The sequence below is a fragment of the Carcharodon carcharias genome, chromosome 6 (assembly GCF_017639515.1).
Source record: "Carcharodon carcharias isolate sCarCar2 chromosome 6, sCarCar2.pri, whole genome shotgun sequence".
Classification (NCBI taxonomy): Eukaryota; Metazoa; Chordata; class Chondrichthyes; order Lamniformes; family Lamnidae; genus Carcharodon; species Carcharodon carcharias.
Genome location: NC_054472.1, coordinates 140,200,033 through 140,344,211, shown reverse-complemented (window position 1 = coordinate 140,344,211; position 144,179 = coordinate 140,200,033). Strand labels below are relative to the sequence as shown.

Genomic DNA, 144,179 nt, shown 5'->3' with positions numbered 1-144,179 from the left:
TCAGGGCAGCAGATGGATTTTGAAGAGTTAGTCCAACCCAGCAGAGGGTGATGGAAGAGCTTTGAAGATAAGGGAATGGTTGGTTGTAAATGTGAGTGGACAGGTGGCTATGGGAAACAAGCAGGTAGTGGGGAAGCAGAAATCATTCAGTTGCATAGTATTATAACGCAGGGCAGGACCTGAACCAGCAGGAATCGAACACAGCTAAATCAATGTCAAATAAAAAGTCCCAGCAGAGAAGCAAAAACTGAGTCATTGAAGGAGGTGTAGTGGAACAGAGACTGTCCAGCAAACAGTAATGGTCAGTAGAAAGTGGCAGCAAAAATTGAAGACACAGTGAGGCCCAAAAGCCAGCAGAGAAATGGAATCTTCTCCAGGAGAAAGCAAATTTTTGTCCACAGCCCAACAAAGTGGGAGAGTAAAACTGAAAAATCGGCAGTACACAGAAGTAAAAATTGTAAATTTTGTATTATCCAGCACTCTACCAACTGGAATTCTCTACTCACTGGAATTTCTGATATTCCCCTAATACGAATCATCAATTTACCAGCCGGAAACAAATACATAGTTATCCGGAACCCCGTACCTGTGTACTGTATTATTTTATACTTTAATTTATATTTAAATTTACTGTTAAAGATTGGAAGTAAAAGGAATACTGTTCTTTACTTCCTGAGTACTTGCACATTAGTTCATGCTACAAGTTCTGTGCTGGATTCCATTGGTAAATGGGACTCTCCACTAACCGGCACTTTTGATTAACTGGCAGCGCCCATTCCCCACACATGCCAGATAATAAAAGTTTTACTTTACTGAAGTTCAGCAGGTAACAGCAGGAAGAGATAGGCACTGACTGGAAAAAGTTATCAGAAACTTGAAGAGACTGAGCAACAGAGCAATGTCACAGCAGTGACAATCCAGTACAGCAGTGCATTCTCAAAGGTAGAAGTGGGAGGTGAAATTAGACATGCATGAATAACAGACAGAATCACATTTGCCAATCATTATATGACACATCAATATTCAGTTCAATTAAATTCAATGCAATTAGGTATCAGGCGAGCATATGACAGGCAACTGATATGACACCACCTGATGTGTATCTCTGCTCTTATCCAATTTCATTCACCCTACTCCCACCACCCCAGGACTGCAAGAAATCAAAAATGGACAAAGGATAGCACAGGACAGCCATGGGCCAATTTTTAATTCTGACGGCATTCTGTTAGCCTTGATTACATTATTTGGGGGTGGTGGTGGCGGCATTGTGGTAATGTCACCAGACTAGTATTCCAGGGGCCCAGGCTAATGCTTTTGGGACAAGGGTTCAAATCCTGCCATTGTGGAATTTAAATTCAATTGATAAAAAAAATCTAGAATTGAAAGCTAGTCCCATTAATAGTGTTCGTGAAACTATCATTTGGTTCACTAATGCCTTCTAGGGAAGGAAATCTACCATTCTTAACTGGTCTGGCTTACATGTGACTCCAGATACACAGTAATGTGGTTGACTCTTAACTGACCTCTGAAATAGCCTAGCAAACCAGTCAGTTTAAGGGCAATTAGGGATGGGCAACAAATGCTGGCCTTGCTGGTGATGCCCACATGAAAGAATTAAAATAATGAACTCAATTCCTTGCGTTGGGCTCAAATCCACTACCTTCTGACTCAGGCAGGAGTTCTACAAAGTGGGATTTTAAGAATAAAATAGTCATTTAAAATGATTTAAACAAAATAGAGAAAAAGAAAAGTTCTAATTTTCTGAAGATTATACACTCCAATCAGAATTTTATCAATTGCCATTCTGTTTGAATCCTTCTGTAGGCAGCTACCATTAATTCATCATAAAAAAATACTTTTAGAATAGTAATTCATTTTGAAAACCTGTCCAAAATGAGGTTTACATTTTTGGGTAAATGTACATGTTCCTATAAAGGACAGGAAATTACTTCTCAGTTAACAGTTTTGTTATCTGCAAACGTCTGTTGCTGAAAAAAGAGGAAACGAGAATTTAACTCTGGTTTTGTTTCTCACAGTTTCTGTAACAGAAACCAGACCAGTAGTGATGCATGTCATTATGTATTGCCAACCAGATTCAGCTCACTAAGGCCAGATGGTTCACTTCAATTCGAGTTTCCTCTCAGCTAACAGGACCTTTGGTCCAGGCTGCCATTTTATTTTAAACAGGATAAAATTGTATAGGTGTAAATTAAAGAGGAACTGAGACTGAGAAGCAAGCAATAGATACAGGGGAGGAAGGAGGACAGCAACTAACAGCATTGTTAGCATAGCTGAACCACATAAAGCACATTCAGATCCTGTACGCATCTGCTGAAACTTCTCACAATTTCAGGAATGCAGAATAAATCTGGCTTACTTTCTCTTCTACAACCATCTTCAAAACACTCTTCCCCACCTCCTCCATCCTTACCTTATAAGTGTGAGGAACTTCATTCACTGGAAGCGGGCATCACTGGCTAGGCCAGTGTTTATTGCCCATCCCTAATTGCCCTTGAGAAGGTGGTGGTGAGCTGCCTTCTTGAACCGCTACAGTCCTTGTGGTGTAGGCACACCTACAGTGCTGTTAGGAAGGGAGATCCAGAGTTTTGGCCCAGCGATATTAAAGGAATGGTGATATAGCGGCAAGTCAAGACAGTGTGTGCCTTGGAGGGCAACCTATAGGTGACAGTGTTCCCATGCATCTGCTGACCTTGTCCTTCTAGTTGGTAGAGATTTGGGTTTGGAAGGTACTGTCGAAGGAGCCTTGATGAGTTGCTGCAGTGCTTCTTGTAGATGGTATAGACTGCTGCTACTGTGCATCAGTGGTGGAGGGAGTGAATCTTTAAGATGGTGAATGGGGTGCCAGTCAAGTCTTTGTCCTTTGCCACCAACATCAAGACCGTCTGATCAGCTTCAGATGCTTTCCTCCCCTCCACTAGCTGTTGGATCCTGGTCCTTAGTTTAGTTGGACTAATGGATCCAGGTTACACACTTGTTTCGGGATGACCAAGTTGGTACAATAGGCAGAGTAGATCAGCAGACAGTTCTTATGTAGAACACATTCTATTTATTTACAAAGGAACTCAGCAGTTGTGCTTACAACACAAACCCTGTCGCTACATTATAGACTCCAACTCTAAACTACTCCTACCGACTACTAAGCACGCTACTCTGCTATTGGATACTAAGATCATGTGATCTTCCATTATACATTCTTCTTAAAGGTATATTACACATCAGATTACCACACTAGCCCACCAGGCCAAACTTCCTCTGAAGATCCTTCCACCCCCCACCCCGCTGTCCTACCCCTGAACTCACATCTTTCTCTAGGTTCTCTCCTTTCCGCCCTCATGCCCTATAACCTTGGCCATAAGACATATTTCTGCCCCTGATCATATTCCCACTAAAACAATTGACCAGACAACTTCCCTCCTGGTCCCCATGGTAGCTGATATTATAAACAGTTCTCTCTTCAAGTGCAGTTCCTCTCTCCTTTACATATGCTATCATCACTCCTCTCCTCAAAAAACTAACCGCCAACCCCACCATCCTTCCAAACTATCACCTCATCTCTAAACGCCCTTTTTTCTCCAAAGTCCTTGAATATGTTATCATCTCCCAGATACAACAGACTTCTACCCCTGCCACAGTACCAAAATGGCTCTTATCAAAGTCACCAATGACATCCTATGTAACAGTGACAAAGGGAAACTATTGCTCCTCATCCTTCTCGACCTGTCTGCAACTTTAACATTGTTGATCTCACCATCCACCTCCAATACCTCTCTGCTGTCATCTAGCTGGACGGAACAGCACTTGCTTGGTTCAGTTCTTAACTGCTAGAGTCTCACTTATATTGATTTCTCTTCCCACGCCCGGTCTGGTGTTCCCCATAAGGTCGATCCTTGGTCCCCCCATTTACTCATCCAGAAGCTGTCTCTTGATAAAATCATCCAAAAATACATAATTTGTTTTCAAATGCACAATGATGAGGCCCAGCTCTACCTCAGCATCACCTTTCTCAACTCCTCCACTGTTGATAAATTATCAGTCTGCTTGTCTGGCATCCAGCACTGGATGAGCAGAAACTTTCTGCAACCAAAATAAAAGCAAAATACTGCGGATGCTGGAAATCTGAAACAAAAACACAAAATACTTTTCCTGCTAGTATCACATTCTCATTATCATTAATGCTACCAGAAGCACCTCCTTTAGCCAGTACCATTACCACTAACACCCCTTTGTCCTTTTGTTCATGACACTTTTGTCAATCTCTCCTTTGCCGCCACCTATTGCTGGCCTTCTATCCAGCTTCACCTGCTCCAACCCCCTTAAACAGTATAAATTTCATTACATTTTTACTTCTCTTTAGCTCTGAAGAAGAGTCATACGGACTCAAAACATTAACTCTGTTTCTCTCTGCACAGATGCTGTTAGACCTGCTGAGTTTGTCCAGCATTTTCTGTTTTTGTTTCCTCCAACTAAGTATTGGGAAGACTGGAGCCATTGCCTCAGTCCCCACTACAAACTCAATTCCCTAGTTACCGACTCCTTCTCTTTCCCTGGCAAGTGTCCGAGGCTGAACCAGAATGATCGCAGCCTTAGTGTCATATTTGACCCCAAGTTGAACTTTCAACCACATATTTATGCCATCACTAAGACTGCCAATTTCCACCTCCATAACATCACCCAACTCACCCCCACCTCAGTTCATCTGCTGCTGAAAGCCTCATTCCTGCCTTTGTTTACCACTACACATGACTATTCCAATGCACTCCTGGTTGGCATTCCACATTCCATCCTCCCATCAAAAACTCTGCTGCTTATGTCCTTATTCATGCCAAGTCCCATTCACCCATCACCCCTGTGCTTATTGACATACATTGGCCAAAACACACCTTGATTTTAAAATTCTCATCCTTGTTTTCCTATTAGGGATCTTTATGAACTGTGAAAGGGATTAATAGGTAGATAAAGAGAAGATATTTCCATTCATCGGGGAGTCCAATAGGGGCCATGTATATAAAATGGTCACGAATAAATCTAATATAGAATTTAGGAGAAACTTCTTTATCCAAAGGGTGATTAGAATTTGGAAATTGCTATCATTTCATGGAGCAGTTGAGGCAAATAGCACAGATGTACTTAAAAGGAAGCTACATAAGTATATGAAGGAGGAAGGAATAATAGGATATGTTGACCGGGTTGGATGAAGTAAGGTGGGAGAAAGTTAGTGGCGAGTATAAAACACTGGCATAAACTTGTTGGGCTGAATGGCATACGTATGTTTTGTAAATTCTATGTAATTCCATATGAATGCTGATATTCCCAGTATCAGAAGAGGGCGAAGAATGCTCGGCTATACACACCTATCATAACCTATAGGTTACACATTGTGTTAGCTAATTTTTCATCTGTTAGCTCAAGAAATTGGATGGTGCCTGGAAGCATGTATTCAGCAGTATTAATGCATGTATGTTATACTATGCATTGGATTAAGGGCATTCTTTCAGCCATGAATATAATAATGCATTCAAAACAATGCTAGTCTCCTATTTGGCAACCTGTTGCCTACATCTCAGTATTGGTGCTGTAGCTGGAGTTGGGCTTTCAATTGAATGGGGGCAAAATTAGGTAGTCCTCTAAAATGGGTGCATTTGTTTTAATGCAAGCAGCAGGCAAATGACTTCAGCATGCAGCTGAGTGGCTGCATACCTGAGCAGGGGTTGCAAGATTATGAGGGGCTAGCATGAGTTCCAGATAGCCTGCAAATCTTAAAGGGAAGATGCATTTTGACTGGGGAAGATGCTAGAAGTCATTCTAAGGTTGATTTTGATCTGGCAAAGATGCAAGAATGGCACAACATGGCAAAGAGCATGCTCCAAAGTTTTCTAACATAGCACTGAAGGCCTTGGCTCAGGAGGTAGACAGGATGGGACAGGTCCCTATACATAGCAGACCAGGAGCCCTCCAGACAAACACTCTGAAGTGGGAGCAGGTAGCCATCACAGTCAACGCCAGTAGTGCAGCCCTGAGGATCTGGATGCAGGGCCACAAGAACTTCAATGTATTCACACTAGTGGTCAAGGTGGTTAAATGTATCTTCCGATGCCATATGAACCACTAGCCTCACACGCTTCTCAATTCACTAATGTCTCTTTGCTCATCTACCAACAAAACCCATACCTCACATTCAAAGATGCACTTCACCATCACATATTTAACACTACTGCAAGCCTCACACCCATGTACATGCCACAGTTTGCACACACTGTCAGTTATTCAATCATTCTAACCACATTACTCAAAAGCATTGCACCACACTCACTTCCCATTTTCTGCAGGACAAGGCGGCCACAGACAGCAGCACCAAACCAACAGGGGGTGAGCTGACCCTGATGAAGGAGACATTTCTCGCCATCAAGGGAGTGACCACGACTGAGGCCGTGGCCAGTAGCAGGCTGAAACCATATGGTATGCTAACACCTAATTCTCATTCTCACATCCTTCTAAGCCCGCATCCCACAATCTCTTTTCATTTACAAGCTGCCGATAGAGTAAGCATGCACCTCTTGCATTCCCCCCTCCCAACATTACCCCATGCTTTCTTCCTTTCAGATAGCCAAGACAGATAGTGGTCCAGGAGCTGGAAGTGGAGGAAGAAGAAGAGACTGATAATGAATGAACACCAATACTCGATCTCACACTCTCAGCCGCCAGCTCACAGATACTGGCACTATGCATAATTTAAAAGGTAGCTTGGAGATGGATCTGCATGTGGTGGGACATTGGGCATGAGTGACAGGCATTAAGGGCGGGGAAGAAAGGTGCTTCCTCAACTGAGGGAGAAGTCACACTCAACTTCTTCTGCAGAGAACTTATATGAGAACTTTAAAGGGGTGACATACAGAAGAAGGCTGATGAGTGTGCACAATGAAATGCTTGGTCCATCGGGTGTCCAGCTAACAGGTTTGTGGTCACCCTAAAGGAGCATGGAGGTGTCCAGTACCAATATTGCATATGTCATTGCGCATAGCTTGGAGCCCATCCTTTCCAGCCTGGAAGTGGTAGCCAACTCCATGAGAATATTTGGGGACTTGATCGTGGTGTCCAAGGAAGACTTTACATCGCAGCTTCAATCTCAGCACAAGCTACAATATTTGGCATCTACTGACAGTGTGAAGATTGCCCACGTTTGTCCTATCCAAATTACAACCTCGATCCAAACTTAGACAAAAGAGCTCAATTCCAGAGGTGAGGTGAGAGTGACTGCCCTTGACATCAAGGCAACAGTTGACAGGTGTGGTATTAAGGTGCCCTAGCAAAACTGAAGTTAATTGAATCAAGGGGAAAACTCTCTATTGTTTAGAGTTATACCTAGTACAAAGTAAGATGGTTGTGATTGTCGAAGGCCAACTTTTTCATTCCAGAGTGTCACTGTAGGAGTTTTTTTTTTAATTTATTCTTCCATGGGAGTTGGGCCTTACTCACAAGGCCAACACTTCTTGCCCATCCCTAATTGCCTTGAACTGAGTGGCTTGCTAGGCCATTTCAGAGTGCAGTTAAGAGTTAATATTCACTAGTATGGCCTGGACATACAGGGATATTTTGAGGGTTCAGCCCTCTGGTCCATGCTCCACAGACATTTAGGTTTGCTCTATTCAGTGCAGTCATAATACAATGACCTGAACAAAGACTGCAGATAAAGGACATCCCTGTCTAGTCCCTTGAAGAAGAAACAACATGAAATAACCTGTTTCTGTTTATTTATCATATTTTAATTTTAGTTTAAACTTGTTTTTTTCAATCATGAAATGCTTTGTATTAAATGGGAATCGTTCATTCATTCAATACCTATCTGCTACAGTAACTAGGAAACCAAAATTCTCCCAGTCTCTCCTGGTTAGTATCTTAACCCCAAATGAACATTTTTTTACAAATGCTTCTTAATCATAACAGCATTGCTTCCACAGCGTAAAAACACTTTTCTTTTGCTGTATGAATCACCAGTGTAGATGGCTAAGAGACCCAAGAATCTGTTTGGAGACTTGTTTTCCTTTGTCTGCTATTTTGTGAAAGGTGGTGTGGAACAAGTTCACAAAACACAGTCTCGATCACTAAGCTTGAAAGACTAAAAGCATTCTGCAACAAATACAAGCATTTTTATAATTAAACCTCAAAAATGAAAACATTTCTTGACAATTATATCCTGGCTCTTTAAGACACATAGCACTGAAGCAACAGCTCAGAAATAATTAGCTCCCAAGTTTTTAATGGAAGCTTTCACCCCAGTTTGCAACTGGCACTGTTATAGAAGATATTTGTGCAAAGCCTTCCATGTCAGTTTGTATGTAATTTACATCTCTAGTCATACACACAGATGTATGCACCAGAATCACCACTGAGGAAGTTCAAATACAACAAATGATCCTCTGGAGCAAAAGGGAGATTGCACTCATTTGTTGGTTTTGAAAACAGGAGCAGAAGAAAACTGGCCCTAGTATTTTTGTACATAATAGCCATCTTAAATTGAGATATAATGCATCACCGCACTATTTCAATTGCTGGACAAATACAAGGTCTGACTTAGAAATGTCAAACTGTCACTCCATCTACCATGCCACTGCTCATCCACCCACTTGGGCCAAGATTTTATGCCCCACCGGCAAGACATTTAAATCTCCATTCAGTTTGGCAGGACCATAACATCCCTCTGGGTAGGAGGGGCCATAAAATCCTGGCCAAGACCCCATCCCAGAACCTTACATTTAACTATTCAGCAGGCACCTGTGCCACTTTTGTTACAAGTGGGGCACCTGCCTCAGGTAGAAAATTGGAAATTAATATGGTGCTTTCCTGCAGCCATGCAATAATCTTCCTTTTTTTCAAGAAGTTTCCCATTTTAGTCTTTCAATAAATTGTTTTCCATGCTACCAAGTGTTGCTGTTGTGAAGATCATGAAAATATGTCATAGTACCACCCTCATTTGCATGGTGTCTAAAGACACTTTCTCATTTGTGTTGCATTAGATAATTAATTAAATTCACAGGTAATTTTAAATGGGTGGGAAAACTGGTGGGGACTTGGTGTGTCCAGGCCCTGATCAGTTCCTTTTGCCCAGATGTCTTTACACCATCAAAACAGAGGAAATTCATGCATTATATGTTACCTTTGTTGTTACTCTGTCCATCACAATTTCACCTTGTCTTATATAAATTGTTATTTTTACATTATTGTTGTAATACCTTTGTTCATGCTGTGAAAAAAATCATAATAAATTGTTTCTAAAAATGTAAGAGAAATAGAATGAAGCCACATATTTCCAATGCATGGTTACTGTATGGTTGAGTCAGAGCCCAAAGTCCGGAGCTAGAATATTGCTCTCGTCGGGTGGCAGTGTGCCTGCCGACGATTAACAGGCCTATTAAGGCCATTAAAGATCTAATTGAATTAAATTTTTTGCTGCCCATCCAAGCTTACAGTTGGCGGGCAGGCGAACAGGCCAAGCGGCCTTTGGAATTTTTGCAAAACCTCATCCATGGGCGGGATGAGGTTTCGATCTGTCATTAAAAAAAAACATTTTCAAACTAATTTTTAATGTGTCCCTACTCATGTGACAGAGCCATGGGACATGTTTTTTTTTACATTTTAAAATTCTTTATTTTTAATTTTCAAAAATCTTCATTTCCCCGGGGCAGCTCTGTGCCTCAGGGAGCTTTTCCCGCGTGCACCCACGCGCATGCACGAAGTTCCCCATTCACCCTCCTCCCACCCCCACCCCCACCAACCACCCCCACACCACCACCCCCACCACCTACCCCCCACTCCCCCACACAGGCAGGCCAATTAAAAATCACGGTCGCAGCCTGATCGTGGGCGGCGGGTGGCTTCCTGACCGCTCCTGCTGGCCACCATCAAGCGCACCCAACAAGCACAATATGCTGGCCCGGATCTCACTGGTCAGACCATGTATTTAAACCTTGTCAACATTGGTAGATGGTACACTCGTGTTTATGTAAGCATTTACAGGAAACAGTGAGACACAAAAAGCATTATTTAAATTAGACCTACTGTGTAAGTGTTCACTCATTTTCTGTATATCAAGGAAACGTGAACAGAGGAACCATGAGCAGATAAAAATTCCACAAGGTATAGTGGCAAGCGGCTACCACTAACAATGGAAAAGATGAGAGCCATGGAGAAAGCATTGCTTGTAATAAACCTCAACTTACATTTCTTTAGCTCTCCTCAAGTTAAAATAAAACATCTCGCAGAACTCCAAAAGGCAAAGGAGAAAAGATAATGCCAAATGGGAGAGGAAAGGGAAATGGATGTTGGGTTGGCAGCAAAAGCAAGGTTGAAGTGAGAGGGAAGCCAATTTTTACTTTGGACACATGCAGAAAATCAGCAGTTGTGGATTGGCAGCCCTCATGGTTTTCCTTTCCATTGGCTTCAATCTTCAAAATCATCAGTTTTCCATCCATGTCCAAAGTGCAAATTACCCCCATGATCTTCACACCAGCAGTGTTTTCAAAGAGCTGGTGATGGAGTTACTTTGGCACACTGGCCATTAATCAAATTACACATAGCATGAAAACGATCCCTGAGGTAGTTGAAGTTGAATTGAGACCACCTATGGACGCCTAATTGATGGCATATATGGTATGTAAATACCATTGCAAGGATGTTAGATTTCTATAGGTTTGGGGATGGCACAAATGATATTTAATGATCCATATAAAAAGAACCACTTTCTGAAGTAGTTTTATTGCAGGATGGTTTCCATGGTAGTTGAGCTGACTTTGAAACAGTGTGTGGGAAGTTTTTTTCCAAACAATCTCCACCTTTATTTACTTGGAGTTTTCAGCTTCCAGAACCTCCCTCCCTGGTTGGAGAATATCCATACAAAGCAATCTGTTTCACTGCTTGTATGAAAGTAGGTGGAACTGCTTCACCCTGGAGACAGTGGTGATGCTTGCTGCCATTGAAGGCACGGCTGAAAACCATTCATTTCCACAGTGTATGCATTACTCTGTGTTGCAAGTTTGCTGTCAACTTTAAAATTAGTGTTGATTGTTGTTCATTTAAGTAAGCCATAAAGTAGCTGCAAGCCAATAATTTCAGTACAACTGAATGCCTCCATTCATAAAGAGACAGTGTGGAACCAAATTACTAGATGATATTAATCCAGGAGATTAAGAGAAGTCAGAGCGTTATTCATAACTGTATAAACTGTCCATATAAAATAAACTAATAGTCACATTGAAATGGCTGATAATATGCATGAGCTGTATATCTAGTTTGGTTTATTCCTCAAATTCACATTTGTTTCTTGAACTGCACTAAATACGTGTACATTTTTATTAAGGCTATAATTCCAAGCAGTGTGTTAATTGAGAGCAATCAATGCTCCAACACACTAGGGGAGAAAATGTTCACTATGTGTGGCAAAATTATACATTCATTTATTAATAACACATTTAACATTTCTCTACACATAGGGCAGGATTTTCCGCTCGGCATGCGGGTGCGCACTCGACATGTCCGAGCATAAAATAGCACGCAATGACATTGTGCGAGCGTCCTGACGTCATTGTGCACTCTCACGATATTTCAGTCAGTAGGCGCATTTGAGAGTTGGCAGCGCACCCGCCGACAATTAAGAGGCCTATTAAGGCCATTAATGTATTAATTAACCCTGGATTTCTCACTGCCCGTCCAACGTGATGTTGGCAGGTGGGCAAATCAGTCAGGCGGCCTTTGGGTTTTTGAGGAAACTTCATCCAAGGGCGGGATGACTTCAGTGCTCGCCCTCCTCCCGCCCCCAGACCAGCAACACTGAGCTTTTCACATTGGCTGTCGTTAGTTGACCAGCTGGCGTGAAATCACAGTCGGGGGCTGGTCATATGCAGCAGGCCGTTTCCAGGCCACTCCTGGGCCTGCACACCATGCCTATCCAACAATATAAAATTTCTGCCCGTATCGTACAGAGGAAATCTTTCCTCCATATGTTAAAATAAAACACAAATTTGTCCTGTGATCTTTATGCTTTTATCACCACCTGACTTACTAGGTCATGAGGACTCGAAACATCATCTCTTTTCTTCTCCGTCGATGCTGTCAGACCTGCTGAGTTTTTCCAGGTAATTCTGTTTTTGTTACCTATTCCAATGTCTACAAAGCCTAACTACTTTCTGACCATCCACTCTCCATACCCGGTCTCAGTCTTCCATCACCCAATCCATAGCGACCCACATTGACACTCCAACACCTAAAACTTCACTTTCTAGCAGCAGCATTACATCATATAATCACATGCAGTGGCAGCTGAAATGTTTTCCAAAGGAAGTTTCAAAATCTCTTTCTCTCCATTGCGTTTCCAAAGAGTGACTTGAGGAGCAGCTGCTCATTGGCTGAGAGGCACAAGGACTGATTTGCTCCTGCGTCACACGATGCGACTCATTCAGCCTGCAACAGCATCAGGTCAGGGGTATCCTCTCCATGGAGAAGTAGAGTTAGACAGCATCAGGCGAAAAACAGCAGGGCCAGAATTTTGCATTTGCTGGGAGGGCGCATAATTGACACGTTCAAAAGCGAAATGGGGTGCGATGATGTCAGGATGACACCTCAAAGTCATTGCACCACCTCATGATATTTCAGTCGGCAGGTGCGCATGGAAGTCGGATCCAACTAAGGGCCAATTAAGCCCATTTAAAGAACAATTGTCTCCGATTTTGAGTGTCCAGGTGGCCTTCATGTTTTTCATGATTTTTTTTTATCCAAGTCAGGATAAAAGGCGCACAGGATCTTGACAAGGTGAGGAGTTAGGAGTTTAGATGCGAATTGGTTTACAGATAGTTTCTGACACTTTTTTGGTGTTCTAGAGAACTCTGATTTTCCAGCATTTGCAGAGGCTTTCTGCAGTGAAGGGACTCTTCAGTTCAGAAACCTGTGCAACCATTTATACAAAAATGGGTATTGAGTACTCTGCTGGAGGGCCTCCCTCAGAAGAGGAGGAGAGGGCCTGAATGGAGAGGCCGCCACTTGCCCACAGTCAGCAGCCCAGAGTCAGACCTATGGTCAGAAGCACAACTGGAAGAGGTGCATGGCCAGCAGGACGTGCAAGGCAGAAGGTTCCGGAGAAGTTGCCATTACCCTGCAGGCAGAGTTTACAGGCAGCGCTTATGTTACCTCAACATGCCTGAGGTTCAGTGCCGAAGCAGACTCCCTGTCTCCTGGGACACTGTTAACTCAAAATGTGAAATGATCAGTCCCGAAATTGCCTTCCTATGCCAGTGGCCCTTAAGGTGACAGTTGCCCTGAACTTTTATGCCTCTAGTTCTTTCCAGGGAACAGTGGGAGATTTATGTGGTGCTTACCAAATAGCTGCCCACGGCTGCATCAAGCTGGTCACTGACACACTGCTCCGAAGGGCCAGTCCATTCATTAACTTCAGGGCTGATGAGGCCAGCCAGGCAGAGCCAGTCAGAGGCTTCACTGCAGCTGCAGGATTTCTCTGCATTCAGGGAGCCATTGGCTGCACATGTGTCCATAAAGATGCCAGCAGGTAAGCTAGGTGCCTTTGTAAATAGAAAGAGCTTCCACTCTCCCAACGTCCAGATTGTGTGTGACCACAAAAGTCAGATATTGCAGGTTTGCACAAGGTATCCAGGAAGCTGCCATGATGCCTGCATCCTCTGATAATCCCAGGTACCAAATTCATTGCTCCAGCATGCTTAGATGGCTGGCTCCTTGGGGATAAAGGCTACCCACTCAAAAGATTTATGATGACGCCACTGAATCACCATAGGACTGCAGCCAAGGAAAGCTACAACCGGAATCAGGGCTCCACAAGGGCAATTATTAAGAGGGCAACAGGTCTACCCAAGGTGCGGTTTCGCACCCTGGACAGGGATCCCTTCAGTATCTTCCTGAGCACGTGGATCTTGCTCTGTCAAGGGGGGACCCAGCAATCCTGCTCCATAGGCCGCGGAGGACGAGTCGAGTGCTGAGTCTAAGGGGGAAACTGAGGAGCTCCAAGGTGAGGAGCGGGATCCCAATGTGAGGATGCTTACGGGAGGCAGGGAGACCAGGTAGACCTTGAATCAGAGGACCTTCAGTTAGGAATCCAAAGCAAGGAGTCAAGGTGATGGCAATGGAATAATCACCTCACAGATGATTACTGATGAGGCACTCCTGTCACCCTTAGGTAAAGTACAGACCTGTGAAATAAATTTGCAGCACTTCATATGTATGACACATGACTCCCAGGCCTCTTCCCTATCAATTGCATGAAGCACAATAAAACATTGAAAATAATGTTCCATTTTAATATTCAAGGCAAAGATCTATATGCATCCAGTACATATGTGCTAAGAAAACATTAATTACCCGTAACACCCTCTAATGTGATCACTGTGACTTAAATTTCCACTTGCGAGTGCTATGTTTTGGTTCTCCCCGCCATGCTGGCAGCTGGATTGGAGGCAACCTGCTGACTCTGATGCCCCGTCGGCCTTGATGACCTTGGCAGCTGTCCTCTGATCCTCAAAGCCTGTGTAGGTCCCATCTGGGTGGGAGAGTCCAGAATTATTGGCTGGGTGCTCCTCAATCATCACAGTCTCCTCAGATGTGATGGTCATTGGCAGAGGGACGGAGGAACTGCTGCCATGATTGCCAGCACCCTGAGAGGAGCCCTCAGATGTGAGCTGCAACTCATCCGCCAACATGAAGTTGGTTTGAACCTCTCTGCTCAACATAGATGGATGGGCAGCCAGCAGAGTTAGTAGGTGCCTCATCCATCTCTCACATTGACAGTGACCTGCTGAGGTCAATGACAGTGTGAGGGTTTGCAGGTGTGAGCGCAACCTCAGAAACCCCTGGTTGAGTTCCTGGAGCTGCCACGCCATGAGAGTCGCCACCCTCTCTATGGAGGAAGCTGTACTTTCAGATCTGTAGGCCAATGCAGTGCTCACGCTCCACATGGACTCCTCCAACACTGAGATCATGGCATGCAGACCCTCAGGGATCTCTTCCCGATCTTCCCACGCATCCAGCTGGACATGCAGCATCTGCTGCCTGATGGATAACTCCAGAGGTTCATCATCATCCTGGCCTCCAGCAATCCTCCGATTCCCAACACCCTGGGGACTTTCTGTCTCCACCAGTTCCTCAGCCGAGTGTGATGTGCCTTCACCACTGTGCACTACCATATGCTCCAGCACTCATATGCCCACCAACATGCCTATACCTATGCTGATACATAGTGCAGAGGGAGGATGGGACGCAGGTGCACCTGGAAGCTCGTCATCCTCGGAGGTCAAGGGAGGGTCCCCAGGGATTTTTTGGGGTCATGAACATGTGCCATTTGAGGGAGGAAACAAAAATGTCAGTATCGATCATAACTAAGTTAGGGTTCATGCAGTCTGGTTGCTACTCAGAATGGACATCTGGTTGAGCAAAGACTTCTGAATGGATGGGCAACAAGGATAACTGGATTTCACATGTCAGTCTTACAAATGATGCCTTACATCCCTCATAGCCTCCACCAATCTGTTCCCTGTCCACTGGACTCTCACCCTCATCCGACACCCCTGCCTCTCCACGGCCAGCGGACCTGGCTCCACATTTGCAGGACATTTCCAGAGCTTACTCCTCCACCTGACTTAGGATAAAAAGGTTGGGTATCCCACCACCCGTCTGTCCTCACTCTTGTGCATTGTAACTCCTCTTCTCCTGTAAGGACAAAAATGCTTTCATTAGTCCCCCTCAACATGTTGGGATATTCCAGCATCTCCCAACCCCGCAAAACCATTGGTTCATTGGCACTTGCCCATCATATTGTCACACATCAGTCTGACATACATGCCACCATGGTCTATCAAGGCACATGAGTATGTGCCATATAGGGCTCTGCATTTCATACACATGAGGACCAACAAGTCCTGCCACTCACAAAGACATGTGTCCACTGCTCGGACTGGAATCAGTACCAACCCTGGCAGAGCGCAGAAGGTCATTGAACTTTTTCCTGCACTGGATCCAGATCCTGGGAATGACATCATGGCTGCTGACCAGGCCTGCCACCTCCATCCAGGCCTTTGTCGTCACAGGAGGTGGCCTCCTCTTGCCATCTTGTGGCAGCAGAATTTCGCAATGGTCATTTACTGTTTTCAGCAACACTCGTTCCGGGCATTTCCATCACACCTGGCACAGGCCCTGGCAAAAATGACATTCCGGAGACAGTGGCAGCACTCTCAACCAAGCAAAGTGTCAAAAAATGTGAGTTCCACAGCAGCTTCCTGAGTCTCTGAGCACAGACTTCCAGCTTTCAGAGAACTCCTTTTAAAATCCCCGCCTGCACCCTTTCTGGTCCTGGTGCCTGACGCCGCTGGCAGTGCTGAGCCTATCTCAGCATGCGTTTCATGTTGGCCGGCAGTTAACTGGCCAGCCAGCGTAAAATTGCTGTCGAAAGCCGTTCAAGGCCGGGAGCGGATTTCACATCTGCCTCCGGTCCCGCCGATCGCGCTTACCCAGGGGTGCTAAAAATTCATGCCCATGAGTGAGAAGGAACAAGTGCAGGTGGTAGCTAAAGAACAGGAAAATGGCAACTGGAAGGCAAGCCCTCAGACACTGAGATCTGGAATCGGCATCAAACAGCACCATTTATAAAACAGGCTTGCTTCCTGAGTACCATCAATTCATTGTATCCTTTGAGAGCATAATAAGAATGCAAGCATAGTATGAGGATTGGTATTGAGAAGTCCATTAACTGCATCTGTGCAGTAACATTTGACTGCTCCACAGAATTGTTATCCCCTAGGGCATCTGTGGGGCAGCCCCTATATGTGACATCTTAAGAACAGCTGTGTACTCTGTCAGAACTGACATAAGCTAATGTTACAAAGACCTTGGGTATTAAGCTTCGTGACTCAGCCCTTACAGAATTCTTTATTCTAGGAGATTGTCCTGACAGGACTTTGGTGCGGGTCTTCCAGAACCTCATGTCAGCTCAACAATCTGCCCCATGCATATGGTCAAGTTGGTTAAGAGAATGTCCAGCAGCAGGGGAATGGTAATTAGAGGACAGAATGAGGATAATGTCTCTCAGGACGTCATCACCCCAAACCACTCAGCCACCCATTCAAAGGACTTATGCAAAACAGGAAATGAGCTGATGAAGCAGCCACTACAGCAGAATAAGTGCAGAAGAAGGTTAATGAATCATTCTATCCAAGGAAGCCCTTGGAAAAGACAGCAGATAGCCACTGCACTTTTTCCTCCCAATGGAATAGGAGGATTAGTAAATGATTCTTCTCATACATGCCAATGAAGTGAAACATCAGGAAAAGAAACAGTAATTGCAAATGAGAAGCATCCATTTTTTATAAATAGGAAGAATGGAAATATCACACAGAATCCAATACAGGTACGACACAAGTACAAGAAACAGGGTTCCCAATATAAAGAGGAAATAAAAGCCATAAGTCAAAAGTAACACAACAGCTTACAGGACTTCCTAATCTGTATTTTTTTTAATCACAAACATTTATTTCAGTCAGAAGAGTTTGTTTTGCTCAGTGGATAGCACACCCTCACCCCGAGCCAAAAGGTCATGGGTTCAAACCCTATTCCAGATAAGAGCATGAGAGGTCTACAAACAATAACGAAGTAGATAATCTGTATTTGGGATATTGGTTGATCAATAAATATTGACCAGCACACTGTAGAACTCTCATGTTCTTCTTTGAAAAGTGCTGTGGAATCCTTTCCATCCAGCTGAGAACACAAACAAGCCTCGTCCTAAGGTCGACACTGTCAGCAGTTCAGTACTTGTTATTGCACTGAAATGTCAGTCTAGTTTATGTACTATTTGGAATAGGGTTTGTTGTATCCATGACCTTTTGGCTCGGGGGTGAGGGAGTGCTATGCACTCAGCAAAACAAGCTTTTCTGACTGAAATAAATGGTATTTTAAAAAATACAGATTAGGAAGGTCTGCAAGCTGTTGTGTTACTCTTGATTTATGGCTTTCATTTCCTCTTTATATTGGGGGTCTTGCTTCTTGTACTTGTGTTGTACCTGTACAGAGTTATCCAACCGGTACGAGGTACTTGCTCCGTGTGTGGATGAGGAAGAGGGCTGTAGGGAGGATGAGCCAGCTGACCACAGCACCGTGGCACAGGAGGCCATTCAAGAGGGGGGAGCAAAAAGACAATTGGTAGTTGTAGGAGATTCTATAATTAGGGGAACTGATAGCATCCTTTGTAGGCAGGATCGAGAGTCCTTCATGGTATGTTGCCTGCCCAGTGGCAGGGTGAGGGACATCTCTGACTAGCTTGAAAGGATATTGAAGAGGGAGAGGGAGGATCCAGTTGTTGTAGTCTACGTCGGAACAAATAACATAGGTAAGACTAGGAAAGAGAGGACCTGTTTGGGGATTATCAGGAACTAGGAACTAAATTAAAGAACAGGTCCTCAAGGGTTATAATCTCCAGATTACTACCCGAGCCATGTGCAAATTGGAATAGGGACGCGAGAATAAGGGAAGTAAACACATGGCTAAAGGAGTGGTGCAGGAAAGATTTTGTGGGGCACTGGCATCAGTATTGGAACAGGAGGGATCTGTTCGTTGGGACGGTCTCCACCTGCACCGATCTGGGACCAATGTTCTAGCAAAAAGGGTAAATAGATGGTCAACAGGACTTCAAACTAGGAAGTCGGGGTGGGGGAAGGGTAAAACTTCAAGAAGTATGACTAATGGGAAACAAAGCAGCAGGTTAGCGTGTAGGAAGGTGGATTCAACTTCATGGAAAATTATGCAAAAACTGAAAAGAAGGGAGAGCCCAGGTGAGGCTATTGAAGTCCCCAGTACACAAAATAGGACAGAGTGTTTGGAAAGGGCTCGGAATCTAACTTCAAGCACATCAGATAAAGGGACAACAATGAGAAAGGGGATGGGAAATACAGGGCTGAAGGTGTTGTATCTGAATGCATGCAGTATACGAAATAAGGTAAATGAGCTTGTGGCGCAGATTGAAATTGGCAGGTATGATGTGGTGGGCATCACGGAGACATGGTTGCAAGGGGATCAGGACTGGGAGCTAAATATCCAAGGATATACATCCTATTGAAAAGATAGGCAGGTTGGCAGAGGGGGTGGGGTTGCTTTGTTAGTAAGAGATGAAATTAAATCAATAGTAAGAAACAATGTAGGGTTAGATGATGTAGAATCTGTGTGGGTAGAGTTGAGGAACCGCAAAGGTAAAAAACCATAATGGGAGTTATGTACAGGCCTCCAAACTGTAGTCAGGATGTGGGGCACAAGATACACCAGGAGATAGAAAAGACGTGTAAGAAAGGCAAGGTTACAATGATCATGAGGGATTTCAATATGCAGGTAGACTGGGAAAATCAGGTTGGTAGTGGATCCCAAGAAAAGGAATTTGTGGAATGTCTACGAGATGGCTTTTTGGAGCAGCTTGTGATGGAGCCCAAAAGGGAACAGGCAATTCTAGATTTAGTGATGTGTAATGAGGCAGATTTGATAAGGGAGCTTAAGGTGAAGGAACCCTTAGGAGGCAGTGACCATAATATGATACAATTTACCCTGCAATTTGAGAGGAAAAAGCTGGAATCAGATGTAATGGTATTACAGTTGAATAAAGGCAACTACAGAGGCATGAGGGAGGAGTGGCCAGAATTGACTGGGAGATGAGCCTAGCAGGAAAGACAGTGGAACAGCAATGGCAGGAGTTTCTGGGAGTAATTTGGGAGACACAGCAAAAATTCATCCCTAGGAAGAAGAAGCATACTAAAGGGAGGACGAGGCAACCATGGCTGACAAGGGAAGTCAGGGACAGCATAAAAGCTAAAGAGAAAGCATACAATGTGGCGAAGAGCAGTGGGAAACCAGGCAATTGGGAGGTCTATAAAGACCAACAGATGACAACTAAAAAAGAAATAAGGAGGGAGAAGATTAAATATGAGGGTAAACTAGCCAGTTATAAAAAAGATTACGAGAGTTTTTTTTAGATATATAAAGGGTAAGAGAGAGGCAAAAGTGGACATTGGGCTGCTGGAAAATGATGCTGGAGAAGTAGTAGTGGGGAACAAAGAAATGGCAGAGGAACTGAATAGGTACTTTGCGTCAGTCTTCACGGTGGAAGACACAAGTAACTTCCCCAAAGTTCAAGAGAGTCGAGGGGCAGAGGTCAGTATGGTGGCCATTACCAAGGAGAAGGTGCTCGGAAACCTGAAAGATCTGAAGGTGGATAAATCACCTGGACCAGATGGATTACACCCCAGAGTTCTGAAGGAGATAGCTGAAGAGATAGTGGAGGCATAAGTGGTGATCTTTCAGGAATCACTCGAGTCAGGGAGGGACCCAGAGGACTGGAAAATCGCTAATGTAACCCCCCTGTTTAAGAAGAGAGTGAGGCAAAAGATGGGAAATTACAGGCCGATTAGCCTGACCTCGGTCGTTGGTAAGATTTTAGAGTCCATTATTAAGGATGAGATTTCAGAATACTTGGAAGTGCATGGCAAAATAGGGCAAAGTCAGCATGGTTTCATAAGGGTAGGTCATGCCTGACAAATCTGTTAGAACTCTTTGAGGAGGTAATGAGTAGGTTAGACAAAGGAGAGCCAATGGATGTTATCTACTTGGACTTCCAGAGGGCCTCTGACAAGGTGCCACACAGGAGGCTGCTCAGTAAGATAAGAGCCCATGGTGTTAAAGGCAAGGTACTAGCATGGATAGAAGATTGGCTGTCTGGCAGGAGGCAGAGAGTGGGGATAAGGGGGTCCTTCTCAGGATGGCAGCCGGTGACTACTGGAGTTCCACAGGGGTCAGTGTTGGGACCACAACTTTTCACTTTATACATTAATGATCTAGATGAAGGAACTGAGGGCATCCTGGCTAAGTTTGCAGATGATACAAAGATAGGTGGAGGGACAGGTAGTGTTGAGGAGGCGGGGAGGCTGCAGGAGGATTTGGACAGGTTAGGAGAATGAGCAAAGAAGTGGCAGATGGAACACAATGTGGGGAAGTGTGAGGTCATGCACTTTGGTAGGAAGAATAGAGGCATAGACTATTTTCTAAATGGGGAGAGAACTCAGAAATCTGGAGTGCAAAGGGACTTGGGAGTCCTAGTCCAGGATTCTCTTAAGGTTAACTTGCAGGTTGAACTGGTAGTTAGGAAGTCAAATGCAGTGTTGGCATTTATTTCGAGAGGACTAGAATATAAAAGCAGGGATGTGCTGCTGAGGCTTTATAAGGCTCTGGTCAGACCACATTTAGAATATTGTGAGCAATTTTGGGCCCCGTATCTCAGGAAGGATGTGCTGGCCCTGGAGAGGGTCCAGAGGAGGTTCACGAGAATGATCTCAGGAATGAAAGGCTTAACATATGAGGAACGTTTGAGGACCCTGGGTCTATGCTTGATGGAGTTTAGATGGATGAGGGGGGATCTGATTGAAACTTACGGAATACTGAAAGGCCTGGATAGAGTGGACGTGGGGAAGATGTTTCCATTAATAGGAGGGTTTAGGACCCAAGGGCACAGCTTCAGAGTAAAGGGAAGACCTTTTAGAACAGAGATGAGGAGAAACTTCTTTAGCCAGAGAGTGGTGAATCTATGGAATTCATTGCCACAGAAGGCTGTGGAGGCCAGGTCATTGAATGTATTTAAGACTGAGATAGATAGGTTCTTGATTGGTAAGGGGATCAAAGGTTACGGGGAGAAGGCAGGAGAATGGGGTTGAGAAACTTATCAGCCATGATTGAATGGCAGAGTAGACTCGATGGGCCAAGTGGCCTAATTTCTGCTCCTATCTCTTATGGTCTTATTCTGCATAACTTTTCTATTCATCCAACACATCTTGGAATGCAGAATATGTACATCACTATAAATAGAAAGAAAAGAAACAAAATTTGCATTTGTATAGCACCTTCATGACCAATGTATGTTTCAAATGCCAATGAAGTGTTGAAATGTAAGAAATGAGGTAATTAGTTTGCACACAGTATTGTGACAATGGTGTTATTACATCATTTTTTGTGATGTTGTCTAATTGCATGTTCTTTAGAGGCACATTCATAGTATATTTTGTTACAGCTGCAGCTCTGAGATTCTGCCTGCTGCACCAGAAAGATATCCGTCATCAGCCAGAAACCATCCATTTAGAGCAGAACAGCTTTCAAATTAGAGAGGCTGTGTGGACTGCTGTACAATAAATCTACAAGTGACAGTTTCCAGGGTACAGGTTACATACTTGAATGATACAGTTCCAGTGGTCACATATAATCTGCATTGTTCCTTACATTTACATAGATTTTACATAGAACATATAGCATTGAAATAGGCCATTTGTCAAAACTGGTCCTTGCTGTTGGTTATCCTCCACAAGAGCCCTTCCTACCCTTCTTGATATAACCTGATCAGCCTAATCTTTCTCCATCATTTAAAGCAGCCCTCTAAATATATCAGTGCTATTTGCCACAACTACTCCTTGTGATAGTGAGTTCCACATTCTAACCATTCTCTGGGTAAAGAAATTGTTCATTTCTTCCATGGGAACTTACTGTGAACAAATCGTCTGCCATGCTTCTCTACACTACAAAAGTGACAATGCTTCAAAAGTATTTAATTGACCATGAATTGCTCTGGGACATCCTGAGGACATGAAAGGCGCTGAATAAGGGCAAGTTCTTTACTTTATCTTTAATTCGACGCAAGTTAACAGGAAGAAGTAAGTTCCAAAGTTGCTGTCAACTGGTAAAGCCTCAATTTTACTCTTGGAATCCCAGGAGAAGTATCTAACTACCTCCTGAAAGCTGCTGCGACCGTGCCCCATTTTCCTGGATCAAGATCATTAGTGATGCTAGAAAATGTCCTGATGGGATCCCCACCAGCAAATGAGAGTCCTCCTCTGTTCCCAAGTAAAATTTTAATGGTGTTGCAGCCAAACTGCTGCAACAGTACCTGGGGATGCAAAGCAAATTAGAAGGAGGCAGAAGAGGGTAATTCGGTTATGTGATGCACATGGACTTCCAAAAGACATTTGATAAATTATCACATAACAGGCTTCTCAGCAAGGTTAGAGCCTATGGAATAAAAGATATAGTAACAACATAGATAACAAAATTGGCTGAGCGACAGGAAAGAGAGCAGCAGTGAAAGGTTGCATTTCAGACTGGAGGAAGTTAGAGCCCTTGCTTTTCTTAATATATATTAATGAGCTACACTTGATGTACAGGGTAGAATTTCAACATTTGTGGGTAACACAAAACTGGGAAGTAAAGTGAACTGTAAGTTGGATAATGATAAACCTCAAGAGGGCATAGACTGGTGGAATGGATGGATAAATGGCAGATGAAATTTAATGGAGAGAAATGTAAAGTGATTCATTTTGGTAGGATGAATGAAAAAAGGAAATGAAGGGTACAACTCTAAAGTAGGTGCAGGAGCAAAGGGATTTGGATATGCATACATAACCATTGAAGGTGGCAGGACAGGTTGAGAAAGCGGTTAATAAAGCATATGGGATTCTGGGCTTTATTAATATGAGCATAGAGCACCAGAGCATGGAAGTTATGATAAGCCTGCAAAAAACATTTGTCCACCCATAACTGGAGTATTGTGTGCAGTTCTGGGCATCATACCTCAGGAAGAATGTGGAGGCAGAGGAGATTCAAAGGAATGATTCTAGAGATGAGGAACGTCAGTTATGTGGATACATTGGAGAAGCTGGAGCTGTTCTCCTTGGAAAAGAGAAGATTAATACAAGATTTGATAATGGTGTTCAAAATCAAGAAGGGTCTGGGCAGAATAGATAGGGAGAAACTGTTCCTTTTGGCAGAAGAGTCAAGAACCAGAGGACACCAATTTAAAGTGATTGGCAAAAGTAATAGGTGACATGAGGAAAACCTTTTTTATTCAGCGAGCGGTTAGGATCTGGAATGCACGGTAGAGTGTGGTGGAGGCAGATTCAATCATGCCTCTCAAAAGGGAATTGGATAGAGACCTAAAGAGAAAAGGTTTGCAGAAGTAAAGGCAGGGGAGTGGTACAAGGTGAGTTGCTTTTAGAGAGAGCCAGCATGGAATTGGTGGGTCAAATCGCCTCCTTCTGTGTAACCATTCAATGATTCTAAGAGCCCTGACAAAGAGCCAAACCTAAAAAGATAAGAGAATGCAACGTAATGGGGTAGGTAACTGCCCATTATGGGCCCTCTTCTCCATAACGGACATCATGGGGTCCTTTCTTACTGCCATAAAGGTTACCAGGACCTGTGGGCAATGGTGGCACGGGTAGAAGGGAGGGAAGTGGATCAACTTTTTAGGTATTTGTCCACTGTAGCACACAGCAGGTGGAGAAATAGGCAATGTAACAGAAGATAATAAAGGCTGGTCAGTCCAAAATTATCTCCGTAAAGCAGCTGCATAAGCAAATTTGAAACTTGATTTTGTTTTGGCAACTGAAGTGACTAGAATTCACTATGATGGGAATCAAATGCAACAGGAGTATCCTATGTATTAAAAATGAGTTGATTGGAGCTGAAGAATATACATTTCAATATGGAAGAGGAAACAAATTCACTTCCTGACCTTAACTGAACCCATCTTGTTAAGTTGCTATTGAAGTTGAAATGAAAGTATATTTTTACTAGTTAACTTCAGTACTTGGTGTTCTTGAGGCTTGCAGCATGCAGTCTTGAGTCTGGGAAATGGGTTTCCACTGGCATTGCTAGAACTATAGAAATGTATAACATGGTCACCCAACTTTTATGTAGTCCACTCTAGAATTGGTTTCATCACGAAGGTTAGACAAAGGAAAAAAGAACGTAAGTAAATATAAAATAAAAGGTACAAAACTGGGCAATATAGCCCTTTAATCCTTCCCACTGAATGCAGTCTAAAACTGTAAATTAATTTTCCAAACAAATTAAAAGGCATTTGTCAGCTGCAGAAACAAGATGTAACCACAGGCAATTTTCTTAAAAATATCAGATCAGATTTCTAAAGGCTCAAATATTGGACAAAACTAGCCAGATCAACCACACGATCACAAAAAAAAAGCAACATCATGAATAACATAAAATAAATAAAAATAAACTTTAGGACTAGCTTTAATTACTGGGTAATGAAGAGTAGAGTGTAGACATGACTGGACTGATTTGGCTTACCAGCAGTGGCAGGAAATGGGTACACCCTTTTCCTGTACAATTGCGATCGCCATGATTAACAAAGCAGATAATAAATGTACATTTAACTTTAATACAAAAAAGGCAAAATACAAACAAGTCTCCATGAATAATAAAGCATAAAATAAGTGCACAATCAACTTCCAGAGTCATGGCAACATACAAAGCAACTTTATAAATAACTACAAGCAAATAAGTGCATTTTGAGGATAACAAGGTAAATAGCCAGACACAGACAAGTATTCCTGCTCCTATTTCTTACTAGCTGGCATCTCAATGTTGCCAACCCATGCCTTTTTATCATCCATTCTAATGCTGTGTCTAACAGTGCACTGAGAGCCAGGGCGATTGGAAGTGATGGGCCCCTGACGCTGGACTGAAAGGTTATGGGGACTGAGGTGGCTCTCGATGCACCACAGCTGGCTCCTAGCATGGTGTTGTTCCTGCTTGTATCTCAGGAGGGGGCTTCTGGATAGCCTGGCTTTGCCTGTAATATTCGACTGACAAGGTATTGAGAGGAAAGGTCCTCACAAGTCCTAACTTGTGTGGTTATTTGTGAGATGCCATTATCAGGCATTTGGACTACAACCTTCTACATGGATTTGAGGTAATGCTACAGGCTGGTGGCTGGTGTAATGGTGGTCAGCAGGTTTTGGACACCCTAAGCCACAGAATTAATGAAGGGCTAGAAAGTACATTTAAAGGTGCCGTCAAGTAATTCCCTTCGTGATACCAGGTTCAGTTTGTGCTCCAATGCAGTTTGAGGTCCCTGTGGGTTCCTGGCAGCCTCTTACCTGAGGATCTACTGCAGACCTCAATGCAACTGCCACTTGCTGTATTGGTTCCTACCATACAGATAACACCTCCATGATGTCACCATTAATCTGATTAATGAGCCTGCAAATTAATTTGCTGCAAATCACAGGAGATGCCCAGGGCATTGACATACCTCTCATCTTGCTTGTACATGTATCTTTTGATGCAGGTACAATGAAGTCTGAAGTCCTTGACCTTCTACTCAGGATCTGAGAGGAAATGGCCACTTCCTTCCCCACTTGCCACACACCTGGGCCAATCAGGATTTATACATCAGCTGCTAATAGACTTTTACAAGTGCCTTTGTTACTATTATGAGACATAATTAAAACGCCCACGTGCACCCAAAGACAGAGGCCTGAGGATCACTTGAAATTGGTCCTTGTGCCTCACTTACATATTCAATGTGAGCTCACCAGCATCTGTCAAACACCCACAAGCGAGACTTCAGTTTTGGGCCAACAGCCATGTCAGCAGCAAGCCTCAGTTATGTCCCATGAGTCTGGGACGGGAGCTGATCGCAGCCATCATGAGCAGTTTTTACAGCTTTTTTAGTGGTGGCTGCCATATTGAGGCTGTATCCATGTCGAGAAAGCCCAAGCTGGGGCCCCAATTTCTGGAAAGGATAGGGCCCATTATCATATTGAAGGGCTCAGCGCTTGCTCTAGGCAGCCTTCATTTTTGGTGGGACATTTTTCAGGCATCGTTGGGAAGTTGTGCTGAAAATTAGTGAGGCATAAAGCAATTGCAGCAAGGGTCAATTGATATCCCTCTTAGCCTGTAGCATTACCTCACGAACAAGAATTAGTCAAACACATGAACAGAATGCATACACGCAGTGGAGCAACAGCCTGCAATGACATACCACAAGGTAGTGCAATATCTTTATCCCACCTAACTTCCTGGTTTGTGTGACCACATTCTTCTTCAATTTCAACATCAATTGATTTTATTACAGCAACTGGTAAAGCTGAGGGCAGTTGGCTAACAACACTATATGAAATTTGACAAATAATGCAAATGGCCCAAGGTTTTTAACATGGGCCTGGAAGAAGAAAAGTAACCTAAATTCCTTCAGCAGCAAAGTGTCCGTGTCCCTGCTATCACCCAAAATCCCATCCAGAAAACCAATGGTCGATTGATAGCTCCAAAACAAGCTTTCCATAGAATACACAACTGGAAACTACAGCAAAGTGCCAATCAAAGATTATATTGTGCTGTAAAGTGGGGTATATCCATGTTAATATGCTGTCACCATTTGTGCACAGAGTCAGAATTCTAACTTTAAAGAGAGTGCACCAGATGGATTGTAAGTTAGGCTGAGAGCTGGGTGTGCCAGAATATCACTCACTAAAACTTAGCTATTGGGAGTACAGCCTCTGTCAGCCATAAGGCCATTAATGTATCCACGGTCTTGGCACTTCTCCAACTCTGGCCTCTTGTGCATCTCCAATGTCTTATATCCCACTATTGGTAGCCATGTCTTCCGCTGCCTAGGCCCTAAGCTCTGGAACTCCCTCCCTAAATCTCTCCATCCCTCTAACTTTCCTTCCTACATAACAACTTAATTGGACACACTTTGACTGTGAACTAGGTTAGGGTCGGTGAAAGGTAAGTTTAAGGAGCACTTTATGTGGTGCCAGAAATTCAAGCTGTCGTTAAAATTATTACATTTAAGTCAATTTGAGCAAATCTGTGGGGATTTTGTTTGCTACTACATAAATTTACAGACCAGAGGCAAAGTATGAAAACAAAACTGATGAGAATCAATTGGAGAGCCTAAAATGCATCACTTTAAAAATCTAATCCATTCATATTAATCACTTTTACATAAAATAATACTGGGAGGGTCAGCAGGACACACTCCTAGAATAAAACAGGTCCCTATGAAATGGCGTCTCGCAGGATGAGAAAGGAACTTAGCAATGCCATAACAGCAAATGTAAGCTCGCAACACTATACCCGGTCACATGATTCCACTGGAGGTCTGCTTACCACCATTCATTTAAAATGAAACATAGATATTGAGAATAAACTTTGTTAAATGGCTGAAAGAATTCTCTTTATAGAATTAGTGAAGTGGATAGATATCAGTGAGATACTGCATCCAAACAAATTAGTAATCCAACATTACACGGCTTTTTTAGTCTATTGTACTTTATGGTGTTATTTGAAACCATCAATTCAATTTATAAATATTTTATTATATTAGTCAATTTTTGAATGGGCTATATTTAATTCAGTGATCACAGTGGGATCTTTGGGGAACCATTCATAGATGACCTCTTGTGCTGTAATATGAACCATAAATGCAAACATAAGCAAAGAATCAAAATAGACAACAGGAGTGAAAATAAAAAATATCATAGGAAAATTAAACTAAGAAATCCATAAAACTAAAAAGAAGAATAATGCTTTTTAATGCAGCAACCAAGGTGAAGGGCCAAGACGCCCAAGTGTAGGATGCACCAAGGTGCAACAGAGTAAATGAGAAGCCAGGAAAGTTTGAAGGTCGCCACTGGATATTTTCTAAAGCCGAGAGATTGAAGGAGGGAGGGAAGACTGAGATTGGCAAGGAATTTCACAATTTTGAGTTCTTAGAAAAGGCTTTCCAATCATTGGGCAAGCTTAGTCATACTTTTGGCAGCCTGTGATTTTCGGCAGTGATTAGATGGCCTGTTAATCTTTGCAATAGCTCTTAAAAGGCAGCTGCACTTTGAGTCAGAACCATTTTGTGGTGGCTGACTGCTGCTTCTGAAGAGGGATGGAGGAAGTCCAAGAACTGTCATTCACACTCATAGAACTTGAACATCCAGCTGGAGGAGATGATCTTTATTTTGAGGCTGAAGTGAGGTTTCTCAATACATTAAACATGCATCCAGCATGGTAAAATTTGGTGAACAAAGCAAAATCCACAGGTCATAGGAGCATAAGTTTTCAGACTCAGGAAGAGATCAAGATTGAGTTCCATAAATACTACCCAGAGAGTGAAAGGGATGCCTGGATTTTCATCAAGTGCGAAGACCACAGCATGGTGCCAACATCAAGACTGCAGTCTGTAAAGCACCATCACCAACCCTTTGTGAAGCTGCAGTTCCACATTGGTGGCAAAAGGCTTTCCCTTACAAAACTGTTGAATGTTTTCTCACTAATTACCTAACTAGACTTGCATAATTTAGCAGTGGATACTGCACCACAATGAAATCTTTGAGGAACAACATCACAGATATCATCAGGTGTTGTAATATAAATTGAAATATAAACGTAAACATGGGCAAGGTATCAAAAAACGACAAAAGTAGGGGAAAATGGAATGTTATAGAAAACAAATAATGCTGGGAAAATTGCAAAATTTTTCAGCCATTGTTATTTAAGTGAAGCAATGAAGGAGAAGAGGCCACAGAGTTACTCAAACTACTTACATGCTTTGCCCTCATGTTTTCACAACAGCTGAAGCGTAGACAGGATATAAGCTTGCTGTTTGTTTTTTTTATCCAATGCTGTAAGATCTGTTTGACCAGTTTTTTTCTAGAAGAAACCTGCCTTCAACCTTCAGGAGAGAACCTGAACTGCTGGCAAACAACCAACACATCAACTAAAATGAACCTGTTTAGAGTTGTTTTCACTCTGAAATGGCATCTGTGACAGGCACAAACGCATCCAGTACAAGCTGCACCAAATGCCATTTTTGCAAGGGCATCAGCACACGTGCAGGAAATGCCATTGGAAGCATACAGAATAAGCAGATTGTGACACTGATTTGACACCAGTGTGTCACTTTGGAACTCAATGCTCCAGCCATCTCTTAGACACACACGCATTCAGCAACAAGGATGGGTCTCCTTCAACCAGCGCTATTTAAAGGAATAATCAGCTACTTAAAGATTAATTACTGACTGATTTCTCTGGCTGTTGCTGCAACTGTAGAAGTGGTTTATAGAGTTGTTTAATGTTGCTAAAGTCTACAGGGAGTGGCACATGCTCAAGGACTTTGTCCTGATTTCAAGAATTCTGCACAAACTATTTGCTCCCAGACACTGGTGCAGTAATATGCATCTCCCTTGAACTGCAGCATGATGGGAGGAATGAGATGTGACAGAGAACAGGAGAAACTGGAGGAGAGGGAGGAGAGGGAGAAGGGATCTCAACAGGAGGCCATATCTACCCAAGATGTTAGGGGAGCAATTGTCATATCTGAAAACCAGTGAGGAACAGTGTGTCCGATGTCTAGGCTTCAGTAAGGGTGAAAATCGGCCACCTGCTGCAGCCAGTTCTTCAGTCTCAGAGCAGGATTAAGATGGCATTTCCAGTGGCTATGAAGGTGACTCAGCCTTGAGCTTTTATGCATCAGGCCCCTTCCAGGCAGGCGCATTTGTTATTTGAAACAGCTCCCATATTGTCAACCACTGTCGCATAAAGGAGGTGACTGAAGCTCTGTATTCCAAGAGGATTGAAAACATTTCATTCTCTCTTGCCAAAAAGAAACAAGCAGAGTGAGCACATGGAAAGATTGTAGGCTTCCAGCCTGGCTTATTCCACGACCTTAGGCCTCTGGTTCCCATAGTAGCCGCCACCTTCTCTGGTAGCACTTTTGAGCAAAAGAGCTGCCAGCCAATTATTAGGCAGGATTTCTGGCTCGGGGTCCTTGATCCCAGGAAAGACCTGCCATTGGCTACTTAAGTGCTTGAGTGGCACTTAATGCTGCAGGCCTTCCTGGAGGAGGCAATGCGGGTCTCTTGCCAGCTCCCCAGCTGGCAAGCAAGACAGTTGACACCTCCATAAAATCCAGCCTCTTGCTTGTCAAGCTGCTGAACAGTGATTCACTAAAATAAGTCCTATTCTATTCTATGTGGCCCACAACGTTTGTTGGAACCCATATTTCCGACTCTGGTCATACAGAACAATACATACTTGTTTTCCTTCGATTTTTCAGGCAGTCGTCTGATGGAGGATCCTGCAGAACAGAGTCAATGTTCCTCAGAGGAAGCAATGGAGAGAATCTGCGCAGAAACCACACCTGCTTTTTATGGCACTAGCTGCCATATTCTGTAAGTAAAGAGTTCAAATGTCCCAAAGCTTCTTTGAAAAGCTACAGAGAGAAGCTAATTGGATAAGTGGGGGTGGGGGTGGGGGGGGGGGGGGGGTGGTGGTGGAAGGGGGGGGTGGTGGTAGGAAGCAAGCTGGCAGGGGGTACAGGGGGAGGTGGTCAGGTTAGGAGGGGTTTCCAGATCAGAGGCTAGTCAGGTTGGGTCTGGGGATAGTCGGTGAGGGTGTTGTCTGAGTTAGGGTTAGGGGGTGGAGTCGATTGGTGGTGGCTATTCAGGTCGGAGGGAGAGTCAAGGGATTAGGGGGATGGTAGGGGCATCAGTGTGAATGACTAGGGTGGTCAGTTGTGTCAATTCCCAGGAGTTACATTAGGCCTTTTTCTGACTGAAATTTCCTGGGTAAACTATTCATAGAATCACAGAATCTTTACAGTGCAGAAGGAGGCCATTTTAGGACAGAGATGAGGAGAATTTTTTTCTCTCAGAGGGTTGTGCAACTTTGGAATTATCTGCCTCAGAAGGTGGTGGAGGCGGAGTCATTGAATATTTTTAAGGCAGAGGTAGATATATTCTTATTAGGCAAAGAAATCAAAGATTATCAGGGTTAGATGGGAATCTGGAAATCGAAACACAAGAAAACACAAGCCATGATCTTATTGAATGGCTGAGCAGGCTCAAGGGGTCAATTGGTCTACTCCTTCCCTATTTCTTAAGTTCTTATTCGGCCCATCAAGTCTGCACACTGGCTCACAGAAAGAGCATTCTACCTAATTCCATTCCCCTGCCTTATCCCTGTAACCTTGCACATTCTCTCTTTTCGGATAGCAATCCAATTCCCTTTTGAATACCTCGATCAAACCTACCTCCACCAGCCTCTCAGGGAGTTCGTTCCAGACTCCAGCCACCCGCTGGGTAAAAAAAAAAATCCTCACATCACTTCTACTCCTTTTGCCCATTATTTTGAATCTGTGCCCATTAGTTCTTGATGCTTTCTTGAGTGGGAACAGTTTCTTACTATTTACCCTGTCCATATCCCTCAGGATCTTGAATACCTCTTCAAGTTTCCTCTCAGGCTTCTTTTCTCCAAGGAAAACAGACCCAATCTCTCCAGTCTATCCTCATAGCTACAGTTGTTTATCCCTGGAATAATTCTTGTGAATCTCTTCTGTATTCTCTCCAATGTCTTCATATCCTTCCCCAAGTATGGCACCTAGAACTGGACACAGTACTCTAGATGAGGCCTAACTAGTGTCTTATACATGTTCAACTTGACCTCCTTACTCTTGTACTCAATGCCCCTACTAATAAAACCTAGGATACCATATGCTTTATTAACTGCTCTCAACATGCCCTGCCACTTATGTAAATATATACTGAGATCCTTGTGCTCCTGCACCTGCTTTAGAGCTTCTCCCTTTATTTTATACTGTCTCTCCATATCCCTCCTGACAAAATGAATCACCTCACACTTCTCTGCACTGAACTTCATCTGCCATTTGTCTGCCTAATCCACTAATATATCTATGTCCTTTTGAAGTTCAAGACTATCCCCATCACAGTTGACAATGCTTCCAATCATCGTATCATCCACAAATTTTGAAATCATGCCCTGCATTCACAGTTTAGGTCATTAATATATATCAAGAGCAAGGGTCCCAACACTGACTCCTGGGGAACTCCACTACAGACCTTCCTCCAATCTGAAAAACAACCATTTATCACTACTTTCTGTTTCTTGTCACTCAGTCAATTTCTTATCCAAGTGTCTGCTTTCCCTTTTATTCCATGAGCTAGAATTTTGCTCACAAGTCTGTTGTGTGGCACTCTATCAAATGCCTTTTGAAAATCCATATACACCATATCAGCAGCATTGCCCTTATCAACCTTTTCTGTTACCTCCTCAAACGACTCCAGCAAGTTAGTTAAACATGATCTTTCCTTAATGAATCCGTGTTGGCTTTCCTTAATTATCCTACACTTGTCTAAGTGACTATTGTTCTGAACTATAGGGCAGAATTCTTACCTTGATGGGCGGGCGGACAGCCGACTCCCGCCCCAGAAACGGGGCCCGCCGCCATTTTGAGTGGGCAGGCCAATTAAGGCCCACCCAGCGGCCTGCCCGACAGGAAGCACTATGCACTTCCTCTGCCGGGGGTGGAGGGAATCCCCATCTGTCAAAGTGCACTCTTTCACGCATGCGCGTGAAAGAGCACACTGCTCCCTGAGGCAAATTCCTGTCTCGGGGAGATTCATGAGAGGTAAGTAAATTCTAAAAATAGATAAATATTAAAATTATTAACATGTCCCGCTCATGTGACAATGTCGCATGAGATGGGACATGTTAATAATAAACACATAAAATTTATTAAATTTTTAAAAACGGACATGAAACTTCATCCCGCCAGTAGATGAAGTTTCATGAATAATCTGCAGCCCACTGGGGCTCCTGGCCTGCCCGCCAGCCTTAAGCTTGGACAGGCAGGGTCTTTAACAAGGTTAATTAGCCTGTCAATGGCTTTAATTGGCCATTGACAGGTCAGTGGGCGGACAGCTGATTTCACTGTCCGCCTGCCTTCGTGAATATTTAAGGGGACTGGGATGACGTCAGGGGTTCCTCCCAACATCATCCCACATCATTTTCCCCTCGGCGAGCGAGCCCCTCCCCCAGATCGCCAAGGGGAAAATCCTGGCCATAGTTTCCAGAAGCTTCCCTACCACTGAAGTCAAACTGATTGTAGTTGCCGGCTTTATTCTTGCACGCCTTCTTGAACAAGGGTGTAACATTCACAATTCTCCAGTCCTCCGGCACCACCCCTGTATCTGAGGAAGACTGGAAGATTATCACCAGTGCCTCTGAAATTTCCACTCTTACCTTCCTCAGTACCCTTTGATGCATCTCATCCGGTCCTGGTATCTTATAAATTTTAAGTAAAGATAGCCTTTCTAATACCTCCTCCTTCTCAATTGTAAATTCCTCGAGTGCATCAGTTACCTGCTCTCACCTCAGCCTGGGTAGCATCCTCTTCCTTTGTAAAGACAGATGCAAAGTACTCTTTTAATGCTTCTGCTGCTTCTCCTGCCTCTACATGCAAATCTCCTCTTTTATCCCTAATTGGCCCTACCTGTTTTTTTACTACCCTATTATTATTTACATGCTGATCGAAGATCTTGGGATTCCATTTTATGTTAGCTGCTAGTCTCTTTTCATGATCTCTTCTTGCTTTTCTTATTAGTTTTTTTTCATTTCCCTTCTGGTCCTTCTATATTCATTCTGATTCTCCATTATATTTTCTACCTCACATCTGTCATACACGTGCTTCTTCGTTTTCATCATCACCTCTATCTCTCTCGTCATCCAGGGTGTTCTAGATTTATTTGTCCTACCTTTCCACTGCAAGGTAATAGACCTTGACATTCCTTGAAAACTATCCCTTTGAAGGTGGCCCATTGCTCAGCCACTGTCTTTTCTGCCAACATTTGATTCCAACTCACTCGACTCAGGTGCATTCTCATCCCATCGAAATTGGTTTTCCCCAATTAATTATCTCTGCTATGGATTGCTCCTTGTCCTTCTCCATGGCCAACCTAAACCTTATGATACAGTGGTCACTCTCCCCAAATGCTTTCCCACTGTTATTTGATCCGCTTGGGCCAACTCATTCCCCAGAACCAGGTCCGACAGTGCCTGCCCTCTCATTGGACTGGAAGAGTACCGCTGCAGAAGATTATCTTGAACACTCTCCACGTTCTCTCACCCCTCTTGTCCCTTTGCACTATTCCTATCCATTTCTATATTTGGACAGATGAAATCCCCCATTATAATTGTTCTATAACTCTTGCACCTCTCTGTAATTTCTTTGCAAATTTGTTTCTCTACATCCCTCCCACTAGTTGGTGGTCTATATACTACACTGATCAACGTAATTGCATCTTTCCCATTCCTTACCTCTAGCCAGAGAGATTCCGTCCTTGACCCCTCTGGAACATCCTCTCTCCAGTAATGTAATTCCATCCTTAATTAATACTGCCACTCTCTCCCCACCACCCCACCTCCCCCCACCCCACCCATCCCCTCCATCTTTTCTTCCTTTCCTGTCTCTCCTAAATTTTCCTGAGTACAAGGTATTTAACACCCCGTCCTGCCCTTCTTTGAGCCAGGTCTCTGTTATAGCAATAATATCATAGTTCTATTTGTCTATTTGTGCCAGTCTTATTAACTACTGTCTGTGCATTCATATACATGTACATTAATCCTGATTTAGTCTTTAAACTTTCTCTCTTGCTCTGACCCCATCTAATGACTTACTATAGCCTAGTCTAGTCCTATCAATCTCTCCAAGTATTCTATTTACCTTGATACTACTCTTTGGCATATCCTCCTTATCGGTTAATACTTCTTTACTTCCCACTGCCAGTTTTTCTCCTCTGTACTCTGAATTTCCCCTCAGGTTCCCATCCCCCTGCCAATCTAGTTTTAATCCTCCCCAACAGGACTAGCAAACCTCTATGTGAGGACATTAATCCCAGTCCTGTTTAGGTGTAATCCGTCATTCTTGTACAGGTCCCACCTGCTCCAGAACCAAACCCAATGCCTCAGAAATCTAAAGCCCTCCCTTTCACTCCATTTCTCCAGCCAAGTATTGCACTGCTCAATCTTCCTATTCTTATGCTCATTAGTACGTGGCACTGGGAGTAATCCTGAGATTACTGCTCTAGGGGTCCTGCTTTTCAATTTCCTTCCTAACTCCCTAAAATCTGCTTTCAGGGCCTCATCCCTTTTCCTGCCTATGTCATTAATCCCAATATGAGCCACAATCTCTGGCTGCTCATTCTTCCCCAAAAGAATGTCCTGCAGCCACCCTGTGACATCCTTGACTCTGACACCAGTGAAGCAACATACCATCCTAGAGTCATGTCTATGGCTGCTGAAACGCCTGTCTGCTCCCCTAACTATGGAATCCCTTACCACAATAGCACTTCCACTCTTCCACCTCCCCTCCTGTGCAGTTAAGCCTCCTGTGGTGCCACAAACTTGCTACAGTCCTCTGAGGAACGATCTCGCTCACCAGTATCCAATATGGAAAAGCAGTAAGAGAGTGAGATAATGTCAGGGGATTCCTGCACTACCTGCCTGTTTCTCTTAGGTACTCTGGCAGTCACTCATTCCCTCTCTGCCTGTGTACTTATTAGCTGCAGCGTGACCAACTCTCTAAACATGCTATCAACGTAATCCTCAACCTTGCGGATGTACCACAGTGACTTCAGCTGCTGCTCAAGTCCCACAACCTGGAGCTCAAGTTTCTGCAGCTGGTGACACTTGCTACAGATGTAAGTCATCGAGAACACTTTGTGCCTGCATGACTTCCCACATTCTGCAGGATGCACATTCCTTGTGGTTGAGCATCACTGACATACCTTAAACTTTATATAAGGTGTTTACTCACCTGTTACTCACAAATTGCCTCCTCTTCTCCCTCTCATGCCTCTTTATGATGTCTCCCCACTCTCCACACTCTTTTAAAAATGAATTCTGGTAAATAAATTGGAACTGTCCAAAGTCTCCAACTCTAACTCAGAGCTGGACACTTTTTCCAGAGAGACCCAGGAAGCAGGGGAATTGCCCATCAAAAGTTTAAACTTCCTGGGCAATTTACATGGAGTCCTTGCATTGGGACTTGTGAGGGCTCCTGTAGCACATTTTTGGGGTTCTTCTGTCTCTGGCTATCTTAAGATCAGAAGATCTGGGCCTTTTACATTATTTTACATTCTGAGCACAGCTTTTTCATATGGTTATCTATTTATGTACTCATCAGCTATGGCCTCTGTTGGGGTTATCATTATCTAAGAATAATCATTCCACTAGCTTTCTTTCTAAGGAAATGAAACCTTAAACAATTTCCAGTAAAATTAAACTATATATACACACTAACGATTTCTAATTTCTAGCAGCATCCACTTGGCCACAATGTAAAAATAAAATAAATAGTCCAAAGCAAATTTATAAATCAAACTATGTGATTTGGCATACAAATGTCAATCCTTATGCATTCCTTTAGTTCTTGTCTTCTGTGTGCCTTTGCTTGTCTTTGTGCTGCAACACAATGCTACCCCAGTGGCTGCCAGAGGTGGAAGGCCTCTGGCTTTCAGTGGGGAGACTTCAGATGGCCTTGCAGGACAACATCAAGCTGCTGTAGGCTGAGAACTGACTAGGGCAGCTTTGGAAGGCACCATATAGGTATGGATGGCAGCAGCCGGGGTTGTCTGGCTTAGTTATGCAGGTTTTTGATTGACAAGGGAGTCAAGGGTTATGGGGGACAGGCAGGTAAGTGGAGTTAAGGCCACATCAGATCAGCCATGATCTTACTGACAGATGGAGCAGGTTTGAGGGGCTGAATGGCCTACTCCTGCTCCTATTTCTTGTGGTCTTGAGACAGGCAACATCAAGGGCACAGGAATAATGATAGTGGTGAGGAGGATAAATGCTGCCTGAGAGAGGAAGGCAGCTTCACTTTCCATGGAATCACTGCCACTCTACTGATCTAACCACTCTGCAATCCGAATAATCTGTTGGGGGGCAGTTCGCTAAACTGCTGTGACACCCTTTGAACACTGGCAGCAGTCTGAAGTTACAATGCAGAAAGCCAACCATATATCACAGAACCCTGAGCTTCCTCTGCAGCACTCAGAGTTTGGGTGCCTTTTTGTTTGTGCTGCAATTGAAATTGAAACATCGGCCATCAGACGCTGCATCATGGTTGGATCCAAAAGTGTGCTAATGCAGCTCGCCACCACTTGCACATTGGAAAGATTGGGCCCCAAGCATTTACAAAGCCCTGTGCTGAATTGGTTACGGACTCCTACTTGCTCCTTGGCATTGACCTCAGGCTTTCTGGCAGTCTTGCAGCTGGTATTTCATTGTGCATATCCATCAGCCTTCTTATGTAGTCTGCCCTATCAAAATCCTTTGCAACAGAACCCTTCTTCCCTGCCCTAGCTGCAGGGATCCACTCATGCCCGGTGTCTCACCACATGCCTCTCAGCCATCCTCTAAAATATGCCCAGTGCCAGTGTCTGAGTTGGTGCTTGTGAGTCTGAGAGCAGGTGGCAGTGTTTTTTATTATCATGTTTTCTTTCTCGTCCAGCTCTTGCTCTTTCACCATTGCTTGGCCAGTTTGCAAATCTTGGATAGCTGAAAGGAGGAAGGCACAAGGGTATGGCTGTGGTGAGGAGAGAGTGGGAAAGCAAATGCACATCAGCTGCAGCTTGAAAACCAAAAGAGGTTGTGGGATGAAGGGGAAGCAGGTGTGAAAAAGAGAATTAGATATGAACATACAATCATCTTCAATAGTTTCAGCCCCACTGCTGTCCATGGCTTTATCCATGCCAACTCAAATGATGATGACCATCATCTTCTCTATCAGGGTAAGACATGAAGCCTGCCTCTCGATGGTTAAGTGCTGCTGCCTACAGTTATCCACCAACATGTATTGCAGGAGAGAGGGAAGTATGTCAGTGATTATAGGTACAATCAGTTTGGGTGATAAGGTTGTCATGATTGGGTAGCCGGCAATGTGTCCAAATTGTGAATTGTGAGTGTGATGCTTGCAGCAGTTCTATGTGAGGCTGAGGTAAAGCTATGAGCATGGGGTATGAATTGTAATTGCTAGAGATTGTTGATAGATGATTGAAAGGGTGGGTTGTGAATTGAGCATTGTGTGAGGTTAGAGGTGCAGTTGGTGGGATATAACATTTGAAGATACATTCAATGATCTTAGCTACTCGTGTGAGGTCATTGATTTTTTTTTTGCAGCACATCATCCAAGCCCTCGAGGCTTTAACTCCTGGTATTTTTGCCATGGCTGTTTCCTGTGCCATTGCAAATTTTGTCCTAGCCCGCTTCCAGATAAATCACGTCTCTCCTCCTCTCCATCAAGATGTCAAATGCAGTCAGAGAACCCCAGGGCATCCTCTCTCCCCTGTAGCACTATAATTCACTCTTATTCCAGCTTAGACTCTCTTCCACAAACAGTTCCTGCACCTGCTTCAGCCACAATACAACTTCCATTTAAAAAGTGAAGGCTGACTTTAAGCTAGTTCTTTAAGTGGTGCTAACCTCACAAACTTGGGCCTCCTTCTGAGGCATGCATGCGGCCACTGAACAGTGTAGTTAGCATTGGCTGTACACAATGATCATGAAAATTAGCAGACTGCATTGAGTTGGCTGCTGCCTACATGGTAAACATTGGGCATGAATAATTCACACATCGTGGTCCCTGTGCCCATTTTCAAAAGCAATTGAATTTTTCCCCCCAGGGACATTTACAGCACAAGAAAATTCTAATTGTCATTTAACAGTGCAGAACTTGAGTATTGCTGAAAAAAGAGACATGTTTAAGCTTTTAGTCTTGATCTCATTAGGACACTCACAAGAATACCAATATAAGGCAGCCTAGTTTAAATTTCAAACAATGCTTGGCAATTAACTGTCAGTGGTGCACTCTCCATGGCAATGCCACTTGCCAACCAATCAGCACTCTCTTCACATACAGTATAAACTGTGTCTTCTCCATATATTGGTATCCTTGCAAGTGTCCTGATGAGTGCAAGACACAAAGTTTAGACATGTCTTTTTTCAGCAATACTCAAAATTCTAATGAATACGTTGACACTCATGCTCACAGGGATGTGGAGAAGGAGTGGGAGCACATATTTTCAAGGAGAACACCCAAAATACCAGAAACGTGGAAATCCTGACAATTTGTAACAGCAGGATGCCATTATTTTTTTTAAACTCGGTGTCTCACCCAGCAACCAACCAGATTTACAATTGGCTGCCGAAAGGGAGAAACAGCAGAAGAAGTTGGCAGCTGTGAACCATTGGGGATGGTCCCTGGCAACCAGAAAACATCTGGCATTGTGGGAGCTGGAGAGAAACCTATGAAACCCAGTTGATCAACTTTAAATAAATGGCTGCCCATTATCAGGAATAGAACCTAATTTACATATTTTAATGACAGATTGTCCTGTCTCAAGTGGCTTGCGTGGACACCTCCAAACTCCATTTGCTTCAGTTTGGGATCAGGTTACATGTATTTGCCAATTTAATAGCCCACCACCCAATCTCTTTCCATTCCATCATGGGGTGTTGGGTGCGGGGTGGGGGGGGCTAAAAATTTGCCTATTTGTCTGCACTGGCATTTTTGGTAGAGCAATACAAAACTGATCCCATTGGTCAGGTCTTTCTCATAGCCCTGTGTCTTCCTCCGCTTCCAATATTTACATACATTTCCCTTAAAAAGGTTCAATGTTCTCTCCCCAAGTATGCTTTATGATAAACCATGCTAGGCTCTAACATTCTAGGTAAAAATAAATTTATTTTGGTCTTTCGAGATTATTCTATTGAATCTACATTGTATACTTTCTATAGTGGGCTGCTCAAAACTGTGCTCAGCCCTCTTCACTGTGGATGAACCATTACCTTGTGCAAAATTACCATTGCAGTACCCAGTAATCTTGTATTCTATACTATTACTATCTACAAATTGTAGAACTCTGGTGTGATATTATTGGTCTCCACTCTCCCATGCAGGGAATTATATATTTCATCCCCTATATCATTCTGTTCATCCACACCTTTCAGTGTCTTTCCTTGGAGTTTTTACTCCTAACTGTTTTTACTGGTAAAATGCATTATTTCACATTTCTTTATCCTGAATTACATCTTTCGCATGACTGCCCATTCTTCTAACTTGTCTACATACTTCTAGCTGTTTGCCAAGCCCCCTCCTTTTGTACCAAAGTCTGTGCCATATTGCACAACTTTGCCTTGTGTTAATGGAGAGCTTCCAAATGAGGCAGCAGCAGGGGCATCTGCAAAGGAAGCAGCTGTACTCTCGAGGGGATGCAAAGGACCATTTGCTGCAAACTGCAAGAGATATTTGTACTACTCTCGTAACTTCAACATCTGAATAAACTGTACTATCGACATTTTCTACCTTCCCTTCAAAAATAAATCATCTCCAGGCTCTTTCATGAAGGGCCTCGCTATTCTCTGCATACTACACCAGGCCCAATTGCAAGCCTGTCTTAATGCCATCCCTACATGTTTATCCCCAATATCAACATTTATGATTTTTTCTGACAATAAGTCATTTGTTTCTAAGAAGGTGCAGTCAGTTGGTTTATTTATACTCTAGGTGTGTGCCCCTGCTTTACCCTTTGTTTGTCCTTGGCGTGTGTTGTCTTTAATCCTCCTCCAGTATGCAACCCAAAGTGGAAGGGTAAATGTGGTGGTGTGCTGCTGCTGCTGCTCTCCATGGGACCTTCTGATTCCCTGAAAATTCCTTCATTTCTGGTTGGTCATGAGATGCTACTGTTCCCCGCGGTCCCTCTGGTGGTTTGGACAGTGAGCACTGATGAACTATGAGGACACTGAGGCTGCTATCACAGCTGAGGCCAGATTTACCATTAGCGTGAGTTTCCATTCGGTTTTCTCTGGACAGTGATTATAGGAACTGAAGTTTTTTTACATCTATGTAGTCTAGAGTCACTTGCCCTAACAATTCATGGGCCTGCATTTCTGGGGTAAATGGGGTTTTGGTCACATTGCCTGTGAAGTTGCAGTGAGAGCAGTTCTGAGGAAATTCCAGGTCCATCTCTACAGGGTAGAGTCTCAGTGTTTACTTAAGTTCAATTTGAGCAACCTCACACTTGAAAAACACCGTGCAGTTTATGTTGATATAAAATCAAAATCAGTTGGCATGGATGCAAACTGTGCAGCATAGCTGGCTTATTAGCTTGTTTCAGAACTACTTTCTTCTGTAAGCAATACTCGATTTAAAGTAAGAGATTGAGAAAGTTGACAATCCCCATTGTGTTTCGCTATTTCATGCTCAGTTACAATGAAAAAATTGCTTCCGGCAGATTCATAGGCCCGAAATTGGATTTAAATGACCCATGAATAACAGCTGGAGTCTCTGGCAAAAAAATGAGATAGCTGGCTTGGAAACAGGAAACAGAAGATGCTAATCAACTGCAAAGCTCCGGTTGGAGTGCCGCCATTAGTGGAATCTCTGGTGGTCTGTCTAAGCCCCTGCTGTTCACATTATTCCCAACAATATGGAGAAGCTTACTGTATATAAAATATGCTGATGAAATGAAGTATTGCAGCCTAATGACTAGTATAAGGAAAATCAATAACATCCTGAATGATCTAAATGGGGTTTGATGCTGGTTTTTCATCTCTGGGATGTGGCTTACATCCATACCAGACTAATAGGAGGAACATTGGCTAGCTTTAAAGAATTCATGTAAAATCCTGCTGCTGATAGGCATGGATTTTGGATTGTAAACATTGGCACAGAAAGAAGTAATGACGAATGAATACAAAATGTTGTGCAGTTTTGAGCCTATTATAGAAAGGACAACAACCATTGTGATCATTGATTTGCGAGGATGATGTGAGGAATGGAAAACTATGGTTAGCAGAAAAAGACTTGACTAGACTATTTTCACTGAAACAGAGAAGTCTAAGAGGAGTTAATAGATGGTTTCAAAATGATGAATTGGGAAAATCTGGGTTCATTTTAACCCAAACTACCTGGCAAGAAATTGGTGTGATCAAATTGCTCGCCTGGGTAAAAGGCCACACAAAGTTACTTCCAACTGAAATTAATAAAAAGTAAAATCGGGAAATGTGTAAATTTGGTGACTGATCTGGCAGTGTCAGTTTCCCACCAGGCAAGTTACTTTAAAAATTTCACCACTGTTTCTCCAGTTGGAAATCAGTGACGGGGAGGTCATTAATTTAAAATTATGAGGATAGAAGTGACAGGACTTTATTTACACAGAAGCCTTATCATAGAGGGTGGTTGAGGCAGAGATCGTGCATCTTTTAAGTGAAAATTGGATAAATATTTGATGCAGAAAAAGATAAAGGGCAATGAAAAGAGCACAGGTCAATAGGATTAATTTTGGATTGCTCTGGCAAAGACACAGCACAGGCATGATGGGGAAATCATGCTTTTTACTGCATCATCCACTTAATTTGCTTATAAATTTGCTTCAATAAAACATTAAAAGCCTTTGCAGATAAGTGCTACTGATCTTATTAAAGAGGACATGCGTAGCATTACTGCAGGTATGATATATAGGATGTGATGGACCAAATGGCCTCCTTCTGTGCTTTAACCATCCTATGATTCTATGTTAATGGTTGGGCACCCAAAATGATGCATCCCAGTCATGAGTCAAAAAGTTAATTCATTCCAGTGTATTGCTTTTCATTTCCGGTGGTTGTAACTACTTGTCCATATTTAGTGCATCGGAGGGGGGGAATGTTCTTGTTACAAAGAGCACCTGCTAGAATGTCTGCATGTGTGATTAGTGAGGGATTTCAAAACTGGTCTCCCAGGCTAAGTATCCTGCCAAAAGTCTTTGCCTAAGCTCATTCATAAAGAATGGCCACTTGGGTGAGTTACCAGATTGCCTTTGGGAAAGGAGAAGTGAGAGTGGAAAATTGCAAGAAAACAATGTTGATAAAAAGTAAGCTGGTTTTACCATAAGCCAATGCAGGATGTATATTATAACTTAGCCAATTATTCAGCAGGTCTAAATAAAAAGCTCACCTGTTGAGCTTTCATATTTCACTTTTGGTAGCAATGTACTTGGAAACTGACCCAGATTGTTGCGGGAAAGTTATAAATCTAAATTACAGATTACATGCTGTCAAAGTATCATTGTGACAAAATAGCCAGAATGCAACAGATAAAAGGGAAGCAGTGGCATTGCTCCAACAGCAGCTTTACAGGCAAAGTTCCAGCATAAAACCCAGAGACACGAATCAGTGCACAGGAGGGAGGATATTATTCATGAGAAAATTACTTGCAATTTATAACATAGGGTTGGGTCCCTTTTAAGTTAGACAAAAAGAGCAGAATTTTCTGTTTGACGTGCGGCGGGCGGGCACCATCACGATATTTCGCTGGGCGGGAGAGCGATGAAGTCCGATGCCTGCCATTAATTAACGGGCCACTTAAGGCCCTTTAGTCTTCAATCGATGCTGATTTCTCGGCATAGGTGCAATCTAAGGTCACTGCAAAGGGCACAACGGGCAGGCGGGTAGGAGACATTTGTATTAACCTCATCCACGGGTGGGATAAGAGGGCTCAGTGAGGCTGTGAATCTGCTCTGTGAAGTATTTATTGTTGAAAGTTTTTCAAACTTGCATGTGTGATCTGCAGTACTTCAGAACGCATCCCAGCTGTTTTTTCTGGACTCTTAACCTTCAGGTCAGCACTCTGCAGTAAGGAATCTTTTCCGGGCCTGCAGGTTTCAGGAAGCCTTCCCTTAGCCTGGGTATGGGATCTGATCTGTCCCCTGGAGGCAACTCCTCTGAGGAGGAAGGGAGGGCTAGAAGGGGAAGAAGGCCAGGACAGCACATTCAGCCTCCAGTGGGAGGCTTTGGGAGGACAGACGCAGGCACAAGAGGTACAGTGGGTGGTGAGGTAGTCCAAGGCGGAAGGGGCCACAGAAAACACCACTATCTTGCTGCCAGGGTTGACAGGCAGTGAAGTAGTTACTTCAATATGTCTGAGGTGCAGTGCCAAGGGAGGCTCCTTCTCTCATGGGAGACAGTGAACTATATCTGTCAAATGATTGGGCCTGAGATCTCTGCAAACTGTGTGGGTTGACACCCCATGCCAGTGGCTCTGAAGGTCACAGTTGCCCTCTACTTCTATGCCCTTGTCTCCTTCCAGGGGTCAGTGGGTGATCGTTGCGGTGTCTCCCAATCAGCTGTCCATATTTGTGTCAAGCAGGTCACAGACGCTCTGTTCAGATGGGCTTTGACCTTCATCCACTTCTGTTGGAACCAGGCAAGCCATACACAGTGAGCCAGAGATTTTGCAGCCATTGCTGGCTTCCCCCAAGTCCAGGGTGCAATATACTGTACACATGTGGCCATCAAGGCGCCAGCAGGTGAGCCCGGTGCCTTTGTCAACAGGAAGGGCTTCCACTCCATGAATGTGCAGAAAGTGTGTGATCACAGGATGCAGATACTACAAGTTTGGGCAAGGTACCCAGGCAGCTCCCACGACGTCTACATCCTCAGACACTCCCAGATGCCAGTGCTCTTCAGTTCTCCGGCTCAGCTAGATGGTTGGTTGGTGGGTGATAAGGGCTATCTCCCCTCAGAAGGTGGCTCATGACGTCTCTCCGCCATCCAATATCAGAAGCTGAGCAGCCGTACAATAGGAGCCATGCCTCCACAAGGGCTGTGATGAGGAAGCCATCAATCTTCTCCAAATGTGCTTCTGGTGCCTGGACCACTCAGGGGACACACTCCAGTATCCCCCAGATCATGTCTCGGTGATAGTGGTTGCATGCTGCACTCTCCACAATCTTGTGCTGGAAAGGGGGGACGCAGTGGATGATGAAGACTTCGAAGCAGTGGCTGCTGGTGCACACGATGATTCTAAGGATGAGCAGGCACAGGGAAATGTGGAGGGAGTAGATGCTGACCCGGGCACACTCCAGGGAGGCAGGGACACCCGGGATGCTTTAATCCAACGAACCTTCAGCTAGCACAACACAGATGGATCACCAAGACAGGCCTGGGCTGGCGCCTTGATACTCCACACCTAAGTGCAAAATTTGCCAGGTCAGCAGCACTTACTAAGGGCCTGTACCTAAAGCTGAATGTTCAACAAATCACTTATTGCACTTTTATCAACCATACACATGCAGAAGAAACGAGGCACCCTCAGCCATGGTCAAACATCTGGCATTTAATGCATGAAGCAAAAGAACTTATCACAAAGAGAAAACAATAGTGTAAATAATCAAAAAGAAATAATAAGGACCTCATCTTGGGCCAACACAAAAGCACCAGTGAAAAATCCATGGTGTGCCTAAGGTGCCTTAGGCTTTCATTTACATCTTGGTGCTGCCCCACCACTCGGAGTGGCATCTGAGTCAGCCTGCTAACTCTGCTGTCCTGTTGGCCTCAATGACCTTGGCGGTCGTCCTCTGGCCCGTGGAGTCTGTGCTGGCCCCACTCACCGTGGATGGATGGGCAACGAACTGGGAAGCTTAATGCCCACACCATCTCCCACACTGGCAGTAACCAACTGAAGTCATTGCCGATGTGAGAGCTTGCTGGTCAGAGCGCATCCCCTGGCAGGTCTCCTGGAGTAGGCTCTCCACGAGAGTTGCCACTCTCTCCATGGAGGATGCTTGGCGCTCAGCCATGTGGCTCATTGCTTCAGTGAGCATCTGCATTGCCTCCTCCACCACGGAGACCAAGCCAAGCATAGCCTCATAGTCTCCCGCACACCCAGCCGCATTTCCTGCACCTGCTGCATCACAAAAGACTCCAGAGGCACATCATCAGGCACCGACTGAGCATGTGCCTGGTCTCCTGCAGTCCTCCGACTGCTGGCAACATGGGCACTCTCTGTCTCTGTCAGCTCCCCCAGCGAGTGTGAAGTGCCATCATCACTGTGCCCCAGGACACTAGCTGTTGTTCAAATTCCCACTGAGGTGCTAGTATCTACCCTTGTGCCTGCCTCGCAGAAATGGGATGATGCTGGTGAGGCTTCAGGCCCCTCAGGTGTGAGAGGGGGCATCTGCTGCTCCTCCTCCCGGCCATGCTCTGATGAAGCTGAAAGGAAGAAGAAAGACAATGGATCAGTTAGCGTGCACACAGGGACAAACTTCATCCCTGTCCCCCCGGCTCATTATGCGCTCAACGTTCCGGAACCAATGGCCCAGCAATGTTGCAACAATAACTAATTTAACAATCATCAGTGCTATGGCTTTTGGGAGGACAATGCGGATTTCACTGTTGGGCATAAATACTGGACGACACCAGTAGACCTGGTGCATGGCGCCTCTCCAGTTCAAGGGCTTCCTGCTCGAAACAGCTTAATATGGAGAGCTGTGCCTAGCTGCCTCCAGCCCTCACACGCTTGGCTGCGTTCTGCGCATTCTTCTCCTCAAAAAGAGAGAAGAGCATTGATTAGGGCAAATTGCACATGGACTGTGTTCGCACACAGCACACTCCAGCCAGAGTGGGACATATCAGGCCTCCAGTGCCTCCTCAACCTGCTGCAGCCAAGGACTCAGGCAAAGATACTAGGCCTGCTCCTCACCCCTTGGATACGTGCTGACTACATCACATTGGGAACCACATGGAATTTCCTCCCATAGCAAGGAGGCACAAGCACGTGCAGCATAGAGGGCAGCAGATGGTTCGTTGCCACGACAACTTGAGGCTCCCCTTCCACTATCTCATCACCCTGAATAGGATGTGTCCTGGAGTTGTCAGTATGCGCCTAGGTGCAGCTCCTCCAGGTTGCCCCCAAACCAGTCCTGTGGGACTCAGATCAACACATGCTGCTCATTTCCTCATGACCCACTCAGGCTGACCTCAGCATGGGCACTATCTGCTTTACCCATCAAAAGAAAAATGCTGTCAGTGATTCAATGCAGTCATGACACTGAGACTTGGTATGGGGGGGGAGGGGTGGGGTGCAGAGGGTAAGGCTACCTGCTGGATTAAATGCCCAGTGTCAACATGGTTCTCACCCTGCCAGAGCGCAACAAACCTTAAACACTTGTGGCACTGGATCCAGGTGTCCCGCACCATGTCGCAGGAGCTCACTACCTCCGCCACCTCTTTTCAGGCACATTTTGTAATGTGAGGGGGCCTCCTCCTCCCATCCTGAGAGAACAACACCTCCTGCCGTGCTGCCACCTCCTCGAGGAGGGCAGCAAGGCAGTCATCAGAAAAACGAGAGGCGCACTGGCTCAGTGGGCACACCTCCCCTCCAGCCTGGCCTGCTCACCCAAACTCCTCTGCTGCGGCCTAGCACTGGCCATTGTAAGCAGCCTACAAAAGGCTGCCAGGCCTTCTTTTAAACAGTCTGCCGGGTCACCTTTGGACTATGCTTCTTCAAATGTGTGACCACAGAGTTGCTTGACTGCTATCCATCTGGAGTAGTAGTTTACTATGATCAAGAACATCTTACCTATGTGTTCGAAGAGGTCCATCCCAAGCCATTCTCATGTCTAAATGGAAAGGAAGACGATATTAACGGTTCTCTTGTGCCTTGATGATGAATAGCATAAGTAATACAGTTTAATATCATCTCTTCCAATGCCTTTGGGAGACTTGGCCAGCAAATAGAATATTTTACTCTGGCTGGACATTTTGTGATGCCCAAATGCTCTTGGTGCAATCATTGTAGTCTCAGAATTCTTGGAATGACCATTCTCTTGTCATAGATGAGTAAATCATCTACTTCACTGAGATGTCCCCTCGGTTCATAGAACCGTCTGAGAGTGGGCTAATGTGGCATGTACGCTGGCCATCCTTTGGCACTGTACTCTGTAACCTGAGCACATTCTTCATCAGATTTCAACAGGGTGTCCTTTTGTCTCAACCGTTAAGGGGTGTTTGTGGTAAACTCTGCCCTTTATGTCCTAAAGGTGGCTGACCTATGTCTGAAACAGGCTAGAATTGCCCATTGTATACCACAAAAATAATTTTTTAATAAGTCTTATCAATCTATTTTTTAGTTGTCTTTATGTGAATCTTTGAGGGTCATTTTGTTTTTACCGTATAATTTCTGTCACAGATGTTTGACTGTTTTCCAACAATAAGGCATTCATGGTTCCTATGAAATCCTGTGCTTATGTGTAGTGTTTTTCACCAGCTTCTTGGCACTAGCTCATTTCTGCATAGTGTATTTTATTTTCTCAATTTCTATTAATTTAACATCTTAATTTCTTCCTTTAATGGGTCACTTCCTATACATGACCCAGCTTAACCTGAAAGGATTCTTAAATATTTCAAATAGGTAAAGCAAGTTTGAACGTTTGGATCAGTGTGATCTCTGGTAGTCAACTGCTGTAGCACCACAACATAGTGGGCCAACATTTGTTCACTAAAATGTTGAATTTGTCCAGGGGTGAAATTTTTACTGGCTGTTAAATTCTCTCTGTCTAACCAAAAGACGTTCACAAATAATGTTCAAAACGGAAGGTGAACAATCATCATAACAAAACACTTGTTCTAATCTAAGACTCTGTAAATATTGTTGAAAAGTAAAATCTTTAAAATGATGGCTGACAAGAGGATATACTGGTGTGTGAACAACAGCAGGGGCTGAATTTTTACCTCGGCATGAGGGTGCACGCCCGACAGGCACGAGTGTGAAATAGCGTGCGATGATATCAGGTAAATGTCCCTACGTCATCACACGATATTTCGGTGGGCGGGCAGGCAGCGTGCCTGCTGTCAATTAAGAGGGCTGTTAAACCTATTAATAAATTAATGAAATTGAATTTTTCTCTGCCCGTCCAACCTTATGGTTGGCAGGCGGGCAAAAAGGCCAAGCAGCTATTGGATTTTTGAGGAAACCTCATCCACAGGCAGAATGAGGTTTCCGATGTTAATTAAAAGTAAAATAAAAATTTTAAAATCTCATCTCTAACAGATTCCTGCTCATGTGACAGAGTCACGTGAAGGGACATGTTTTCCTTTTTTTTAAAACTTTATTTTCCATGTGAAAACTCTTCAGCTCTCTGAGGCAGCTCCGTGCCTTAAGGGAGCTTTCTGTGAGTGCATGCACTGACTTCTGCACTTGCCCTCCTCCCGCAGTTGGGGCCTGATCATGGACAGGTGACCGTTGCACGGCCGCTCCTGGGCCCACTTCCCGTGCCCGCGTGACGAGGGGAAAATCCTCCCCCAGGATTCTTGATGTGGTTGTGTGAGAACGTGGCAACATGTTGTGTATAAGGTTGGATCTGTTTCCCATCTGCAGCTGATGATAACATTGCAACATAAGGTTGTCCATCTGGACAGCTTATCATAAAGCTGCTTCTTTCAGTGTTTATATTCAAAGAAGTGACAAAACAATTACATTTCACCATTTTACAAATTGTGCTCAAATAATGGTAGTCAAATCTTTGTAAAATAACATCCTTGCATAAAAGACAATCATTTGTTGATGTCAGATTACATGGAGTCATCCATGATGTAGATTCACATCCTGGTGGGAGGTCAGTTTCACTTTGAACACGTTACATAATCATAATCTAGGATCTGTAGTCAATTTAAAGGGTTTCAATACCATGTCATTGTTTGGGGTTGTCCAGATAAAAAATCTGGTTGGTGTGGCAGGGGAATCTGTGGTGGTGTGGACTGCCTGTTATTGCCATTGACGTTCAGTGTAATTGCCTTGAACTGTAGGACGGTATTGGAATGCATGTTTTGACTAGAATCGTCATAAACAAAAGTTTCATAGTAAGCAAAGAAATTAATCATTCCAAGAATTTAAAGTATGAGTTCCATTCACTTATGGATGACATGAAATATAAATCCTTCTGCCCAAGATATGATAGCTGCTAGATTAGTAGTTACTTTAGGATCTAAATTAGTATGTCACCACAAACATTTACAGTGATATAACAATTGCATAAGAATATCAACAAATAAAATGCCATATGTTCCAATAAACAATAGGTTTATTGGAATATATGGCATTTCCACCAATTGGAAGTTCCCCTCCAAACCACTCACCATCCTGACTTGGAAATATATCGCTGTTCCTTCACTGTTGCTGGGTTAAAATCCTGGAACTCCCTCCCTAACAGCACTGTGGGTGTACCTACACCACATGGACTGCAGCAGTTTAAGGCAGCAGCTCACCACCACCTTCTCAAGGGAAATTAGGGATGGGCAATAAATGCTGGCCCAACCAGAGGCACCCACATCCCATGAAAGAATTTTTTAAAAGTTCTCTGAATCAACCTTTAAAGCTATTGGCAAGTAATATTTTACTTTAGTCAAGATTAATGTCTGTGGATTTCGCCTCCACCATTTGCCATTTCTGAGTCCAGTCATGATGTATTTTGAGTTGCCTTGAGCTTTCTTCAGTGATCTTCTTTCCTTTATTTGCGTCTGATTTTGCAGTTCTTTAAGATCTCTGATTCTAACAATATTTCTTCTGTTTGTGCACCATTGTGCTGTACCATAGCTAGAATCACCAAGTCATTGTGACCAGCAAGAACCTTAGTACGATTCAACAATAACATATAATTTTTTTCTTCATTCCTGATGAAGTTGACCTGTATTGTTTCCCTTATCTACATCTAATTCTTTTTTTTGCTGGAGTGTGATTTTGTTTTCTCCATCTCAATTGATTCCTGAACGTTATCTGGAAGTTTTACAATTGTTTTTTGTTCTGAGTATCTGCCTTAGGTGGTTTTTCCTGTATCATTGGTTCCATCTCTATCCTGACTTCTTGTACATCTGAGATTTTTCTGATTGGAATATACTTGATGCTTTGAGCATATCCATCATGTTGTAGTCCTACTGGACATCTTTTTAAATTGTCTATTGATACTTTTTCGTAACTTTCTTACCACCTTGTCCTGTAGATGCAGTCTTGACCACTCTATCACTGTGGACCTTTACTACCTGCGTTGGAATTTTTCCACTTTGGTCTCAATAATCCTTTCTTCTTGTACCAGCTCTCCTATTTGGGGAGACCAGACTTTATTAAATAATGCTTTCTGCCATTGATGTTCTCTCTGTTTCTGTTCAGTTTCATGTATCATCTAAGTGACTTCCTGCTTAAGTTGTGGCTGTGCTAGTCTATCCTCTGTAATGTCTACAGTTCCTATACAAGCATGTGTAAGAGGCACAGAAGACACTGTACCATTTGACTGCAATGGTTGATTATTTAGACCTATTTGCACCTCTTTTAGTACAGTGCTTTACTTACCACCATGTATCGAAAGTAGTTTAATTAGACCCTTCTTTACTTTACACTTTTTCCTTCCCACCATCTCTGCTGATTCAGGGTGATAGGTGTGCTGTGCTCCAGGCAGATCTTTTTTTCTTTTGCCCAATCTTGATCAGCTTTAGAAATAAAGGCTCTGCCTCAATCAGAGTGCAATACTCTAGGCATTCCAACAATAGGAATTAACTCTCTTTCAAGAGCGCCACCATTGGTAGGGATACACCATACAAAATTAGTATAATGGTCAACAAACAAGTGCATATTTCTATCAATTTGAATTTGGTAAAGGCCCAATAGAATTAATTATGATCTTATCCAATGGTTGGTCATCCTTTTTGACCACTATTGCTGGTGTTTTTAATAGTAGAAGATATGTTCATCTGGCTACAGGCTGTACAATTTGCAATATAAGTCTTGCAATGTTTCAGGCCACCAATAACATTTTGTCAATTTGCAGAAAGTTCCTTGACTTGCTGGGTGAAAGCTTCCTAGCCCAAAATGAGCTTCTGCAATCAATTCATCTGGTTATTGTTTTGATGGTAATTCCCTTTTCCTTTCGGCAGTTCAACCAGAACTTTACCTTCTGGATTTTGGCAATACCTATATTAGTTTGGATATCCGAGTGGATTTGCTTGAGATAAAGACAATAATTGTTGCAGCTCAGAATCTATATTTTCTACAGTTTTGCTCCAGTAACTACTGGAATGTGTTTAAAATCTGGTGGCTTAGCTACTGCTGCTTTTGCCTCCAGGTAAACATAGAAACATAGAAAATAGAAGCAGGAGTAGGTTATTCAGCATTTGAACCTACTACGGCATTCAACATGATCATGGCGGATCCTCTATCTCAACGCCATACTCCCGCTCTCTCCCCATACCCTCTTGATGACTTTAGATATATCTATTTCCTTCTTAAATATATTCAGTGACTGGCCGCCACAGCCTTCTGTGGTAGACAATTCCATAGGTTCACAACCCTCTGAGTGAAGAGGTTGCTCCTCATCTCAGTCCTAAATGGCCTGCCCCATATCCTGAGACTGTGACACCTTGTTCTAGACCCCCAGCCAGAGGAAACATCATCTCTACATCCAGTCTGTCCAGCTGTGTCAGAATTTTATATGTTTCAATGAGATCTCCTCTCATTCTTCTAAACTCCAGTGAATACAGGTCTAGTCAGCCCAATCTCTCCTCAAGCCACAATCCTGCCACTCTAGGAATCAGTCTGGTGAACCTTTGCTCTATGGCAAATATATCCTTTCTTAGGTAAGGAGACCAAAACTGCACACAATACTCCAGGTGTGGTCTCACCAAGGCCCTATACAACCGCAGTAAGGCATCCTTGCTCCTGTACTCAAGTCCTCTCACAGTGAAGGCCAACATACCATTTGCCTTCTTAACTGCTTGCTGCACCTGCATGCTTGCTTTCTGTGATTGGTGTACAAGGACACCCAGGTTCCTTTGTACATCAACATTTCTCAATCTATCACCATTTAAATAATACACTGCCATTCTGTTTTTCCTACCAAAGTGGATAACTTCACACTTATCTACATTATATTGCATTTGCCATGTATTTGCCCACTCATTCAACCTGTCTAAATCACCTTGAAGCCTCTTAGCATCCTCCTAACCATTCACTTCCTACCTAGTTTTGTGTCATCAGCAAACTTGGAAATATTACATTTGGCTTCCTCATCCAAATCGTTGATATATATTGTGAATAGCTGGGGCTCAAGCACTAGTCCCTGCGGTACCCCACTAGTCACTGTCTGCCACTCAGTAGAAGACCCATTTATTCCTACTCTGTTTCCTGTCTGCTAACCAATTCTCAATCCATGCCAATATATTACTGCCAGTCTGATGTGCTTTAATTTTGCACACTAACCTCTTACGTGGGACTTTATCAAAAACTTTTTAACAATCCAAATACACCACGTCCACTGCTTCTTCCTCATCCATTCTGCTAGTTACATCCTCAAAAAACTCCAGCAGATATATCAAACATGATTCCCCTTTCATAAATCCATGTTGACTTTGTCTAATCCCATTGATATTTTCCAAGTGTTCTGTTATCACATCCTTTATAATAGGCTCCAGCAATTTCTCTACCACTGATGTTAGGCTAACCGCTCTGTAATTCCATGTTTTTCCCTCCCTCCTTTTTTAAATAGTGGGATTACATTTGCCACCCTCCAATCTTCCAGGACCATCCCAAAATCTACAGAATATTGGAAGATGACAACCAACGTATCCACTATTTCTATGGCCACCTCCTTTAGTACCCTGGGGTGTAGATCATCAGCCCCAGGTGATTTAGTCCCATTAATTTCTCCAGCACTGTATTGTTAGTAATGCTAATTTCTTCCAATTCCTCCTTCTCACTGGACCCTCGATTTCCTAGTATTTCTGGAAAGTTATTTGTGTCTCCCTCCCTGAAGACAGAACTAAAGTAGTTATTTAATTGCTCTGTCATCTCCTTGTTCCACCATATTATTCACTAAGGAATCTGTACCATCCTTTTTATATCCTTTGAAACATATTACCTGGCAATCTGGTTTGGTCTTCCTCAGACTAGCTATATTTTTCCACTTAATGTGGTGTATTTGTTTACCCATATGGTTGGTAAAGGCATTTCTCTCCCATAAAGGAATATCTTAACTATAGGCTCTCACACAATAGTAACTATCTGTACAGATAAGAGTTGGTTGATCTGAAGCTTGTAAAAGTACCCATTCTAAGGCTGCCACTTCAGAATATTGTGCATTATATGAGCCTAGATTCATTGAAAGTGTTTTTTCTACCTGATAGTCTGTATCATTTATAAATTTTTCTTTAGCTACAGGAACCCGAGCAATAGTTTTGTAATCTGTTTTTGTCCTGACTTTTTGTGCAACCCATCATAATCTTCCATTGGTGGTAGATGTTCCAAATCCATTTCTGGCTTTATAAATTTCCACACTATAGTGTCATCATTTATGAAACTATCCCATCTGTCATATCTGATTTTTGTCATTTTTCTTACAGGGACTGTCATTTTCGTAAGACTTTTATGCCTGATTTTTCAATTCAGACCTCAGTTTCGTTTTTCCCTTGTAGGGGTCTTGCTTTAATAAGAGTTTGAAGGGCTTATTTTTATTTTTCATTATTTTTTCTCTTTCACAATTGGAATGTTTGTGAAAGCATGTGCATTCTCAATAATTCTATGAGCTTGTAGGAATTTATCCTGATTATTTTGTACATTTGCTAAAGCCTGTTTCACAATTTAATTTTATGGCTGGGCCTTGATAACAGCACAGCAAACATCTATGCATTATGTCCCAATTACTTCCTGTTAAAGTATGCCCTATTTCATAGGCAGTAGGAAGCCCATGTTCTTCTGTTATTTTTTACTAGCATTGTAACTAATTCAGAAATGAGTGGTTTACCACATGTTTTCTCACAGGCATGACATATGTTGCCTCCCATGAAGTACAGTGTCCTGCAGCTGAACAGCCAAAGGCCCTACTATTAGGCTTGCTACTGTGTGTAGAGCCATCGGTCTCAATTGATTTGTACCAAGGCTAATTCTTGTCAAGTTATTTAACATCCATTCCAATTTTTTGGCATTGGTCCTGCCTTCCTGTTTTCCACAGATTTGATAAATTCATTTGCCCTAGTAGTTGAATCATACCTGGCATTACTGGGCCACCTGGAGAGGCTGGTCTGTTTTGGAGTCTCTCAAAATTTAAAGCATTTCTGCAGGCATAGAAAAGGTCTCTCAATTCCCCATAAGCCTTTTTGACTGTATCTCAGTCACAGTTATCCACTGATGAGACTTCTACTCAGAAGCCATACCACCCTGGGGTAAAGGCATCCCCTTGCCCTTCTATAAAGATATGAGGTCCATGTCCCACTTGAAGATTATGTGCTAAGTTACCCAATGTCTTTATATTTGTTATGTGGATAGCATGTTGATTTAAAGGCTGTAAGACAACATTCTGCTGCCAGTTAATTTTTAGCTATCCCTGTCTGATTTTCAGTAGGAACAACAATCCTTGGAGCTTGGACATTTGTGCCGCCTCCATCAACAGCAAAACTAACAATCTTATCAGGAAGACATAATGTTATTGGAAATTATTGTAAAATAGTGGTATCTGTGTCTATATGTGTCAATGCGTGACCGTGTGTGACTCAATTGAATTAAAAGTAGCTGGTCTGAAGGCTTTGATATATTAAGAGATAAGCTAGGTTTGAAATGTTAAGTAGATAAATGTGGGGGAGGTTTAGAATGTAAGGTGTAAAAGGACATTTGCATTTTTAAATAAACTAAACTAGCTTGAATTCAAAGAGAGGAAGTGAAATATTTCACCAAGCCAGGAGAAGTTAAGAAACAGTGTGTTTATTTTTCCCAAAGATTACTGGTAAACCTGGTACCATGAGAGATTTTTATTATTAGAAAGGTAAAGTCCAAAAACCTATTGAAACAATAGGAATTTGCATTCAAAAGGGGAAATTATGCATAAAGGAAAAAAGGCTGTGTGCAAGGGAAGGCATTTTAAGATCCAACACAAGTGTGAAAAGCTTTCAGCATCTATGCCTTAAGCTGCTGACTACAATGAACTGAAGTTAAGAAAACTCATTCTGAATTAGATTGTTCAGGGTATCCTGTTTCTTTGCCTGGGTCTTTTAAAATCTACGTGTCTCACTGTTGCCTTATTGGAGGTATAACTGGGGGTCAGATTAATTAGGGGATTTAGAAGTTATTATAGTAGTAATTTGTAGACATATGAATGTGCTCAAAATCATTTCTCTTACTAACAAATGTTTAATTTAGTTTTGTAAGAACCTATCGGTGGTCTTATAACTACTGAATTCAAAGCCCACATCTCAAAACATACAAATTGCAAAAATAGTTGTGGCAGTTGTCTCAAATTTCCTTCTGGGATTTGAACAACTCAGCATTTACCATTAGCTGTGCCACAACAACCTGAGCAGGTTAAGGATGTGGAATTGCGTTTTGTTATCTAGCAAAACAGTTTGCAGGGTCACCTACAATGGACAAGACTATGCTCTGCTGCCATGTTTATTTTTGTCAGGGTCTCACCTCAATAAGGTCTCTTAGTTTGTGAGTTTTAAAGGAATTCCTGTATAACCTCATATATCAGAGGATACTTTATCAGGATGGTTTATAATTATTATCCTCATGCCCCATGTTGGACGCCAGCTGTTAATAGTTCTACTATTTTCAACCCCAAGCAAGGTAAACCTACCCAGTCAAACTTATTGTTAGCTTAAAACCTCAGCTGGAGAAATTTCAGATCATTAAAAGAACTGAGTCAGTATTACCAGCTATAGACTGGATCCTGCAATCAAATGTCCTCTCTCCTAAGAGCATTTAAACGATCAAAATTATTTCAGGAAAGAATATATCGACAGCTATATTACAGCAGAAACAACTCATTTTAAGTTTACCAAAATTAGCACTTAGAATCCTAACTTAAGAATTCTAGGATCCTGGGGGTTACCATTGACCAAAAGCTGAACTGGACTAGCCATACAAATACTGTGGCTACAAGATCAGGTCAGAGGCTAGGAATCCAGTGGTGAGTAACTCATCTCCTGACTTCCTAAAGCCTGTCCACCATCTACAATGCAAAAGTCAGGAGTGTGATGGAATACTCTCCACTTGCCTGGATGAGTGCAGCTCCAACAACACTCAAGAAACTTGACACCATCCAGGACAAAACAGCCTGCTTGATTGGCACTACATCCACCAACATTCACTCCCTACACCACCGATGAACAGTGACAGCTGTGTGTACCATCTACAAGATGCACTGCAGAAACTCACCAAGGCTCCTTAGGCAGTACTTTCCAAACCCACGACCACCACCATCTAAAAAGGACAATGGCAGTAGATACATGGGAACACCACCGCCTGGAAGTTCCTCTGCAAACAACTTACCACCTTGACTTGGAACTATATTGTCGTTCCTTCACTGTCGCTGGGTCAAAATCCTGGAACTCCCTCCCTAACAGCACTGTGGGTGTACCTACATCACATGGACTGCAGCGGTTCAAGAAGGCAGCTTACCGCCACCTTCTCAAGGGCAATTAGGGATGGGCAATAAATGCTGGCCTTGTCAGAGATACCTACATCGCGCATCTAAATCAATGGGTGGAATGTTCCCAGAATTGCATGATGTGCAGTAGCAGGCGGGTAAAATGGAATCCAACCCGCCAACAAAAATGATGGGTTTTCACGCCGTATCTTCCAAAGTCTGTCTCATTATTTATGCATTCCCTGGAAACACGCTGTTTCCATGGCAGGCGGGTTCTCAATCACCCGCTCACCATCACCCCGCTGTTGCATCACGTCGGCTGCCATTTTTAAAAGGCAGCCGCCAGCAAAGTGCTCATTGCCACCAGCTCACCACCACAGCCAGGGAGACATGGCCAGCAAAGGCAAAAAGACTGCAGCCCCCCGCCCCACTTCAACGATGGGTCCCTTGAGCAACATCCCTCCAGGATGTGTTATACACCCGCTCTGGCCGCAGGCTGGGTGGCAATGTCACCAACCCGGCTTGGGAGGTGGTAGCAGCAGTGGTCAGCACAAACACCCTGCAGAGGAGGACAGCCACCCAGTGCTGCAAAAGGATGAACGATCTCCATTCTGCCAGGGTAAGTCACATTTTGCATCACTCCCAATTCACACACTCACAAACCCAACACACATCCACAGGGCCCTCACTCACTGCCAGTGCAAGGGACATCACCATTCACTCTCTCACACACACCGTCATTGTTCTCATCCCATCCATGGGACCATTCACCATCCACACAGGCCAGGCATACTTAGCATCTGGCCCGGCAGGCGTCCTGTTACACTCTCCCCATCTCTATCCATGTAGGACAAACTGGTTCACAACAGGAGGGAAAGGTCACAGACAGGTGAAAGGATGCCGGAAATCAAAGTTCTGACAGAATTCAAAAACATAGCCATCCAGATGGCTGGCGATGACCAGGACCAGTCCTGTGCTGATGGTGAGGTCAGCGCTGCTCTACCAAGTGAGGATCCAGCAGTGCAACATCCATCAGACAACCATGCTGTGAGTAATGTATCCTCTTTCACAGGCCACTGCCAAGTACTAATTATCTCCCCTTGCTTTCACAGCCCCAGAATCTCCAATCAAGCTACGAAGAAACCTCTGAAGTGGTCTAAGTCCCATCACAGCGCTCACCCTCCACCAGCACAGAGACTCACACCTCGGTGGGACCTAGCTTTAGAGTAGCCTCGGGATCACAATCTGGTGAGCACATTGCACTTTCTGATTCACAGCAGGCGGCTGCAGGGACTTCCCAGGTTCCCAGCACGCAGAGGATTGCTGGAGACCAGAACATTGCTGAGTCCGAGTCAGGTGATGAGCGTCTGGACTAGGTCATGTCACAGTTGCTGGAGCTGCAAAGACAAGCTCGGAACATCAGGAAGGGATGTCCGCTGCACTTCTCAGATTGCAAGGCACGATGGAGGAGTCCGTCCGTCTTCAGGCTGAGGTAATAGCGCCGGCATTGCAACGCACCGAGGTCAACACTGGCAGAATGGTGACCACCATGGAGACCTTGGTCCAGGAGGTCACTCCTGCACTGCTGCATGGGCTTAACTCCATTGCTGATGCCAGATTTGGCCTCCAACAGTGTGTATACGAGAGGGGTGCTGGGCAGCTCGATCTCACTCCAGTTACCCCTTTCATTCACGGAGCCAGCCAGGGGCCCTTGGGCACCCACAGGGAGGAGGATCAGCAGGTGCACAATCCGGGGCCATCCTGGACTAGCCCATCTCAATCCTATCTTCCTGTGACCTCCGCAGATCCAGCTTCACGGGCCGAGGAGGGTGCCACTGCCACAAAGCAGGACCCAAAAGCAGGCCAAGGCCCTCCAGAGGACAACCACCAATGTCATCACAGACAGGGCGTCACAGTCAGTAGGCTGCCTCCACCTCTGCTGTGGATGTCCAGGGAGCACCAAGATGTAATGTCAGGGTTAGGAAAGTTAGATAACAGTAGTTGCACAGCCTGGCCACAGGTGTTGATCACTTGTACATACTGTCCGCTATTGTCAATAAACTCCTAAGAATGTCTCCTTGCCTATGGCTCCCTGTTCTGACGAGCAGTGTTCTTGTCACTCAGGTGTGAAACCTTTCTGCACAAGATAAAAGGCAGGAGTCTCAGCTCAGGGACTCTTCCCTGTGCTCTGTGCAGCCTTCAGACAGTGATGATCCGGCCTCACTCTCCCTGGAAACATTACTGATGCCTGCACCTCAAAAGTGCTGGTCATTGCTGCCAGAATGTAGTGAGTAGGCGCCACAGAGTTCTCTCATACTCTGTGTGTTCTCAGCACCTTTAATGTGGGGCTGGCCCCCATCACACCAGCGTCTGCGACCAGTGATGCTGTGCACCAGCTCCTGAAGGGCTGAGGTGCTGAAGGTGGACACAGCATCAGATGCGTCTAAAGTTTCATGGCTGCATCTCTGAGATGGCTCTGATCATGGAGCTCAAGCGAGCTGCCCTCAGCCGGACAGAAGTCAAACATTCTCAGCGGCTATTTGAAGATCTATGGAGTGTCCTCATTGCATGTTGTCATCATCCTCCGGCGATCGAGCTACTATTAGGGCCTCAACTGCATCTCCATGACAGGAGCGTTCTCACACAGGTTATTGGTGCTGCGATAAGCCAGACTGGAGTCAGACATTCACAACTGTGATGTGAGGATCTATGGGGACACATCACTGCATGTCGTCATCATCCTCTACAAATCTAGCAGCAATGAGGGCCTCCCGAGAGTGCCTGCCTCGTCTAGCCAGTGCAAGAGCTTCATCCCTGTCATCGTCACAACCGAGAATCCCTCACCCTCATCCATGTCGGCGTCCTCATCGGAGGAGACTCCAGCTCCTCCATCTCCTCCTCAGCCAGCTTGTCTCCCCATTGTAGCACCAGGTTGTAAAGGGCGCAGCAGACGACGATGATGATGCGTGACACCCTTGGTGGACTATATAGCAGGGCTCCACCAGACTGGTCCAGGCACCGGAACCTCATCTTCAGCATCCCGAAGGTCTGTTCCACCAAGTTGCGAGCTGCTGCATGAGCCTCATTATAGAGTCGCTCTGCTGCAGGCTGAGACCGCCGCACGGGTACCATCAGCCACGGCCCCTGTAGGTAGCCCTTGTCCCCTAAGAGCCAACCCTGCAGCATCTGTGGACCCTGGAAGACTGCAGGGACCTGCAAGTGACTGAGGATGTAGGTGTCTTGCACACGCCCTGGAAACCGTGAGCACACCTGCAGGATGTGTTTCTGGTGGTTGCATTCCAGCTGCACATTCACTGAGTGGAAGCCCTTGTGGTTGATGAAGTCCACTTTGTGTAGTGATGGAGACTTGAGTGCCACATGGGCACAGTCAATTGCACCCTGCACCCGTGGGGATCCCGAGATCAGGGCGAATCCAATGGCCCTTGCATCCTGGCTGTCCCGGTCCCGAGCAAAACCCACAAAGTTGTGTACCATGGAGAAGATGGCATCCGTGACCTCATGAATGTATTTGTGGGTGGCAAATTGTGAAATCTCACAAAGGTCACCTGTGGAGCCCTGAAAGGAGCCACTGGCATAGAAACTGAGCAGTGCAGTCACTTTCACAGCCACTGGCAGTGGATGTCCTCCATGTCCCCTTGGCACCAAGTCCTGCAGTAAGTGGCAGACGTGAGCCATCAGGTCCCTAGACATGCATAGTTATTAGTGACACTGGTTCACAGCACTGATCAGCCACAGCTCACTGTAGCTCCTGGGCAGTGTGTGCAAGAGCCCCTGCTGCCCCTTCATGAGGTTGCTGCTCCTGCCTTTGCACAGCCAGGAGCCTCAGTCGCTCTCTCCTCTATCTTCTACAGTCTCTGTAGACCATGAGGCATACAGCTAGGTCACCAGGATCCATGAGAGGGAGACACACGTGGCTATCATGGCTGTACTTAGCACCTTTCCTGGCCCTGTGCGACCGCCCCTTAATGCTTCCCAGAAAGTGCTGGTCACCCCTCAGATGGCCAGAAATTAGGGCACTGCATGGCTGCCCTGTCAACCTGCAACATGGGGGAGCTGGTCCAAACCAGGATGCTGAGATTGCAAGGGGCTGTGAGCGTCTCCAGCAGTGACTGTTGGTGAGGAGATTGTACAACGTGTGCAGTCCAACTGCTCCGTGGTCCAATAAAGTGGAGCGCTTGGTGGCCCTTTGTGCTTCTGTGTTGCTTGCATGGGCGGGCAGGCTAGGAGCCTGACCCCAATCATATCCCTGAGGTTGCGCCTCACCTGACTTTGTTGCAGAGGCATGGTCAGTTTATACAGGTGTCCTTAATGCGTGGCCATTCCCCTAGCTTACCCTGTCCCCAACTCGATTGCCTGTGTGCAGGATGCAGCACTTGACACCCATCGCCCCCCCACTTAGCAGTCACCTCTGAGGCTGGTCAGCACTTGCCCCCAGACACCACCCCACCACTGCCTAAGAAGTCTCCTCCGAGGCTGACCAGCATTTGCCCCAGACACCTCCCCCTCAAACCCCCACCTCAGCAGTTGCCTCCAGGGCAACTGCCCCCCCACCCCCTGGCACCCGAGGTCTGCAAACAACAAGTGAGCTGTGGAGAATGCTGCTACTCACTCATCTCAGTTCCCCCCAAAGCGAAGGCTGCCAAGTGCACGTTGCCTGCGTGCTGTTGTGAAACACATCAGGATGCTTTCCCGCCAACATGGACGGACGATCCAGCGGGGTTCCAAGAGCTTGGCAGGATGGCCTTTTAATTATATGCTAATGTATTACAATTAGCTCCCTGCCTACTGATGGCGGAAAACACAGCCCACCATCAGTGGGCTGAGCGGACAATCATGACCTGCCCTCACGCCATCGTGAAGAAAGTCGCACGATATTTTCCACGCCCGCCACCTATCATGCCCGACGCCAGTGGGCTCGAAAAATTCCACTCTATATGTGGGCTCCGTGAGGATGCAAGTATGAGACTACAACTCTTTTACACCCGCTAATGAATATTTGTTATAAGAACCAATTATAGATGACATTATAGTAATGATACTATATCATAGAATGTATGGTGCTTAAAGACAATCATTTCACTTGTGCAGATTGTGACTATTTTAAGAGAAGTAAACATTCAATGCTGTAGTCCCATAATAATGTGTTAGCTATAATCAAAGATGATTATAACATGACTATTATACTTCAAATTCACATAAAATATCTAAATCCACCTTAATTAATAATTGGATATGCAAACAAATATTGATTTGAAGATGATTATACTCACAACCCTGTATAATTTCTTTAGGGTGTTATTGTCTCGACTGTTAAGGGGTGTTGGTGGTAACCTCGACCATTTATATCCTAAAGATCTTTTGTCTGTGTTGGCTTTTTTAAGACATGGACTTTGTGTCTCTGGCTTATTGAAGCAGGCTAGAATTGCCCATTGTATACCACTAAAACAATTTTTTAATAAGTCTTATCAATCTTTTTTTTAAGTTGTCTTTATGTGAATATTTGAGGGTCATTTTGTCTTTACCGTATAATTTCTATTACAGATGTTTGGCTGTTTTCCAACAGTAAGACATTCAAGGTTCTTATGAATTCTCGCGCTTCTGTGTAGTGTTTTTCACCAGTTTCCTGGCACTGGTTCAAATGCTGCATAGTGTATTTTATTATCTCAACTCCTATTAATTTAATTAACACATTAACTTTTTCATTGGTCACTTCCTTTACCAGACTACATCATCTTGTTCAGGTCTTGCCACTGGGATATGGGGCAAATAATTTGCTGTATTCTAATGCTTTCCTGGCGCATATTCTGTCTGTTATGAACAGGAGGGGTACAGGTCAAACTGCACCGATTTTTTCCTATCACCCATCCGTAATCAGAAGGTATTTTGAATTAGTTTTTAACAAATGCCTCTGCGAGCCAAAAGCTAGAGACCAGTGACTACATGTCATTCAGATATTCAGCCACCAAGGCAAGGCTTTGCTCCATCCTCTATAAAGTGAGTCGGTGAGAGTGGGACATTGGTCTGGACCAGCGTGGACTCCATTGCCTACTGTGTCTGAAATTTTCATGTCGGTGGTCACTTTTTCCATGGAGGTAGACATCAACACAAAACCCATCCAGTTCACTAATGCCTTTTAGGAATAAAATCTGCCGTACTTACCCAAGGCTATCCAGACCCAAGACAACGTGTTGACTCTTAACCGCCCTCTGCAATGGCCTAGCAAGCTGCTCAGTTCAAAGGCAATTAAAGGTGGGCAACAAATGCTGGCATTGCCAGTGATGCCCACCTTCCAAGAAAGAATAAAGGCTTTATAGCAAAGTAGGATTTATTTAAATTAACTTTGCTGCTCACATTATCTGATGGTAGCAATATTAAAATTAAGCTGATACATTTTCTTCTTCTAACACAAAGCCACCTAAAAAGTTGTATACTCATAAAACTCCTGAGTATTGTCCTAATTTTGAGGGTGTTAACCTGTGAGACTGAGGCCGGGATTTTCCGGCCCCATTGGCGTCGGGCATTATTGCAGGCTGAGGGGGGACAAGGTGGCAAGAAGGCCAAAAAAAATCAGTTTCACACAGGCGTAAAAGCACAGCAGGATCATCCAATGGTGTCCACCTTGGCAAAATGTCAATCCCGCTCGCTGGTGGCTGGTCGGAATATGCTTTGCATCTCGCTAATGGGGTGCAAAATATGGCCCGACTGGAACCGAAACCAGATTTTCCATTATGCTGGCGGGAAAACATGCCTGCCCAGAACACATCTGGACATGTGTGACGTGCAGAAGTTGGGACTTACCGTTATGGCCTTGCGCACATCGCGGTTATCTGAGGAGCAGAGGATTCTGGAGCCCTACAGCTATGGGACCCTGGACATGGCTCCACCATGAAGTAGCACACGGAAGGTGGGAGATCTCCGTTATTGTCTCAGGTCTGCTTTGGGACATCACAATCTTGTCCATGAGCTGCTACGGATGATCGGTGAGGGTTGGGGGGGTGGGGGGGGAGAGGAAAGTCCAGCTGTGAGTGGGAGACGGAAGTGTATCGGGTGGGAAGGGAGGGATAGGAAAGCCCAGGTTTGACTGAGAGAGGAAGGTGTATCGGGGGGCAGTGGTGGGGTTGAGTTTGGGAGAGGGGGGGATGAAGGTGTCATGGTGGGTGAGACTGGGGGGGGTGGGGGGGGGGTGGTCGGAGGTGCCAGGGGGCCAGGGGTGCGATTAGGAGGATGGAGTACAGGGGTTGAAGGGGTGGGAGGAGGGTGTAATGGGGAGAATGTGGCCGGTGGGAAAGTAGGTGTAAGGGGGAGGAAGGTCTAAGGGAAGGAGTTCGGAGGGTGGAAGGAGTTATAGAATGGAAGGTGTTCATAGGGTAGAAGGTGTATGGGGGGGGAAGAAAGGAGTCCGGAGGTTTGAAGGATCCGGGGAGAGGAAGGAGTCCAGAAGGGCGGGGGGATTTCATGGGGAGGTGGGATGGTGGGGAAGAGTCTGGGGCATGGAAAGAATCCGATAAGAGGAAGGAGTAAGGGTGGAGGAAGGAGTAAAGGGGGGCATTCAAAGGAGGGGTCTGTGGAGTCAATGACTGCCTCCAGGGGAGCAAAATGAGGGTGGGCATTGTAGGAGGGAATGGTGAGTATGAGAGGGGACAGAGTGAGCAGGGTAGAAGGGTGAGGGTGCGATGGTAATGGTAAAAGGGACAACAAGGGTGGTTGGCGGGGACTTGGAGGCAGGCCAGACCCTGGGGTTGGGAAGTAGGTGAGGTCAATGAGGATGGGGGTAGGATTCTCAGGAAGGTAGGGAACGTTCACCTGGACATCCTGGAAAGAAAGGGATTTGGGTTGGTAGGGAGGTGGGAAGGTGATACTGGGTTGGTGGGAGGGTGTCATCAATGATGGGGGAAAGGACATGGGTAACTGGGGGAAGAGAAAAGGCAAGGGAGCTTATGAGAAATTTGATTATGGCCATGTTTTTCAAATCGAAAGTGAGCAGGGCCTCATGTTGGACGGGCATAGGTGCTGCACGTCTGTGCAATCAGTGGGTGAGCGGAGATGCAGGTCGGCTCAGATGGACAACAGGAATAGAACCCCAGCAGGCAGCACTGAAAATGCTCAGGACATTGAGATGAGTGTGATGGAGTGTGCATGGGAGAGCACTTGCATGAGGCACTGAAAGGCCCTGCCACACATACTTCTCCCTCCAGAATCACTCGTGGTCCAGCTGCATGCAGCAGAACTGCTAGTGGGGTGGGGTAAGTAGGGGGAGGCCTCGCAAAGCCTGTCACTGAAGCTGAAAGACAACATTACATATTATTCAGTGAAACTGAATATATTTTCAGAGTATAAAGTGACAAAATGTGTTCACCCGTGCAACTATTTGTGATCAGAAATTCTTAACTTTTCTAGGCCCATCACTTCTTCTAGGTGCTGCCCTGACATCCACAGCAGGGATGTAGACAGCCTGTGCAATGGTTGTCCCTGTTGCCGCTGATGACTTTGACATGCATCCTCTGCAGAGCCAAGGCCTTGAGGGCCCCAGCTGTCCTCCTGTAGGCCAGCTGCTCCCTCTACAATGACAGAGGATGAGGTTAAGGGGGGGGGTGACAGGCAAAGGGGACTTGGAGGGAGAGGACAGCCCCTGAAATTCCTGTGTGGATGAACCAGGGATGTCTAGCTGTCACTCCTCCTCCCTTTGGGTACAGGCTTCTGAACAGTAGTCAGGATGTGGGGCACAAGATACACCAGGAGACAGAAAAGGCATGTAAGAAAGGCAAAGTTACAGTGATCATGGGGGATTTCAATATGCAGGTAGTCTTGGAAAATCAGGTTGGTAGTGGATCCCAAGAAAAGTAACTTGTGGAATGTCTACGAGATGGCTTTTTGGAGCAGCTTGTGGGGGAGCCCACTAGGGAACAGGCTATTCTAGATTTAGTGATGTGTAATGAGGCAGAGTTGATAAGGGAGCTTAAGGTGAAGGAACCCTTAGGAGGAAGTGACCATAATATGATACAATTTACCCTGCAATTTGAGAGGAAAAAGCAGGAATCAGGTGTAATGGTCTTACAGTTGAATAAAGGCAACTACAGAGGCATGAGGGAGGAGCTGGCCAGAATTGACTGGGAGATGAGCCTAGCTGAAAAGACAATGGAACAGCAATGGCAGGAGATTCTGGGAGTAATTTGGGAGACACAGTAAAAATTCATCCCTAGGAAGAAGCAGAATACTAAAGGGAGGACGAGGCAACCTTGGCTGACAAGGGAAGTCAGGGACAGCATAAAAGCTAAAGAGAAAGCATATAATGCAGCGAAGAGCAGTGGGAAACCAAGGGATTGGGAAACCTATAAAGACCAACAGAGGACAACTAAAAAATAAATAAGGAGGGAGAAGTTTAAATATGAGGGTAAACTAGCCAGTAATATAAAAGAAGATTGCAAGAGTTTTTTTTAGATATATAAAGGGTAAGAGAGAGGTAAAAGTGGACATTGGGCCGCTGGAAAATGACGCTGGAGAAGTAGTAGTGGGGAACAAAGAAATGGCAGAGGAACTGAATAGATACTTTGCATCTGTTTTCACAGTGGAAGACACGAGTAACATCCCCAAAGTTCAAGAGAGTCGGGGGGCAGAGGTCAGTATGGTCGCCATTACCAAGGAGAAGGTGCTTGGAAAACTGAAAGGTCTGAAGGTGGATAAATCACCTGGGCCAGATGGATTACACCCCAGAGTTCTGAAGGAGATAGCTGAAGAGATAGCAGAGACATTAGTGGTGACCTTTCAGGAATCACTCGAGTCAGGGAGGGTCCCAGAGGACTGGAAAATCACTAACGTAACCCCTGTTTAAGAAGAGAGTGAGGCAAAAGATGGGAAATTACAGGCCAATTAGCCTGACCTCGGTCGTTGGTAAGATTTTAGACTCTTAAGGATGAGATTTCAGAATACTTGGAAGTGCATAGTAAAATCGGGCAAAGTCAGCATAGTTTCATCAAGGGAAGGTCATGCCTGACAATAAAAACACTAGTTTTTTAAAGTGCCAATTGTTAGAAGATTGTTTTTTTCCGCCTCTATTGATTTTACACCTCATTTTCGCCGCTGAGTTGTTTTTTTCTCATTTTCCTGCTAGCGGCGGCTGTATTCTTTGAGGAGGTAACGAGTAGGTTAGACAAAGGAGAGCCAATGGATGTTATCTACTTGGATTTCCAGAAGGCCTTTGACAAGGTGCCACACAGGAGGCTGCTCAGTAAGATAAGAGCCCATGGTGTTAGAGATAAGGTACTAGCATGGATAGAAGGTTGGCTGTCTAGCACGAGGCAGAGAGTGGGGATAAGGGGATCCTTCTCAGGATGGCGGCCGGTGACTAGTGGAGTTCCGCAGGGGTCAGTGTTGGGACCACAACTTTTCACTTTATACATTAATGATCTAGATGAAGGAACTGAGGGCATCCTGGCTAAGTTTGCAGATGATACAAAGATAGGTGGAGGGACAGGTAGTATTGAGGAGGCGGGGAGGCTGCAGGAGGATTTGGACAGGTTAGGAGAATGGGCAAAGAAGTGGCAGATGGAATACAACGTGGGGAAGTGTGAGGTCATGCACATTGGTAGGAAGAATAGAGGCATAGACTATTTTCTAAATGGGGAGAGAATTCAGAAATCTGGAGTGCAAAGGGACTTGGGAGTCCTAGTCCAGGATTCTCTTAAGGTTAACTTGCAGGTTGAACTGGTAGTTAGGAAGGCAAATGCCATGTTGGCATTTATTTCGAGAGGCTAGAATATAAAAGCAGGGATGTGCTACTGAGGCTTTATAAGGCTCTGGTCAGACCACATTTAGAATATTGTGAGCAATTTTGGGCCCCGTATCTCAGGAAGGATGTTCTGGCCCTGGAGAGGATCCAGAGGAGGTTCACGAGAATGATCTCAGGAATGAAAGTCTTAACATATGAGGAATGTTTGAGGACTCTGGGTCTATACTCGATGGAGTTTAGAAGGATGAGGGGGGATCTGATTGAAACTTACAGAATACTGAAAGGCCTAGATAGAGTGGACGTGGGGAAGATGTTTCCATTAGTAGGAGAGACTAGGACCCGAGGGCACAGGCTCAGAGTAAAGGGAAGACCTTTTAGAACAGAGATGAGGAGAAACTTCTTTAGCCAGAGAATGGTGAATCTATGGAATTCATTGCCACAGAAGGCTGTGGAGGCCAGGTCATTGAGTGTATTTAAGACCGAGATAGATAGGTTCTTGATTGGTAAGGGGATCAAAGGTTACGGGGAGAAGGCGGGAGAATGGGATTGAGAAACTTATCAGCCATGATTGAATGACGAAGCAGACTCTATGGGCCTATTGGCCTAATTTCTGCTCCTATGTCTTATGCTCTAATGGGTGCCTGAAGGCCCCAGCCTTACTCCTTAAGGGGAAGGTGCCCCATTTCCTATTTGCAATGCAATTGCAGGAACTCACCCATGGCTCCTCCGATGGAGTGCAAGTCTGCGCACATCTCCACATTCTGCTGGACCAAGGTCTCCATGCACCTGCTATCCTTTCCATGGAGACCTCCGTAAACACACGTGAGTTCCAGATTCCAACCACCCTCTGGGTGAAAAAATTTTTCCTCAAATCCCCTCTAAACCTCCTGTCCACTCACCTTAAATCTATCCCCCTGGCTATTGACACCTCTGCTAAGGGGAAAAGTTTCATCCTATCTACCCTATCTCGGCCCCTCAATTTTGCACACCTCAATCAGGTCTCCACTCAGTCTTCTCTGATCTAAGGAAAATAATCCTAGCCTAGCCAATCTCTCTTCATAGCTGAAACACTCCAGCCCAGGTAACACCCTGGTGAATCTCCTCTGCACCGTCTCCAGTGCAATCATATCCTTCCTATAGTGTGGACACAGTACTCCAGCTGTGCCTAACTAGCGTTTTATACAGCTCCAACATAACCTCCCTCTCTTATATTCTATGCCTCAGCTAATAAAGGCAAGTATCCCATATGCCTTCTTAACCATCTTATCTACCTATGCTGCTGCCTTCAGGGATCTATGGACATGTACACCAAGGTCCCTCTGATGCTCTACTGCCTAGGGTCCTACCATTCATTGTGTATTCCCTTGCTGTGTTAATACCCCCAAAATGCATCACCTCACACTTCTCAGGATTAAATTCCATTTGCCACTGCTCTGCAGGTGTGTCTCTGCACTGGTGAAGGGTGTGGGTAAGTGCTGTGACGAGTCTTCCAGGCTGCTTATTTCCAGCCCTTCAATGGAGGAGGTGTCCTCTTGGCTGGAGGCAAGGAAGTAGATGGAGCTGAGGGACTGGCTGACTGAGGGTGCCATTCACTTGGTAGAGCTCCCTGTGAGCCAAAACAGCAGAGTCAAAAGCAGGAGAGAGCACTCACAGTTGCATTGAGAGGGGGATAATTTGGTGCAAGATCCTTACATGGGTGTTCACCACCAACCTCACTGTCACCACAGGCATAGTTCACATCCTTACCAATAAGCGCGATGGCAAGCTCCTCAAAGTGAGTGAGGGGCCTATTATGGCCACTCCATCCCCAGTTTGGGACCTCTCCCTACTGCTGAGAGCCTGCTTCCCCTGCATGAAAACAAATGAGAATCGTGTGGGCAGGATGCATGGTACTACATGCAATGTTTGTGTGGTGAGCAGAAACGTAGACAGGATGAGGACATGTGTTCCAGAGGATATGAGCCTCATGGAGATGTGAGGGTGTGTGAGAGAGTTAGTGGTGTTGTCCCTTTGGGTGTGAGATCCCTATCGATGTGTGATGGGTTTGAGAGTGTGAGAGCTGAGAGTGATGAGTTGGTTGACTTACCCTGGTGGAACGGATGACCACATTCATCCTCTTCCTGCACTGGATGGCTGACCACTTCTGTGCTCCAGTGATGCTGACCGCCGTTGCATCCCAGGCCAGATTGATGACTCTGGTGCACCACCTGCAGCCAGACAGTGGATGTAGAGGACATCGCAGCAGCCTTCCCCTGTGTCCAGCAGGCACTCCAAAGAGGCATCACTAAATTTGAGGGCTGCCATCCTTTTTGCTTTCGGGGCCATCTGTCACCTGGAGTAGACCTAGTCTGTAGACATGAAGTAGGCATGTGTTCTGGTGCGCTTTAAATATGGCATCCAGAGCAAGTCATGGCATGGCAGGAAAATCTGAGCCTGCCTGCCAGCGATCCGGCGTGTTTCTCATGAATGCATTATTAATGAGACAGGACGATATGGCACGAAAAACTGCCATTGCAGCCGGTGGGTAAAATGTCATTTTTCATGTCCGCTACCATACTAAGTGCAAGTCTGGGTAATTCCACCCTTGGTGTTTGTAACATAGGCGATGTAATAATGGTAGAGGAATTTAATCTTCACATAGACCGGACTAGATTGGTCTGAAAGATGAGTTTGTGGAAAGCTTTTATAACAGTTTCCTGGAACAACATGTTGTGGAACCAACTAGGGATGAAGCTATTTTAGATCTAGTATTATCTAAAGAGACAGTGTTGGTAATCTCATTGTAAATGATCCTCTGGGGAAAAAGTGAACATAATAAAATTGACTTCCATATTAAGTTTTAAAGCACCCTACTCTTGTCCCAAATAAGAATTTTAAAGTTAAACAAAGCCAATTATATATGCGAGGGAGAGCTGACAAAGGTTGGTTGGGTAAATACACTAAAAGATATAAGCAATAAATTCAAAGTGAGAAATATTTAAAGGAACAATTAAAAACCTTCAACAAAAATACATTAATTAAAAAATAAAAACTCAGCAAGAAAGATCCATCCAGGGGTATACTAGGGAAGTTAAGATTAGTATTAGATTTCTAAATGTGATCATTTGAAATTTGGCATTCTTGCATTTGTCCTGATGAGGGCAGGATGAAAAGCTTCAGCAAGTGTGAATTCCTTCACCTTGAAATGAATCTTAGGTTAAAACACCAATAGAAGTTCAGTCCTTGGACTGCTAAAATTTCTGAACACAGAATACTTAGTACTAGAATCATTACTGACCTTCACCACTAAACCATATCTGTATTCAGTCACTATAATCAGATACCAATGTTATTTTAGTACATTTTCAATCTGATAATATTGCATGCTTATTTTAAAATAGATTAGGTAGAGGAAGTGTTTTCATTCCAGTATAACTGGCAACGTATTGTATCAATATCTATGCAACACAGTAGAGCTTTGAAGAGAATATTGCAACAAACTTGTGCATGAGATTAAGAGATAATTAGTGGGTTTTTTTAAACTTCCATTTAGATCAATGCTTTCATCCTTTCCTATGATCTTTGTTTTTTTTTTCATTCATTACATATATGTTACATCAGAGTTGCATGAATTAAAATCAGAAGCAGCATGGAAGGGCGACGCATCCCAATGCCATAGAGTGGTGATGTTTCCAAGCTTCCACACAAAATTCATCACGTGAACTTATTATCCTGGTTGGGTCATTTGGAGACAAGCTGTGCAGACTGAAGCATTCCTAACAGGAAGGAAAGCTAGTGGAGATGTGTGCTTTAGGAGAAGCAAGGCTACATGTTGTTAGCAGGCTACTTATTGCCTACTCAACTCGTCGTGTATTTTTCTTATCTTGAGCCATTTCCACAATGTAGCAGAAGGGCCCAAGGTAATTCAGGGAGGCACTGATTGTACACAGAACTGGAAGAGTCTAAGAGGTTAACTGTCATTTACATGGAGTCATTAACACAAAATTTGTCAAGACACTTTACAATTAGGCATTTGGAAAACAGTAGAGAAGCCAGAAAAGGAAAGACTGAGCAGGGTCTTAACTATGTTAAAGATCAACCATTATCTATTGCAGAAAGAAACATGCTTGAGGAGCTTACTGCTGGATCCATGCTTTTAAAGCATAGTTTTGAGGTGGTTTTTAAAGGAGAGAGAGGTGGAGAGCCATTGACAGCTAGGGAGAGAACTTCAGCATGTAGGACCCAGGGCCTGCTGCTAATGCTAAAACCAAGGGTTGGAAGAAGCAGCACATGATGATGGAGTGAGAGGAGTAGAGAGTTAGGGAATGATATAGGGCTGAAGAAAGTTACAGAGAAAGAAGGGGGTAACTCTTTTTGTCACAAACCAAATAAACTAAATCAAAGAGAATGAGGGACAAAGTAAGAGGCATCCTTTAAAAGGATACTGCAAAAGAAAAACAAATCACAAAGGAAACTTATATCATCAAATCAAAATGTGGTTAAAGAGGTCAATAAAGCACCCCAGTCCCCGCTGTGCCCACCAAGCATAGAAGGCCTCGACGGTGCCAGCAAACATGGCGAGCTCCTTTCTCCAGGGACACCCAGCCATGAACGTAGCCACGGTAGAGGGACGGACAGTCGGGCTGGGTGACCCCCTCGATCGCCTGCTGCCTGGGGCTGTTAATACCCAACTTGGGTAGGGGAACAGGCCATGAAAAGGTTCGTAAATGAAAATAAGAATTTTCAAATTCATTGGACACAATGTGTCAGTGTAGGCCAGAGAACTGAAATAAGGAGTGACAATGACTTATATGATAGAAGATGCAGATGGCAGAGTTTAAATTTGTGTAGGTACATGTGGGAAAGCAAGCCAGAAAATGTCAAGCCCAGAGTTAACAAACGAGCATTGTGTAAGCGGGTGAGCATGCGGTTTATGTACGGAAAGAAACTGGGCAGTCCTGATGTTAACTCCAAGGTGCATTTCAAGCAGGGAGCAGAACTGATATTGAATGAAAACCATTGAAGTAATTTCAGCCGGTCTGCAGGATACAGCCACCTTATTATAATATTACTTCTAGATTTGGCATTGAACATGGTGCAGACTCACATGACACAATCTCAACTCAAGTATTATAGGGGGCAATGCAAAGTTGGAATTGGGAGGAGTTAGATGATTTTACAAAACAATTGCAGAAGATGGGCCCAAGCCTATACCCAATTTTGACAATGCCACACATGATGTAGCTCTTGAGAAAAATTAGGAGTCAGAGAGAGAGGTACCTTTCCATAGCATTGAGTGCTGCTGCTACCAAAAATACACAGCTGGATATGACCTTGGAGGTGAGAAGCAGAAACTTTGTTCCACACCCTTAACTTCAGTGAAGGAAGTAATTTAATTTTAGGAAAGGTGGGTATTTTGTTTTGTACACATTCATCTACAAGCTATTGTGCACAATTTTTTTTATTCCTTCACGGGATGTGGTTTTTGCTGGCTGGGCCAGCACTTATTACCCATCCCTAGTTGCCAAATCAGAGCCACCCTCTTCCACCCGGCCTTGTCAAACCTGCGCCATCACATCATTCCTCACGCTCACTTTTCAAGCGCACCCACCCATCTCCTTTTATGCATTCCTTCAATCCCATCTATCCCATCCACCACTGCCCCTCACCCTCAACCTTATGCAATTTCCTATCTTTTTGATAGTCACCCTCACCAAATGCACTACATCTATTGGACGCTAGTGCAGGCACTCCTATGTCTGTTCTTTCCCCGTTCCAGGAGAGGAGAGAGCTGAACACTCAGCAAAGAGAGGGAACCAGAGATGGTCCACCAGAGATTGCATACTGGACAACTGCAGAAGAGGAAAGCACTGAAGATCAGTGTCATCTCGGTGTCCCTAGTGCTTGGAGGTAGAGAGATGGGGACCACTAGCTACCTAGTGACAAAATTAAATATCAGCTACCCATATGTCATGCAACATTCAGTAATGTTGATTTGATTTTAGCAGCAAGTGGAATATGTTCAGCTTCAGCTTGCAGCATTCTTCCCTCACTATTGATAATTCATTCTCTCTAGCAGGGTTGCAGGAGCAGACAATGGACCTCGCAATGCTGAACTTTCAGAGGAGCTTAATTCTTCTGAGTGTGCTCCATCACAGGACTCATGCTTACCACGTATCAGTGGAGATATTCTCACACTGGCAGGTCCAGTTAGACAGAAACTTGGGTTTTCATCTGGGTGACTCAGAGCAAGAGCAGACAATGGTGACAGGGACAGCTATGGAGAATCCATGTCTGAAGGCACAGTTCTCCCCAATCTCTGCTCATTTGGACCCAAATCAGATATTGTACCCTGGGGTCCCTCAATGATAACCATTAAGAAGTAGCTTGAAATCTACAATGTGCTGAAAGGCCTTCCACACACGGTCTCCAACTGCAGAGGAGATGGAAGCGTCACCTTCAGAATGAGTGGGTTGCTGATGTTCCTTTGAATTTTTCTCTTTGTTGCACACTGCCTGTCGGTCACAACGCATGATAATTTCCTAAATTGCATGGCCGTGCATGTGCACTTCTTAAAGGAAACGGTGGTTGTATGCAGCCTGTTTGTTGGGCTGTGTGGCTTATTCCATATTTCTGCACAGCCACACACTTTTGTACAGCTTAGAGGGAATACTGGTCACTGGACATTGCAACAATGTCATCTTCCATGGATAGAATGGACAAATTCATGGATCATCAATCGCAGCAATCAAATGAGCCAATGAAGGCCTTGAGGACTCTGGACGCCAAATGTCTGGAACCTTTAAAAGCAGGAGAGACACATGTGAATTAGGAGATCAGACAATTGAAGTGACAATAGTAGATTTTAATTACAGTGGGCAAACTACAATTGAACATTTGCTTTTATTGATAAGTGAAACCAAAATGTTGCCCAGCACCACAACTCAAGTGATAAATTTATCTGTCTATCTCTCCCTCCTCCTTTGTCGCTCCTTAAGGCAGACAGCTTGGATTAAACTTTTGGGCACCTGTTTTAATATCTCTATGTGGCTTGGTCAAATCTTATTTAATAATGCTTGTGAAACACCTAGGTAGGTTTTGTTATGTCATAGGCTTTATATAAATGCACATCATTGTTGTTGAAATGTTGCACAAATTTATTTATTTTTTAAATTCATTCATGAGATGCAGGCATTGCTGGCTAGGCCAGCATTTATTGTCCATCCCTAATTGCCCTTGTTCAGAGGATATTTAAGAGTCAACCACATAGCTATGGGCCTGGAGTCACATGTAGGTCAGGCCAGGTAAGGATGGCAGATTTCCTTCTCTAAAGGGCATTAGTGAACCAGATGGATTTTTACGACAATCGGAAGTGGAAATGGTTTCATGGTCGTCAGACTTTTTTTTTTAATTTCAGGTTTTTACTGAATTCAAATTTCACCATTTTGAACCCTGGGCCCCAGAGCATTACCCTGGGTCTCTGGATTAAGTGTCCAGTGACAATACCACTATACCATCGCCTTCACACTTACTGAAGGTGTTATCAAATTGACAATCAAGTGGATGCAGGAACATTAATGTTCATAAATTCTGCTTTTTGGCACTCTATAGCTTTTCTGACAAGTTCCCATTATTTCTTCTTTGATATCCTGTCCTACGATGTGATTACTGCAGGGAGTCTGTACACCACTCCCACAACTTCTTGCCTTCATCATTCCTCATCTCTACCCAAACCGCTTCTATACCCTAGTTTCCTGAACTTAGGTCATCCCTCTCTATTGTGTTGTCATCTTTATTTAACAGAGCCACCCCTCCACCTTTTCCTAACTTCCTATGCTTCCTAAACGTCACATACCCTTCTATGTTCAGGTCCCAGTCTATCCCATCCTGTAGCCAAGTCTCTGTCATGGCTATTATTTGTGCTAATAGTCCATCTGTTTTGTTTCAAATGCTACATGCGTTAAGATACAGAGCCTTAAGTATTGTCCTTTTATTATTTTTGCAAAATTTAGGCTTATCAATTGGTTTACTCTTCAACTTGTACTCGCTGTCCCTTCCTGTCATAGTCTGTTTATCATTTCCCAAATTAATACCTCCTCCCTTACCTTGTCCCAACTCTAATTTACCTCATCTTCCCACATTTGATCTCTTGTGCCCCCATGATTTAGTTTAAAACCCTTTCTCCTTCCCTAGATAGTCAGAAGTTTTTTTTTCCCAGGGTGGAAGAGTCAATCACTAGGGGACATAGATTTAAGGTGAGGGGAGAAAACTTTAGAGGAGATGTGCGGGGCAAGTTTTTTTACGCAGAGGGTAGTGAGTGTCTGGAATTCGCTGCCAGAGGTGGTGGTGGAAGCAGGTATGATAGTGGTGTTTAAGAGGCAGCTTGACAAGTACATGAATAGGATGGGAATAGAGGGATACAGACCCCGGAAGTGCAAAATGTTTTAGTTTGACAGGCAATATGATTGGCGCAGGCTTGAAGGGCCGAAGGGCCTGCTCCTGTGCTGTACTTTTCTTTCTTATGCAATTCGCAAAAACACTCATCTCAGGAAGGTTCAGGTGTAGACCATCCCAATGGTACAGCCCCCACTTGCCCCAATACTGGTGCCAGCGTCCCACAAACTGGAACCCATTTCTCCGACACCAATCTTTGAGCCACGCATTCATTTCTCTAATCTTATTTGTCCTTTGCTAATTTGCACCTGGCTCAGGTAATAATCCAGAGATGGTTCTGCTTTGGTACCTAACTCCTCACACTGCCATTCAGAACCTCTTTACTTATCCTACCTATGTCATTGGTACCCACATGGACCATGGTGACTGGATCCTCCCCCTCTCAGTGCAAGTTCTTCTCCAGCCCTGAGCAGATGTCCCAAACCCTGGTACAGGGCAGGCAATAGTGCCGTCTGGACTCTCGCTCTTTGCCACAAAGAACAGTGTCAATCCCCCTCACTGTCCTGTCCACTACTACCCTACATTCCTGTTTGCTCCCCCCGCTTGAACAGCTTCCTGTAACATGGTGGCATGGCCAGCCTGTTCATTCACCTTGTAGACTTTGCAAACAAGCTTCAAGTGCTCACAACCTGTTTGGACAAAGGCTGAGGCTCCTCCACTACTGTCTGCTCTATCACCTTAGCTGCCTCACTCGCAGTCACATCCTCCTGTCTCTCACTGCTGACAAAAACAGATGACTGTCTTCTAAGAGGTGTAACCGCCTACTGGATAAAAGTGTCCAGGTATTTCTCCCCCTCCCTTTTGTGAGGCTGTGTCTGTAGTTCGGCTTCCAGATCAATAATCCCGATCTGGAATTCCTCTACTGCTTATACTTTCTGCAGATGTTCCTGTCCTGGATCGCCTCGGCACCCAAAGGCTCCCACATTCCACAGCTACAACATCACGTTCCACAGCTACAACATAACACCTATCCTACCATTGTCACTTACATTATTTAATTTAATTACTTTCTTAATTAACTTAGAGTAATTCCTATGTATGCTACAATTTACTGTGATTAAATACTAGTACCAATGACAATTAAAAGTTACACGTCTCTTAACGACACAAGTATGTATTTTAGGTGTTTAAAATTAAAGCAATTAAAATAAAGTTTTAGTTCTATTTGATTTGTAAATCTACTATAACACCTGTGTCCTAAGCTGGCTGTTAACACACTGTCCCTAACACTATGCATTTACCAGCCAATCAACTTATAAAAGTACAGTGTCTATACTATTTTAAACCCTAGGAACAGAGGAAACCTTAACCACTTACTAGATGCTCAAAGAGCTAAGTCCTTCTCCAATTAAATTGCTTCAAGGCGGTGATGTCACCATTTGCTTTCTCGCACCGTTTTCAATCTCCCGAATGCCTCCCCTCTCATGCCATTTTCAGACTCCCAACTGCCTCTCCTCCCACGGCGTTTTCATTTTCTTGACTGCCTCTCCATTTTTTTTCTCAGTTGCCCAAGAAAGAAAGTCTGTCTCTTCATCCTTCTATGGAAGAGTTGATAAAAATAATGAAATCAACCAAACACTCTCAGCAGAACATAATTCCTCGCTCTATTTCATTGGTCTGACCATTGGATCATCTCCCTCCTACTCCAAGTATGTCTCCAGCAGTGCGCTATCCTGACACCGGGCTGGCATCACAACCTTCAAAGCTCATTGTTGCAGCTACAGAGATGAAAGCCCTTGTATTGATTGTAGTGACCACCTTGATGGTGTTTGCCCTGAGACAGTTCCCCATAGAATCTGCTTGGGGATTCTGTGATCACCCATGTGGGAGATATGGCCTGCTGAAAGAGTTTGAGGAGTTAGGGTCCAAGGTAAATGCAGAATAGCAAAAGGTGATGATCTCTGGATTGTTACCAAACTAATGTATCGATGTTTGCTGGGATTGTGCCCCTATGTTCAAGATTCTTCAGACAGGGGAAACTAGGTGGGAATGCAAGCTGCAAGGGAACAGAGATTGAAAAGAGGTATAGACAGGTTAATGAATAGGCCACAAGGTTGCAGATGGACTATAATTTGGAGAAATGAGAGTTTTTTCACTTTGGTAAGGATAGAAAAGCAAGATTTTTAAAAGATGCAAAACTTGTAAATGTTCATGTTTAGAAGAATTTGGGTGAACTCATACAAGGAACGCAGGAAGTTAGCATGCAGGTACAGCTAACAGAGAAGGCAAATGGCTTGTTCACATTTATTGCAAGGGGATTGGAATACAAGTGTGAGGAAGTCTTGTTACAATTGTACAGGATTTCGGTGAGACCACACCTAATGTATTGTGGGCACTTTTGGTCTCCATATTGAAGGAAGGATATGACTGCATCTGAGACAGAACAGCAAAGGTTAACTCAAGGGGCTCCTGGGATGAAAAGGTTGTCTATGATGAAAGGCTGAGTAAATTGGACCTGTAGTCTCTGGAGTAATGAGAGGTGATCTCACTAAAACATACATGATTCTGAAGGGGCTTGACAAGGTAGACAATGAGGTTGTTTCCCTTGCCTGGGGAACCTTAAACATGGGGGCACAGTCTTAAGATAAAGGGCCAATCATTTAGGATTGAGATGAGAAATTATTTCACTTGAAGGGTTGTGAATCTTTGGAATTCTGGACCCAGAGGGTTGCAGATGGTTGAGTATAATGAAGGTTGCGATAGACAAATTTTTGGTCTTTCAGAGAATCAAGATATATGGGGAGTGGATGGAAAAGAAGAGTTGAAGCTGAAGATCAGCCATGATTGGATTGAATGGTGGAGAAGGCTTGATGGGCCATATAGTCTAGTCCTGCTCTTACTTATGTTCTTAAAGACACTCTAAGAGCACGTCTTACAAACTTCTACATTGCAGGTCAACTCACCTAGGAAAACTACAGCTGACCAGCTCATGTGGAGACAAACATTGAAATTTGGTTCAGCATGCTTTGAGGACCATCCATGCCAAACTCGCTAAATTTTGAGATATCAATAAAATATATTTTATACTTTTTAATAATTTTGTATTACACAAACTACGAGGCTCCCAATCTTAAAACAAAAATCATGGTATGTGTTTTAATGGAAAGGAAATAAAGCAATTACATTCTATTATGGTGGCTTATTGCTCTGGTTCACTCAAAATATTTATCTTTGTAATTATGCAAATGAATTTTATTGGAAACGTAAACTATAACCCAAACTGTGCAACTTTGGGCATAATTGGAAAATTGTGCCTCAAGTGGAAATTCTCTCTCTATAGCTTTTATGGGGAAATTGTATAAAGCAGAGGAAAATTCAAGGCTTTGGGGGACAGCAAGGCATGATAAAGTGCTAGCTTGCACTAGCAAACAACTGACTGAATGGTCCACTTGTGTGCTGTAAGCCTCAATGGTTCTATATTGTCAGTAAATGACTATAAATAAGATTTTATCATGTCACATTTACTGAATTCCTGTGCCTTCTGCAGTTTTGACTTTTCGCTAGGCAAGCATTTCTGTCTTTCCAAATTGCTGTCTTTCCAAATACTTCCTCAAATTTGGGGGGCTGCTGCACAGTGCTATAAGGACATTCAGTGTCAAAGTGGTCATCTTTCATGTCATGGAAATCTTTGCTTACTTATAAACTAAGTTACTTTAGGTATATTTGCACTTCTTTTACCAGCTTGTACACAAAGTATTTTTTGCACAATTTGCAAGAGAGCTAATGGTTTGGTAACTATTTTTTTCCCATGCCTTAATCTCAAACTATTTTGCTTTGCCCTTAAGGGTGTATCTTTTTGTTAAATGCATATTAGAAGCCTCATAAGAACTATTCACATACAACAGTGTATTAAAAAGTGTAATATAGACTATTAAATGGGCTTCATAATACACATATTTGCTGTCAGGATGTGGATAATGCCCATCTCTAGTTGGACTAAGGCAGTGAGCTGCTTTCTAGCATTTGTTGAAGGAATTAGAGTCAGCGAGACATTGCATTGTAGAAACATAGCATGTACAGGTAGACCCCAGAATTTATTTTTTGAAGGACACTGGTGGGGTAGAACTTCGCTCATAATGCAGACTTATGTATATTCAACAGGGTACTGAGTTACAGACCATGTGGTGCGGGTAATTTCCTTCAATGATATCAAAGAAGAAAATCAGCCAGCCTGCCCTGGTGAATGAAGGCTAAAAGGATGCATAAAACCACTAGAAGCAGCACTAAGAAAACAAATTTCTCTCCCCAGGGCCTGTACCCTTTGGAGTTTAGAAGAATGAGAGATGGTCTAATTGAAATATATAAGAATCTGAGGGGACTTGAGTGAGTGGATACCAGGAGGTTGTTTCTTCTTTTGGGGAAGACTAGGGGGCATAGTTTAAGAATAACAGGTCTCCCTTTTAAGCTGGAAATGAGGAGAATTCTTTTCTCTGAGGGTCATTAGTCTGTGGAATTCTCTTCCCGAGAAAGCAGTGGAGTCTGGGTCATTGAATTTATTCAAGACCAAGTTAGATAGATCTTTAAGGAAAAGGGAGCCAAGGGTTATGGAGAGGGGTGGAGGACAGACAGGAAAGTACCACAACTGGATCAGCTATGGCCCTATTGAATGGCAGTGCCTGCTCAAAGGGCCAAATGGCCTACTCCTAAGTCCTATGTTCCTACATTTGACCATAAACTGAAAAAGGAGAGATCACTGGTATTTAAAGGTGCAAGATCCTTTTCCCATTAACTCGTCTCATCTCTCTTCAAATAATGCCATAGATACCACATACTGAGTATATGTAGCATATTATTGTATTTCACCAGACTCACCATAACACAAAGGAACTATGAACAGAAACCTTTGCTGCTCCCTTTCAATCAGTTGTGCACCAATATCAAACCATGTAAAATGTTCAAATGTGAAAATAAAAAAGGAAAATGAACTCAGTTCAACTGGATAGCATGCGCATATATCCTCAGACTACGACACACTATGCAAGCAAAGCAACTGGATAGGGCACCCCAAAGTGCCTGAGGCTGGCGGAAGCTCAGCAGGTCACCCTGCTCGGGCCTCAGGCATGAAGGGATGGCGTCTCAAGAGACCCCTTTCCACATCGGGAAACCCCACCCCAGGTGCTCCCTCTACTCTGCATCCCAACACTTAACTGGCCTCTCGACTCCGGGACTTAGAATCTGGGGCCTGCTTGTAGTCCCAGTCCTGGCCACTGCTGGGACTACAGAGTTGAAGGTCAATCAGATTAGCAGAAATTCAGTCTCCAGTCAATCAACACTGCACAGAGCCTTAAATAGCTGTGGGGTTGCTGTGATTGGCAGGGATGCATTTCCCTGCCAACTCTTCATTCGGCAGGATGGGAAAACCATCCGAAAAATCCTGCCCTGGGTGACGCAGCAGACCAAGAAAGTCAACTGGAGGAAACATATCACTGGAAACACAACATTAATTAGTTCATTTTCAATACAAAATTTATGTTGGATTGGAAATTAGCTAATTTTGGTGGGAATGAAAAGATAACTAGCCCAAATTAACTGGTTGAAAACAATGGCAGATCAAACAATAGTGGGAACTATTGACATTCAAGATGAACAAGGTACAAGTATTAAATCCTGGAGATTAAGGCAAAATATTGGTCTAAAAAAGGCACAGGAAATGGAACTGGGTGTATAATATTTACACCACCATGGAAATGGAAGAACCAATAAATCATAGACCAATTTGTCTTACCACACTTATGGATAACTTTCTGGATCCCACATTATAGAACAAAATTAGTGAATAGATATAGATATGGGCTAATTGGGGTCAGTCATAGCTTTTCTTAAAATAAAGGGGAAATCACACTAACTACTCGAATTGATAAAATCATTGAATGATTAGAGAATTCATATATATTTGATACAGATGATTATTTAAGGCAAAAGGGAGTTGATGTGTGTGTCACATCAGTAGCTCTGAATTTTGTAACTATCACACCTGCCCTCCACCATGATAGATCTTTCCCTTTTGTTCTTCCCCTGCTCTCCTTTTCTCTAGCTCTGTAGTTAATCATATAAAGGAAATATATTTTTTTCCTCCATATTACTGTGGGATACTGAAACAGGCTTCTGGGGGCTGTGTGTATGTAGGTTAGTTTGTGTGTATGTGTCTAGTTTAATTAAACTGCAGACAGTCCAACTGCAAGATTTGAATCATCAAAAGGGGTTAGGCATAAAATAGGCATTTGAAATAGAGATGGGTAAGCTAGAATAAAGTCTCAGCACATTCAGTGTGAATAGAATTTGCATTTTTAGGTAAGTTGAGAATTTGAGAGATTTTCAAAGGGACATAAGATGCTTACAACTGGCAAGATAAATAAGGCAAAGTTAGCAAGTTTATTTTTCCCATAAGTGCTGGGCCTAATGGCAACATGGAAGATTTTTTATATTTGGGAAAAGTAACTTGCAAAGAAAGGTTGAAACAATGGGATTTATAGATCAAAATGGAGGAAATATATTTAATGAAAGATGGAAAACTGTGAGAGGTGTGGCTGAGAGAGATCTTGGAAGGTGCAGTGTGTGAAACAGGCCTCTGGAAAAGTCTCTAGCCACTCTAAAGAAGTTTGCTGTTCCAGTAATCAAGGTTTTGTTAAAAGCCTTTGGAATTCCATTGTCGAGTAAGGGGGAGAAAGAAGCTGTGAAGTACCTCCCTGATAGCAACAGTGGGTGCTTGTGATAATATTGCTGGATGTTTTATAGATTAGGAATCTATTTGGACAGTTAAGTGAAAGGGGTGTGTAGTTGGGAGTCTGGTTAAGTAGAATTTTTGAGAGAACGGTTATGAAAATAAATGTAACTGCGTAACTGTAATCTTATATGTGTAAGTTTTATTTTGTTTTATGTCTTAATTTAATCTTTAAAATCTCTAAAGGTGGTAGTGGACTCATTACTTCTAACTTCAGTGCATAAACCTTCTTGTAATAAATACAATTGCAAAATCATTGTAATAATATAGCCAAGTTTCCCTTTGGGATTTGGTTAGCCTGGCAAATACTACCAGTCATATCATTACAATTGAAAGCTGCTCATCACCAGCATCTTTCAGTTCTGATGAAGGATCATCAACCTGAAACGTTAATTGTTCTTCACTTCATAGATAGTGCCCGATACGCTAAGTATTTTGAGCATTTGTTGTTTTTATTTAGGAAAATTATAACTCTTGTTTCAATTATGCCAATGCTCACAATCCAACCCAAATATCCCAGCTATATTTACATCAATCATGCATCACAGCATTTTAAACGCTGGATTAGGTTCCCTGCCTCAAAACTTTCCCCCTTCTAAAAACATAGCTCTACACATTTGTTCTCATTACTTACAGCCCATGTCCAAATTATTGAAATGGTGGTGTAGTGGTAATGTCACTAGACTAGTAATCCAGAGGCCCAGGCTAATGCCCAGGGGATGTGTGCTCGAATCCTACAACGGCAGCTGGTGAAATTTCAATTCAGTTAATAAAACCTGGAGTTGAAAGTTAGTCTCAGAGACCATGAAACCATCAATTGTTGTAAAAACACAGCTGGTTCACTGATGTCCTTTGGGGAAGGAAATCTTCCATCTTTACCCAGCCTGGCATGATGTGACTCCAGGACCACAGCAATGTAGTTGACTCTTAACTGCCATCTGAAATGGCCCTGCAAGCCCCTCAGTTCAAGAGCGATTAGGGTTGGGCAACAAATGCTTGCTTCGTCAGTCATACCCACATCCCATGAAAGAATGAGGAAAAAAAAACATCAGTTCAAAATCCAATATGGAAGTTGGTGGAATTTAAATTCAATTCATAAATCTGGAATTGAAAGCTAGTTATCAGTAATGGTGACCATGACAACCATCAATGATTATTGTAAAAACCCATCTGGTTCACTAATGTCTTTTAGGGAAGGCAATCTACCACCCTTAAATGGTCTGGCCTATATGTGACTCCAGATCCACAGCAATGTGGTTGACTCTTAACTACACTCTGAAATGAGCTAGCAAGCCACCCAGTTCAAGGGTAATTAGGGATGGGAACAAATGCTAGCCTTGCAAGCATCCCATTAAATATCCCTAATTGTTCCCTCAACCACCATCTTTGAACGCAGGATTTTAAATTGACAGTATTGCAAATAAGTCTCAGGCATAATCTAAACAATAACTTTTTGCATCTTAAAAACCAGAACCATTGCCTTGCCCTGGGATAAGATGTTGGCGAGTGTATACTGAATTGATAGCTGTGACTTCTGCATCTTAATTGAAACTAGATGCAGAAGCTGTGAATGTTTTCATTTGTGAAGAGAAGGCATGGGCCAAATATGTCAGTTCCCTTTGCCTAGCACCAACATCTGTATCAAATGGGATATAAATTCTTCCAATTTGTTCAATTAAATCTTGAGGTATTTAAGATTGTACAGCAGATAAATGTTTAACGGTTACAGATTCTAGAGATTCTAAATTTAAACTTAAATAGTTGGGTGAAAACAGTTCAGAATGAACTATTTTTGAGGGTAGCAATATAAAATTTATTGCCAAGGGAGGCATTGGAAGCCCACTGTATCAGCAAAAACGGGGGAGTTCAATAAGTATCTAGAGGAAAACAAAATGGTGGTTGGTATCTTGTGGAAGATTTGCTAAATACTGGCGCCAGCCAAGGGGACCTCAAGTGGTTTTTCTGGTCTTTTACAATACTATGTTCCAAGGCTTTTTGGTCATTATCTTCCCATAGATGAGACAACTCCTTACAATTCAAAATTCAAGAAATCAAATCCATCTTCAGTTACACCAAACTACTCCCTTGTCATTCTCCCCCTTGGCCATGTAACTGCAGTGCAGTACTGAGGTAGTGCTGCCCTGTTAAAGTTCTTTTGGATGAGAGTTAAACTGAAGCCCCCTGCCCCTACAAGTCGATGCAAAAAACTCCAGAACACATTTCAAAGAAGAATTCCTGACTAACGTATATCCCTCAACTAACTATCAAAAAAAATTACCTGGCCAATGTCTCATTGCTGTTTATTGCTGCGCACAAATTGGCTGCCACATTTCCTAAATTACAATAATGACTAAACTTCACAAATTATTTCACTGTCTGTAAGACAGGAGGCCAATAAAGGTGCTATATAACTGCAAGTCCTTCCTTTCTTTTCTCACACAGGCTGAACCCAATTTTGCACACCTTGGCAATGTGTCCAATCATGAACTCATCTGTAATCCCCTCTCTGGCAACTCTTCTATTGACCCAACAGCCGTTACAATCCCAGCTGAGGTTACCCCTCGAAAAGCCTGATCCCACAGTGGAACCCACCTTGATAGATCCTAACTTTTATTTTTGTTTAGATGCATGGAGAGTGGCTACTGAACAGAGTAACAGGGGTCAGCTGATGAAACTTCATCAAAAAAAATTTATTCAACAAGAACAAATGAGCTATATTACAATATTCCTTCACCCACAACTATACATTTACAGATATATAGATTTGTAAGAATAACAAGTTACAAAAGCTATCTTATACTCTAATGTTCACAGTAAGTACACAGTCCATGTAAAATCTATGGCACCCTGCGTCCCAGTGTGCATGCTACACTGAAATCAAGTGACAGATGCCACCTCAACCAGATGCTATGAATCTCTCAACTCCCCCAGGCACTTGTCACACCGTGAACCAACCAGTCTCACTGAATTCCATCCTTCACACGAGGGATTCCAATCTTCACTCTCCAAGGCCTCCCCTTGGAATCTTCTCCCAAACCGACACTTTCTCTCTAGCGCTTCCCGCAAGGATTCACCTCCAGGGTTTCAAATTCTTCTTCTGATGTTCCTCTTCCCTGGTTTACCACATGCACTCAAGCTGTCTTCCACGTGCTCTCTCTCACTGACTCAGCAGTCAACAGTACACCACTGCTTCACATGCCTGTAGCAAGAATTACAAACCTTCAGTTGTCTCTTTGGACCTTCTTGCCTCTTGCAAGCTATTCTTGCTTTAAATCTGTTTTCTGCAGCTTTTGTCTCTTTAAATCCGAAGCATGGAGCCTCTCTCTCTGTCCCTCACTCTTAACAGGACCTTTCCCCAGGTTCCTGTCCTTCCTTTGACTGGAAAGCCTTCTTTGAGCTATCCCCTCTTCCATTCCCCTGGATTTCTGGGAGTTTTTCTTTACCTTGGGACTGGCTATCTGCCCCCTTTGCTCCAGGGTCTCCTGGCAGCAACTTTCAGAGCCAACCACACTCAGACAGCTTCCAAAACAACTGCTGTTTCTCTTCTTGGGTGAGTGTCTGTGGGAGGGACCTGTCTCTATGGGCCCCTGTTGCTAGGCAACAGTCCAATCCTTCTACACTTGTATGATTACATTCTCTTTAGGGTTTGTGAAACTCATTAGAAACAAAAGCATCTTTTTTTTTTTAAAGTGAAACTAAAACTCCATTTGACCTTTAACATAGATACAGAAACGTAAATTAAATATAAACTTTAAAGCTAAAACTCATTCCTAAAACCCACAAATACAAATATAACTTACTTAAACTATTTCCTAACAGCTTCCTTTGCAATCTTGCATTACTTATTGACATTACTGAACCTCACTGTATATCCTGTGTTACTTCCGGATTGAACTAATATTTTGCCTGAGAGCTTTTCTTTACCCCTTCCCTGCACACCCAACCACATAAATTCCAACTTGACCAAAACGCTACATGAGCCAACACTTACCAAGTCCTATTCATCATGACCCTCACCTTTGCTCACCCGCATTCACTCGTCATCACGCAGCATACCCAAATATAAAATCACTGTCATTAAATTTCTCAATGACACAACTCCACATTATCTTTGCAAGTGCCTCCAGCCATATATTCCTTTCCAAAGGCTTAGTTCCTGATTCCAGCCTTTTGTACTTAACTATTAGCAGTATTGCATTCAGCAGTCTTGGTTCTACTTTTAAACTCACTCGCCAAGGCTTCCCACAAAGAACTTCAAAGCATATGTCTTCAACCATCACCCTTCTAACCTCTTGCTTCTTAGATATCCATTTCCTTTTTGCAAAGTGCCTTGCAACATTAAGTACAAGTTGTTTTTAATGCTGTACATTGACTGAAAACCTTCACAGAATCACATAATTCTTTTTCCTGAAGAGTCTTGGACACTATTTATACCTTAGCAGTTTGTTGTAATATGGATGATTATACAATTATGCACAAAATCCACTTCATTATTGAAAGCTAGAGGCATTAATTCAACAGCAGGGCAAAATGAAATTCACACTGAGGTGTTGAAATTTTAAAAAGTTAGAGCTATTTAGTTCCTTGAGTTAAAGAATCAAAACATTTTCTAAATTAAGTTTGACAGGCATTAATATTGTTTAAAATGATGCAACTTTTTTCCAAGCAGACAAACTGAACCTTAAATGCATACTTCACAAAAATACAACTTGGTGCAGTGATGGTGATCTGGATCATAGCGTCAACATGTTGTGCACAAAGTAATAGGATGCAGGCTCATTCCCCATGAGTCACCACATGGCCAAGTTCTTAATTTCAACTAAATGGTGGTTAAAGAAGCCAAGCAAAACTATGTACTTAGATCCTCCCAAAAAAAGGAAGGGAAAAATATGACTAGACATCCCAGCCCACACTTCCAGAGGTTAGCTGTGGAGCTATTTTGGTGGCGGTCTGAGCACGTGCCCTGCCATTCTCAAGGAATTAGTGCATGAATACATAGGAGTAAAGGGGTAAAAATAAGTTAAGATAATTCTCAAAATTGAATGAAAATCATTTAATAACTCAATTGGCCTGGGCCTCTGGATTACTAGCCGTGACATTACCACCACAGCACCGTCTCCCGTGAATGCTCCTTGGACAAGGTATTATATGGTTGACAGCAACTGTGAAACCTAACTCGAACTTTTAAGGTGCTCTAATTAATTAACTCAATTGGAATGGCAAGCACAATGACCCCCATCATGCAACTATTCCATGATCATACATCTGTTCTAAGAGCAGATTAACTGCAACTGAATAATTCATAGCTTGCCCTTGAAACTGTTAGCAAAATAGCAGTCATGCTCCCAGATTGAAAATGTTAATCCAAGTAGTGCTCATATATTAGTCATTCTGCAGCCTAGCAACAACTAAAGAGTACCATTACTCACATGTAATAAAAATCCATCTGACCAAAAAATCCTCCTCTTCCAGACAGCTTTAATGTTCTTGGTGATCATGTATGTAGTCTCAACCCAGCTCAAAAGTGCAACTCAAAATTTCCCAAGTTTTGGTAATAAACTTGCAGGCTTACTCATGCCAAAAGAATGAAAAATGTGAGAATGGCAACCTTCCTGCAACTGTGGGGTCATTCATGCAAAGTTGAGCTTAAAAGCCATTGGAGAAGTGCAGATAATGTTTTATTCTGCATATAACCTGGATGATGATGACACTGACAAGTGGAAAAAAACCAAACCAAAATCTTAGGTTATTCTCACTGAAAAATCATCTAATCCAAATCTACGCTACATCTCTGGAAATCATTTAATTGTGTGAATGTCAGGTTTGCCCATGGACAAGCTGACGGTGATGCACCAATGATCAAAAAGCCTGCCAATACTCACCGTCTTTGCACATATCCAGCTTGGGTGGAATACTAGAGGAATTGTTCCCCCTTGGAGTTCATGCTTACAGGAATGGAAGAGGGAGTAAAGTGGGAGAACATTTTAAACTTTTAAAAGGATTATAGCTGACAAAAATAGTTTTGAGAGTTAAATTGAGATTTTTTTTTTAAAAATTGCAACTAGAGAACACAAGTGCTATCACGGAATTACACAGTGCAGAAGAGGAGGCTCGTCGGCCCATCGAGTCTGCACTGACATGTGAGAAACACCTGACGTACCTACCTAATCCCATTTACCAGCACTTGGCCCATAGCCTTGAATGTTATGACGTGCCAAGTGTTCATCTAGGTACATTTTAAAGCATGTGAGGCAACCCGCCTCCACCACCCTCCCAGGCAGCACATTCCAGACTGTCACCACCTTCTGGGTAAAAAAGTTATTCCTCACATCCCCCTTAAACCTCCTGCCCCTCACCTTGAACTTGTGTCCCCTCGTGACTGACCCTTCAACTAAGGGGAACAGCTGCTCCCCATCCACCCTTCTCATAATTTTGCACACCTCAATCAGGTCGCCCCTCAGTCTTCTCTGCTCCAACGAAAACAACCCAAGTCTATCCAATCTCTCTTCATAAATGTTTCATCCCAGGCAACATCTTGGTGAAACTCCTCTGCATCCCTTCCAGTGCAATCACATGCTTCCTATAATTCCTATACCAGAGACATTGCTTCTACCAGCAATTCCGATAACTGTAAACTAAACATGTGCTATGTAAAACTTACATATCTGTTTCCAGTTTAAGCCCAATATATGACTGTTTCCTTTGCAACCAAAACCAATCTCTTTATCCAGAAGCACTAGTTGGCCACAAAACTCCATGTGCAATAAGTACCGAATCCATGTTTAATGATTCATTTTAGTCAGGACTTGCCATGTCAATAGAGTGGACACAACAGCAGCAGCCATTTTTCTTCATCAAGAGGCATCTTGCGAGCCAGCAAAATACCTTTTCCAAAGTCCCACTTCTTCTAACAGCAGCAGGACATGATTACCTAAGCTAGAGATTTTCCGTTGACAAAAATGACATACAAGGTATCAAAGAAAATTGGATGCAAGGTCTTTTTGACCATTCAACTGGTTTGTTTGAAATCTGGTACAAATCCAAAATCGATCTTGCCAAAAGTTTTTTTAGTTTACCATGTTTGTACTGGCACTTTAAATCCAAATCCTTGAGGATTTTTCTTTTTCTGCTTGCAGGTGACATCCAAAAAGTATTATGCGAAGCTCAAAAAATGGAAGATATGTTTGAAGCCACCAAAACATACCAATTTCATTATGTCCTAAAAGTTTTATTGTAGGCTTAGTCAAAGTTTTTGCATTTTTTAATTTTTCCAAAGAGAATACACAAAGCATGTAAAATGTGTACTTAAATATCAAATTTGTGAAGCCAAGGAAGAACATTTTAATACCAGTACTATTGATAGCGTAAGCTTCTGTCTTACATGAGAAATTTTGTGCCTTGATTTACACTGATTGTGGCTTATTTCCAAGCCAATTATGTATTTTGGTATGCAATATTACCTTTCCAAATTTGTGGTCAGTGTAAACAGGACCAACTTAGTGATTTCATATCGGTCTTAAAAATGTCAGCATTAAAAAGGCAAGTAAACTCATGCCGTAAATGCTGCCTGATCTACTGAGTATTACCAGCAATTTTTGTTATTTCAGATCTGTGACATTTGCATAGTGCCTTTAACAGAACACTTCTGATGTACTTCATAGAGAAAGAAAAGCATTACACTGCTTAGAATTTTAGGAATAGTTCAAAATGTTTCAGAAACCTAAAATTCTAAGCAGTGTAATGCTTTTTTTCTCTATGAAGTACATAAGAAGTTTTCTGTTAAAGGCACTATGCAAATGTCACAGATCTGAAATAACAAAAATTGCTGGTAATACTCAGTAGATCAGGCAGCATTTACATGCCTTTCAAGTCTTTACTACTTCACTACAGAGCACAGATGTGATGACTGAACAGAGCAAATTAAACCCATTAGATTAAGGCATGTTCTGGTGAAATCCAAATGGCTTTGCACTTGAGAGTCAAAATAGAATGACAAATGTTTCACTGTTTTAAAGCAATACACTGAAGTCCAGTAGACAGTACGGTGATCAGTTTGCATTTAGATGACAATTTTATTATCCCTTAATATGGGATAAAGTTTTTTTGAAGACAATTCAAAACTGAGACATTTTTCACATGCCTCCCAAAAAAGTTACAAAAAATGTGGTCTGGCAAGCTATGCACATTTCGTGCAGGTACCCACTTTCCTACAGAATAGAAAATGGCCAGATTGCAAGGAAATAGCTTTAATAGTCACAGGAACTGCATACCTTGAAATGCTGACATCTTAGATTAAATATGCACCAAAATCTGAACAAAACAGCTCAGTTTATTTTTTTTAAACACAATTTCAGTTGTAGTTTATTACATTCTGCCCTAAATCATCATTTTATAACTTGTTATTAGTGTCAGATATCCACTAAAAGTATTTTAGGCAAGCAATGCAACATATATTTGCATAACAAAATACATCTGTTACAAAGTACTGAGCCCTTTCAAAAAGATTGAAGAGTTTACACATTAAGTCAACACCAAAAAAAACCTACATCTGAGTTTTAGAAGATGAATAACTGAAGGAATTCTACACCAACATATACAATTCAAAAGCAATAACTTGCAAAAACACCATAATCATTAACTGCAGATAATTAACATTTCATTGTGTTGAAGAGTTCAAACATTTCACTGACACCTTCCAACTTAGCGCAGTATAGTGCAAGCTTCTACATATGCAAGGGAAAATTAAATGAAGAGGTTAATATCTCATTTATAATTTTTTGGAGTATTCTTAATGAAGCGACATACATTGTCAGCAAAATAAAGTGCCAAATTTGAAAAGGTACATTATACAAAAATGGTACAGCTTGACTAAAGAACTGTAAAGCAAAAAAGTTATTTCTTTCTATTACAGAACACCTGTAAAATGCAAGCCAAAAGACAGGGCAGTAACCAAGCTGATTTTGTAAATCTAACTTTATGTACCCTTTGTACACTGATTTCTCCTGAGAAAGACAACTTAAGAAAATAAGATTTTCGAACATCGGTTTTAATCATCTCAATTTCATTCCATTAAACTTTAGCAATTGCTTAATATAGCTGGAAGTAACATGGCTTTCTAGGATAGCTCACCAATAGGATGTGGTGTACAGAAAATGAAAGTTAATTAATCTTAAGTGTAAACTTGCTTTTTTTTCTCCACTTCAACAGCTGAATGTATGAGAAAGGCCACAGAAAATTGTACTACATATTTTCCAGATACTCCACGAAATTCAGCTGATAAGCAACTGAAAATTAGCCAAAAAAAATTGTTTCTCAGGATGCTAAATCAGTGCAATCTTTAAAAATGTCAGCTGCCCCAGTGACCTCATGCAGTCATGCCACAGAATGACATTCAGTACATTAAGTACTCAAGTGCAACAGCTCCATCAAAAATCTAGTTGATTCGCAATGTTGAAACCGAAGAAAAAAGTGTTGCAGGAAGTCAGAACATGAACTTAAAAGTCCTTTATCATAAGTGCATTTCTCAATTTAGTAAGATGGGGATGAGGGCTCAGCTCAGTTGGTTTTAACAGATTTGGTCACTGGATCAATACTTTAAAAAAAAATTCCCACAGCTGTTTAGTCACAGTTCACCCAATCACAAGCATATTAGCACAATTTGAGGCACCTGTACATTCAAATACAGCAAGATAATTAGGAGAATCAGCCGAATGGAACTCAATCCTTTTCATTAACACTGGGTATGCATTCATGTAGGTGTCAAAGTGGAGGAAAAAAGTTATAGTTCCTGCTACTTCTAAAAAAACATTTCATTACGCCACTACTGATAAAATAGAGGGAAGTGAGAATAGGTCAAACAGAGAATTTAAGCAATAAAAGTATTAAATACTATAAATGTATTTCATACTACTGCCTATTTACTATCAACCAGGAAAAAAAAACACTCCAGTAAAAACATCTGAGGCAATATCCCTTGAATATTATAAAGGAACACAAAGGAACTAAAGCCACTCCTATGAAAAAGAACCACCAATTTAGGAGAGTTCGTCTTCCAGCAAAAATGTTGCACACATTTAAAATTTGGATTTTGCCAAGTGTTATACTTGGGTTTTTTTTTCTTCTCAATACCTCAGTTTGAAATACAGGTTTTTATAGCAGCTTGAAATCCATAATACTGCCCATCAACCCAGTTTATACTGAGCTTCAGTATAAACAGAGCAGTTTATCAGTGAGCCAGAAATGTGAAACAGCAACTGAGTTTGGTCAAAGCTGTGGGTGTAAGGATGATAAGATCTGAACAGATCTAATGCGACTTGTGACATCTTTGTTGTTACCACAAAGTGAACCACAGTATCACAGTAGATGACAATGACTGTTCATCCAAGGGCGCTGGACATCAAAACACAGCATCTAAAGACAGCTTTAGTTTTCTTCAAATAGGCATTTGGCGAATAATGGAGCACTAACTCTATTGTGGTTTGCTATTATAAATGTTTCACATCATTAGACTAATGTTGCAAATAGATGTTTTAAAAAATGCATAAGCTAGCAAAGGTTGAGTATTTCTATCACAATATATTCACCACAAACCTACATCCTATTCCACAACTGGTGATGCAAATGTTAGGATACCATTCAATAGGTTTCATTTAGGTTTTTAAAATAGTCTAATTAATTCTTGTTTACAAAAGGGAAAGCGAAAGACAAGTTTTGTACAGGATTAAGCTCGTTACCAAATATTTACACAATACCTAGTTAGTAATAAAGCTCCCTATATAACAGTGTACAAAGGGCTTGTTTTCCTTGAAACACTTGGCATGTCAAGGCACTACCTGGTCTAAGGAAATTCACATTTCCAGTTTACCTCTTTCTCTCCACAGTCAACTTGCTTACATGCGTGAATTGGTTAAACATTGTCAGCTAATTAAGTCTATTCACTGCTTAGGGAATATTAAACTAATACCTGAATGCCAGGTTTCAGTTCATGATCTTTTAGCTCAATATTTTAAGCACAACCCTTGGGGCTTTCAAAATCACCACTAGTTTAATCCAACTAAATAAGCATTTCAGTAACTAAACAGACTTGTGCTACGTTTTTTTAAAATGCCATGTTTTGACAAATTATGTCGCAGAAAATCATAACATGATATTTGGTCTTGTTTCAGTTCTACTATGAATGCTTCACATATATGTCTTCCAACCTATGAAGGTTGGAATAGGTCCCACTAGTTCAAGAATGCTGCCATCATCATGCTGGTAATTGGAAATCAGAGTACTCCAAATCTTTCTTATAATTCAGTTTCCAATTGGCAGCAAAGACGGTATTGGCCATATATTGACAAATGGTTTGTTCTTGATCACGGGAGCAATCAATGATTCTACAGTTTCTCCAATGCTGTTTTCCAGTCAGTTAGTATAATGACGTAATGGTGTTAATTCCATAGAAGTCAATGGCGTAAAATTAATTCATATTTGCTTGCTCTGGTAATTTGAAAATCACAGCCAAACTGCTTTGGATTATGCTGATTAATTTTAAATGTAATTATCTTGAGTATTACAATATAAACAGAGCATGAGCACTGTTGAGAGCCATGCAATAGGGCAAGACACACAATTAAACATAGTAGCAAAAGACTTCTGATGAAAGGTCAACTTGGAACGTTAATTATTTCTCTCCACAGATGTTGCCTGACATGCTGTGTATTTCCAGCATTATGTTTTTATTTCAGATTTCCTGCATCTGCAGCATTTGCTTTTGATAAATGCCAAGATAATGTCAATCTCTAGCCAACAAGTCTCAGCTCCTATCCCAAGGATGTAAGAATTTGGTGAGGAGGTTGATGTGGTTGGTTGGGCGGGGCGGGGGTGGAGAAGAGAGAGAGAGAGGTGGAGTGACCTTGTTGATGTGAACTGGCATTTGAATTGCACTCAAATTCTATCCATGAAAAGCATTAATTAAAAACTTTGCTGCACAATCAGGGACATTTCTCTACAAATATATGTTAAGTGACGTTTAATCTGTAAGAAGAAAATCAGCATTCCCCACAACAATCTTGATTTAATGACATTCTCCATTTTACAGAATGGTTTCAGACTTTTTACTAAACAGGCCACCTGTGGAAGAGCTCCACAAAATGTGGCTTCACTGTTTGAAATTAAACAAGATATTTGGGGAAAACAGCAGATTGTGGAAAGTCTGTGATTTTTCCACATAAATCATTTTCCTCATTAAGGTCCCAATCTAGATGTGCAGTATTAAATTTGACTTTTCAGTCACTTAGTTCTGATGCAAAATAAAACCATTTTAGTCCTGTCAAACAAAAAGCTTCAACATTCTTTTTCAATCTGGCCAATATTGATATTTGACAGTCAAGTGTATCTAAGTGTTTACCTGGCTAAATCTGAGTATTCAGGTTTCCCCTTCAAACCAACATTGCAGTTTCCAAAGTCCTTTTCATAATATTAACATTTTTCAATTAAAGGAGATTTTTGATTTTAAATATTTGGGAAATCATACAAAATAATGTAGGCGAAGAGCAATAGATTTATTTATTTTTTGTGCAGCCAGGAAGTAAATCAAGTAACTAAAATTGATCATGGTTGCAAATGGCCAAGAATGATATTTTTCAGTAAGCATTGTATTCCAGCAGAAGGTATAGAGTAGAAACCATTAGTATATCCAACATTTAGGCACAAGTTTTGTATTAAGGTTTGCAGGTATAGTTTATGGCTAATTGTCACAGGAGGAAGTTTATCTGAAGTTAATACACCTCAAAAGCTGTTCATTTGAAGTTTTACTCCAATTATTTAAATATCAAAGCTGACATCTCATTTTTTAATCACTGCTGTCATCATCATCATCTTCATCAGATAAATTTCTAGGGGACTGGAGAGAGCCACGGTAAAACTCAGAGCGATTTGGCAGAGTTGCAGTCAGCTGGCCAGTAGAGAGCAGATCATAGCAGAAGGAGCACACACGTACTGGTTTGGAGGACTGGCTGGGAAGAAGGAACCGTTTGTCTGAACAAGGCCCGCACACAACAAATCCACATTTTCGGCAGTGATGTCGACGGCTGACTGGTGTGAATTTGACTTTCTGACAACGCATGCATATATTCGCTTCTGAATCAGGCACCCAAACGGCAGCATGCTCATTACTGGGTACTTTCCCACTTTTTGACAACAAATCAGTGACACACTTGTTAATATGATTCATCCACTCAGATTTCTCAGTGGCAGTAGCAGCATAAACAGCAAAGGATTTGGTCGGAGTCTTAATAAGCCAGCCATTACGCAACTCACCATCATCTTCAATAGAATCAATTGTAACGTTCTCCAATGGAATTATATGCTGCTTGTTGTACTTTTTTTTTTGGATCACAATATTACCATAAACAAGGATGTCGTTGAACAAGAAAAACTGCCTGGCTTTCGGCTTCTTTCGACAGAGCTTTGTAAGAACTCCCTCACCTATGAGTACTCGACCAGGAATAGTCAGAGGTTGGCCAGCTGCTCCAAAACAACTCTCAACCATGCCAATGCGTCGAGCATTTGCCTCACTATTTGCTAAACGGTCCACCATCTTGTTTTCTGTAAGGGAGAAAGACACAAATTACATGGTAGTTTTACATCAAGCTAACATTTGGCTTGGAGATAAAAAAAAACAGCATTTTATCGAATATAATTGATCTTACGGTGAATAAAACCATTAAAAAACTGCAGTCTATATTACCTGGGCACTATATAACCTAAGTATGTACTTTATTGCAAGGCAGAGGGACATAACAAGGCAAGGCAGTTACATCACAAGGAATGAAAATCATTGAGATAACAAAAAAACTGCGGATGCTGGAAATCCAAAACAAAAACAGAAATACCTAGAAAAACTCAGCAGGTCTGGCAACATCAGCAGAGAAGAGCAAAGTTGACGTTTCGAGTCCTCATGACCCTTCAACAGAACTAAGTAAAAATAGGAGAGGGGTGAAATATAAGCTGGTTTAAGGGGGTGGGGGAAGTATTATAAAGCATAACTAGACATTGATGCACAAAAGGCTATAAGGGAAGATGTTCAAGCGCCGCCATCTCTCACCTACCACCTCCCCGCCCCCCCCCAAACACCCACACACACACAAGCTTATATTTCACCCCTCTCCTATTTTTACTTAGTTCTGTTGAAGGGACATGAGGACTCAAAACGTCAACTTTGCTCTTCTCCGCCGATGCTGCCAGACCTGCTGAGTTTTTCCAGGTGTTTCTGTATTTGGAATGAAAATCATTGATGAGTTTCTAAGAAGTGTTAGTGGAGTGCATCTGGGCAGTACATAAGGAAAGGATGGCAAGTGCATTATATCCTAATGGATTGTTAGGGGATGAAAATACATAAACAGAAACAATAACAGAAGCAGAATCCTTAACCGCTTTTAAAAGGAAGTGCACAAATGGTTGGGGAAAAATTGATGGGTTGAGGAGAGGAACTAAGTGGATAGCTCTTTCAGCAAGTTGGCATGTGCATGATGGACTAAATGTTCTCCTTTTGCACCATGGTTTCTTGCACAAGTGTCCCTTACACAAAATAAGCCTTTGGTACTCAGTCGTGATCAGGCTTGACAGTTTCCGGTTTCCTCACTTAACTTTACACTTGGATTTGGTAACATTTGATAGAATTACTTACTTAATCCTGGAAGATGCTATTAAATACAAATTCCTATGCTCTTACTTTTTTCACTATTATAAATCATGGACTTCTAAAAGTTGCATTAAAAAACAAAATTCCTTCATACCTCTGCTCAAAATTTTAACCTGCGCATTCTAGTTATAACTTATATTTATCCAGTGCCGTTAATATAATAAACCATCTCAAGGCATGCTCAGAGGATTATTATAAAGCATAACTAGATATTGATGCACAAAAGGTTATAAGGGAAGATGTTCAAGCATTGCGTCAAAGAGGTAGGTTTTAAGGAATATCTTAATGGAAGAAAGCAGTTGAAAAGTGCAGAGATTTAGTTTATTAGTTAGTGAAACCGAACTGGAAAATTCCAATTGTCTCTTCGCCAGTGAGCTGCCTTCCAGCACAAATCAGCCTAAACAAATTCACCATCATTTGCATGTACTCAAATCATAGAATAAGAAAGCTCAGAAAGAAGCAATTCAGTGCATTATATACGTGTCAACTCCTTGAAAAAGCTAGCCAGTTAATCCTACTAAACTCCCCACTACCCCCTCTTTCCCTAGAGCTCTAGAATTTTTTTGCCCCATCAAGCATTATTCTAATTTTTTTTCAAAGTTACTAATCAAACTGTTCCCATTCTCCCTTTCATGGAGGTGCATTTCAGATAACTCATTATATGAATTACCTCATCTCTCCTCTGGTTCATTATGACAACAGAAACCTTCACAAATTCACTTCTAATGAAAGGTCATCAACCTGAAACATTCATTGTTTCTCTCCGGTGCGGTCATTCAGTGCTACTACAGCCTTGGTTCAAACATGGACAAAAGAGCTGAACTCCCAAGATGAGGTGAGAGTGACTGTCCTTGACATCAAGGCAGCACTTGACCGAGTGTGGCATCAACGAGCCCTAGCAAAATTGGAGTCAATGGGAATCAGGGGGAAAACTCTCCACTGGTTGGAGTCAACCCTAGCACAAAGGAAGATGGTTGTGGCTGTTGGAGGTCAATAATCTCAGTTCGAGGACATCAGTGCAGGAGTTCCTCAGGGTAGTGTCCTCAGTCCAACTATCTTCAGCTGCTTCATCAATGACCTTCCTTTCATCCTAAGGTCAGAAGCGGGGATGTTCGTTGATGATTGCACAATGTTCAGAACTATTCACAACTCGTCAGATACTGAAGCAGTCTATGTCCAAATGCAGCAAGATCTGGACAATATCCAGGCTTGGGCTCACAAGTGGCAAGTAGCAGCCTGTTTCCAAATTGCAGGCAATGATCATCTCCAACAAGAGAGAATCTAACTATGGCCCCTTGATGTTCAATGGCATTTCTGTCACTAAATCCCCCACTATCAACATCCTGGAAACTGACTGGAAACTGAACTGGACTAGCCACATAAGTTCACTGGCTACAAGAGCAGGTCGGAGGCTAGGAATCCTGTGGCGAGCAACTCACCTCCTGACTCCCCAAAGCCTGTCCACAAGGCACAAGTCAGGTATGTAATGGAATACTCCCCACTTGCCTGGATGTGTGCAGCTCCAATAACACTCAACAAGCTTGACACTATCTGGGACAATGCAGTCCGCTTGATTGGCATCCTTTCCACAAGCATTCACTCCCTCCACCACTGATGAACAGTGACAGCAGTGTGTACCATCTACAAGATGCACTGCAGAAATTCACCAAGGCTCCTGAGGCAGAACCTTCCAAACCCACGGCTGCTACCATCTAGAAGGACAAAGGCAGCAGATACATGGGAACACCACCACCCAAAGGTACCCTCCAAGTCACTCAACATCCTGACTTAGAAATATATCTCCGTTCCTTCACTGTCACTGGGTCAAAATCTTCCATCTCTAACAGCACTGTGGGTGTACATACAATACAGGGACAGTGGGAGCTCAAGAAGGCAGCCCATCACTGCCTTTTCAAGGGCAATTAGGGATGGGCAATAATTGCTGGCCTAGCTATCGATACCCACAGCCCTTAAATTAATTTAAACAAAGATGGGAATGATTGTTAGGAAATTTGTTGAATATTAACAAGAATTTTACTTTCTTCTCGCAGTAGAATTAAATGTTTCTTTTTGAAACATACCAACAGTCAGCAGTCACAGATGCAGCATTTTCAGTTAATGGCATTAACCTATTAAAAGAGTTGACAGAATCATTCATGTCCTTGCAGTAGATTCAAAAGATAATCCAGTTCCCACTTCACAGGTAAACAATTGCTGAAACTAAGCAGTTCAAACCATGGATGGTGTGCCCAGCTTGAGGTAGCCACAGTCAGACGAGCAGTAACAGGCTTGATTGGCAGTTCAACTGACCAATCCCTGATGCGCAGAGTTGCTGGCAGTCAAGTTTCTGGCCTCCAGCTTAAACACATTCTGCTAGCCACTGCTTCTAGTTCCAGTTACTGGGTCAAACAGAAAATTCCAAATAGCTTGAGGGTAGTGGGGATTTAATATCTCCTACAATTAAGAAAATATACTTCCTGAGATGTGGGCATCGCCAGTATTTATTGCCCTTTCCCAGTTGTCTGAGAAGGTGAGCGCAAGCTTTATTCTTGAACAGCTGCAGGAGCAGCTTGACACAACTGAGTGGCTTGCTCTATTAAATCTGCTGAGAATGAATCCTGGAAATGATAAAAATTACCCTAATCTGTACCTGTAAACAGTTCTAAATTGCACACTGTAAATTTATACCATACCAGCAATAGCTGCTGTGATTAAACTCCTTTCAATATGCAGTCTGAGAAATATTGTAGAATAGCACTGAAAAACAAATCACATTATGATTTCAAGCATAATTTGGAAGCAGGCTGCTGAGACAGAAATGCATTTTAATCACTGTAAAAACTAATGAATTCACACAAAATTTTCTTCTACCATCTTTTTTTTCCATGTGCCACAGTAAGCAACTGCTACAGAAATCTTTGTAGATATATTAAGCTTTTTTAAATTATGTCTACACTCTAGCACTGTTCCTATTCTATACTTATATTAGTCTACTGACAAGGCCTAAGAAGCCAAAAATGGAGATAAAATAAAAAAGCTGAAAAAAAAGATAGTTTAATATTGAGTGCAGGCATTGTCAAGAGGACAATGACAAAAAAAACGATCTGGGGAAAGTGACTGAAAAGTTAGCCTGGATTATTTTTCTCTTTTCGGATCTGAATTGCAGTATATTTGCAGGTTTGACGTCAGATTTCTACCATTTACAGTTTGTCTTTTTATTCCAAGTTTACCACTGTAAAACTATTAAAGCTACACAGAAACATGAACACAAATTTAGAGAGTGGATTTGGTATCAAGATTCCATAAAATAAAAATTATATCACTTTTACCATAGTAATGCATTGCTACCCAGTCTTCAGAGAGGAATGCTATAATAATCTCCATATACTTCTCTCCCAAGTTTACGTTCATTATCTGACACTGTTCTCAGCGGGCCCACTAGAGGCCAATGCAGGAAAATTTGGTGAGATTTTCAAAGCGGGCAGAATCAATCTGTGCAGTTAGTGACAGTACCACGACAGTACTGGGTGTAATTAATCAGACATTAACTCATGAAACACTCAAAAAAGTATTATCGGATCTCCAAGAATTGCACTGTCCAAAGTTCCAAACAATACTGAAAAACAGAAAATGCATGTTCGCAATTCCCTAGGTTTGAGCATGAGTATTAGTGTTACTTAAGAAAGGTGACACTTAGTTTCCAGAATCTAAAGAAGGATTTTTAGTAAACTGAGAGCCTTGGTTATGTAGTATAAATAGATATTTTTAATACACTTAAATCAGGACCTTATGTACGTGTGGCCAGAAGTATGGTGTTTTGGGTGCATCAATGGTCACGGAGCATTTCAGCAAGGAGGCTGCATAGGAAAAATTTAGACAATGGGGAGATGTATACAATGAGTAGTAATAATGGCACGGAACTAGTGACCCAGACAAATGCTCTGGGGACACTGGTTCAAATCCCACCACAGCAGCTGGTGGAATTTAAATTCAATTAATTGACTCAATGTAGCTGACTCTTAACAGCTTTATGAAATGGCCGAGCAAGCCATTCAGTTGTACCAAACTTCTACAGAAAAAGTCGAATGGATTGCAGCAGTTCAAGACTGTGGCTCGCCACCACCTTCTCGATGACAATTAGGGATTGGAAGCAAATGCTGGCTTTGTCAACGATGCCCAGATTCGATACAAGATTACAAAAAATCATGATTCATATCAAGATATGAAACAGGGCTTGATAGTAATTGGTAAAATGGTAGAAGTGGGGACGGATGAGGCAATGTTGCAGATGTCGAAGAAAATGGTTTTGGTAACAGCTGATATGGGGAGGAAGCTACATTCCATGTTGAGCAGTATACAAAAGGCTCCTGCCTCATCCCAAGGTGGAAGCTGCAGCTTAAAGGAGTCGAGAGGTTTGTTAATGCTAGTGGATTAAAATAAAATCGACCGCTGACTTTTTAAACTTCTACTGGTATTAATTCATTATGTAACAAAAATCCATCTAATAACATTGTTAATACAGCAGTGTCTCAAATCCAGCTACCCAAAAACCAGAGTTGCCTGAAAACTGGATATTTTTTTTAGAATGTGTCATGCATCAATTTTAACTGAGTAAAAATTTTTTAAACTCTTACCTGGACAACTCCTCTAGTTGCTGTATTGGCACTGTTTGGTGCCTGAGCAGTTATCCCCTTCGTCGCTTATGCAGCAGCCTGTTCCCAAACTCCGAGCAACACCTGACCCAACCCAACCCAGCTTGACCTAAACCACACGAACTGAAATCCTGCAAGATTTGTAATCCGGCATTGCCGGTTTTGAGACACTGTACCAGTAGTATAATAGCATAGGACAAATGCATAGTTTGCCTCAGAAGGCACAGTATGTACTCTAAATACTACAAATTACTAGTTTTTTTTATTCTTTCATGGGACATTGGTGTCTAACAAGACCAGCATTTGTTGCCCAACCCTAACTGCCCTCAAGAAGGTAGTGGGGAGTCACCATCTTGAACCACTGCAGTCCATGTTGTGCAGGTACACCTACAGTGCTGCTGGGAAGGGAGCTCCAGGATTTTAATCCTGTGACAGTGAAGGAACGGCAATATAGTTTCAAGTCAGAGCAGTGAGTGTTTTGGAGGGAAAATTGCAGGGAGTGGTGTTCCCATGCGTCTGCTGCCCTTGGCCCTAAGTGGTAATGGTCACGGGATTGGGAGGAGCTGTCAAAGAAGCCTTAGCATATTGCTGCAGTGCAGCTTGTATACAGTGCCACTGTGTGCTGGTGGTGGGTGAGTCAATATTAAAGATGGTGAATGGGGTGCCAATCAAGCGGGCCGTTCTGCCCTGGGTGGTGTCAAACTTTTTGAGTGCAATTGGAGCTGCACTCATCCAGGCAAGTGGAGAGTATTCCGTCACACTTCTGACTTTTGCCTTGTAGATGGTGGACAGGCTTCCAGGAGTTAGGAGGTGAGTTACTCATATCAGAATTCTAATCCTCTGACCCTCTCTTGTAGCCACAGTATTTATATGGTTGGTCTAATTCAGTTTCTGGTCAATGGTAACCCCCAGGTTGTTGACAGTGGGGGCGTTCAGAGATGGTAATGCCATCGACCGTCAAACGGCGATGGTTAGATTCTCTCTTATTGGAAATGGACACTGCCAGGCACTTGTGGTGCAGATATTAATTGGCCCTTACCAGCCTAAGCCCGAATGTTATCCAGGTCTTGCTGCATATGGACACGGACTGCTTCAGTGTCCAAGATGCTACAAATGGTACTGATCATTGTACCATGGGCAAACATCCCCATTTCTGACCTTGTGATGGAGGGAAGGTCATTGATGAAGCTCTTGTGGTTGAGCCTTGGGCACTGCCTTGAAGAACTTCTGGAGTGATGTCTTGGAACTGAGGCAATTGGCCTTCAACAACCGCAACTACCTTCCTTTGTGCTAGTTAAGACTCTAACCAGTGGAGAGGTTTCCCCATGATTCCCATGGACTTCAATTTTGCCAGGGCTCCTCGATACCATACTTGGTCAAATCTTGCCTCGATGTCAAGGGCAGTCACTGTTGCATCAGTGCATCTCGGTAGTACTGTTGATGACACCTTCCATCACTTTGCTGATAATAGATGTTGATGGGACAGTAATTGGATAGATGGAATTTGTGTTGCTTTTTTTTGACAGAACATAACTGGGCATTTTTCCACATTGTCAGGTAGATGCCAGCATTGTAGTTGTACAGGAACAGCTTAGCTAGAGGTGCAGCTGGTTCTGGAGCACAGGTCTTTAGTACTATGCTGGGATATTGTCAGAGCCCATAGTCTTTATAATATCTAGTGTCAATGTCTTAATAGTTACATTGTTAAACAGGCAATAGATATTTCTATACCTACAAATGGGGATAGCTGGAACACTTATGTGTTGGATAGTGTTGACTGTGAACTAAGTCAATAAACTCTCTCCAGCAAAGCAAGCTGCTGTGTTCCAGTTTTAACTTCACTAATATCCAGTGCCTTCAGCCATTTCTTGACGTCACATGGAGTGAATAGAATTAGTTGAAGATTGGCATCCCTGCTGAGGACCTCAGGAGAGGCTGAGATGGATCATCCACTCGGAACTTCTGGCTGAAACTAGCTACACTGATATGCTGGGCTCCACCATCATTGAGGATAGGGATATTTGTGGAGTCTCCTCCTCCTGTTAGTAGTTTAATTGTTCACCACCATTCATGACTGGATGGGACAGGACTGCAAAGCTCTGATCTGTTGGTTGTGGGATCGATTAGCTCTGTGTCTCATATGCTGCTTCCACTGTTAGGCATGAAAGTAATCCTGTACTGCAGCTTCATGAGGTTGACACCTCATTTTTAGGTATGCCTGGTGCTGCTCCTGACATGCCCTCCTGCACTTTTCATGAAACCAAGGTTGGCTTGATGGTAATAGGAGTAAGGGATATGCCAGGCCATGGAAGTTACAGATTGTGATTGAATGCAATTCTGCTCCTGCTGATGGCCCATAGCACCTGATGGATGTCCAGTTTTGAGCTACTAGATCTGTTCTAAATCTATCTCATCTAGATAGATAATAGTGCCACACGATATGGTGGAGAGCATGTCAGTATGACGATTGGACTTGGTCTTCACAAGGACTGTGCAATGGTCACTCCAACTGACAGATGCGTCAACAACAGGTAGCTTGGTAAGGAAAACTGTAGAAGGCGTTTCCCTCGTTCGTTCCCATTCCACCTGCTGCAAGCCCAGTCTGGCGGATGTCCCCTTCAGTACTCGGCCAACTCAGTCAGTAGTGATGCTACCAAGCCACTCGTTGGGCACTGAAGTGGGAATTGCTCAAACTACATTAAAGCTTAATAAAATAAAAATATACAATGATCTTGGAACCAGGATCATTAGGACAATATAGCACAGAAGGATCACCAGCACTAATTAAATTTCAAGGATGAGAATAAGGTGAGTGTGACTGCCCTTAACATCAATGCCTCATTTGACCAAGTGTAGCATCGAAGAGCCCTAGCAAAACTGGAATCAATGGGAATCAGGGGGAAAACTCTCCACTGATTGGAATCATACCTAGCACAAAGGAAGATGGTTGTGGTTGTTGGGGGTCAGTCATCTCAGCTTCAGGACATCACTGCAGGAGTTCCTCTGGGTAGTGTCCTTGGCCCAACCATCTTCAGCTGCTTCATCAATGACCTTCCATCATAAGGTCAGAAGTGGGGATACTCACTGACGATTGCACAATGTTCAGCACCATTCGCGACGCCTCAGATACTGAAGCAGCCCATGTCCAAATGCAGCAAGACCTGGACAATATCCAGGCTTGGGCTGACAAGTGGCAAGTAACATTCATGGCACACAAGTGCCAGGCAATGACCATCTCTCACAAAAGAGAATCTAAGCGTCGCCTCTTGTAATTCAATGGCATTACCATCACTGAATACCTCACTATCAACATCCTGGGGGTTACCATTGACCAGAAACTGAATTAGACTAGCCATATAAATACTGTGGCTACAAGAGCAAGTCAGAGACTAGGAATCCTGCGATGAATAACTTCACTTCCTGATTCCCCAAAGCCTGTCCACCCATCTACAAGGCACAAGTCAGGAGTGTGATTGAATACCTCCCACTGCCTAGATGAGCGCAGCAACCACAACACTGGAGAAGCTTGACACCATCCAGGAAAAAGCAGCCCGCTTGATTGGCAGCACATCCACAAACATTCACTCCCTCCACCACCACTGATGCATAGTAGCAGCAGTGTGCACCATCTACAAAATACACTGCAGGAATTCACCAAGGCTCCTTAGATAACACCTTCCAAACCCATGACCACTAGCATCTAGAAAGACAAGCGCAGCAGATAGATGGGAACACCACCACCTGGAAGTCACTCACCATTCTGACTTGGAAATATATCGCTGTTCCTTCATTGTCACGAGGTCAAAATCCTGGAACTCCCTTCCTAACAGCACTGTGGGTGTACCAACACCACATGGGCTGCAGCAGTTCATGAAGGCAGCTCAACACCACCTTCTCAAGGGCGTCTAGAGATGAACAATAAATGCTGGCCCAGCCAGCGAAGCCCACATCCTGTGAATCAATGAATTTTTAAAAATGCTGCCATCAAGCCAAAAAGACATTCTGCCTATCACACAAATGAGAAATGTGGTATATGAATTTCAGTGCCAGTGTGATGCTAGGTATGTAGGTCATATGTCCCAAAGACTGGCGGATCGCATGAAACAGCATGCCCCAGTCACTGTTTGCAACAGCCAGGATACAGACCATACCCAATCATCCCATGCTTGCAAAACTCAAAACAGTGTCCAACATTAGCTGTGATTCCACAGTTGGACATTTGCTAAATAATCCTCAATATGCTAAGAATTACACTGACAACTAATTTAAGATTGTCAGTCGGGTTCGCAATGTGATGCATTTACATGTACTGGAAGCAACATGTATAAAGACACACATTACGCCTGTTTCAGCTAAACAAAATAAGTGACAGCCATTCACTGACTCATTCCTCTGGGGAATGTCTTGACCAATCAGGGTCAAGCTGCCTGGATTAAGTTTCAAACAATGCATACAAACAAGGAGTAGGCCATTTGGCCTCTCTAGTCTGCTCCTCCACACTATCAGAACAGCCATCATCTTATTAAGCTCAAATCTGCATCTCACCTACCCCAGATAACCTATTACCCCCTTACTTATCAAGAATCTACCCACTTCTGCCTTAAAAATATTCAGACTCTGCTTCCACTGCCTTTTCAGGAAGAGACTCAAAACCCTCAGAAAAAAATTCACCCCATCCCCATTTTAAATGGGCGATCATTTATTTTTAAACAGTGACCCCTTGTTGTAGATTCTCCCACAAGAGGGGACATCCTTGCCAAGTCCAAGTCCACCCTGTCAAGTCCTCTCATGTTTCAATCAAGTCCCCTCTTACTCTATTAAACTCCAGCGGACACAAGCCTAGCCTGTCCAACCTTTCCTCTTAAGCCAACCAATCCATTCAAGGTATTAGCTAAGATAAGATAAAAGCAAAAAACTGCAGATGCTGGAAATCCAAAACAAAAATACCTGGAAAAACTCAGCAGGTCTGACAGCATCTGTGGAGAGGAACACAGTTAAGGTTTCGAGTCCGTATGACTCTTCAACAGAACTAAGGAAAAATAGAAAAGAGGTGAAATATAAGCTGGTTTAAGGGGAGGTGGGACAGGTAGAGCTGGATAGAGGGCCAGTGATACGTGGAGATAACCAAAAGATGTAGTTTTAGTAAACACCTTGTCAAATATCAGGAGAGAAATGGAAAGCAATGAAGGTGAACAAGGCAAACGAGAGAGACGGAAATCCTGTGTTTTGGATTTCCAGCATCCGCAGTTTTTTGCTTTTATCTTAGTGTTTAATTGACTGCCACTTCTCTTCAAGGAATGCCTACCTTGAAGAAGTATTGATCTTCTCTCCGACAGGATTTTGATCTCTCTCTTTTGCCTTGTTCACCTTCTTTGCTTTCCATTTCTCTCCTGGTGTTTGACAAGGTGCTTACTAAAACAACATCTTTTGGTTATCTCCATCTATCACTGGTCCTCTTTCCAGCTCTACCTGTGCACCCCCCCCCCCCAAAAAAAACCAGCTTATATTTCACCTCTTTTCTATTTTTCCTTAGTTTTGTTGAAGAGTCATACAGACTTGAAACGTGAACTGTGTTCCTCTCCGCAGATGCTGTCAGGCCTGCTGAGTTTTTCCGGGTATTTTTGTTTTTGTTTTGTCATTCAAGGTATTAGTCTGGTAAACCTTCTCTGAAGTGTTTCCAACTCATTCACATCCTTCCTTAAATAAGGTGACCAATGCTGTACCTAGTACTCCAGATGTGGTCTCACCAGTGCTCTGTATAACTGAAGCATAACCTCACTACTTTTGTATTCAATTCCCCTCACAAATTATAACATTCTATTTGCTTTCCTAATCACTTGCTGTACCTGAAAATTAGCCTTTTGTGCTTCATGCACTAAGTCACCCAGGTCCCTCTGCATCTCAGCTATACAATCTCTCACCATTTAGATAATGTCTCTTTTTTATCCTTGGCAGTTAACTGTCAGTCACCATAAGTGGTGCATTCTCCATGGCAGCGCCACTTGCCAACCAATCAGAGCTGTCTTCACATACAAAATCATTGCCTCCCCCTTATATTGGTATTCTTGCGAAGTGCCCTGATGAGGGCAGGATGAAAAGCTTAGGGATGTCCCTTCTTTCAGCAATACTCATGTTCTGTACTACCAAACGACTATTTACCATAGAATGGTTGATGTAATCACATAGATGCAACTAAGGGGAAGTTAGATAAATATGAGGGGGAAAGATTAGGATTAGGGCAAGATTAAGTAAATAAAATGGGTGCAGGCTCATGTGGAGCATAAACACTGGCATAGCTTCACCAGTCAAATGGCCTATTTCCATGCAGACTTGATCTGCAGTTCTTCCCAAACTGAGTCACGACCCCCATTGGGGTCACAAACTGTTCATGAGCTCCTTCCCTGACACTGCGCCCGACACCAACACTGAGCCCAGGCAGCTTCCCACCCTTCCCTTGCCCTGCTCCCCTTTCTCACTCTCCAAGGCATGGCAAGGGGCAGCATTTGATTTGGGAAGGCCTGACAGCATCTGCGGAGAGGAACACAGTTCACGTTTCAAGTCTGTATGACTCTTCAACAGAACTAAGGAAAAATAGATAAGAGGTGAAATATAAGCTGTTTTTTTTATGGGGGGGGGGTGCACAGCTAGAGCTGGAAAGAGGACCATTGATAGATGGAGATAACCAAAAGATGTTGTTTTAGTAAGCATCTTGTCAAACACCAGGAGAGAAATGGAAAGCAAAGAAGGTGAACAAGGCAAAAGAGAGAGATCAAAATCCTGTCGGAGAGAAGAGCAATACTTCTTCAAGGCATGGGAAGGCTTCATAAGCATGTTGTATAGGCTGCAGACCCCAAATAATAAGCCACTGGTCCTACGTTTGTACAAAGTAAGGTGGCAGCTGTGTGTTTTCTTCCAGTGACAGGCCTGGGTTAATGGCCCCCATCTTTATAGAGGGCAATGCACAGTGGGGCACATACATGGCTGTTGTCTTTATAGGGGGAAAGATGCAGCAGGGCGGTTACCTCCTAAAAATATAGCAGTTGTGTAAATGCCCTGTTGCACATCATCCCACATAAAGATGGCTGTCATGCAATGTGCAGCAGGACATTTGCACAACTGCCATCTTTATTGGAAGCAACCACCCTGCTGCCCATTGCCCCCTATAAAGATGGCAGCCATGCACATATCCTGCTGCACACGGTTCCCTATAAAGATTGTGGTCGTCCAAAAGTGCAGTACAGAGCATGCTAGCAATCCTGGGCCAAGAAACAGAAAAGGGCCTTCATTAAGTCTTCTGTGTTCCAAGAATATAGAGTGACTTTAACCTAAATACATACATACGAGATAATATTTTAACAAAGTAGATTAAAATATAAATTCTCATATTCATATGATGTATTATATGTTGATCAAGAATGTGCAAGTTTTGATAATTTTGTCCCGAAAGTTACTATGCTGCTTTTTTGTTGGCAACTGGATCACAACTTTAGAATGTTAAAATGGGGTCACATTGTAAAATAATGGAAGCATTACTCTAACCTCTGTTTGCTGAGCACTGCGCAGTCATGCATGTGTGCGCCTTAAAGAGAACTTGTTCGTCGGAAAAACATTTGTTCCCTGCATGCACATTCCTGAAAACTGTGTAGCCGTGCACCCAGGCTGCTTGGATGATACAGTATTTTGAATGATCATGGCCACTGTCGATTTAGGAACTGTCCCCATTTCAAGTACGGCTTTCAGTTTTTAGTTCCGCAACTTACTTCGGAAGGATATATTGGCCTTGGAGAAGGTGCAGTGCAGATTTTCTAGAACAATACCTAGGCTAACAAGATTAAATTACGAGGATAGGTTGCACAGATTAGGGCTGTATAAACCTCAAATTCTCAAATCCTCAAATTCTGATCAAATGTACATCCCCAATTTTAACTGCTACACGAGTGGCATCCATGCCTTCTGCTGCCATGACCCCAAGCTCTGGAGTTTCCTCATGAGTCCTCTCCCCCTCCCTTTAAAATGCTCCTCAAACCTAGCTTTTAGACCAATATTTTAGTTATCTGATCTTATCTAACTAGTTTGCGAATGCTCCTGTGAACGCTTTATCACATTAAAGACACTATATAAATGCAAGTCGTTGTATTCTCTTGAATATAGAAGGTTAAGGGATAATCTAATTGAGGTGTTTATGATTGATAGATACATAGAAAGAGAAACTATTTCCTCTTGTGCGGAGTTCAGATCAAAGGGCATAACCTTCAGATTCGAGCAAGGCCATTCAAGGGTAATGTCAAAAAGCATTCTTTCAAACAAAGGGTTGTGGAAATTTGGAACTCTATCAGAAAGCTGTTGAGGCAGTGGTCAATTGAAAATTCAAAATTAGGATTGACAGATGCTTTTAGGCAAGGGTATTGAAAGGGTTATGGAACAAAGGTAGGCCGTTTGAATTACGATCAGTTCAACCATAATCTTACTGAATATCAGAGCAGGCTCAAGGGACTGAATTGCTTGTGCTGATTAAGAACATAAGAAACATGAGTAGATCATACAGCTCAAGCCTGCCCCACCATTCAACACAATCATGGATAACCGCCTGCCTCAACTTCAGTCTCCCATCCACTCCACATATCTCTTGATTCCCTGAGACCCCAAGAATCTGTCTATCTCAGCCTACATATAGTCAAGATGGAGCATCCATAGCCATCTCGGGTACAGAATTCTAAAGATTCACAACTCACTGAACGAAGATTTTTCCTCATCTCAGTCCTAAATGATTGACTCCTTATCCTGAGACTGTTACATGTTCTCGATTCCCCAGCCAGGGAAAACAATCTGTGTCTGCCATGTCAAGCACCTTCAGTATCTTGTATGTTTCAATAAGATCACTTCTCATTCTTCTAAACTCTAGAGAGTACAGGCCTAATTTACTCAGTTTCTCATCATAAGGCAACCCCTCTCATCATGGGAACCAACCTAATGAGCCTTTGCTATTTCTTTTCTAATACAAGCATTTCTCTTCTTCGATATATCCTCAGGATCATGACTGACTTGATTCTACTCTATGATTCTCACCAACTGAACCACCACAGACCTGGTCTGTAAAGAATGGGGTCAACCAAGGCTGTGTCATTGCACCAACTCACTTCTCATTTTCCTAGCTGAGAAACTGCACCTCACATCCAGCAAATTATGGTTTCTGTGATGGTTGATGAATCCAATGTGCGACCTGCAGACTCTGTCACATGTTGGGCAGGTCAGTGCTTGGAGGGTCGGTAGACGAGTTGTCTGCAGTTTGTGTACTCTGTCCGACGTGACTTCTCCCCTGCGTGTTCCTGATGATTTTGCTCAATGTGTTGCGCCTTCCAGAATGAGCCTTCTCAATTTTAGTTGGTCAAAAGCCAGGGACTCCCAGAGTTGGTAAGGATGCTTGATTTGCTCAGGGATACTTTGAGGACATCTCAAAGTGTTTCCATTGTAATCCTGGGAGTCTCCTGCCACAACCCAGTTGAGCAGAGCAGATGCTTCAGGAATCTGATGTCAGGCATTCAAGCGGCATATCATGCCCAGAGGAGCTGGTTTTGCATGATTAACACCTTGATTTTGGGCAGTTTGGCTTGGGAGAGGGCCCTGCCGTTGGGTTGGCTTTTTTGCCACTTGATTGGAGGATCTTCTGATTGCACCACTGGTAACACTTTGCCAGTATTTTGAGGTGCCTGCTGTTGCTTGGTCAAGTCTCTGAAGCATATATGAGCATGGGGTTCACTGATGCCCAGTAAACCATGGTCTTAGTCTCAGGTTTGCGATCCTGGTCCTCAAATACGCTTTTCCTCAGGTCAGTCAAAGGCTGAACTGACACATTGGAGGACTTGGTCATCTACGCCTACCTTTGTCAAGAGGAGGCTCCCACGGTATGGGAAATGGTTCACATTTGAGGGTCTTGCCATTGATAATCTACTCGGATGGTATTGTGATGTGGGAGCTGGTTGGAAGAGGAGCTTAGTTTTCCAGGTGTTTAGGGAAAGGTCGATTTTCTCATATGCTTCAGAGAGGGATTCAACAACAACCCGAGCTCAGTTTCTGAGTAAGCGCACACACAAGAATCATCTGCATACTGCAGCCCAGTGACTGATGTTTGGTTTTGGATTGAAGGCAGCATAGGTTGAACATTTTCCCATCTGTTCTCCACAGCTGTGGATAATTTGCTGGATGTGAAGTGCAGTTTCTCAGCTAGGAAAATGAGAAGTGAGTTGGTGCGATGACACAGCCTTGTTTGACCCCATTCTTCACGGAGACCGGGTCTATGGTGGTTCGGTTAGTGAGGATCACAGCTTGCATATCATCGTGTGTAAGCAAAGGAAGGTTGAAAAAGGCCAAGTACTTGGTGTAGCTTGGTGCTGTTCCTTGCATTTTTTTTTGGATGGAGCAGAGATCATATCCGTGGTGCCTCTTGAATGAAATCTGTACAACAACTCTAGAAGCAGCTATTTGGCCACTAGTAGGAGATGCTTGAGGAGGACCTTTGCAATGATTTTCACTGTGTAGACTCCTCTGTAGTTACTGTACTCAGACTAGTCTCTCTTCTTGAATGTGGTCACACACTCAGCATCCGAGATCCCCTGTCATGCCAGGGAGATGAGGTTATGTAGCCATGCCAGGGTTATATCTCCACCATGCTTCAGAATTTTGGCAGGATTCCATCTGCTCCAGAGGCTTTGTTGTTTTGCAGCTGAAAAATGGCTTTTTGAAGTTCGCCACTAACTGGGATGACAGCAAGTCTGAGCTGGATGGGGTACTGAGAAATGGAATCGAAGGCATTCAAGTCAAAGATAGAGTTTCGGTTGAGGAGTTCTTCAAAATGTTCTCTCCAGTGAGAACTGACTGCCTCCCTTTCTTTGATGAGTTCCCTTTCATGTATATCCTTAAATTATGGAGATCAAAACTGTGCACAGTACACATACACTCTCACCAAAGCTCTTTAAAATTGTAGCAAAACTTCCTTATGCTTACACTATGATCCTTTTGCAATAAAGGCCAACATGTTATTTGCCTTCCCAAGTGCTTGGTGTACCAGTGTGCTAACTTTATGAATTCCTTGTGTTAGTACACCCTCTGAACATCATTTAAAGTTTCACATCTTTTAAAATATATTCTGCTTTTGTATTCTGATCAAAACGTAAGCAACTTTACACTTCCCCACGTTATACATCATCAGCCACCTTGCTGTGCACTCAATTAACCTGTCTATATCTCTCTGCAACCCATGTGTCCTCTTGACCACTTACATTCCCACCTAACTTTATCTCATCAGCAAGCTTGTATATTTTATTCTACCTCTTCATCTAAAACATTAATATATATTGTAAATAGCTGAGGCCCCAGCACGAATGATTGCAACACCCCGAGTTACAGCATCAATTTGAAAATGCCTCATTGAGCCCGACTCTCCGCTTCCTGCGCATTAATCAATCCTCCATCCATACTAATTTATTATCCCCAACTCCATGAGCCCTTACCTTGCATATTAATCCACTATGGCACTTCAAATCTCTTTTGAAAATTCAAACACATGATATCTTTATCTACCCTACTAGTTACATCATCAAAAAATTAATAAATTTGTCAAATACTTTCTCCCTTTCATAAAACTATGTTGATTCCATTTGATCATACTATAATTTTCTAAATCCATGTTCCTATATTCTAAAAATTAGGACAGCTGCTCTGAATACTTATAAAAATCCTTTCAGTACTTTCATTGCTTTTCTGGTACTTACTGATTTATGTTCAATAACTGACCACATGCTGATAGGGTTATTCACATGCAATACAGTGACCAATCAGTTTAATTCAAATCAGTGGATTCTTATTGATAAGACTAAACAATAAAATCATACTTTCTTGGGCGAAACATGAAATCTTACTGCTGCAGCTTACACAAAAGAATTTTAAGCATATGCATAGTTCTCTTGAAGGGTCATTCGGACTCGAAATGTTAACTGTGCTCCTATCCGCAGATGCTGCCAGACCTGCTGAGTTTTTCCAGGTATTTTTGTTTTGGATTTCCAGCATCCGCAGTTTTTTGCTTTTATATTTTTGCATAGATGATATTGTTTTCAATTAATGCATAAACATAAGTCACCTCAATATTCCTATTAAAAATCAGTCAGTATACAATGATTTTATACTTCGTTTAAACTTTGCTTTAACATGCAATCTACATGTTACTTTACAGCTTTTTACAGGGTAAAACCTCCCAAGACATAGTGCTTTTAAAGGTGGAGAGATATTTCAGGGTAGAAGATGATGACAAAATATTTGCAAAAAAGTTATAATCTTTTCCCAATCTAAGTAGAAATTCATTCTTCAGGAACAAAAACAACGAATCCTTCCTATAGCAAGGACCTAGTCTACACCGCCTTAAATGATCTTCGGCGACTGAAAAGGTCATCTGACAAATAGAAATGATGATGCACGTTAAATATTTAAACAAGATAAGGCTCAGCAAAATCAATTACCTTGCAATCTTCACACTAAATACACGTTATCCACTTGCTTCAGTGCTCATTGCAGCAAATACCTATTGAAGAGGCTACAGTAAACTTAAAAATGTGTTTTGAATGCAACTGATTTGGAAACAACGTTCGGACCAAAGATCCTCAACATGAAACATTAACTAAGAGATAAAAACAAAAAAACTGCAGATGCTGGAAATCCAAAACAAAAACAGAATTACCTGGAAAAACTCAGCAGGTCTGGCAGCATCGGCGGAGAAGAAAAGAGTTGAGTCGAAACGTCAACTCTTTTCTTCTCCGCCGATGCTGCCAGACCTGCTGAGTTTTTCCAGGTAATTCTGTTTTTGTTTTGAAACATTAACTTTTGCTTCTGACCACTGATGCTGCCTGACCTCCTGAATATTTCTAGCATTTTTTGCTTTTATTTCAGTTTTACATCCTCAGTATTCTGTTTTTATATTATATACAGAAACCAAATAGTGTTGCATTACATACATACAAAAGTACAAATTAGGAGCAGTAAGCCATTCAGCCCCTCAATCCTGCTCCGCCATTCGATAAGATCACGGTTGCTCTGATTGTGGCCTCAATTCCACATTCTGCCTATCCCCGGTAACCTGTGATTCCCTTGTTAGTCAAGAATCTACCTCTGCCTTAAAAATATTCAATGACCCTGCTACTGCTCTCCAGGGAAGAGCGTTCCAAAGACTCAGGCCCTCAGAGAAAAAAATTCTCATCTGCATTAAATGGGAGACCCTTTTTTTTTGTTTTAAAAGCTCTCTTCAGTTCTAATCTCTCCCACAAGGGGAAACATCCTCTCAACATCCACTCTGTCAAGTCCCCTCAGGATCTTATGTTTCAATAAGATCATCTCTCATTCTTCTTAACTCCAATGGGCACAAGTTCAACTTATCCAACATTTCCTCATAAGATAAACCCTCCCCCATCCAAGATATCAGTTGAGTGAACCTTCTCTGAACTGTTTCTACAACACTTATCTCCTTTCTTAAATAAGTTCACTAAAACTACACACAGTACTCCAGATGTGGCCTCATCAACACTGTGCAACTTTGGCAAAACATCCCTACTTTTATCTTCCATCCTCTTTGGAATAAATGACAACACTATTTGCCTAATCATTTGCTGTACCTGCACACTAACTTTTGTGATTCACGTACTAGGATGCCCATATCCTTCTGTACCTTAAGAGTTTTGCAATCTCTCTCCATTTAAATAATATACTGCTTTTCTATTCTTCCTGCCAAGTGGACAAGTTTACATTTTCCCACATTATGCTCCATCTACCAAATTTTTGCCCACTCACTTAACCTATCTATATCCCCTTCACAACTTATTTTCCTATCTATCTTTGTGTCATCAGCAAATTTAGCAACCATACATCTGATCCCTTCATCCAAGTCATTGATATAAATTGTAAGTAACTTACAGCTCCAACAGATTGCGTTTATTTTGACCTAGAGAAAGCAATCACAAGTAAATCTGGGCATCGGAGTGGAACAAATTTTATGTTAACTCATCAGAACAGCACAAAAATCTCTGTTGACAAAATGTGCCAAATTTTGCTGGAGCAAAACATCTAATTAGTCAGACTCGCCCTTGCGTGTTTAATTTTTTAAAACTCTTTGCAATTGATAAATTGCTGAAACTGAGCTGATTTTGAAAAAACTGGGCATCTGGGACTTGAGCAAGCAACTTGCATCTCCTTACCCGAATCAGACAGATGTTAAATTAACAGCACAAGGATGGAGAAGGAAGTGTAAATTGGAACTGGGAAATTCAATGTCAAATCATGTATAGAGAGGGAAAAAATAGAAAAGACTGGATTAAGAGAAAAGAGAAAGTAGAAAAATATATTTTCAATTTCAAGTTTGACATTTTTAAAATCTCCAATGATTTAAAACCTGAAGGAATGAGACTTCACACTTACAATGGCTAGATTTCAATTCCAGAGGTTGACTGACAATAATTAGTACTCATCACATATTAAATGGATTCTTAGATTGGATCAGACAACACTTAACTTTGTCGAGTTTCATTCAAACCTTCCACGCAAACACGGCAACTATATGCTTCAGCAGTGAAGGAGACAGCGAGATACCATTTAGGCAAAGTTAACAAGAGCAGTGCAATTCGGATAACTTTTAGATTTGAATTCAACCAAACAATAGTCTCAGCTAAATGTCTGTACAATTTTTACATAAATGGCAAACACCATTGGCCGCAACATTATTTTGACAGGAAAATCTGGGTTATGATGTTCTCAAAGCTGGCAAATTTGCATCAGCTGCTCACATAACAATACCTTCACAGCTGAAGAAAATGTGGTCAAGAAGCATAAGTCCTTTTTTATTATGAATTAAGATTGATCGTATGTCCCTATGAACCCTGAAAAAAGGTCCAGCAGCGCAATTATAGATTTTGTCCTTTCAGGCCTGAGTTCTGTCTGAACAGCTATATTATACCAGAAACGGTTGCAAAGCAATTCCTGGTAGGAATGGTAATTATGGGAGAAAAATTAAAATTAACTAAGAACATATAACAAAAACATACTGGAACAAGCTTAATATTTTTCTATAAAGTACTGATATTAATATAATTTAGAAGCCTGCTAATGACACTGTTTAATCATAAATAGGGAAGTTTAAGATTCATACACAAGATCAGAAGCAGGGTAAAATTTTAAAAACTTGAATTTTGCATGGCAGACAACTTGAAATATGCACATTTATCAGAGGGAGCTGAGAAACTGGTATGTCTGACTTTCTCCAAATTGAAGAATCATCCAGGCAGGGCATACTATTATACTAAAACAAAAACAAATACCTGGAAAAACTCAGCAGGTCTGGCAGCATCGGCAGAGAAGAACAAAGTTGACGTTTCGAGCCCTCATAATCCTTCAACAGAACTAAGTAAAAATAGGAGAGGGGTGAAATATAAGCTGGTTTAAGGTGGGGGGATGGGGGTTGGTCATAGGGACAAGCAAGCAGTGATAGGAGCAGATAACCAAAAGATGTCACAGACAAAAGAACAAAGAGGTGTTGAAAGTGGTGATACTATCTAAAAGGATGTGCTAATTAAGAATGGATAGCAGGACACGCAAGGTACAGATAGCTCTAGTGGGGTTGGGGTGGAATAAGACTAAAAGGGCATAAAAGGTATAGATTTAAAAATAATGGAAATAGGTGGGAAAAGAAAAATCTATATAAATTATTGGAAAAAACAAAAGGGAGGGGGAAGAAACGGAAAGGGGGTGGGGATGGAGGAGGGAGTTCAAGATCTAAAGTTGTTGAACTCACTTTAGATCTTGAACTCCCTCCTCCATCCCCACCCACTTTCCGTTTCTTCCCCCTCCCTTTTGTTTTTTCCAATAATTTATATAGATTTTTCTTTTCCCACCTATTTCCATTATTTTTAAACCTATAACTTTTATGCCCTTTTAGTCTTATTTCACCCCAACCCCACTAGAGCTATCTGTACCTTGCGTGTCCTGCTATCCATTCTTAATTAGCACATCCTTTTAGATAATATCACCACCTTCAACAACTCTTTGTTCTTTTGTCTGTGACATCTTTTGGTTATCTGCTCCTATCACTGCTTGCTTGTCCCTATGACCAACACCCCCCCCCCCCACCCCCCCCCCCAACCAGCTTATATTTCACCCCTCTCCTATTTTTACTTAGTTCTGTTGAAGGGTCATGAGGACTCGAAACGTCAACTTTGTTCTTCTCCGCCGATGCTGCCAGACCTGCTGAGTTTTTCCAGGTATTTCTGTTTTTGTTTTGGATTTCCAGCATCCGCAGTTTTTTGTTTTTGTTTTTATACTGTTTTACTATGTAAGCATGCAAGAAATGAGCCTCCCCGATCTTGGATTTTTAACTCAGGCATTTATCTGCAGCTCTCCCACAGAACATAAAATTGATTTCTTAGTATCTACTAAAGAGAAGTTGCTCCTGTTAAACATTTCCCATGTATCTACATATGCATAATTTGAGCAAGAGATTGGGTCAGCTTTGGCTGGAGTACTGCATGCATTTCTGTGCATCCAATATAGGAATAATATAAATCCATAAAAAAGGTATAGCTAAGATAAAGATTCACAAAAATGGTACTAATGATTAGAAGTTATAGTTATAAGGAGGATTTTGAAAAGTTGGGGATTTTTTCATTGCAACAGAAAGGCTGGGAGACCCCTAACCAAGGGTTTCAAAATCATGAGAATTTGTGATGTTAACCACAGATGAGTGTATCTACTAATTTGGGCTAACTAAAGAGCATACTTTGTGGTTGATTACTAACAAAATAAGATTAAACGCACACGGCATTTAAAAACAAATGTGATCATAATTAGGAACAAATGCAAATTGGAATTAGATAGTATTTGGAAGCTGAATACAAAAAGATAGAGGGAAAGGCTGGGTAATGGAATAAAAGCAGAAATAATGGAAACACACTTCAATCAGCATCTACAAAGAATGATGCAAGTTAACCTTCCAAGTGCAGAAATAAATTAATTAAGGTTTTTTTCTGTTTCCTCGATTTCACTGACCCGCTTCATTTCACCACTTTGCATGAATTTTTGAACTTAAGTCATTAGCATAAATTAGAAACAGTACTGATCAATAAAAGGAATGGGCACTCAGCTTCGTACCACCTACTCAATCCCAGGAAAATTACTCGAACAAATACCCATTGCTCTCTTCCTGTCAGGTAACCTCTTTTCCAAACCCAAGACTTTTCCCAAATCATAACAGCTTTCAGCTTGACTTCACATACTTTCCTGCAGAACTTTATCAAATGTATTTTTAGAAGTCTAAGCTTTCTGTAGTCCACTTATACCCTTCATCAGAACTGAAAAGATGAGGAAATGGAATTAGATAGAGCCAGTTAAGGCACTACCACCAACACCATGAGCATAATTCTTCCGTGCTGAAGCTTGAGTTTCTCCACATATCCACATGAAAGGCAGCGCAAAAATGTTAGTAATACACTTGCTCACTCTTCCCACAATTGCTTCCCTGTTTTAGTTCAAACAGTGCCAAGTTGCAGTTGTCTACATACAATTACAAACTCAAATTGAAGAAAGCTTCAGGCTATGGGCAAACATATGGAAAGGCCAAACTTTTTCAACAATGATATGCAACTAAAGCACCTACTCTATCTTTCCACTTGACTCTCAAAGGATGCAAAGCATTTTTCAAATGCTGGGTGTTTCAGTTCACATACCAATTCCATGCCATCTCCAAACTGACAATGCAAGGCTTTCATCTATAATCTGTAACTGAACCCAATTACTTCAAGAACTCATGACAATGTCATCTTCTAGCTGTCATCATGCAACAATATTACAGCCCTTACTGCAAATATACTACAGGAGATATTAGTCTATCTAAAAGTAACAATGAGAGAAATATGCAGTCTTTATCTACTAATTTGAATTAAACATCAAAAACCTTTATTTCGCGTTAGTTAGCTTAAAAACAGGTGGCATAAGAAATTTGTACCAGTAAAATGGTTCTATCCACTACAGATATAAAAGGAAGTACTTTTGATGAAAGAAATCAGGGTGCTGAACTATCTCACAGAAGTGGGTTGCAGTATCTCACACAGGTACAAATACAAAGGCTTGCTATCAGTTGGAAAATTTCAGCGTTACGAGAAAGCTAACATTGATTGTAGCTTGGCTGGTGGTGAGAAAGGCCCTCCCCGTCAGATCCTTCCAACTCTGCATGTTGCCCTCAAGGCGGCTGTAATGGGGATGAGTCTGTTGTTCACCTCCTTGTGGATTGTGCCTTTGCAAAGAAGGTCTGGAGAGAGATGAAGTGGTTTCTGTCGAGGTTCATCCTGGGCAGTGCTGTGACACAGGGCTCTGTGCTCTACAGGCTGTTCCCAGGGACACACACACAGACAAACATCAACTGCAGCTGGAGGATCATCAACTCGATGAAAGGCGCTCTTTGGTCTGCTCGAAACGTGTTGATCTTCCAGTGCAAAGAGCTGTCCCTGACCAAGTGTTGCAGACTGGAACATTCCAAGGTCCAGGATTACGTGCTGAGGGGTGCACTAAAGCTTGGGGCAGCCACCGCAAAGGTCCAATGGGGAAAAGTCACTGTCTAAGACCTTTCTGCCATAGTGCACCAAGGGTTGGGAAAGGTACAGACCCCTCAGGCTGTACGGCTCACAATGAATGTATGCATTGAATACTAACTGTATTATAATTGTACTGAAGCACCTCAGAGTGCAACATGATGTATTTTGATAACTCCCATACCATTGCACTGACTGTAATGAACATATTGAAACGACTAATACTCATTGATTGCATTGAAGCACCTCGTGATCCATGTGTAAAAGTTGAATCTGATTGCACTTTTTGTGATGGCGAGTTAGAAATGTTTTGTAATGGTCTTCCAAATATTTTATAAAGTATTTTTTCAAAAAAACATTGATTGTAACTGTATATTCAACTGAAAAGGAAAATTTCTTAGCTGCACTGAAGACAAAATAGGACTTTTCAATGAAATGAAGTATTTTGTTTAGGCTTCAAGTATAAATGAGAGACAGCCTGCTATCTGTCTTGCTTCCTCTGAAGTAACGTATGTAAATTATAAATTTTAGCCCTAGGTTTTTAAGAGAAGCTGAGGCCGTCAAATTCAGAAAATTCTGCTAAGACTACACACAAAGGACTTTGTAGGCAAAGTTAACCAATTCAGAAATTTTGCACAATTATTTAACGTTTTAAGTTTTAAATCAGTTTGAACATTACAAATTTTGGTTACCGAGGACAAATGGCAAACAAAATGATCTGGGTTTTCACTTAACAACCTGATTGGTTCACTTGCCCTTTCTGCTCAGAGTAAAGCCTTATGCATAAACTTCATGTCACCTAATCAACTGGAAGAAATTTGCTTTATGTGGAAAAAACCTACATATCATCCAATTAACAGAAATTTGAAGCATAACTTAACTTAATGATTAGTCAAAGTGTTAACAGAAATGTATGATAGTGCCTACCATACTCAGAAGAGTACATAAATCTTGTCTGCCTTTCAAAATTTTCTAAGTCACATTAAAGAGTACAAAAATAAACTAAATCATTTACAATCTAAAGAAAAACTTCCTTCAGAATCAGATTATGCCTTACTGCCTCAAGTCAGAATGTTTCAGGCCAATTTTAATCTCTTAGCAAGCAGAAAATAAATTTCTGGCTTCATGGGGCAGGCCCCTCTAGCAGAATATGACAATGCTCCGCCCTATAAAACAGCACAACATCCATCTTAACATAAACAACTCCACACAAACACATGTGCTGAATAATTAAGTACACAGTGTAATATAATTATACACATTAATTGATGTGACCCCCTCACTACATTAGAGGGGATTAAGTTACACATTGCAGTTTACACATAGGTGGGGGAGTAATTCCAGTTAAATTATATATCTAAGTTCTTCAAATTGGTGAGTTTTCATTTCAAAATGAACATTAAGTTTTATGAATATATAATAAATGTGACAGAATTAGTTCCTCTATTCTGCAATCCTATAAACCCAATTGTCTAAAACACAGAGTTAAATCACTGAAGATTTTAACATTTTCAGAATGGTTTTGTGGAAGTAATATTCCCTTAAAGCAGTGGGGCACATTTTAGTCATGAGACGATCACAAAATATGCATTAGCAGTGTAAGAGATTTGTGCATTTTAATTCAAACTTGATAGGGTTTGTAAAAATTGGTTTAAATGGTTAAAATTACAACCCAAAGTACCTTCCTTTACTGCGTAACTGTTTTTAATTTCTCTCACTGCTATGCACTACCTCCTTAAGGTAGTGTTCTGGGCACAACCATCTTCAGTGGCTTCATCAATGACCTTCACAAGGTCAGAAGTGAGCATGTCACTTGTAACTGCACAATACCATTCGCAACACCACAGACATCACAGCAGTCCATGTCCATAAGCAGCAAGACCTGAACAATATGATAAGTGGCAAATGACATTCACACAACACCAGTGCCAGGCAAAGACCATCTCCAACAAGAGAGAATCCAACCATCTCCCCTCAACATCCAATAGCACTGCTATTGCTGAATTCCCCCATTAACATCCTGGGGATTACCATTGACCAGAAACTGAACTGGGCCAGCCATTTAAATACTGTAGCTACAAAAGCAGTTCAGAGGTTGGGAATTCTGAGGTGCGTAACTCACCTCCTGATTCCCCAAAGCCTACCCAATATCTACATGGCACAAGTGAGGAGTGGGATATAGAATACTCTTCACTTGCCTGGATGAATGCAGTTCCCATAACAGTCAGGAAGCTCAACGCCATCCAGAACAAAGCAACCCCTTGGTGCACTATGGCAGAAAGGTCTTAGACAGTGACTTTTCCCCATTTGGACCTTTGCGGTGGCTGCCCCAATCCACCAACCTAAGCATTCACTCTGCCCACCACTGACACACAGTGCCAGCAGCGTGTACTATATACAAGATGCACTGCAGCAACTCACCAAGGCTTCTTTGACAACACCTTCCAAACCAGTGACCTCTACTGCATGGGAGGACAGGGGCAGAAACTGATTGGGAACACAACTACATGCAAGTTCCCCTCCAAGCCGCACCCCATTCTGACTGGGAACTATATTGCAGTTCCTTCAATGTTGCTGAATCAAAATTCTGGAACTCCCTTTCTAACAGCACCATGAATGTACCGACATCAGATGGACTGCAGTGGAGCTAGGCAGCAACTCACCAACTCCTCCTCATGGGCAACTGGGGTTGGACAACAAATGCTGGCCTTGAAGGCGATGCCCACATTCCATGAAAGAATAAAAAAAGCAGTTCCCTTCATTACAAGTAATTACACTTTTTTAAAAAATCACTAACTGGTCCTAAAGTACTTTATTGGCATCCTGAGCTCATGAAAATTCTATATAAATGAAAGCCTTTTCCTTAACAAAACTTTTATTTATTGCTTAGGGGCACAATTGCATTTTCAAACCCAATAAGGACTACAGGGAATTTCTGACATGCTATTTGGTGTGAATAAGCTAATTTATAGATAGGTAGTAAAACGAATTATGCAATAGAGGAAAATTCTTTATATACACCAAAATATTGTAGCTTTAAAAACTATATTTAAAGTCAAGGCTAACAGATTTTTTATACACTACAGGCCTATTTGTACTGGTAAGCTGATCAAACCTAAAACCTGACCTTTCTTGTTGGTGTCAGTTTAATGACTTGTTTTATAAATAAACTAATCTCTTGGGCAAGTTAAATACCAATTCATGTTTACGGATCATTGATGCAGGCCTCTAGATTACTAGTTCAGTACCATAACCACCATGCTTCCATGCACATGATCCACAGCATACCACTAAACATTGCACATGTATAAAATATACTTGAGAATCAGCTGTAAAATATAAGGCTACTTCACATGATCTGCTTACATGAATTAGCTTGGATTAAACCATGCCTTACAATTTGTCAATTCTCACTCAAATGATAATGATAAGGTATCATTTAAAATATTATGTCCAACACAAACTCAGGATCAGGAATATAGAAGTCAAATTAAATTTAAAGTTGTATTCCTAATCTAATCTGGCATTTACAGACAATTGAAACATTTAATTTGCATTCTGTTATGCGGCAATTAATGATGCATTTATAACTCAACAATTTCAAATGATCAGCAGTGGGGATTGGGCAGATGGGGGGGTGGAAAACAGAAGGGAAACAAAAGCAAAAGAAAAGGCACAAACAATCACAAACCTCAGAAACAGAGCTATTTTCAACATTAGGGATTAACAGAGTATTGGCATGTGTAACATTTTGACCAAGAAAGGATTGTAGGTATTAGCACCAGAGCAAGGTTATTCTGCAACGACTCAATGTCAGAAGACTTCACCTACGTCATTGGTTTTGTAAATCACATCATACTTAATCCAGTTGTTGTTTCACTCAATCCTCCCAAGCCCACGCCATAAGAGAAAATCTGTAGCAAAAGAGTAATAATCACCCTGTCCAGAAAAGCATATTTTTGATTCTGATTACTTCAGCTTTGTTTAGGCTTACTTTACAATATAATTTAGTTCAAAGCAGTAGTGGGAAACCTGCAGCCCATCAGGGTTCCAAACGTGATCCACCGAGACATTTTGTTGGGCATTGCCTACGTGCAGGGTTCCCAGATTCCACTGGTTTCCATCCATGTAGTTTCTTTTCTACTGTCATTACTATAGTGATACGCATGTGAAGCAAGGACACAAAGTGAGGCGCGTGCTGGTTGCACACAATACTGACGGAGAGCACCGGGCGCTACCTCTGCGTCCAATGCGCTGCTACAGTTCAATCGGCACACCCCGCAAATTCTTATTCAGGGAGTCATGGTTAGTGCACATGCCCGATTTCAATCTTGCAGCCCATTGAGATGAAGGAGGACCACTCATGTGGTCACTCGCAAGCCTAGGTTGCCCATCATTGGTTTAAAGTCATACTTTCTGTATGAGATCAAAGGTGTCAAACCATGGCCCACAGAACAGCTACATCCAGCCATAACGTGGCTGCAAAGTCTCTCAAGCACTGCTTTGTAAGCCCTGGAGATCCTTAGTCCAAACAGTACTCCTCACCACTTTATGTTGTCAGTGCCTCATCCTGCTCAAATATGACTGAAATAGGAAACTGTGGAGTGAAACAGAGGAGGGAAATGCAGGGTTAGGTTGGTTACCAGGGCTATGGGGAGGATAGAAGATTAGGATCGGTGGACTTAGGAGATTCAGACACCGAGAGGAGAGAGTGACAGAAGGTCAGAGTATGGGAGATTGTGAGGGAGGCACATGGGTAGAAAAAGAGACTGAGGACTGGGGCTAGGTTGGGGCTAGGGCAAAGGGATATAATCGGGCTATGTGGGCATATTGTCCTGTGCATCCTGCAGAACTCAGCCTAAGAGCACTAACAACATGATGAGTGGGAGTAAACGAGGAGGGTCAGCCAGTAAAACAAGGAGTGAAACCCAGGGATTGTTTTCACTGGTGTCTGAATTAATTCATGGGGTGAGAGCATCACTGGCAAGACTGGCATTTACTGTTTGCTTGACCATTTCAGAAAGCGGTTAAGAGTGAACCACACTGTTGTGGATGTGGAATCACACATAGGCTAGGCAGATAGGGAGAGCAGATTTATCTCCTTTAAAGGACATTAGTGAACCAGTTGGGGAACAAGTAGATGGAGATAATGACTTTCACTGCACTGAAGAAAGTGTACACACTTTTACATTGCAAATTCCAAACACCACCATCCACACTGGGCAGGGACAGGTAGACAGCAGAATGTGACACAACCATAAGATGCAGCCACAGTCCCTCAGCTCCACTCTCAGGATCTTGCTGAGGCCTGATGCTGATCTAAAGTTTCACCTCAAGCCTCATTTTAATAATAGAAGGTACTGTCTCCAAAGCCAACTTGTTTTACTTGGAGAAAAAATTTTAGGCCTGCTGCACCACCAAGAGGAAACAAAGCACTGACCTGCAGTAGTGCTTAGAAACCAAGGTGGCCATTTTGTCTACCATTCCTTCAGCCTTCAACAGTCCATTTAAAATTTGATAGTTAGGAGCTTGCACGACACACACTTCATTTAGAATTTATGCGTTTTGCAGAAGTATCTTTCTAACATACTTAAATTAACCCAATGCTGATTTCACCAGACACATCTAAAAGCACTGATAACTAATGTGGTGATAACCATGCTGTTGGAACAGTTTTGGTGTAAATCCGCATCCACTTTATACCCCAAAACATAGGCAAAACATATACTAAATTCTACCCTGGTGCATCCACATAACTTCTGCTGAGAGTAGCCTATAACAAGTGCCAGGATGACTAATCAGGTCCACCATGTAACTCTTTCGAGTACAAACCCGTTTCCATCTGTTTATTCAGATGAAGTTACATTGTTTCATAGTTTGCCATTGTGAGATTTGAACTCTTGATCTTGGGTTTACAAACCCAGTACCATAACCACTTGGCTATTTAGGCCAAGACAGGTCCACCATGTAAACTGACTTTGACATCATCATCATCATTAGGGAGGGGGGACAGGGAGAAGGAAGACATGGCTGGAAAAGGCTTGCCTCAGTAGGGGCAGGAACTAAGAGTGCAAATTTTATGGGGTTGTGTGAAAGTTTTGCAGCATAGCTTAGATGGTTGGGGTGCAATTCTGCTTCAACAGCTACTGCCAGGGGCAGGCGAGAGGACTAATGCAACTTTGGCCTCGGTAGGGTAGGGGATAATCTGATAGCATATTGTGTGTCAGATACAGGGAGGAAGGGCAAAGCTCAGAAAATTTGCTTTAGCTTGACAAGATTGTGGGTGGAGGTACAGTAAAATTTTGTCCTTGTTTTTTAGGTTTTTGAACTAGGCACTCTACTTTGCATTGTGGTGTCATCCATAGCAAAAAAAGTAGGGAATTAGTTACATTTCCATAGCCCAACCCAATCTTCACTTGCATTTTAAGGATATATTTGGTCCAAACACCTATGTGCAATTCCATGGGAGACTAGCTACATGATATAGGACATGGTTGGGAAAAGCCTGCACGTAGAGAAGGCTTTCCATTGTAATGAAAGGTGGATATAGATTTTTAAAAGATAATGTTAAGGTGTTATAACCAGCATGCAGAATAAGAAAATAATTGGCAAATAAAGTTCAACATGAATGTGAGGTAACACATTTTGTTGAGAAGAATAAGGAGGTCATTTGTTGCTTGGAAGGTGCAAGTCTAGGTGGGGTAAAGGAATAAAGGGATCTCAGAGTACAAATATATCAATTACTAAAGTTGTGTCACGGGTTAGCAAGGCCATAAAAAAAGCAAACCAAGCACCAGGCTTTATTTCTAGAGGGATAGAACTGAGAAGTAGGGAAGTTATGCTAAACCTGTACCACACCTTGGTTAAACCATACTTGAGTGTAGCGTGCAGTTCTGGTCGCCAGATTATAAAAAAATGGATATAAAGGCACTGGAGAGGTTGCAAAGAAAATTTACAATGATAGCAGAAATGCGTGGGTATACTTAACTGGAAAAGGTCGATAGGCTGGGTCTCTATTCTCTTGTAAAAAAAAATGGCTGAGGGGTGATCTAATGGAGGTTTATAAATTATGAAAGGTTTTGGTAGAGTGGATACAGAGGGAAAAGCTGAACTAGAGGTCATCGATATATGACAGTCACCAATAAATCCAATAGGGAATTCAGAAGAAACTTCTACCTTGAGACTGATAAGAACTGGAACTCTATCACAGGGAGTGGGTGAAATAATTGGTATAGATGCATTTAAGAGGAAACCAGAGAAGCATTATGAGAATGAAAGGAATAAAGGGTTACGATGGTAGATTCAGATGAGAGGAGGTTCAAGTGCAGCATAAACACCAGCATGGGCTCGTTAGGTTGAATGGCCTGTTTCTATGCTATATAACTATACAATCCAATGATTCTGGGTGAATTATTTTGTAGTAGGTGGTGATGGGGTCAAAAGGAGAATGTATAGTACATTTAGTTTATAAAGCAATGAAAGGGATATTATTTAAGATAAAAGCAAAAAACTGTGAATGCTGGAAAGCCAAAACAAAAATAAAAATACCTGGAAAAACTCAGCAGGTCTGGCAGCATCTGCGGAGAGGAACACAGTTAACATTTCGAGTCAATGTGACTCTTCAACAGAACTAAGTAAAAATAGAAAAGAGGTGAAATATAAACTGGTTTAAGGTGGGAAGGGGGAAGAAGAGCTGGATAGGGAGCCAGTGATAGGTGGAGATAGCCAAAAGACGTCATAGACAAAAGGACAAAGAGGTGTTGAAGGTGGTGATATTATCTAAGGAATGTGCTAATTAAGGGTAGAAAGCAGGACAAGCAAGGTACAGATAGCCCTAGTGGGGGTGGGGTGGGGTGAAGGGAAGGGATCGAAATAGGCTAAAAGGTAGAGATAAACCAATGGATGGAAATACATTGTTAGGTTGACTTGGAGGAAGTCTCCAGAGTAGCTATATAATTCAGGACTCTTGTATGCTGGTTAGCGCAAGTAGGGGCTAGGTTTTTACTTTCTAAAAAGAACATTTTGGATTTAAAAATCTGTTTGGCTGTTGATGCATTACCAGATCAAAAGAATTGAGAGAATGCGTGTGCAAAGAAATGGAAGTCAGTTAATTTGTTGTTACCTGTTTATGGTGAAGGGTTGGAAAAAAATCAACTGGAGGATCAACACCAGCAAACTGGAGAATGACTGGCAACAGAAGCCTGCAGCAGGCAAGTAAGAGGAATCAGGAACTAAGAAGCTTCAGAAAGGCAGAACTGCCAAGCGAAGCTTGCACCAGCATTAGGGAGGAGCAACAGGAAATTATCCAAGAGGAAATAAAGGTGGTGAGGTGACAAAGGAAACAAGCAATGGGTCGTGAATAGAAGTGGCAGCATGAACGCAAACTTGGCTTAGTGACAGGAAACAATAATGGTGAACGATTGTTTTTCAGACTTGTGACAGATATATAGTGGGCTTCCCCTGGGTATGATATTAGGACCACTGCTTTTCTTGATTATGGGTGTGGAGGGAGCAATTTCAAAATTTGCTGGTGACAAAACTTGGATGCATTGTGAACTGTGAGGAGGATAGTGATAGACTGCAAGAGGACACAGAGACTGATGGAATGGGCAGAAATGTGGCAGATGAAATTTCATACAGGCTTGTGTGAAGGTGTTGATTTTGATAAGAAGAATGAGGGACAGACAATGCAAAATAAAGGGTACAATTCTAAAGGAGGTGCAGAAGTAGAAGGACCTGAGAGTATATGTCCACAAATCATCGAATGTGGCTGGGCAGGTTAATTTATTCTTTCTGGGATGTGGGCATCACTGGCAAGGCCAACATTTGTTGCCCATCTCTAACTGTCCTTGAACTGAGTGTTTTGCTAGGTCATTTTAGGAGGCAGTTAACAGTAAATTGCTGTGGATTTAGAGTCACACACAAACCAGACCAGGTAAGGATGGCAGATTTCCTTCCCTAAAGGACATTAGTGAACCAGATGGATTTTTATAACAATCGATGATTGTTTCATAGTTCCCACTGAGATGAACTTTATGTCTAGATTTATTAACTGAATGTGAATTCCAACAGCTGCTGTGGTGGGATTTGAACCCATGCCTTCAGAGCATTAGCCTGGGCCTCTGGATGACTAATTCAGTGACATTACAGTTATGCCACCATCTCCTGAGAAAAGTGATTAATAAGGCAGACAGGGTCCTGGGTTTTATAAATAGGGACAGGCAGTACAGAAGCAAGGAAGTTATAATAAACGCAGAAAACACTAGTTCGTCCTCAACTGAAGTACTGTGTTCAGCTCTGAATGCTACGCTTTAGGAAGGATGGGGCATTAGAGTGCAGAAAAGATTCAGCAAAGTGCTCCCAGAATAAGGAATCTCAGTTTTCTGGATAGACTCATGAGAAGCTGGGGCTGTTCTCCTTGGAGAACACTAAGATGAGATTTGATAGAGGTGTCAAAATCATGAGAGGTCTAGATAGAGTAGATATGGAGCAACTGCTCCCATGAATGGAGGGATTAAGAACCACAGGATTTAGGGTAAATGGCAAAATTACCAAAGATGATGTGAGGAAATTTTTTTTTAAAAAAGAAACGCAGTTAGTGGTTAGGATTTGGAATACACTGTCTGAGAAATGTGATGGAGGCAGATTCAATTGTGGTTTCCAAAAGAGAATTGGACAATTATTTGGAAAAAAGATTGTAGGGCTATGGGGAAAACAGTGGAGAGTGGGGCTAGCCAAGTTGCTTTTGCAGAGAGCCAGCACATACGAAGGGCAGAATGACCTCCTTATGCTGTAACTATTTTGTGATTCTATCAGCAGCAGCAGCTAGTAGTGTTCTGCCACAATCTAATCCGATCTCTCACTCTTCGATCACTAGTTCATTATTGAGCATGGGTGTGCAGCATTGGGCATACCCAAAAATGAGGAACATATATTATAAATTGTACATTACAGAAGTTAGGCACATCATGCTTGTGCCAGGTCTTTGAAAGAACATTCCCAATTAGTACCACTCCTGGCTCCTTTCCCATAGAACTGCACATTTTCCCCCCTTCAAATAAATACCTAATTCCTTTTGAAAGTTACTATTAAAAATACTGCCACCACCTTTCAGGCACTGTATTCCAAATCACAACTTATGACATTGAAGAAATACTTGTGCCCCTTAAAGCAGAGTTCAAGTGCAACTATCACCTCACCCATTGTTTGGAGAACTTTTGTGGTAGGTAATCAAGCAACAGGAAAACCAAGCACCAAAAATAGCCCATCCTCAACCATGTTTTGAAAATAAAAGTAGGAGACGATATTGGTGTTAGCAAGCGTCTTCAGCCAAAAGGTACTGTGTGGTTATCCTTATCAATTTCCTCCCAAGCACCTCAGATACTATTATCCAGCCCTGCAACATCAACTCGTCATTTAGTACAACTGAATCGTATTGTCTTAAAATTCAAGTGCCATGTGAGATACCCAGGACACTTCATGTGTCTTATGGTATGCAGGAAATACCTCCTGCTGTTTGAGCTCAAGCTCAGTGTTTCCGAGCTTGAGAGCGGGTGGGAATCAGTGAGCATCAGGGAGGTTGACAGTTGCATGTTCCAGCCTCCTGGATGGCATGTTCCATGAGGTGGCCACCCTACAGGCAAAGTGTTTAGCATAGTAGTTAGGTCACCATCTGGAAGAGTAGGAAGAAGCAGGAGCTGCAGGAGTCTTCAGGGTGTGTGCAGTCTGAACCATGTCACTCATGGGCAATGGAACAGCAATGAGTAGAAATGCAGTCATTAGAGGAGATTCCATAGGGGGACAGACTAGATTTTTGTGAATCCTGTGTGGCATCTTACCTTCCTGGTCCCAGGGTAAAGAGAGGGTACAGAATATTCTGCAGGGGAAGGGAGAGAACCGGAAGTTACCAATGACCAATGAGAGGGGGCAGATTTTGAGGTTGTACGGTCAGACTTTTGGGTGCTCGGGGTGAAGTTAAAAAGTAGGACCTTGAGGTAGTTATTTCTGGATTACTCCCACATGCTAGCAAGAGTAGAAATAGGAAGATAGGAAGGATCAAAAGGTGGCTTCGGTCTAGGTATTAGGGCTTCAGATTCTTGGAGCTTCAGGACTAATTCTGGGGCAAGAGGCACTGACTCAAGAAGGACAGGTTTCACCTCAACAGGACAAGGACCAATGTCCCTACAGGAGGTTCACTTGTGTGCTTAGGGAGGTTTTAGAATTTAGGGGTGGGGGTCAGGTCCAGCACATACAAATAGAAAGAGAAATAAGGTGTATGAAGGGATGTGTGTGTGAATAGTACTAGAGAAGGAAGTTGTACCACATTAGATAGGAGCAAGTTAAGAAGGACAACAAGTACAATGCCAGCTTTAGAATGTAAACGCATTAAGTGTGGTGAATAAGGATGAACAACAAGGACAAAAAGTCATGTGGGAATACCATGTAGCGGTTATAATGAAAACATGGCTTAAAAACGGTGAAGACTGGGCGCTTAATACTCACAAATACTAAGTGTTCAGAAAAGGCAGGGAAAGAAAAAAAGGGAGAAGGGGGGCAGTATTCATTAGGGAAAACATTGTAGTATTGGAAAAAGATTATGTCTTTAAGGGAGCAAACAAAATCCATTTAGCTGGAGTTGAGAAGCAAAAGGGCATGATCACACTACGGAGAGTATTCTATAGGCATCCAAAATGAGACAAAGATAGAGGGGAAAATATGCAGGGAAATCACACACGTGCAAGTACTATGGAGTGGTGATACTGGGGGACTTTACCTAAATATTGATCGGGATGTTGTTAGAGTAAAGGGTAAGAATTTGAGAGGTGTGTTCAGAATTTCCTTGACCCAACTAGGAAGGAAGCATCATTGGATCTAGTGCTGGGAAGTGAGGTGGACCAAGTGTCTGTGGGGGGTACAATTACCCAAGAGTGATCACATCATAAGGTTTAGATTAGCAATGGAGAGTAAGGAACAATCTAAAGTAAAACTTTTAAATCAGAAGAGGGCTAACTTCAACAGGATGAATCTAACCAGGGTAAAATGGAACTAAGGACAGGAAAAAACAGTAACAGAACAATTGGTGATCTTTAAAGGAGGAGATTTCACAGGTACAGGCTATGTAGATTTGAACAAAGTGGAAATGTAGGGGAACCAAAGCCTGGCACTCTCTTTGGAGAGGAAGATAGAGAATGAGATGCAACAAGATTGTGTTATGGCACATGTCAGGTAAATTCTTCAAGAGCAAACCAAACCAAATGGCATAAGTTGGGAGGGGAAGTGAAGAGGAAAATAAGACTAGCAAAGCCAGAATGAGAATAGAATGTCAGTGGCAATAAAAGTAACTTTTCCTTTGTAGCATGTAAATAGAAAGTAGGCCCCATCCACCCCTTAATGCCTATTAGGGACAAAGAGGGTGATAGATGCTTAGAGGGGCAGTGCAAGGCTGGAATACTTAATGAGTACTTTGTATTTATGTTTACAAAGAAAGAGGAATCTGAAAACATCAGTTGAAGCACAGATGATAGAGGTAACAGGTGGGATGAAAACTGATAGGCTGTGCTGGATGTGCTGGTAAAGCTTTAGAATGAATAAATTGCCTGGTCCAGATGGCTTCCAAACCAGGTCTTTAAAGGAAGTGCGAGTGGAGATAACGGAAGGGCTTGCCATAATCTTCCAATCTTCCCCGGATACAGGGATAGTGTCGGGGGATAGGAAAGTGGTTGATGTTAAAAAAGGGTGCAAGGACATGCCTAGCAACTACAAGCTGGTCAGTTTGTCATCAGTGGTGGGTAAGGTTCTACCAACAATGATCAGGGAAAAAATTAACGGGTACTTGGAGGGGTTTGAGTTAATTAAGGAGAACCAGCTTGGATTTGTAAAAGTCTGATTGTGTTTGACTAATCTAATTGAGTTTTTTGATGAAGTAACAGGGAAGATTGATGAAGGGAATGCAATGGATGTTGTCCATATCAATATTAAGCGTTTGACAAAGTTCCACATAAAACTGGCTACGAGTGTCAGCTTGGATAAAAAAAATGCCTTAAGGACAGACAACAGGGAGTCATGGTAAAAGATTGTCTTTCACACTGGAATACAATGGACAGTGGTGTTCCAAGGGTGAGTGCCAGGACCACTGCGTTATTTTGATATACATAAATGACTTGGATATTAGAAGAGAATTAAAATTTCAGCATTTGTTGATACCACCTGGAGATATGGCAAACTGTGAGGATGATACCAATCAACTGCAACAGGGCATAGACAGACTTGCAGAATAGGCAGACAAGTGGCAGATGGAATTTAATAGAGATGTATGAGGTGATACATTTTGCAGAATGGATAGGAAGAAGCAATATAAACTTAATAACACTGTTCAAAAGAGCATTCAAGAACAGAGGGACCCAGGGGTTCATGTACATAGACCTTTGAAGGGGACAGGAGATATTGACAGAGCAGACAGCAAGGTATACAGGATCTAGGGAAGTTATGCTGATCCTTTATAAAGCTTTGGTTAGGCCACAACTAGAGTACACCAAATTCTGATCACCATGCTTTAGGAAGTATTTTATGATCCTTGAGCACTGCAGAGAGGATTTACCCAAATCTTTCCAGTTGTGTGGAATTTTAGCTACAATGCACTGGAATGCTGCTTTGGGCTGCATTAGAGTGCTTCAGTTGGTGTTCAGTGAGACAGGGACTTTTAAGGATTAATTTTTATCTAAAGTCTAATATTTTTTTAATTTAGCAACTAACTGAAAGTTGCTCTTTGGATTGGGAGAAGGTGAGTTTTAGTAAGCTCTAAAACAGATTATACAGGCTCTGCTAGCAGCTGCAGCTAGTAAATTATTTAATTGGCTTAAACAGGTTTTCAGAAGTTAGATTCAGACAGCATAAAAACAAGCCATCTACAGTGCTGCTTTTATCTAAACTGGAGTGCTGCTTTGAGCTGCATTAGAGTGCTTCAGTTGTAGTTTGGTGAGAGAGAGAATTTGGTGAAGAGGGAAGGTGATCCCTTCATTTTTTACCTTTCCTCACTAAGGAGAGCAGCGGCCTTGATAAGTAGGACCTAGTAAGTATGTCTTCTGTCCTTAATATTCTCTAAGGTGGAGGAAGTAAAGGGAATAACTTAAGGGTAAGTTATGGAAAAGAAGCTCAGCCAAGTGGAATGCTCGTCCTGTGCGATGTGGAAAGTCAGGGGCACTTCCAGTCTCCAGGGCAACCATGTGTGCTGGAAGTATCTCCAGCTGCAGCTTCTCAAAATCCGTGATTCTGAGCTGGAGCTGCATCTGCAGTCACTGTGGCTCATCCATGAGGATGAGGCCTTCATGGATAGCACATACAGTGAGGTGGTCACACTGCAGGTAAAGAGTACACTGGCAGAAAGAGAATGGGTGGCCGCCAGACAGAGTAAAAGTACTAGGCAGGTAGTGTAGGAGTCCCCTGGGTCCATCTCCCCCTCTAACAGATTTTCCATTTTGGATACTTCTAGGGGAAATGCAGCAAGAGCCAATTCCATGACACCACAAGTAGCTCAGCTGCACAGAGCAGGGGAAAGAAAAGTGGGAGAGCAATAGTGATAAAGGATTCTATCTTAAGGGGAGCAGAGACGTTTCTGCAGCCGTAGACATGACACCAGGATGGTATGTTGCCTCCCTGGTGCCAGGGTGAACGGTGCCGCTGAGCAGCTGCAGGACATTCTGAAGGGGGAGGGTGAACAGCCTGAGTCGTGGTTTATTTGGTACCAACAGTAGAGGTAAAAAGAGGGATGAGGTCCTGTAAGCAGAATATAGGGAGCTAGGAAATAAATTAAAAAGCAGGACCTCAAAGGTAGTAATCTCAGGATTACTCCCAGTGCCACATGCTAGCAAGATCGACAATAGGAGAATGCATGGCTGGAGAGATGGTATAGGAAAGAGGGATTTAGATTCCTGAGGCATTGGGCAATTCTTGGGAAGATGAGACCTGTACAAGCAGGACAGGTTGCACCCCAGCAGGACCGGGACCAATATCCTCACAGGGTATTCACTAGTACTGTGGGGAAGAGTTTAAACCAGATTGGTAGAGGGATGGGAACCTGGGCGGGGAGACACAAGAGAGGGAAACAAAGATAGGAATGAAAAACTGAAAAGTAGAATGCAAAAGTGGAAGGCAGAGGAAACAAGGGTAAATAGGGCCACAGCACAAAAAATGTGTAAAAAGACAAGTCTAAAGGCATTGTATCGAAATGCACAGAGCATTTGCAATAAGGTAGACAAATTAACAGCACAAATAAATGTAAATGAGTAGGATATGGTTGCAAATACAGAGACATGGCTGCACGGTGACCAAGGCTGAGAACTGAATATCCAAGGTTATTCAATATTTAGAATGGGCAGACATTGTTAGTTAAGGATGAAATCAGTGCGATAGTGAGAGACTATTGGTTCAGAAAATCTAGATGTAGAGTCAGTCTGGGTAGAGCTAAGGAGCAACAAAGGGAGCAAAACATTGGCGCAAGTTATCTATAGGCCTCCAAACAGTAGCAATAATGTAGGGGAAAGTATTAAACAGGAAATTAGAGATGTAACAAGGGTGCTACAGTAATCATGGGTGACTTTAATCTACACATAAACTGGGAAAACCAAATTAGCAATAATACCATGATGGATGAATTCCTGGAGTGCGCATGAGATGGTTTTTTAAAAACAATAGTGCTGGAGAAATTAATGGGACTGAAAGCCGATAAACCCGCAGGGCCCAATAATCATCTGCATCCCAGGGTACTAAAGGAAGGTGGCATGGAAATAGTGGATGCGTTGGTTGTCATCTTCCAAAATTCTGTAGGTTCTGGAACAGTCCCAGTAGAATGCAGGGTGGCAAATGTAACACCACTATCTAAAAAAAGGATCGAGGGAGAAAACTGCAAATTACAGGCCAGTTAGCCTAACATCAGTAGTAGGGAAAATGCTAGAGTATTATAAACGATGTGATAACAAGACACTTGGAAAAGATCAACAGGTTGAGTGGGCAAATACATGGCAGATGCAGTATAACTTGGATAAGTGTGAAGTTACCACTTTGGTAGGAAAAACAGAATGGCAGAATTATTTAAATTGTGATAGATTGGGAAACGTTGTTGTACAAAGAGACCTGGCTGTTCTTGTATAGCAATTACCAAAAGCAAGCATGCAGGTGCAGCAAGCAACTAAGAAGGCAAATGATATATTGACCTTCATTGAGAGAAGATTTTGAGTACAGGAGCAAGGATGTCTTTTTGTAGTTGTACAGGCCTTGGTGAGACCACACCTGGAGTAGTGTGCGCAGTTCTGGTCTCCCTAAGAAAGAATATACTTGCCAGAGGCAGTGCAGTGCAGGTTCACCAGATTGATTCCGGGGATGGCGTATAAGGAGAAACTGGGCCAACTAGGCCTGTATTCACTGGAGTTTAGAAGAATGAGAAGAGATCACATTGAAACATATAAAATTCTGACAGGGATAGACAGACTGGATGCAGGGACGATATTCCTTCAGGCTGGGGGTCTCGAACAAGGGGTCAGTCTCTGGATATGGGGCAGGCCATTTAGAACTGAGATAAGGAGAAACTTCTTCACTCAGACGGTGGTGAACCTATGGAATTGTCTACCACAGAAGGCTGTGGAGGCCGAGTCACTGAATATATTTAAGAAGGAAATAGATAAATTTCTAGACTCTAAAGGCATCAAGGGCTATGAGGAGAGTGCAGGAGTACAGCGTTGAGATAGAGGATCAGCCATCATCATACTGAACGACAGGCTCGAAGGGCTCCTACTTTCTATGTTGGGGAAGCTAGGGTTGGTCTCCTTGGAGCAAAAGAAGGTGAGGGGAGATTTGATTAACGTGTACAAGATTGTCTACCTTATCTAAACCTATCAAAGAAAAGCTGTTGTCATTAGCTGATCGTACAAGGATCAGGAGAAGTAATTTTTTTTAAATTCATCCCTAGGATGTGGGTGTCGCTGGTTAGGCCAACATTTATTGTAACTCTTTCGAGTACAAACACGTTTCCATCTGTTCCTATTCAGATGAAGTTACATTGTTTTTCATAGTTTGCCATTGTGAGATTTGAACTCTTGATCTTGGGGTTACAAACCCAGTACCATAACCACTTGGCTATTTAGTCCAAGCTCCCAACATTTATTGTACATGCCTAATTTCCTGTAAGATTTTGGGGAAGAGATATGGGGAAGGGGAGATGGGGGAGAAGAACTTATTTTACACAAGTACGTGGTAATGACCTGGAACCCGCTGCCTACAAGGATTGTAGAAGCAGAGATGGCCAATGATTTCAAAAGGAAACTGAATGGGCACCTGGGGGGGAATAAACTTGCAGGGTTACGGGAATAGAGCAGAGGAATGGAACTAACTGGACTACTTCTGGAGAGCCAGCATGGATTCAAAGGGCTGAATGGCCTCCTGTGCATAATAATTCACTCTTCCACCCAATCACGGACCTTCCCTTTTGTTCATTTCCCATACTCCCTCTTTCACTTTCACTTGCCTAAAACCTATTACATTTCTAATATTTTCCAATTCTGATGATAGGTCATCTCAGTTTCTCTCTCTCTCCACATATGTTGCCTGATCTGAATATTTCCAGCATTTTGTTTTTATTCCATTATCCAGCCACAAGGCAGAATGTAGCTGACCACATGGACACAACAAAGATTGGAGATCACGACAATGCCCAGCTGTGGTGAAGATTTGTGCAAAGCTAGCTGGTCCACCAGCCAATCTGCTCCAGGACTACTAGTGGCACTGGCATCTACTCCATAATGTGGAAAACTGTCCCATCAGCTACTCCCAATTAGTAAAGCGACTGAAGGAGTTAACCATAGTGCCATCAAGCAACAGCTACTCATCAACAATCTCTTCACTACACTCAGTTCAAGCTCCAATTGAACCATTTTGGCTTTAGATTTCATCAGTGCATTAAGCCAGTCCTGGCCAATGGAGCTAAAACGTCAGAGCCGATGGGATCAAGGCAGCATTTCACTAACAATGGCACCAAGCAGCTTGAACAAAATTGAAATCAGTGGAGAGTCAACAGGAAAACCGGCCAGTGGGTACAGACATATATGAAGCAAGGAAGATGACTATGGCTATCTGAGACCAGTCATCACAGCCCCAGGGAAACATTATTTGGCCTAACCAGCTCCATCTGGCTCAATGACCTTCAATCTTTGACAATGTCACATTACCTGCTGACGTTTCCAGAGTATTCAGTTCAATTAACAAATCCATTAATAACAAAGGAAATCATGTCAGCCAATAGAACTCGTATAACATCCAGGCTTTGGCTGGCAAGTAGCTGGTAGAATTTATACCATACAGTACCAGAAAACAACCATCTCCAACAAAAAAAGTCCAGTAAACTCCCATTAACTTAATGGCACCATCACCACCCAGTCTCCCTCCATCAGCATCTTGGGAAGCAAGGTAATACCCAAAGCCTTTTCATAGCCTTCATTTTCTTTACAACATTGCAGCCTAATATTTACATTGTTTCTTTGAAGCAATTATGTACTCTATGGAAACCCATTTTACACATCCACTATCCTGGATGAGTAGAGCATCATAATTGAACTTAGGGCTAAGCCATGTCCCAGAATCCGATTTGGTTTTCATCACATACAGAGATCATTTGTGACTGCCATGTTGCTTTCCTCCAACACTTTGGCCTCTCTTCCTTTGACACCTGATTATTCTAATGACTCTCCAAAGTAGTCTACCTTCAAGGCACTTATTTCTTTAACACGGAAAATATTCCAAATCACTTTACAGAGAGAAAGGAAAATAAATAAGGATCAATACGGAATGGATACTGAGTCGTGCGGGCTGAAATTAGAATGTGCTTTAGAAGTAGTTGAATGATAAATGCCAATGTGGACCAGTTGGGCCAAGTGTCCCATTTCTGTACTGTAATTTCTACATATTTCTATACATTATTAGACAATTATCCTGAATTTTAATAGGAAAAATTGACTTGCCCTGATAGTTTGCATTCTATTAATTCCAATACATTTTGTACAAGATCGTACTTCTGTGGTCGACACAAACACTGTGTGCAAATTCAGTTTAAATAGTATTAAAATTGCTTATTCATCATTACACAAAACCAATCCCCAGCAAGCAAAGCATTATTTTCTTAAGCACAACTGTCCAGAACACAACTGCATTGATGCCTCACTAATGTAAAATTTTCAAGTAAGTTAGCTTACTTAAATTATAAGTTTTGCACATACAAAGCTCAATCTCAAATGACTAACTCTTGGCATTGTAAACTTTTCCATAAATACGAAGCATTACCCATAAACGTCCCAAGATTCCCTTAAGAAAGTCGCCACATCAGTCAAGCTTCAAATAACCAAGTTTAATAGTACCAGCTCGCTGAACAAAATATTATTCACACTGAACTGCATAGGCACTGATCCACTGTAAATATTAATTTAAAAATGGTGCATGTTATTCTGCGTAAAATCCCGATTAAGAGTTAAAGGCGTATCTTCATTTATGTGCTTTGAAAACTTTAATAAAATCACACGTCCTCTTCAGCCAATAAACTATTCCAAAAACAGCGCTATAAATTAGGGGTGCTAAAAGATAAATGCGTTGAATGAATTCAATCAAGTATCAGGATAATTATAAATTGACTGCTTACGACCATTTAAAAGTTAAACCTGAGGGCACAGGAGTAGGTCATTCAAACCCTCAAATATCTTCTACTATTTAATGGCTGATCCTTACCTGAACTCCGTTTACCCGCCTTTTGTCACTCGATAGCCGTACCCAACAAAAATCTATTGATCTGCTTCGACAAATTCAACTGACCCAACATCCACAGCCTTTTGAGGAAGAGAATTCCAAATTTGCACTACTCTTTGTATGAAGTGCTTCCTGATTTCGGTCCTGATAATGTAATATTGGTTGCGGGTCTGAATGAGAGCCGAGTTAAAACATGATAGAAAGTCAGGTGTGGGAATGGCACTCAGTCCGAGATGCGTAAACTATACTTATTAGTCCCGTATATTTTAAACTGATCGATCGACCAATTTAAACACTACATTTTTGACAATACTCAATTCCCGTGTCAATTTTACACACACGAGTTCAATCAAAACAACTTCTGTATGTGACCAACAAATTCAAACTCAGAGAAAGCTCACATTACCAGTCCGACCAGAAGCACACGCCCAGAAACGACAACTTGAGAAAACAACTTGTTGCTACGACTTTTTAAGGAAAACGAAAAGTCAACGCCTGTGATCGGAAAGTATAAACTCAGGAGCGTCGCAGGGACAAAATCACTTGTGAAACCTCAGAATCAGAAACTGCCGTTTAAAGAACACCAGTAACAGTTTGAGAGCTTATTTAAAAAACTATAAATCGACACATGTCAACACTTCCCAAACAGAAGCGAGAACCGGGACGGGATCCCTTCTCCGGGTATCTGGACTGCCCGGGACACTCCCACACCCAATCCCCAGGGACACACCCAACCAAATCCCAAATCCCCCGGGACCCCCCAAATCCCCAGGGACACCCCCAACCAAACTTCAAATCCCCCGGGAACACCCCCCCCCCACCCCCCAAATCCCCAGGGACACCCCCAACCAAACTTCAAATCCCCCGGGACCCCCCAAATCCCCCGGGTCCGTCACCCCAGCGACCGGATCTCCCACCCCCGGCCGCCGCCGCAGCCACCCCGGGTTCTCTCCCCTCACCCCATCCCGGGTTCTCTCCCCTCACCCCATCCCGGGCTACTGTGATTGTTGTTACTCGTTGGGACCACAAACACAGAAAAGTTCCAAGGTGACCGTTTTCGCTCTCATTTACTAGCGGCCTGGGCTGGCTGGATATTACCGCCCGGAACCTGCTCTCCTCCCCGCTCCGTCCTGCACTAACTTCCCAGGGACACAGGGGCAACAGTCAGTTGCTCTTTTCACTTTAATCAACAAACAGGCACCGCGGAACTTCCAGAAACAACCGCCGCCGACTTTCTTCTCGCTCACCATGGGGTTCGAAAGGCGTAAAACTCTGGAGCAGTTTATTTCAGCCTGAAGTGGATGTCGGCTCCTCAAGCTTCTCGCCTAAAGTTTTGCCTGCCGTCCTCGCGCTCACTTTCTTTCTCTTTCCCCAGTGGTTCGCAATATGGCGCCGACGGGATTGGCCTCAGGATCGCGAGCGCCTCGGCGTCGCTCACAACGTCTGCACGCACAATCCGGGCTCACCGACGTCAGTACGTCGATAAGGTGACTGCGTCAAGCTAGAGAATGCCCCGCATCACGTGAGAAGCAGGTTACATCACTCAGTAGACCACTGTCACTCAAAGTTTGAAACCACAGGCCACAGCACCTTGCAATTTGGATAACACCTTCAGCATCGGGCAAGCTAATCACACCAAAAAAAAACACAGAACCGCAAAAGATAACAATAATGGCAATATCACGGTCTCAAAGAAGCAACAGAGCAAACGCTTAAAAATAAAGAAATCCGATATGAAAAATCATGAGTTGCTTTTTTTCAAAGGTGAACCAAAATAGAACGTTAGCTAATTTATTAGCATTACTGCTAGAGAAGCTGGAGGCGTGTAAGAAGGGTGCTACAATTGTCATGGATGATTTTAATCTGCATATTGACCGGACAAATCGGATTGGCAGGGATAACATGGAAGACGAATTTGTAGAGTGCATCCGGGATCGTTCTTTAGAGCAATAAGTTGCCGAACTTACCCGGGAACAGGCTATTTTAGGTCTAGTAATGTGTAATGAGGTGGGATTAATATGAGATATAGTTAAGAATCCTCTAAGGGGTAGTGATCACAACATGTCAAGTTCAGTTTGAGGGCAAGCAAGTGTCCTCAACTTAAATAAGGGCAATTACAGAGATATGAAGAAAGAGTTGTCTAAAGTGGGCTGGGAAAATAGACTAAGAGGAAGATCAGTAGATGAGCAGTGACAGATATTTAGGCAAATATTTCATAACATTCAGCAAAAATTTATTCCGGTCAAAAAGAAGGACTCGATGAGAAGGATGAATCATGCATGGTTAACAAAGGTGGTCAAGGAGAGTATCCAATCAAGAACTAAGGCATACAAAGCAGCAAAAAACTAGTGGTAACCCAGAGGATTGGGATTTTTTTAGAAACCAGCAGTCGATAACCAAAAGGCTAACAAAAGGGGGGAAAATTGATTATGAAAATAAATTGAAAGAAATATAAAAACAAACAGCAAGAGCTTCTACGGCTATATAAAAAGAGAGTGGCTAAAGTGAGTGTAGGACCCTTGGAGGGTGTGACTGGAGAATTGATAATGGGGAACAGGGAAATGGCAAATAATTTAAACCAACACAGGGTAGACCATTTAGGACTGAGATGAGGAGAAATTTCTTCACCAAGA

The 144,179-nt window shown here is 42.6% G+C and overlaps 1 protein-coding gene across 6 annotated transcripts; it reads right to left on the bottom strand.

Annotated features, from left to right (window-relative positions):
* Positions 1 to 73,760: 73,760 nt before the first annotated feature.
* plekhf2 (pleckstrin homology domain containing, family F (with FYVE domain) member 2) lies at positions 73,761 to 142,977 on the bottom strand. Of its 6 annotated transcripts, XM_041189594.1 has the most exons (4): positions 142,794 to 142,970; positions 102,300 to 102,361; positions 101,198 to 101,261; positions 92,130 to 97,408 (listed from the first exon to the last, which is right to left on the bottom strand). In XM_041189594.1, exon 4 carries the CDS (start codon positions 97,398 to 97,400, stop codon positions 96,654 to 96,656), a length of 747 nt encoding a protein of 248 aa, XP_041045528.1. In that variant the 5' UTR covers positions 97,401 to 97,408; positions 101,198 to 101,261; positions 102,300 to 102,361; positions 142,794 to 142,970; the 3' UTR covers positions 92,130 to 96,653. The 6 variants fall into 6 exon arrangements, 4 of the variants coding, with proteins under 4 accessions (XP_041045528.1, XP_041045529.1, XP_041045526.1 ...); XR_005943302.1 differs by lacking the exons at positions 92,130 to 97,408; positions 101,198 to 101,261; positions 102,300 to 102,361 and adding exons at positions 73,761 to 75,443; positions 78,415 to 78,635 and having other exon boundaries at positions 142,794 to 142,977; XR_005943303.1 differs by lacking the exons at positions 92,130 to 97,408; positions 101,198 to 101,261; positions 102,300 to 102,361; positions 142,794 to 142,970 and adding exons at positions 73,761 to 75,443; positions 78,415 to 78,635; positions 141,529 to 142,087.
* Between the last annotated feature and the right edge of the window lie 1,202 nt (positions 142,978 to 144,179).

Excerpts from the sequence above, each read along its gene's own strand:
- plekhf2 (XM_041189592.1), bottom strand. Across the intron at positions 97,409-101,197 it reads AATCACAGCAGCTATTGCTG|AAAACAAGATGGTGGACCGT; the intron begins GTATGGTATAAA and ends TCTCCCTTACAG.